Source organism: Dermochelys coriacea, chromosome 23, assembly GCF_009764565.3.
Source record: "Dermochelys coriacea isolate rDerCor1 chromosome 23, rDerCor1.pri.v4, whole genome shotgun sequence".
NCBI classification, from domain to species: Eukaryota; Metazoa; Chordata; order Testudines; family Dermochelyidae; genus Dermochelys; species Dermochelys coriacea.
Genome location: NC_050090.1, coordinates 4,672,980 through 4,794,307, shown reverse-complemented (window position 1 = coordinate 4,794,307; position 121,328 = coordinate 4,672,980). Strand labels below are relative to the sequence as shown.

Genomic DNA, 121,328 nt, shown 5'->3' with positions numbered 1-121,328 from the left:
GACAGCACTTCCTGTAGCACGGCACCCCCTGCCAAGCCCCCTGCCCCACCCCTGCAGCACGGTGCCCCCCTACTGAGCCCCCTCCCCTTGCAGTATGGCAGCCCCTACCGAGCCCCCCGCCCCACTCCTGGCAGCACTGAGGGAGCCCTGTAGCACCACACCAGGGTATGGGGTCAGCACTGCCTCCAAGAGAATAAGGTCCCCCCCATCACTCAGACCAGACTGAAGCAAATGGAGGGGGAGGGGAGCTGGGTGGGGGAGGAGCTACAGGGAAAAGCAAGGGGCTGTTGGTGAGCCGAGTGTGGGGTGGGGAGGGGAGGGGAGGATTTGTGGTACTTGGGTTGCGGCGGGGGAGACAGCGCCCAAATGGCTGCGTTTGCCATCCACACCACATCACAGCCCGGAAGTGGCTGCAATTCAGCGATGGCTACAGCCCCTCCATGGATCGCCTGTAACGGGCGCTGGGCTCCTGCCGGCTGAGAGGTGCTGGATAAATAGAAGCCCAGGGTTAGAACCCCTGTACCGTTCATGTACTAAACTAGCCACCCTTAGCAGCCCCAGACGGACAGGCCAGATAGTGCGTGGAGGGGCGGCCGGAGGAGATGCCCTGAAAGCCATGAGCTGCTAGAAACCCCCCAAACTGACACTTCACCAAGGGCAAGTCATGCTTGACTAACCTAATTGCCTTCTAGGATGAGATAACTGGCTGTGTGGATAAGGGGAAAGCAGTGGACATGTTGTTCCTTGACTTTAGCAAAGCTTTTGACACGGTCTCCCACAGTAATCTTGCCAACAAGTTAAAGAAGTATGGGCTGGATGAATGGACGATAAGGTGGACAGAAAGCTGGCTAGATCATCAGGCTCAACAGGTAGCGATCAATGGCTCCATGTCTAGTTGGCAGCCAGTATCAAGCAGAGTGCCCCAAGGGTCGGCCCTGGAGCCAGTTTTGTTCAACTTCTTCATTAATGATCTGGAGGATGGCGTGGGCTGCACCCTCAGCAAGTTTGCAGATGACACTAAATTGGGAGCAGTGGTAGATACGCTGGAGGGTAGGGATAGGATACAGAGGGACCTAGACAAATTAAAGTAGGGGTCCCCAACGCGGTACCCGCAAGCGCAATGGTGCAGGACACGGCAGGATACCGCACCACCCAAATGTCTGGCGCCCGCCACAGTCTTCTGGGAATAGGAATATGCCATTACCTATGGAGGTGGTGGAATCTCCTTCCTTAGAGGTTTTAAGGTCAGGCTTGACAAAACCCTGGCTGGGATGATTTAGTTGGGGTTGCCCCTGCTTAGAGAGGAGGTTGGACATACCTCCTGAGGTCTCTTCCAACCCTGACATACTATGATTCTATGATTCACGTGTCAGCCAAGAGTGAGTCACGCCAGGCACGCAGCCAGGAACTAGCCCAGTCTGTGCACCCCCAGTGACTGTCTGCCACCCACTGGTCACGACTGCAGGCCTGGGAACGCCGTGCTCCCCTGCCCTCATCTCTGGCAGGGGCCCTGGGGGCTACGCTGGCCTGGTGGTGGGGCACGCTGGCTCCCGGATGTACCAAGGCCCCCAACCAGACAGTTGCTCTCAGTGGTTTCCTGTTTACGTTGGCAGCCACTGGGGATTCACAGCAGCAGAGAACTGAGAAATGGCTCCAGGTGCAGGGGATGGCCCGCAGCCCACAGCGCTGTCTCCCGGCACCATGCAGACAGGCCCGGCAATTCCAGTGTGGCTCCTGGCATGACGCAGAGTCATTTGGTCCCCTGCACCGCCGAGAGCCGGAGTTTCTCAGAAACCAACCGATGGCTCAGAGCCAGGAGTGATGGTTATTTAGCACTGGATTTTCACCGGATAACGATTTGCCCCCCAGCACACCGTGCTCAGGTTCAGGGATTTGGTCTTTGTGGAAAAGATTTCCCAACCAACTCTGTAGCTGCCAGATGCAGGGGGGGCGCACTCTCTCGCTTCAGATTCTATGGATGGGGAAACTGAGGCACGGAGCAGGGATGAAATTTGCTTCAGCTCACACAGTGAGTTGGTGGAGGAGCTGGGGAATAGAAGTCTCCCTACCTCTCCTTTGCTTAATCACATGAACTTATTCCCCACCCAGTGCTCAGAATAGAACCCAGGAGTCCTGGTTCCCCCTTGCTCTAACACACTAGATCCCTCACTCCCCTCCCAGATGCAGGAGTGGGGGCAAGTGGGAGTCAAAACACCTTCTGGCATTGTGGAGGGTCACATATTTCACCTCGTCTCCCTAAACCTGAAACCTAGTGGCCGGGGGATGGGATGGCCCTTTAAGGGAGATGGGCTTAAAGCTACCTTTGACTAGTTGCCTCCTGGGCCTTAGATACAAGGTCAACCAACACCTCAACTGGGAGAGCCACCAGCTTGGGACTGGGACCGGCACATCTCTGACCTCAGAGCGACCCCCCCTACCCCCCGCCACCTAGCTCCAACCCATTGGGAGCATTAGAGCTGCACAAAGAAAGGGAGGCCAGAAGTTTTCACCCAGGGCAAGTGACAAGTCATTCTCCTGCGCTCGGTCCCACAGTTGGCTCAGACGTCTTGGGTGCAATTCCCCACCCCCCACCCAAAAAGACTGAACCTACAGCAGACGCCCAGCGTGAGATGTTCCAGGCCAAACTAGCTAACGCCTGGGAAAGGCCAAGGGACTGCAAACGGGGGGCTTGTAATGGGAAGGGGTGGGCACCCTTCAGGCCAGGCCGTGCTCCCAGCTCCACCTGTAAGGAAGAACCTGCATGGGCACAGCGGGGTCTGTCTAACCACGGCTCCTGACTAGCCAGGCCCTGCTACTTAGCCACACGGCTATTCGGGGAAAACCTGGAACACAGTGAGCGCCTCTAGAGGGCTCACCAACTATTTAAAGGGTTACCACTATTTCAGGACACTACACAGTATCCTAAGAGACGGGACCTGGCGTTCAGGTTGGGGAAACCAGAGCTCTGGAGACAGCAAAGCTAGACTCTGTCTAGGGACCGCAGAAGTGCCTGGGGACAAACCCACAGGATTGATTTTTTGGAGCCAGGCACCACCCTCAGCTGACAGCCTGGGGATTGAACCAGGGCCCTCCTGAGCTAAAAGCGGGACCCGGTACAGCTTGAGCTAAAGAGCCAACCCACCTCTGGGCGGGCTGTAGCCGACTCAGATGCTCTGCAGAGTGGTCCAGCGGGGCTCACGCGGCATTTGCTTTGCCTTCCTGTCACTGCACTTGTTGAGCTTCGGGCCAGGGTCAATCCAGGGCCCTCCAGCAAAGCAGCTCTGCGTGGTGCTTTCATGCTGCTTTTTCATGTGGCTGAGCAGATTGGGCAGCGCTGGGGTCTATTCCCAGCCTGCCACAGGCACGACCCGTCCCCTCACTGGGCCTCAGTTACCACAGCCATAAAATGGGAATAAGAGCACCCTCCTTTAAAAAGCTCCAGGGATTATTATTATTTGACAGCCCCGATAGCCTGCCCTCCATGGTCACAAATTCTACCTCTTCTCTGGCTGTAACACAGAGAGATCCGAATAGGGGGAAAAAAATCGACACCTGTGGGCTAATCCCAGCCATGCTTCCCAAAGCAGCCACCGGCCCCGGCTTCACGGGCACGACCCTGGGCTCCAAGCGCTTCCAAACGGACCTCCCTTCACCTCAGCTACCCGGGCAGCTGAGCACCAACGACTCCTGCGTGGGGCATGGTTAATGCCCCAGAGGCCGAAGGCGGGACTGGATACCCACTGAGACTGGCTCTACGCACCGACTTTCTCCTGGCCCAAGTGCCTGTGTCAGGGGTGCGAATGGGAGACCCTTGGCGGACACGAGGCTGTGCTCACTCTTCCACCTGGATGCCTTAAAAGTGCTTTAAACCTGGTATCTATCAACTGAGCTGCAGCCGGTCAATTTACAGGTGCATGCCAACTTTCAAGTGATACAACGACCATCCACGCTAGAGAGCGGCTCAGGTCTGGTTTTAGGCCACAAGCAAACACTCCCCAAGTGTGCCCGGAGCAGGGCATGGAGCTGCCACCATGCCAGCCCCCCGGGCAGGAGCAGAGCTGACCCAACCCACAAGGATCCAGTTGTTTTCCCGCCCGACCCATGTAGTCGGGGTGTAGAGCCAAACTGGCACTGCTTTAAAAAAACCCCACATGAGATAACAAACCACCACCCCTAACTCAGATCAAGACCTTTCCCACTGGAGTGCTCAGAGCACTTCATCAAGCTGGGTCAGTGCCATTATCCCCATTGTACAGCTGGGGAAACTGAGACACAGAGCAGGGAAGGGGCTTGCCCGCAGCCCGCAGTAGAGGCAGGATTAGAACCATGGCTCCTGAGCCCTACAGTGGGGCAGGGTCATCCCTAGCAATACCTGGGGCTTTTAGCTCTAGTGCGGGGCGATCACCCCCACCCCGTCCGTTCCAGCTGGGGGGAGTGACTCAGCATCACCCCGCGCAGGGGGTCACGTACATTTCAGTTCAAAGGTAGGTTGGGCGAGTTCTGTTCACGATTTATTTATACATACACATCCCCGAATGAGCATCGACCGAAGGGCAGCGTAGATCAGCCCCCGCTCAATCGGCCTCGTCAGTTACTCGCCCTTCCCCTGGCCCCGCCGTGAACACACGCGTGCCCGGGCCAGGATGCACATGGCCATGCCGGCCACATGTGGAGCAGGACATCAAGATCCATCAGGGCTCAGCCTAGGGCGGCTTCAGTCTGGCCAAGACGACTTGGAGCCAGCAGGGGTTGTGGGTGGGGGGGGGGGGTGTTGAGGACAGACTCCTCTCCCCTCTACCCCGCTGAAGACTCTCCCCTCTGTGCTCCCCAAAATGGAGACACCTCCTCTTTCCCCAGAATGATGCACCAGGGAAAGTGGGTGCAGGGAGGGGCCCCTATTCCCCCCAAAACCTTCATAGCTCAGGCCCCTAACACCAACCCACGCCCTTGGGACCCCCCACCCACTTCATAACCATGGGAGCCTAGTACACCCTGCACCCTCCCCCCACGCTCCTAACTACCTCGCTGGGACCCCTCAGCCACCCCTAGGCCCCCGACATGCACCTGGGACTCCACCCCCTCATGCCCTCAGCCCCTGATCACAGCGCCAGGCCCCCACCCACATCCCCAGGAGCCTGGGCCCACCTGCCAGGCCCCCTCCCTGAGGCCGCTGTCCTCTTCTATTCCATTCTTCCACTGGTCTGGGCGCCGTGGGATCCGAGGGCCGTCCAGATGGGCACCAAGCAACCTCAGCAGCCGTGCCGGGCGTCACTCCCTGCCTAGGCCCCTCGCCATGTCCTGGGGCTCCTAGCCCATCTCCGGGCCCCCACCTGCCTCGCCTCAGCCCTAGGGCCGCCTGTTCAGGGCCCCGAGGGTGGCCCCCGCGGGCAAGGGAGGGCGTGCAGGTAGGCAGGCGGGGGTGTTCTTCACAATGCACCAGCCGGGGCAAGGGAGCCGTCCTGTCTGCTCTGGCGCCAGCAGGGGGAGCCACGTCCCCACAGCACAAAGCGGGGGCAGGGGTGTCCTTCACCCCCATCCCCAGGGGTCCATCTTGTCTCTCCACTGGAGCAGGGGGAGGGCTCTTCTCTCTGCCACGGGGTGGGGGGCCAGGCTCACAGAATGCTGACCCTCTCTGTCAGCCCCTGCAGCTCCCCTTCCCCCTCCTCCTCCTCGGGGGGCGGCCCCCGGGGGGCCCGCAGGTGGGCGGGGTAGGGCAGGGTGTGGTCGGCGGCAAACTGTTCCCAGCGGGCGTCGTCGCTCTCGTGGGTGATGTAGCGCTCAGCCATCTTGGTCTCTAGCTCCCGCAGGTCCAGCCACGTCTGGTAATCCTGCAGGGGCAGTAAAGGGTTAACAGGGACCAGGTGCATCACTGCTGCCCCCTGCTGGACAGCCCAGACCCCTGCGCGGGGCCAGCTGGGATGTGTTGGTACCGCCCCCAGTGGACAGCACCAGAACTGCCCTGCACGGGGCCAGCTGGATGTGTTGGTACCGCCCCCCAGTGGACAGCACCAGAACTGCCCTGCGCGGGGCCAGCTGGGATGTGTTGGTACCGCCCCCCAGTGGACAGCACCAGAACTGCCCTGCGCGGGGCCAGCTGGGATGTGTTGGTACCGCCCCCCAGTGGACAGCACCAGAACTGCCCTGCACGGGGCCAGCTGGGATGTGTTGGTACCGCCCCCCAGTGGACAGCACCAGAACTGCCCTGCACGGGGCCAGCTGGGATGTGTTGGTACCGCCCCCCGTGGACAGCACCAGAACTGCCCTGCACGGGGCCAGCTGGGATGTGTTGGTACCGCCCCCCGTGGACAGCACCAGAACTGCCCTGCACGGGGCCAGCTGGGATGTGTTGGTACCGCCCCCCAGTGGACAGCACCAGAACTGCCCTGCGCGGGGCCAGCTGGGATGTGTTGGTACCGCCCCCCAGTGGACAGCACCAGAACTGCCCTGCGCGGGGCCAGCTGGGATGTGTTGGTACCGCCCCCCAGTGGACAGCACCAGAACTGCCCTGCACGGGGCCAGCTGGGATGTGTTGGTACCGCCCCCCAGTGGACAGCACCAGAACTGCCCTGCACGGGGCCAGCTGGATGTGTTGGTACCGCCCCCCGTGGACAGCACCAGAACTGCCCTGCACGGGGCCAGCTGGGATGTGTTGGTACCGCCCCCCAGTGGACAGCACCAGAACTGCCCTGCGCGGAGCCAGCTGGGATGTGTTGGTACCGCCCCCCAGTGGACAGCACCAGAACTGCCCTGCGCGGGGCCAGCTGGGATGTGTTGGTACCGCCCCCCAGTGGACAGCACCAGAACTGCCCTGCGCGGGGCCAGCTGGGATGTGTTGGTACCGCCCCCCAGTGGACAGCACCAGAACTGCCCTGCACGGGGCCAGCTGGGATGTGTTGGTACCCCCCCCGTGGACAGCACCAGAACTGCCCTGCACGGGGCCAGCTGGGATGTGTTGGTACCGCCCCCCAGTGGACAGCACCAGAACTGCCCTGCGCGGAGCCAGCTGGGATGTGTTGGTACCGCCCCCCAGTGGACAGCACCAGAACTGCCCTGCACGGGGCCAGCTGCCCCCCCGGTGGACAACACCAGAACCACCACCTCCAGCTGGCTCCGTAATCCCTTCGGCTGCTGCAACCAAGGGCAGCGGCTGCAGGACCATACTGGGCACAGGGGCAACAGCAGCAGGTTTGTGAGCTGTGTAAGAGGGCAGTGGGGTCTAGTGGTTAGAGCAGGGGGCTGGGCGCCAGGACTCCTGGGTTCCATTCCCAGGTTTTGGGCAAGTCCCAGCCCCTCTCTGTGCCTCAGTTTTCCCACCTCTCCGTAGCGATAGCGACACTCCTCCTGAGCATTCCCCTAGGTGATGGCTCGGGACATGGGCAGGGCTGGGGGATGCTGCCGGGTCTGGGGGCAGGCTGCTGGGCCATGGCTGGGCCGCCCCTACGTACCTGGAGCCAGGGGCTCAGGGACTTGTCCACGCTGTAGCGCTTCCTCATCTTCACCTGGAGCAAGTTATTGATCAGGTCGATGGCTGGAGGGGGAGAGAACGCGGTGGAGTCATGGAGCAGCCTTCAGGGCGGGTAGGGCCTGAGTCTGCCCTGGGGAAAGCCACGGGGCGTGGGGATAGCGGGTACGGCGCCCTGGCAACACAGGCCTTCCTGCTGGGGGTGCTGTGCTGGAGGGATTGGGGGTGTCAGTTGGGGGCATTGCCCCCTCAGAGGGGGTTTGGCCCCCCCCGGCTATTAGAGCTTGAGGTGCAAACCCCAAAGCTGGGAGTCCACAGCTAGCTGTTGTAGTGGATGGGTCCTGCCACTAGGAGGCAACAGACACCCCCCCACACAACTAGAACTCACACCGGGGGCAGGTCGTAGAATATCAGGGTGGGAAGGGACCTCAGGAGGTATCTAGTCCAACCTCCTGCTCAAAGCAGGACCAAGCCCCAATTTTTGCCCCAGATTCCCTGAATGGCCTCCTCAAGGATTGAACTCCCAACCCTGGGTTTAGCAGGCCAATGCTCAAACCACCAAGCTACCCTCCCCCCAGCAAGAGCCCCCCTCCACCCCCCAGGGCAGGTCCCTCCGGCTGAATCCCTCCCTCCCCGCAGGGCAGGTACCTCCAGCGGAGATCTGGCGCCAGGGGTGGGGTGGGTACATGAAGGCAGCGTTCTGGATCTGGTCGTTGATGTCCTCGTCCTCGTTGAAGGGGAAGGTGCCACTCAGGCTGACGTACATGATGACGCCCACCGACCACATGTCCAGCGAGCGATTGTAGCCCTGGTTCAGCAGCACCTCAGGGGCCAGGTAGGCTGGGGTGCCCACCACCGAGCGCCGGAATGACTTCTCACCAATGATGCGGGCAAAGCCAAAGTCACACAGCTTAACCTGGGGGGGGGGAAATGGGGGAGCCGGGAGAGGGTTCTCAGCAAGGGGCGCTCTCCCCTGGTGGGCAGGGCTGGCCCCAATGCCCCAGTGAGGTGCTAGGGGGCGTTGTGCTGCAGGGAGCGGCGTGAGGGGCTTTCTCCCCAATGCCCCAGGAGTGGTGGGGGATAAGGGGTCTCACATGTGGGAAGGGAGTCCTTGAGGGGGGGCTCTTATCTGGGGGAAAGGGGGTCCCTGTGGAGGGATGTGGGGGGTCTCACCTACGGGAGGGGATCCTCAAGGGGGGAGGGGCCTCATCTGGGGGAAGGGGTGCCTATGGAGGGTGGTAGGGCATTCCAACCTGGGGGAGGGGGGTCCCTGCACACAGGGGTGGGACAGTCGCACCTGGGGAGAGGGGTCCCTGTGGAGGGTGGTAGGGCAATCCAACCTGGGGGAGAGGTCTCACCTGGGGGAAGGGCTCAGCGGAGGCCAGAAGCACGTTCTCTGGTTTCAGGTCACAGTGCACGATGTTCTTGAAGTGCAGGTGCCGCAGGGCCACCAGGATCTGCCGGGATGGGGCAGGTCAGACATTGCGCGTGGGGCCAGGGCTGCCCCAAGAGCTTACAGGGGCCGTTTCCCCTCGTCTGCCCAGCAGAGGGGTCTCCCCCAGGGGCTGGCGGAGGCATAGGGGGGAGAGAGCAGCCTGGGGGGTGGAGGTCTGCCCCTGCCAGCTGGAGGGGAGGGAGGAGCGCTGCCTGCTCCCCCTGCACCCCACCCCAGGGAGTAGCTGAGGGACCAGGCTGGGCTGGCCAGAGGGCAGCAGGGACACACCCCGAGCAGAGCTCAGCCCCTCCAGCCAGACGGACACACAGCGTAGGGCCGGTTCCCTCCACCTGGACAGAGCCACATGCCCCCGGCCTGTCCTGGTGAACTCCCCCATCCAGCGGCCCCGGGGACAAGCCGCGGTGCTGGGGCAGTTTGGGGTGGGGGGGTGGGTCTCACCTGGGTGATGAGGAATTTGGTGAGCCTCTCGGGCAGCCGGCCCTTCTCCGAGGACAGGATCATCTCCAGCATGTCCCCGTGGAGCTTCTCCATCACCACAAACACCTTCTCGGGCGTCTCGAACATGCACTCCAGGTTCACTATGCCTGCGTGGCGGAGGCTCTGGGGGCCGGGGAGAGGAGAGAGAAAAGCGGGGCTGGGGGCAGGGAATCCACCTGCCTGCCAGCCCCACCCCTCTTTGGATCTGGTGACCCCCATGAGCCACCCAGCTCCAGGAAAACCCCAGCCCCATGCACTGCCTCGGCCGGCACAGCTGCCCCAGAGCGGTTGGCTCAACCAGCGTCTCCCTGCCCTGCTGGGACCTGAGCTGAGACCTGTACAACTCGCTGCAGCGAGCAGCAACCTCAGGGCCAGCTCTCAGAAGTGCCCCTAAGCCAGCCAAGCCCGGGGCCCCTGAGGCGGGCCCCACGGGGGGGAGGGTAGGCTCTCTCCAGGGCGGGGGAGCGAGGAGCCGAGCGGCTTCGCTGTCTGTCTGTCCATCCCCCTCTCACCTGCAGGATGGCCACCTCGTTGCGCAGCTGGCTCTCCTGCTTCGTGGGGAAACGTAGCTTGTCGATCACCTTCACTGCCACATCCCGGCCCGATTTACGGTGCTTCCCTGGCGGGGGCCAGAACAAAGGGATTAGGGTCCTCGTCCCAGGGGAGCCAACACCTCCTGGAGGGGAGAGGCCCTGTGTCCCATTGCCCACCCCCTGACCCTGCCAGTCCCCCACCCTGGGGGTAGATTGTACCCAGCGCCCCCTCGAGGTGAAAGGGCCCATGTCCCATTCCCCACCCCTGAAGCCAGCTAGTCTCCCCTACCCAAAATAGGGTTGGAAACGGGAGTTTTCGTCCATTTTCCTTCTGAACTTGTCTGCAGCATCCCTGTGCAGCCATTAAACAGCCCCCGCCCGCGCTTCCCCCTAGAAGCAACGGCATCTCTCAGTGCACTGCTGGGTGAGCAATCCCTGTACAAACATCCACCGCACCCCACCCCAGAGGTTCTCAGTGGCAGGCCCTGCATCCCGCCCTCCCCCCGAACCCACCTCCATAGACAACTCCAAACTGCCCTGAGCCCAGGACTTCGTCTGGGAAGATCTGGTAAACTGTGGCTATGTCCTGCAACGGCACAAGAGAAAGGGTCATGTCAGTCCATCCAGGGTGGGGGGGCAGGGTGTCCATCACATGCAGGGGGGAGCATAGAGACAGGCGGGGTCCCAGATTGAGGTGTCAATAGATTTGGTTTCAGAACAAACTGATACATTAAACAGTAATAAGTCACCAGGACCAAGAGTTTTGAAGGGACTCAAATATGAAATTGCAGAACTACTAACTATGGTAGGTAACCTATCGCTTAAATCAGCCTCTCCAGATGACTGGCAGAGAGCTAATGGGACACCGATCTTTTAAGAAGGTTGCAGAGGAAATTACAAGCCAGTTAAGTCTAACTTCAGGACCAGGCATATTGGTTGAAACTATAATAAAAAGCAGAATTATCAGACACACAGATGAACACGATATGTTGGGGAAGAGTCCACATGGCTTTTGCCAAGGGAAATCACGCCTCACCAGTCTATTAGAATTTTTTGAGGGGGTCAACAAGCATGTGGACAAGAATGATTCGGTGGATATAGGGTACTTGGACTTTCACAAAGCCTTTGATGCGCTCCAGAAGTTCTCGAAGATAATTGTCAACGGTTCCAAGATTTTGCTTCAGCTAGCTCCTTAAGTACTCTCAGGTGAGTTTCATCCGATGGCTCGAATAGATCTATCTTATTTAACCTGTTTTTTTCCCCCTATTTTGGCTTGCACTCCTTCCCTTTTGTTGTTCCGTTGATTGTGTTACATACCGGGTCACAAATTAACCTTTTCAGAGGCCACTGTAGCAGAAGAGGGATAAACACCTCCACCTTCCTGAGGTCGCCCGTTATTAGCTCTACTTCCCTGCTAAGCAGAGGACCTCCACTTTCCTTCACCTTTCTTTTGCTCCTGAGCTAATCAAACAACCTCTTCTTATTGCCTTTTACGTCGCTTGCTAAATGTAGCTCATTTTGTGCCTTAGCCCTTCTGGTTTTGTCCCTACATGCTCATGCTATTCCTTTGTGCTCCTCCTTAGCCGTTGGTTCATGTTTCTACTCTTTATATACAGAGAGAGAGCTGTGGTGCGGGGGTTATGGAACCCCTACTCACCACATTCTCCTGGGTCTGGACATACACAGAGAAGGGGCAGGGCAGAAAGAGAAGGGGCAGGGCCTCTACTCACCACGTTCTCCTGGATCTGGCTGTTGGACACGGAGATCCTGAGTGATGCCTGCCCTGGGAAGGGAAAAGGGGCCTTTGATTAGGAGCTGGCACCAGACAGGCCTGGCCTGAGCCAATCAGGATTCCCCTCCCCACTGCAAACTGTGTCCAGGGCATGAAATCCTACATGGGGGAAGACGTCCCTGCCCCCATCCCAGCCCCTAACCCTGGCTGCAGCATCTGAGGACTGAGCTCCTCCCAGCCATGCGGACGCTAAGCTCCATCCCCAGGACCGTCTGGGTGTCCCCCCGGTGAGATCGGCATCACCCCCTGCAGGACAATCACCTCCCCCACTTGGGACGCTGCCTGGCTAGGCCCAGCAGGGTCTGACAGGATGCTGGTGCTTTGGGCTGGACTCCCGGCTGATCCAAACAGGGACCAGCCTGTGCTCGGATGGGAGACACCTAGAGCGCTGCAGGGAAATGGTTAGGCACTAGGAGGTGCTGTGCTGCAGGGATCAGGGTGTGGGCTCGGTAGGGGGTGCTCTCCCCTCGCAGTCAGCGCTGGCCCCACCCCGGAGCTAGGGGATGCTGTGTTGCAGGGAGCGGGGTAGGGGGCGCTCTCCCCACTGCCCCAGAGCCCATTCCAGGCCTCGGGGCGCTCACTCACTGTGGGGGGCCTGTCCCTGAGGATTGGGAGCATCCTGCAGGATGACAGGCATGAGGGCCTGGCGGATGGCACTCTCCCAGGCCATGGCCACTTCCAGCCCGACCCCGCTCTGCTGCTGGCTGGCGGTGGACGGGGTGGGGGCGCAGTTCTCCCCCACGCAGTACGTGGCGTTGGCCGTGACGATCTCGAAGCAGTGCGGGTTGCCGCCCGGCGGCACCAGGGTGAAGGTCTGGGCTGGCTCCACTGCCAGGATCTCAGACAGCGGGATTTCCTGCAAGGGGAACTCACTCACAGGCTCAGGGGCGAAATGCAGAGTAGCTCGGCCCAGCCTGGCTTCTGAGCCCTTTGATTTCCCTCCAAACTTTCAGGGTTCCCCCCCATTTACTCTCTCTCTCTCTCTCTCTCTCACACACACACACACACACACACACACACACACACACACACACACACGCTATTTTTTAAAACAAAAAACATTGTTCTTTCCTTTTTTTTCCCCACAGTGGGAAATATTTTTGTAAAATGTTTAAAAAATTGAGAGAAATTCAAACTTTTGAAATATTTTCCCCCAAAACTTTTCAAGTGGAAAGCAGGAAAAAAGAGTGGACTTCCCCCTCCCATCCCAAGCCTCCCCACCCCCCAGCACACACTTTCATGTCCCACCAACTTTTCCCAAGGTGAAGAAAACAAAGGGGCAGGGGAACTCAAGAGACAGTGGGAATTCGACATCACTTCAACAACAGAAGAAAGCGGGTGTCTTTTTGCAGAGAATTTCCATTAAAAAAACCCCAAAACCCTCAATAATTAAACTTTTCTTTTTTTTTTGGTGCCAAAAATGTCTTTTGATGGAAAAGACTTTTTGTCCAAAGATTTTGAGCAGCCTGTCATCAGTGTGGGCCTCTGACACAAAGGGTGTGGTGACAACACACAAGGACTTGACAGTGTGAAACTCTCAGTGGAGGAGCCAGAGAACCTGATCAGCCAGGCTGGGAAAACATCTCCCCAAGGGAAGGGCTGGGGACACTGAAACCTACAAACCCTGGGGTACAGTCTGACTGGGATAATTCCCCCACCTCTCTAGGAGGAACAGCTAGTAAGGGATGGGTAGGGTAGGGCTCAGTAGGCCCTGAGGGGTCATCTCCATCTCTGCTGGGGGAACAGGGACAATTCTTGCACCCCCGGGGGTGAGGGGGAACAGGCTGTAGGGGACGGGCTAGGTAGGTTCTGATGGGTTGCTCTTCCCCTGTGACTCCCATACCAGGCAGGTCCCGCAGAGGACAAGCCCCACGCAGGGCAAAGAGTGCTTACCTTGTAGTAGCGGCTGGAGGTGTTGTTCTGGAAAAGCGTGATGCACTTGCAGTCCAGCCGCCAGTAATGACGCTTCCTCTGGGGAGGGGAAAGAAATGAACTTAGTTCCCATGGGGGTGTCGGCTCTGCCCTAGGCAGATGGTTACAGCCCAGCTCAGGGGGGGATGGGGAGTTGGGCCCCCCTCAGTCCACCTCTATCCCAGGCCAGCATCATGGTCCTGAACCAGCCAAGATTCGCTTAACTAAAATACTTTACACACAGCTAGTTGCTCAACAGTCTAATACAGTTTAACACCCCATTCCATCTCCCTTCCTACCACGTACACTATTCACACCGTCATGCTGTCTGTGCCGTTCACGGCAGCTCAGTCTGTCACATCTCTCTGAATCCTGCTGGTTTTCTAGTTACACAACCCGAATGCGGAATGACTCGGCCACCTGGCTGGCCAGTCGTTGCAACGACGGACCGTGGTCAATTTGGAAACCTCGAGGAGTCGTCTTCTTGTCCTGCAGCTGCCATCGGCAGAGTTTGCTCTTGCTGAGGAACAAACTATTGATGTTGATGGTTTCTGCTGATGTCTCCACTGTCGGTCTCAATCACGTATGACCTGGGTGCTGAATTTTTTTTCTTTATGGCAGCTGGAGACGTCCATCCTTCTTCTCTACCCAACTGGACATGAACACGCTCACCAGGTTCTAGAGCAGGCAGTTCTCTGAGTGACGTCTGTTATAAAAGTGTTCGTGAGCTCTTTTAGCCTTTTTATGCGATTTGGCTACTCTCCTCATGACAGGGCACGTCGGAGATAGTGTGTGTGTGCGTGTGTGTATTTTCCAAAATTGGAACAGTAGCTCTGAGTTGTCTTCCCATCAGGAGTTGTGCTGGACTGGATCCAGTAGCCACTGTTGGTGTTATCTGTAACGCAGAAGAGCGAGAAATGGATCATCCTGCAGTAGGATTTCTTTGGCTGTCTGTCCAGCTCTCTCAGCCTCTCCATCGCTTGTGGGTAATGTGGGCTGCTGGGAATATGATCAAAACCATATTTTGTGCGGAATAACAAATTCTGCTGTGGCGCTTTGTGGTTCGTTGTCCATCGCTGGTTGTTTTGAATGCCAAAGGGAGCGAATGGGCAAGTCAGTTTCTCTATAACAATGCGACATGTTCCGTCTTTCAAGTACGTTATCTCTCTATACCTGGAAAAACAGCCCACAAGAACCACAAAATGCTATCCTCTGAATTTACATAAATCTGCAGCTAATCTCTTCCATGCTTTGTCTGGTAGAGATGTCTGTACACTGTATGGCTCAGCATTGTCTCTTACATTGATTTGTACTGGATCGCCTTTCAAAAGGCCAATACAGTAACTCCTCGCTTAACGTCGTAGTTATGTTCCTGAAAAACGTGACTTTAAGCGAAATGATGTTAAGCAAATCCAATTTCCCCAAAAGAATTAATGTAAATGGGGGGGGTAGGTTCCAGGGAAATTTTTTTCACTAGACAAAAGACTATATTATATAAACACACACACACATATACACAGTATAAGTTTTAAACAAACAATTTAATTCTGTACATAGCAATGATGATTGTGAAGCTTGGTTGAGATGGTGAAGTCAGAGGGTGGGATATTTCCCAGGGAATGCCTTACTGCTAAATGATGAATTAGCACTCGGCAGAGCCCTCAAGGGTTAACACATTGTTGTTAATGTAGCCTCACACTCTACAAGGCAGCACAAAGGGAGGGAGGGGAGACAGCATGGCAGACAGAGACACACCCTGTGTGTGAGAGAGAGAGAGAGAGAGAGAGAGAGAGATGTGCACTGCCCCTTTAAGTACACTGACCTCACTCTAAGTACATTGCATTTTTAAGTAGATCAGCAAGTTGAGCCCCTCCATCCTGAGCCCTGTCGTGTCCCCACCGCCCCCCGCTCTATGGAGATGGGGTAAGCGGGAGGCAGGAGCAGAGGGGAGGGGACACCGGGACATTAGCCCCCCTCTTATCCCCCCACACCTTCACAGTAAGCAGGAGGCTCGGGGAGCAGCTCCAAGGCAGAGGGCAGGAGCAGCACATGGCTGTCAGGGGAGGGACAGTTGAACTGCTGGCAATTGATAGCCTGCTGGGCAGCTGATGCCTGGGGAACTTAGGGGAGCGGGGAGCTGACAGGGGGCTGCCGGTCCACCCTGGTTCCAAGCCCCCACCAGCTCGCTGCAACGGCTGCTCTTCCTGCAAGCAGTGGACAAAGCAGGCAGGTGCCAAACAATGTTATAAGGGAGCACTGCGCAATTTTAAACGAGCCTGTTCCCTAATTGATCAGCCACGTAACAATGAAACAACATTAACCAGGATGACTTTAAGTGTATCATCAAATCCGCCGTTGAGTTCTTCCACCCTCCTCGCTAGGCCCATCATGGCTGCCACGCTGCAACTGGGTCTTTGATCCCACTCTGAATGCAAAGTTTTTGTCTCTGTAAGTTGTTTCTGTGGTGAACTGGCCCCTGCAGTTCAGATCCCTCCAGGGCTAGTCAGAGCTGACTTCAGCTCTGGAAGAAGTCGAAGGTGATTGTAAGTCCCTTCTGAGATAACTGTGACGTCAGATCCTGAGTCAATTTAAAGTCAATAGTCTTGCCATGAGTATTTAATTTCACTCTCCAGGCAGGCTCTACATCATCAGTGATAGATCCCAGAAGCCATGTTTCTTGATTGTCTGTAATACAAGTCAACTCCCTGACTGCTTTGGTGCAGCAAACAGCTGCAAAATGTCCATATTTGGTGCAATTATTACACCATGCGCCTCTAGCTGGATATGCATCATCTCTTAGGATATGACTTTTTCCACATCTTGGGCACGGCAGCTGGAATTTGTCCCTCTTAGCCTAGTTCTCTCACCTTGCCTCAGGGGTTTATGATAATGACATTTAACTCTCAAGTGTCTGTTTATAGCTTCTAAGGGCAGGTCTATACTTAAAACGCTGCAGTGTAGCACTTGAGCGAATCCACTACTACACTACGTCAGTGTAGTTAATCCACGTTCACGAAGGCCATAGCTATGGCAACGGGAGAAGCCCTCTTGTCAAAATAGCGCTGTCTATAGCAGAGGGTAGTTGGTATAACTGCATCGGGTGGGGTGTGGATTTTCCACACCCCTGAGCAACACAGTTATACTGACATATATTGGTAGTGTAGACAAAGCCAAAGCTACTTTTAGGTTTTTCAAGTTGCTCCGGCCTTTTGTTCTGATGTGTGACTAATTCTGACTGTTCTGCTCTCTGGATATCTGTGGCTAGCGTTAAATCTCTCCTCAATCGTAGCTGCTGTGAAAGATTATTATCTTTAATTAATTATTATTATTATTATCCAACAACAAGCCCGTCTTTGATATTTTCATGTTTTGCATTCCCAGAAACACAGTTTTCAGCCAATGCATGCAGAGCTCTTAAAAAACTTTCAACATTTCCCCCTGGTTCTTGAATTCTCCAGTGGAAACATGTTTTCTTTGAGGTATAAAGTATGCATCAAACATAGCCAGAACCTTTTCATCATCATCTCTCTGACTGGCTTCACTAAAGTCAAAGGATTTAAGGACACACTCTGCCTGCTTCCCCATAGCACACCTTAAAGACGATACCTGGATATCTCCAGTTTCTTTGTGGAGCTTGGCAGCAATGCGAGATCTTGCAAAATCTTGTTTCCAGTCTGTCCAGTGTGAAAGATAAAGTTCTGTGGGGCGCTGAAGAGGGGCATGTTGATGAGATTCTGCAACTTTTGTTCTTTCAGTTTGCAACCATGGCTGCTGTTTCTTCTGTTTCTGTTCTTAATCCCACTCCTGGCACCTCCTCATGCTCCTGTCCCAGAACTGGCCTGGCTGTGGAGCTCACTTACCCACCCTGGCTGCGTCCATCAGGTACTGCTGAGGTTAGCTTAAATAGGGTATTTTACACACAGCACCACCCTACTGACAGTGCAGTATAATACAGTTTAGTGTCCCATTACAGCCAGCTCTTGAGCCTGGCTTCCCCAGAGGAACCGGCCCCCACTCACCAGGGTGTCTTTGCTGCTATAGTGAACCACCCAGCCTTCCTTCAGCGCTGTGCTGGATCTCCGGGTTGTGTGCCGCACCGACTGCACCACCCGCATCAGCGGGATGTAGCCCATGGAGCTGAGGGGAGAGCAACCAGACAAGTTAGCTGCGGGGGGTGAGAGAGTGGGGGCAGGGAACCTCAGGGCTGAGATAACGGGGATGGGGAGGGCTGCGGGTCAGCACTGAGGAGCATCACCAGATCTGTGGGTGGGGGGAACCCGGAACTGGAACAGCAGGAAGGGGGCTGCGGGTTGAGACTGAGGAGCATCGGTAGAGCTGTGGGAACCAGGGGGAGGCCAGGGCTGGAATAGCTGGGGGACTGTGGATCAGGACTGAGGGTCATCAGAGCTGGAGGGGGGATAGGAAATCCCTGGGAAGGTCCCCCAGATCCAGAGGTGAAGCAGTCAGGGGATATTTGCTCCCCGTATCAGGAAACGCAGCTGCTAGCTGGTGGTAGCCTGAAGCCAGGGGGCCTCTGGCCCTGGACCCAGGATGCTGGGGAGGGAGGGGCAGGGTAGGGGAGATTTGGGGGGCAGGGCTGTACCCCTGGGATTTGCTGGCGCCGTCATCGGGGTCGTCCCCTCCGTGGAGCTCATTCTCTGAGTGGGAGCCGGGGATGATGCCCGAGTCATCCGATTCGTCCATCAGCGAGTTCTTGTCAGCATCGCTGAGGTCGCTGGCATCTTCCATGGGCACGTCTGGGGGACAGCACCAGAGCCCGTGGGATCAGCACCAGGGACGGGGGCCCTGCCGGTGTCAGGCTGCGAAACCGGGGTGCCCAGAACTGACCCACAGGACCCTGCCATTCTGGGAGCCCAGCCAGGCCAGCCCAACTGCCCCATCCTCTCTGCACCCGCACCCAGACCCTGAGCGGGCAGGGGCCGAGGGAGACTCATCGTCCAGACCACAGGCTGTATGAGCCAGGGCTAGGGCTGGATCCCCAGTCCCATCCCCCTCGCCAGCCCCTGGGCAGTAGCGCCAAGACAGCGTCCCACCATCCCCTCTACCCGTGCACAGCTGCCACTCACCCCCGCCGTTGAAGAGCGTCTCGCCCAGGCAGTCATTGGGCACCCGGGTGGCGCAGCGCTTGTGGCAGTTAAACTTGCAGTCTGAAGGAGGGGAGAGCGTCAGAAGGGTGCCAGCATGGGGGTCTCCAGCCCCGTCTCTCAACCATCCTGACCCCCTGCCCAAAGTGCAGACACCCCACCCCCAACTGACACCCTGCACCAGCCTGGCTGTGAGCCCCAGGGTCCCAGCCAAACCCCACCAGCCGTATCCATTCCTGCCCCTCCTGCAGGTGAGGGCTTCTCCTCCACTTCCCATCCCCCACTGTTGTATGCTGTTGCTGTTCTCTGTCAGACAGCTGCGTCCCACCCCAGAAGTAGCTGCCTGTACAGTGCCTGTCGCAAGGGGTTCCTGGTCTATGATGGGAGCCCCTTGGCACTACCGTAATACACCTAATAAATAAGAATAATTTCAGAGCTGGGTGAAGCCATTTCTGTTATATAGCCAATATCCTCGCCTCCCTCCCACCCGAGATCAGACCCTTGGGTCCATCTAGCCCAGTATCCCACCCCCTCCCTGTCACCCCAGATCAGACCCAGGGGCCATCTAGCCTGGTGCCCCACCTCTCAGCAGTAGCCAATTAAGAAAGTTTCAAAGGAAAGCGCATCCACTCCTCCCTTTTAGGGGTGGATGTGGAGCGGGTGGGGAGAATCTCTTTCCTGTCCCCTCTGACACTCATCCCAGGCCCTGAAGCGTGAGAGTGGAAGCCCTTTCCCATAGAAATACCCAGCCCCTTCTTACATCCAGCTGGATTCTCCAGTGGCAGGGAGTTCCACTGACCGTGCACACCCAGCGCTCCCCTCTCATTTCCCTACCTTGGCCCTTCTTGGAGAATGAGTCCCACCTGACCCCCTCACCTCCCTCCCCCCCCATCACCTTTGCACTGCAGGCCCTGGCGGAAGAGCCCCTTGAGCAATTTCTTGCAGAATTGGCAGACGGTGGGGCGGGTGTACGAGTGGATGAGGAAGGTGTGGGGCACCTTGACCTTGGACAGGAACAGCTTGTCCAGCTCGATGGGGCGCCCGATGTAGGAGGTGCTGGTGAGCCGGCGGGGCAAGGTCTCCATGGAGCTCCGGCTCTGCAGGGGAGGGGGGATATGGGACATGGCAGGAATGAGGTGGGGGAAGGGGAGTCACGTTCCATGGCCAGCCCAGTGCTGCAGCAGCCACAGAGGGGGCCAGTTAGCGCTGCCTTGGGGCGAGGGTGGGGCAGTTAGCTTCCTCAAGGATTGGGGGGGAGACTTCCAGCTGGGGACTCAGTACTTTGAGATCTGGGTTGAGACCTGAACTTGTGACACCCAGAGGCTGCCCATCCACCCCCACCCCCACTCCTCCTGGGGCACGATGCTTGGTCACGGCTAGCCACAGCTCTAAACTACCCAGCAGTAGTGAGGATGGATGCCAGACCGTCCCCATCCCCAGCACCCAGACCCTGCCCCTCCAGCCTGAGAAGAATCTCCCTGAGCCGGGTAGTATAGGGGGCAAGACACACAGCTCAGGTGGCCACGACGCACGGCCAGCGCCATATCAGGGGTTGGCCTGCGATGAAGGGCCGGGCGGTCCTCACCCCTACCAAGTGGGGGCTCTTACCAGCTCGTCGGGGGCACAGGGTAGCGACTCGGAGGTGGCGAGACGCAGGGACTGCGAGGTGGCCAGCGAGGTGGCCGAGAGGCGGCGCTTGCGGGCCCCGCTGCAGTTGTTGGGGATGTTGAAGGCGCAGCGCTTGTGGTAGTTCAGGCCACAACCTGCAACACGGAGGAGCCGCCTGCGTCACGCTTCTGACCGGACAGGTGGTGGGAGGGCCCGGGGGCAGGGGAGGCCCTGTATGGGATCAGGGCCCCATGGCGCTGTCCGAAGACCAAGGCAGTCCTCCCCCACAGAGCCTATGGTCTAAGTGTAAGACAGACAGACACACAGGGGGCGGCGGCAGGGGGGCACGGCTCTGGGCAGCGGTCCCAGCCCAAGAAGTGGGGCAGGCCCCAGCGTGGATCCATTTGGGACGCCGGTTTAACAGGACAGCTCAGAGCCTGGAGTTAAGCATTAAATTGGTTAATTTCCTACATGCTAAGTGACTCCGTCTCTGTCTGTGTCCTAGGGCTCGGAGAGGGCACGTGGCAAGGGGGTCACAGCCACGTGCCGGAGCCACCAAGGTCGAAAGCAGAATGTCCCCAGTGCCAGGCACCCCGCCCCCCCAGGCCAGGCAGAGGTGACCTGGGGGGTGGAAGAGCGATGCCAGCCCTCCCCTAGAGAGATCTCCCCCCGGGGGCAGAGGGCTGCTCAATCTGTGGGGCTTTGTGGGTTGTTTCTCACCTGCTGGTTTGTGCAGTGGGACCCCCTTCAAACTGGGCTGAGACCCCCCCTCAACTCATTACACACAAGGGTCACCAAACAGCCACTCCTCACCCCCCTGCGCCAGTCAGTCCCCCGTCCTGGGGCCAGATCAGAGCCGGCATCGCCTACAGGGGAAAGACCCCATGTCTCATTCCCCACCCCGCCACTCCTGAGCCGCCAGCTCCCTGGGCTCAGATGGGGAGACACCCCCACCCTCTCCCCCTGGGCTCCGTACCGTCACACTTGAGGCCCTGGCGCACCAAGCCGAAGAGCATTTCCCCGCAGTGGTCGCAGAAGGCCGGGGCGCGGTACGAATGCACGTTCAGGGCATGCGGACGTATCCGGAAATCCTCAAAGGTGGCCGAGGCTGGTGGACAAGAGGGAGGGAGCTCAGGGCACGGCACGGCCTGGTCCAGACCCGCCGGCTGCCCCTGGGAGGGTGAGGCCCTGGCTGGACCCACCCCCCTGCACCCTCTTCCCCGTAACGATCCATAGCCAACACCCTACTTTGGGCAGTGGCCGGACCCCCCCGTTGGTGCCAGGGGCACTCCCTGCTGGCGAGACCCACCCCCCCCGACACTGGGGAATCTCTAGCACAGGGGCCTATGGCACAGATTGGGCGGGCACGGGGCAGGATTTCCTGCGGGTGGTGTGTGTGTGGGGGGAATGTCACTGCCGTGGGCCCCGGAGCTGCAGCGCCCCTGCCCTTCCCCCCACCAGATCTCGTGCCAGGGAGCCAGCCCCCAAGCCACTTCCTGCCAGGGCGCGCACAGGCAGCCCTGACTCAAAACAGCACCTGGGCACCGGCGGGAGTGAAAGCAGCCGTGGGCGGGGAGCAGCGGAGGAGAGCGATTGCGCCAGGGAGCCAGGGGCCAGGGCACGGCCCACTGCCATGCGTGGGGAAGCTCCCCACCCACCCGCAGCCCCGAAGTGACTACAGACCATCATTGGTATCTAGGCACCTGGCGCTATATCCCAGCCTCCGCCCAGGGACCCCTGGCACCGAGACACATCCTGTCCCCGCGCCATCTCCCAGCCCCGAGCCCCCCATGGCACTGGGTCCCGTCCTCTCCAGCATCCCGAACCAGGTCCTGCCAGTCGTACGGCAATGTGCCAAGGGACAGCGTCGTGCTGGTGCCCATTCTGCCCTGCCCAGCCCTCAGCCCCCATCGGTCCACCCAGCCTTCTGCCAACACAAGGCAAGCAAAGCAGCCACCGCCACCGAGCCAAGATTGGCTGCCACGGGCTGGGGAATACGCTGGCAATGCCCTCACAGCGCCACCCGGCCGGGATCAGCAGCTGGACAGCCTACGGCGCGGGCAGGTGCAAGCCAGTGCGGAGCGGGTCGCGTCGGAAGAGCTCGGATGGGTTAGTGAGCATCTGGGAAAGGAGGGCAAGTGTGTTGTGGTGTCACACACACAGAGTAGGGCCCATCACCTCCAGCAGGGGGCAGCAAGGTCACATACACACACACGCACACACAGAGCAGGGCTCCTCCCCTCCAGCAGGGGGCAGCAGGGACACACACACACACACACACATGCGTACGCACCACACACATAGAGCAGGGCCCATCCCCTCCAGCAGGGGGTGACAGGGACACACACACACACACACACACACACAGGAGGGCTCATCCCCTCCAGCAGGGGGTGACAGGGACACACACACACACGCACACACAAACACACACACACACAGAGTAGGGCTCATCCCCTCCAGCAGGGACACACACACACACACACACACACACACACACAGAGCAGGGCTCATCCCCTCCTGTAGGGGTAACAGGGACACACACACACACACACACACACAGAGCAGGGCTCATCCCCTCCTGCAGGGGGTGACAGGGACACACACACACACACACACACACACACACACAGAGCAGGACCCATCCCCTCCAGCGGGGGCAGAAGGCATGTAGACACCCACATAGCCCTTTTTCTCTCTCTCCCCCTCATCCACACACATGCGTGTGTTACCTGAGAGCACCACCTCCACCAAGTCCCCCTCCTGGATGTCTCCGGCCACCCGCACCAGCTGCAGGATGTTGGCGGACGACAGGTCATGTTTGAAGAGCAGGATCTTGTCATAGAGCCCATAGAAGCCGCACTCTGGAAACTGTGAGGACAGACAGACAGACAGACAGATAGACATGGGATGGGGAGGCCATGGCTCAGTGCTGGGGGACACAGCCTGCCATGCAGGAAATACCCTGCTGAGGCAATTCTTAATTTAGCCCTAAGTGGTGCACAGGATCCGGTCCAAGAGGCAAATACAGCTGAACCACATGGTGATTAAATTTAACATCAGTGTAGGGAGGGAAACACCTAAGAAACCCACCACAGCAGCATTTAACTACAAAAAGGGGGAACTACACTAAAATGACGAGGCTAATTAAATGGACATTAAAAGGAACAGTCACAAAGGTGAAATGCCTGCAAGCTGCATGGAAACTTTTTGAAAACACCAGAATACAGGCTCAAACTAAATTTATACACACACACACACACACACACACAAACAGTAAAAGGAGCAAAAAAATGCCATCATGGCTAAACAGCAGAATTTAATGGGCAGCCCAGAGACAAAAAGACATCTTTTAAAAACGGAAGTCAAATCCAACTGAGGAAAACAGAAAGGAGCATAAACTCTGGCAAGTCAAGTGTAAAAGTATAATTAGGCCAGCCAAGACAGAATTTGAAGAGCAACTATCAAAACACACAAAAACTAGCGCAAAACTGTTTATAAGTACATCAGAAGCAGGAAATAGGCTGAACAATCAGTGGGGCCACTGGATAATCGAGGTGCTAAAGGAGCACTCAAGGAAGACAAAGGCATTGCAGAGAAGAAGCTAGGTGAATTATTTGCATCTGTCTTCTACAGAGGATATGAGGGAGATTCCCACATGTGAGCCATTCTTCTTCAGTGACAAATCTGAGGAGCGGTCCCAGATTGAGATGTTAATAGAGGAGGCTTCAGAACAAACTGATACATTAAACAGTAATAAGTCACCAAGACCAAGAATTTTGAAGGGACTCAAATATGAAATTGCAGAACTATTAACTATGGTAGATAACCTCCCACTTAAATCAGCCTCTGAACCAGATGACTGGCAGAGAGCTAATGTGACATCCAGTTTTTAAGAAGGCTGCAGAGGCAATTACAGGCCAGTTAAGTCTAACTTCAGGACCAGGCAAATTGGTTGACCCTATAGTAAAGAACAGAATTATCAGACACACAGATGAACAGGATATGTTGGGAAGAGTCAACACGGCTGTTGTAACGGGAAATCACGCCTCACCAATCTATTAGAATATTTTGAGGGTGTCAACAAACATGTGGACAAGAATGATTCGGTGGATATAGTGTACTTAGACTTTCACAAAGCCTTTGACTAGGTCCCCTCACCAAAGACTCTTAAGCAATCATGGGATAAGAGGGAAGAGCCACTCATGAATCAGTAACTGGCTAAAAGACAGGAAATAAAGCGTAGGAATAAACAGTCAGTTTTCACAATGGAGAGAGGTAAATAGCAGGGTCCCCCTAGGATCTGTACTGGGCTGTGCTGTTCAACATATTTCTAAATAATCTGGTAAAAGGGGTGATCAGTGAGGTGGCAAAGTTTGCAGACAGTACAAAATTACTCAAGATGGCTAAGTCCATAGCAGACCGCAAAGAGGTACAGAGGGATCTCACCAAACTGGGTGACCGGGCAAGAAAATGGCAGATGAAATTCAATGTTGATAAATGCAAATGAATGCATATAATGCACATAATTCCAACTTTACATACAAAATGAGGGGGTCTAAATCAAGAAAGAGATCTTGGAGTCATCGTGGATAGTTCTCTGAAAAGACCAGCTTAACAAGCAGGACAGTCCAAGAAAGTGAACAGAATGTTAGGAACCATTAGGAAAGGGATAGATAATAAGGCAGAGAACATTATAACGCTCCTATAGAAAGCCATGGTGCGCCCACTCCTTGAATACTACATGCAGTTCTGGTCGTACCATCTCAAAAAAGAGATATGATTGGAAAAGGTATAGAGATGGGCAACAAAAATGATTAAGTGTATGGAACAGCTTCCACATGAGGAGAGATTAATAAAACTGGGACTGGTCAGCTTGGGAAAGAGATGACTAAGGGGGGATATGACCGAGGTCTATAAAATCATGACTGGTGTGAAGAAAATGACTAGGGAAGTGTTATTTACCACTTCAGGGAACAAGAACCAGGGAGGGGTCACCCGATGAAATCAATGGGCAGCAGGTTTAAAACAAACAAAAGGAAGTACTTTGTCACACAACGCACAGTCAACCTGTGGAACTCCTTGCCAGGGGATATTGTGAAGGCCAAAAGTATAACAGGGTTAAAAAAGAATGAGATCAGTTCCTGAAGGACAGGTCCCTCCATGGCTATTAGCCAAGATGGTCAGGGATGCAACTCCATGCTCTGGGTGTCCCTAAATCTACTAGAAGCTGGAACTGGATGACAAGGGATGGATCACTTGATGATGATCTGTTCTCTTCGTTCCCTCTGAGACACCTGGCATTGGCCACTGTCAGAAGACAGAACACTGGGGCTAGATGGACCTTTCGTCTGAGCCAGGATGGCCATTCTTATGTACTTCCGATCCCCTCCCACAGCTCACCAGACCTAATATCCAGCAGAAGGCGGCTCCCTGTTGGCTGGCAGGGAACACCCTGAGCCAGTGAGCCTCTACATGGGGGCATATACAGCCCACCCCATCCCACCCACTACTGAGCCAGAGAGGGGCAGGGCCAGGGAGCAGCCAGGCCTGCATTCAACAACCAAAGCACAGAGGTGGCAAGTGACTCACCCAAGATCAAACAGCAAATCAATGACAGAGCTCAGAATAGAACCCAGCCCTGACTCCCAGCCCTGCCCTCCATCCAATCATTGGATCCCACTCCCCTCCCAGAGCTGGGACAGAACCCAGGAATCCTGGATCTCAGCCCCCCTGCTCTAACCACTAGACCCCACTCCCCTCCCAGAGCTGGAGACAGAACCCAGGAGTCCTGGTTCCCAGTGCTGCCCCCCACCCCCTCACTCTAAGCCCAAGCTCACAGAAGTTGCAGTGGCTGGTGGGGAGCAGTGGTTGCATTGTTGCGAACTTCTAGCTGCCCTCAGTACCTTCCATGGCTGCTGAGCCCAGCCTTGACTTTGGGGGTCCTACCCATGGGGAGGAGCTGGGGAGGAAAGACAGGGCCCAGTGACCCATTAGTGCATCCCCTCCTCTGCTCCAAGAGCTCCCCACCCAGATCCATCCCCAAGGCAGTGCTGGTGCCAGGAGATGGGGCTGGCACATGGGGTGTTTAAGGGTCTCTGGCAGCTCAGGCTCCCTGGGGGAGACAGAAAAGATCCAGGGCCAAAGGCCCCACGGCTGCCCCAATGGCTTCCTCCAGCCAGGAGGGGATGAGGGTCTGATGCACAGGTGCCTGGGGTTGCCTGCTAGGTGGGGGCATGTTATCCCATCAGTGGCCAGCAGGGCCCTGCTCTGCTGCAGATAGAGTCCCTGGGCAACTCTCTTCAGTTCCCTTGTGCCTCAGTTTCCCCACCGGTACAGTGGAAATGGGTGCTCTGGCTCCCCCAGTGTCAGCTGGAAGGGCGCCCTCCCCTCTCCCCCACATCTGATGGCAGAGCCCACAAAGGGCAACCTGGACACAGGGGCTGCCGCGCTCTCCCTCCAGCTGCTTATGCAAATCCATGGGCTTATTTTTGGCTCTGAGCTGGCCCCAGTGAAGAGCGATCTGGTTCTAGTTGATCTCCGGCCTCTTCCTTCCTTCCTCCTGCCCAAGCAGGGCCCAGCCCGTTCCACTCCACCGGCGCCAGGAGGAGGAGTCGCCTCACACACCCACAGATGCACCCTGATCAGCCATTTGCAAGCTCAGCTCAGGGGAGCAAGACACCTTTTCCCTCTCCAACACCCCCCCCACACACACACGGGGCCGGCTCTCTGAACCCAACTTCCCACTCCAGGGAGGGCACAGAGGTGCTGGGACCCTGGCCCAAACCACCCCTGCTTCAGCTTTTGCAGAGAACCAAAACCCCACCATGGCGATTCTGCAAAGACACCCCCCCGCGCCGCCGCAACCGCCCATCTCGTTCTCAGGATGAGCCAAGCGACAATAAAACCCCTCACTCAGGGCCTAGAGAGCGGCTAGCAGGGGAGCTGTCCGGAGACAAGGCTGGTACGGTCAGAATTGGGCCTGCTGCAGCGACAGGCAACTCGGAAAAGCGGGTTCCTCTCTTTGAGACCAGGAGGCTGAGAGACAGACCGATCTGGCCTGAGATAGCCAGCCCCAGCGTGGGTGGATGGGCAGAGAGGGAGATTGAAGCGCAGAGAGGAGGATAAAATGGAGAGACAGACAGACAGCGGATGGGTGGAAGGATGGATTGAAGAACAGATGGACAGACAGACACAGTGGATGGAAGGAGGAATAGAAGGACAGCTAGGATATTGCAGGCGGCTGGATGGATGGGCAGACAGTAGCTAGAAGGATGGATAGAACAACAGATGGTTAGATAAGAGAGTGAATGGATCAAAGGACAGATGGACAGACACTGGACTGGAGGCTGGATAGGAGGACAGATGGACAGAGACAGTGGACGGAAGGATGGAGAGGAGGACACATGGACAGACAAGCAGTGGACAGAAGGAGGGACAGGAGGACAGATGGACAAAAGGATGGACAGGAGGAAAGACAGGCAGTGGACAGAAGGGTGGACAGATGCACAGACAGGCAGTGGACAGAATGTGGGACAGGAGGACAGAACGATGGACAGGAGGACAGCCACACTACTGCAGATGGAAGGAGGGAAGGGAGACAGATAACCCTTCCCTCAACATCTTACCTTCCCAGACAAGCTCAGGACAAGGCCAGGTGCCCAGGTGCGGGCAAGTGGGGGCAGGGTATTGCCGAAGAGGACACGGGGACTCTTGGGACGTGAAGGAGAAGCCACAGGGCTGGGATGGGGCGGGGGTAACCTGATGTGCCCTGGGCTTGGGGAGTGGAATGACTAAAGACACAAAGGGCCAGGTGGGGAAGGAGCTGGGCAGCAACTCAAGAGACCAGGGTTCAGTTCCCAGCTCTACAACAGGCTCCTCTGTGCAACCTTGGACAAGTCACTTAGCTCCTCTGTGCCTCAGTTTCCCCATCTATAACATGGGGGAGGACAGCGGGGAGAACAGCACCACCCTGCCTTACAGGCAGGGCTTATGAGGATAAATACACCAAAGAGTGTGAAGTGCCCAGATACCACCGGTCTGGGGGCCACCGAAGACAGGAAGGGAAGGTGCCCCAGACAGCTGGAGCCAAGCAGGGAGAGGGGCTAGGGTCAGGGCTGGGGAAGCTGCAGCTTAAGCTGGGTTGAACAGGGCCAAGGCCTGGTCGGTTCTGGGCAGGGAGGAGGCAGCGGGGTGGCAAGGAGCCCACGAGGAACCTCTGGAAAAGGGCTCGTGCCCCAGCTCTGCAGCTGCAGCCGGCTGCCTGTTGTCAGGACGTGGTTAGAAGCAGGGCTCTTGGCCTGGGGCCCAGAGAGTTCAGTGAAGGGCTGGCGCAGGTGCCGACACTGCACTCCCCGCCCCCCCATTCCCCCTCTGAGGAGCCAGGCTCCTCCAGCAGCCACGGTGCAGCAACAGGCTGTGTGGAGCTGTCACACAGGGGGAAACTGAGGCCCAGTAGAGGCCCAAGTCCCTCATCCAAGGATGCTGAGTGAGTCAGAAGCAGAGAAGGGAAAAGAACCCGGGAGCCCTAGCCCCCCCTGCTCTAACCACTGAACCCCGCTCCCCTGCCAGAGCTGGGAATAGAACCCAGGAATCCTGGCTCCCAGAGCCCTTTTGCCTACTCAGGGTAACTCCCACCGAACAGGACGCTAAGTTCAAAGTGTGCCCCTGGGGCCTAGCTTTCCTTTCCAGGCCTGTTGTGGAAGAAGACCCCAGCTTTTGCACTGCCACGTATCACTGGATCCCATCACCAGGGCTGCCCGTCTCGATTCTCACACAGAAGATTAACCCTGTGGACGGTTGTTTTGGAGCACACGGGCCAAGGGGAGCAGCTGCTTCCCTGGTGCAGGGAGAGCGGGAGGCAGCAGCTGCAGGGGGGCTAATTACAGCGCCTCCCCCACCCACACCGCCCAGCTGTGGAGCCAGCCGTGGGGTGGGACGTGAGCCAGCCACAACCACAGGGTCAGTGGTGCAAGGTGCAGCTTTGCTCTGTGCAGCCATGGGCGGCCCAAAGATCCCAGGTTGCGGGGAGCGGCGCGGGTGGCTCTGTAGGAGGCACTCTTCCCCTCAGCGAATCAGGGGGAGTTGAACAGCTGAATGCCCCGTAAACCAATTGTCCCACCCACTTGTGACTGTCAAAGAGACCGTGAGCCGGGCTGCTAGACCCGGGCTGGCATCAGACCTAATTCGCCATGGGGCCGGGACAATTGTCCAGCCTGAATCCTCCCTGTAGCAGTAAGGGAGTTCTTCACTTCCCCACCCCACACGACTGGGCAGCGTCTCCACGGCACTCAGAGAGCTGCATTCCTTCCATCCCAGAAGCAGAGGCATTTACAGAAATGTATGTGTTAAATATTTGTGAGGAGTGCAGTACTGTGGTAATGAGGGCCGGATTAGGACAGAGAGATGGATACAAAATGGGGGGGGGGGTGTTTGCATGTAGATAGATAGATAAATAGATAGATAGAGCATAGGGATAAAGTGTCTTATATACACACTGTATAAAAGAGAGGCCCCAAGAATCATGAGACTGTCTTAAAAAATCATGAGATTTTTTTTTTAAATAATAGATTTGAGGTTATTTATTTGCCTTCTGGTATTATAGAATCTCAGGGCCCATATTTTCAAGCTTTTGTCCACAACCACAAGAACTTACATTTTAAAAACAAAAAAAAATGTAAGCAGAGATTCAAAGGTCATAACCTAACTCCTGCAGCTGGGGACTTGTGGGGGGAGGGAAACAAACCCAAAGTCTCACAAGGTTTGCAATACAATGGTGAGAATTGTAAATTTATTTGGAATCATTTCTGGGTGAAGTGTGGGCAAAAGAGAAGGTAGAGCAGCTCTACTAATTATTTAGCTACATTAATACTATAGTAACCACTTAGAAGCTATATTAATTAGGTCTCACCCTGCTAGTCGGTAGATCTTTTACACTGCAAGCTCTCCAGGGCAGAGATTTGCTGGTTTTGCCATGTTTGTACAGCACCTGCCACAATGGAGTGCAACTGGACATCTCTACAGGCTACCACATTCTCTTCAATAATAATAATTTACTATTCCTGGGGACACTTGGCTTCTTTTGAGACCTAAAATCTAAGGTTTGATATTGGTCCAAACAGGATTTAAACAAAAAAAAAGGAGAGAAATGGTTTTGAGTGTTACTATTTTAAAAAAGACACTTCATCTAGATCTGGATTTTTAGATCATATTTTCCAGCACAAAAGGGTTAAAATCTAGCAGCCTGAAAGACCCTCCAGCCCTCACTTGTCATGACACTTCACTCCCATTCCTGCTGTCTCGTGTAACGTATAAAACCCGTAGCCTCCCAAGACTTTGGCCACCGAACTTCACGACAGCAGCAAGGACAGAACCCAGGCCTCTTTCCCGGAAAGCCCCGCACCATCGGAGAATCTCCACGAGCAGCGAGGCTATGACACACGACTGAGCGGTTCTGACACCGCCCAGCAGAGGGCAGCAATGCATAGGCATGCTGGGCCATGGCATTTTCCATGGGCAGGGCCCAGTCCCTGATAACATCCCAGGAATTCAAAGTCCACCGCAGTTAGCTACAGATTCAAAGCTGGAGACGAGGCCAGTGGGGCCTTGCTCCTCACAAGGTGTCTGGTCCCTTGGAGGCCCACAGGAGCTCTTCTTTCTACCCTGGTTCAGTACCCCCACCCCCATGGGACGCCACCTGTGGTAGATCAGCCAATGCCCAGGTGATCCTAATTATTAGGTGTGTTATGGTAGCACCCAGTCACACACTAGGACCCAATTGTGCTAGTGGCTGTATTACTCTGTATTATATTGTATAACTATTAGGTGTATTACAGTAGTACCTAGGCACTCCACTCCTGGACCAGGACCTCATTGCGCCAGGCGCTGTATGTTTTTATTGCTATTAGTGTTTATTGCGGCCGTGCCTAGGAGCCCAGCCACAGCCCCGGCCCCCACTATGTCTGTGCCGCGCTTGGCACAGAACAGAAAGACAGTCTCTGCTCCAAAATGCGGACAACTGATCAGCGGGAGGAGGGCAGACAGGGTGGACGGTATGTGTGCACACTTCATGCCTTGTCCCTAGCAAGCTACGGGGGTTGCTCCTCCAAGCATCGAAAAGCAGCCCCCTCTGGGGTGGAGCGTGGCAGCGCCATAAGAGACAAAAGCAGCTGCAGCCAAGTGAATCCGCTCTCCACCTCCCCTCAGGGCCTTCCCTGGGTTGCAGGGGGTGGATCCCAGCCCCCTACAGTACCACATTTCAGTGCAAGCCTGGGGGAGCAGCCTGTCTCCCTCCCTCGCTCCTGTGTCTCTGGAACAGATTTCCAGCTAGGGAAGCAGGTCTGGGGGGGGGGGGCAAGAGGTGTCTCCTGGGAGCGGGGTGGGGGGGGAGTGACTCTGATGCTCCGTTCTGCTCCCCTTGTAGACCCACCAGAAGAGAAGACTTGGGGGGAGGAACATTGAGGCAGCGTGAGCCCACAACAGGGGAAGTGGGAACAATCATACACACCCCAGTTACTAAGCCAGCTGGCTCGCTCTAGGGCATCCCCAAAAAGCCGGGATGGTCAAACCCAGCCTTTTTCTCCTCCTCCTGGACTGGCCAGCCAAGGGTTAATCCCGAGTCATGCTTTCCCTTCTCCCAGCAGCTGCCAAAACTGTTACTGATCTGCAGGAAGCAGACACATAACAGCAGGCAATAAACCAGAAGGGAGGGAGCTCTTCTCCGGGCCAGCACACGCATCAGGGATCGGCCCCTCTATTCAAGGCTAGATCAAGATCAGGACAAGGCCTAGTAACCAGCACGCTCATATTTCTACAGGGCCCTGGAGGATCCACAAAGCACCAAGCAAAATCTAAACACTGGGCACTGAAATGCAGCCACCTCTGGGGTGAGGCGCAGCAGCTCTTTTAACAGCCACACAAACTTTCTATGGTTCAGAACGGAGGAAGTGAAGCATGAGCCAACCTGAAACTACAGGCAGGAATTTAAGGAAGTGGAAGACAATTACCAATTACCCAGACTAGAATTTAGCCAGGAGATCTGAGCTAAGAGGCCTTCTCTTGTGAAAAGCAGCTGTGGGAGCTTTAGTAACAACAAGCAATCATGGCCTTGCTTTTGCATTTCCTATAGTGGCCAGCACCTCCAGCAGCATCCTACCCCTAGCACCAGGCTGGGGCTGCTCCCTGCCTGGGGCCTCCAGGCAATGCCCCAATACTGCATCCAAGGGGAAGAGTATCCCCTACAGGTAGTAACACAACTCTTCAATGGCACTGCACATCCATGGATCTCAATGCCCAGTAGAGTACAAGGAGAGCAGAGAGAGAGGACATGACTTGCCCAAGCCCTTACAGTCTCCTGTGCTGAATGCAAGGCCACATTAAACCCCAGAGCTGGGGGGCAGAATCCAGGAGTCCTGACACCCAGGCCCCGCCCAACCACTAGCCTCCACTCCCCTCCCACAGCTGGGGATAGAACGCAGGAGTCCTGGCTCCCAATCCTGTGCCCTTTCCACTTGACCACAACGCCTCTTCCTGCAGCATCTCTGAGGTCTCTCATCCAAGAGCGGCCCCTGTTTACCCTTTGGCCGGCTCCCCCACATGGCCCCTACGGTTAGCGCCTTCCCCTCCTTGCATGCCTCACATTCACAATGCCCTTCCTGTCCACCCCGCCACAATGAATGCACTACACCCCCAGAGGGACACCTCCCTAAGCCCCACAAAAGGGCTCTCTGACACTGTGGCATCATCTGTTCCCACCCCCCCACCCTTCGCCAGAAGCTACTGTGTCCAAGGCCTCGGGGATTAACCAATCTGGGCCAAGATCAAGGGCTAGTGATCTGAATCGGTTCTGACTAATGGCGTCCGAGCCAGCTGCAAAGTCGCTCCTTGCCCAGGCTCTGGAGATCAGGCTCTCCTTGCTCAGGCTCTCCAGCTAGGAGATCCAGCAGAGGGAGATGGGGCCCTTTCCCCAGCCAGCGGGGGTGGGGGGGGTCACATCCCCAGCCAGTGGGGTCTCCCCTGCTTCCCAGCCCTGGCGGCTCCCGTGCAGGGACTGCAGATCCAACTGGAAAGGTAGCCCCAACAGCACGGAGTTTGGACTGGGGAAGGGGGGCATGAAACAGGTTTGTGATGCATCCCTCTGCTCCCCTTCCCTTTCGATCTCCACAGCCTGTGCCCCAAGATCCCAGGAGAAGGACAACAGCGTGGGGGTGTGGGGGGGAAATATGTGGGGGGAGGTCAGTCCTAGAGCTCATTACTGGGAATCAAGTGATCAAGGGAGTCCCTGAAACACAAACTGCAGAACCTTCATCACCCAGACCCAAACTCCCAGCACCCAGACCAGACCCTAGCCCCACAGCTCCTTCCCTGTCATGCCCCAGAACGTGGATGGAGGCGTTCCCTCTGGTCTGCCCCGTCCCACGGGCCTCCATGAACCCAGCTGGGCCTCTGGGAGCTGGAAAACCTCGTCCCTTTCCCGTCAGGCAAGGAGCCACGGGTAGAGTTTCCACTCGTTGGTGGAAGCCCTGCTGTTTCAGGGAGCAGGGTCAGGAGAACCCCTTTACCTGGGGGAGGATGAGGAGCGCCGAACTCCGAGCTTAAACCTCAAAAGTTGCAGTATCCAACCAAATGAAATCCCCGCCCCCATGGGGGGAGTCAGGCAGAGATGGGACCCAGCCCCCAACCCAGAGTTTGGCCCCAGCTGGCTGCTTCCCAGACCCTCCACCTGGCTTCATTACCCTATCTACCCCCACACAGCTTCCCACATCCCCTCTGCACCCCACTTCCTTCCCCATCGACCCCTGTCCCAGGCCTGCCTGTCCCTCCACCATGCACAGTATAGCATCAAAACACCATAACTGCAGTTAAACCTTCCCACCCCACGCAGCTGATACAGGCAGCCCAGCTCACAGGCTCCCAGACACACACCCATGTAGACACACGCAATTCCAGGCACACACATTAAGTCTTGATGCACAGACACAGTCATGCAAACATTCTTGCCACCTGCACCACAATCATACACACAACACGCAATCGCACAGTCACACACACACACACCACAATCATACACACAATGTGCAATTGCAGTCACACACTCACAACAGTACAGATACACAATCACACAACACGCAATCACAGTCACACACCACAATCATACACACAACACACAATCAGTCACACACTCACAATACAGATACACAACCATACAACACACAATCACCGCCACACACACCCCCACACTCATATGCACAATACGCAATCACAGTCACACACTCAGAACTGTACAGATACACAATCATACACACACCATGCAATCGCAGTCACACACCACAATCATACACACAACATGCAATCGCACATGGTCTCTCACACACGCCAATTTTGATACACAAACACACACAGAGGACGATCTAGACACATCCGATGAAGTGAGCTGTAGCTCACGAAAGCTTATGCTCAAATAAATTTATTAGTCTCTAAGGTGCCACAAGTCCTCCTTTTCTTTTTGCGAATAAAGACTAACACGGCTGCTACTCTGAGATCTAGATACAATTACACACACAGACAGAGCCTCTCTCGCTTCTTGGGCCCGGAGTTATCTGGTCCCTCCGGGCAGCGCCTGACCCCCCAGACCGCCCCACACCCGCCCCATCGCGCTCCCTTCCCCCCTTTACCTTCTGGTCCACGATGGAGCAGGCCAGCTGCTTGACATGAGCCAGGTCCGAGGCCGCGGGGAGCAGGACGAACTCCCGGGTCAGCCCGATCTGGAGGTGGAAAGAGACCCCCTGGCAAGCGGCGCAGGACCCAGGTGCCATCGGCGCGGGCTCCGGGGCTGCCAGGCAGCCTCCCGGGGTCCCGGGGGAAGAAGGGAGGGCCGGGGGACCGGCGCAGGCGGGTGGGGAGGCCATGGAGGCCCCCGGAGAGACGCACAGACTCCCCCGCCCCTGCACCCCGAACCCAGGCGTCCGGGTCTGGCTGTCACATCCGAAGCGGGCAGCGCATCCCGGAGGGGCGCGGCGCACGAGAGCTGGCCGGGGGGCGCACGGGTCCTGGCACGGCCGGGAGCGCACGGCCGGGGGCGCACGGGTCCTGGCACGGCCGGGAGCGCACGGCCGGGGCGCACGGGTCCTGGCACGGCCGGGGGCGCACGGGGACCCGGCCGGCGCCTGTCGCTCTGCTCCGCCGCTGCTTTCTTTTTCTTCCCCCCCAAACTTTACGGGCGGCCGGGACTGAGGAGGAAGTGCCGTGAGTGACGGGCCGCGTGGCCAATGGCGAGCTCCGGGGATGAAGTCAGACGACTCTTCCCCCCCCCCAACTCCCCTCCCGCCACCTCTCTCCACACCCCGCCCCGGGAGAGCGCGGCAGGGCGCCCCAGCCGCCCCCCCGACACACACACATACACTTCTCCTGCTGTCCCGCACTGGAAGCAGATGGGGGGCAGCCCGCCCCCCGCCCCGTCTGTCTACATGGGTGGCTGGAGTCCTCCCCACTAAACAAGGCTCTGGGGGGGCAGCGGACCATTCCCTCTCCTGTGTTCCCACTTCTGCTGGGATTCCCCCCCACATCCCACGCCGTTGGTGCCCCCCAGAGAGAGCTGGGGCCACCCGCCACTCAGCCTTGGGACCCCTTTCTCCCCTCTGCGGTCAGTTCCCCCCCACGCTGGGGAGAGCGCCCCCTGCTGGCACTAGGGAGCCTGATCCCTCTGCCCGTGGTTTGGGGTCCTGCCTGCACCTAGAAGGGAAGGGGGCTGCAGCCAAGCGAGTCCAGGGAGGCTCTTGCAGGGGGTAGGGGCTGCAGAGGAGAAGGATCTCACGTCAGTGGGGGGACAAGGCAGCGGCCAGTGCTAGGTGTGAAGATGAGAGAGACAAGAGGCCAGATTCTGTGATCTGCTCCAGTCCATGTGTGGTATCTCAGCTTGCTTGCAAGTGTGCGTTGGCCAATGCAGGCCTGCGGAGCGGCAAGTCTGCATGGGAGATGCCGGCAGAGTTGCCCATTGACAGCTGCATGGGTGCCCCTGTGTGTTTGTTTGTGCATGCGGGCAATGACATGTTTGCACATGTGCGTTTGCTCGTGCACATTTGCTTGTGCATGCATGCAGAGTGGCAAGTTTGCCCAGGTGTGTTTGCATATGGAGGGGTGCCAGGCGTGTTTGCAGATGTGTTTGCTCACGTCTGTGTGCAGTGTGTGTTTGTACACATGTTGGCACACGCCTGTGCAGGGGCACATTTGCACAAACATGTAGGTCACGGGGTTGCACATTGTACATGGCACTTGTCAACACATCCAGGACCCTGGAAGAAGTTCTAATGTGACCACTTGGGGAGCAAGCTTCCCCATCAGGGACCTTTGTCTGTGGGTCCCCATGCCTCCTCCCACTTTCCCCAGGAAAGTGGCAGGGAGAGGAAGGGAGGTGAACACCGAATCTCTACTCCCCCCTCCAGGGCTCAGAAGAACCACTCACTGCTGCTGTCATCTCCGCATGGCCTGCCTTAGACAAACATCCTGCCACCAGTGCCGGAGGGGCTGGGAGCTCCCCCACCCACAGAGACCTGGGGGCAGGAGCCGTGGCTGTCTAGGCCTGGGAGGGGACAGAGCAGAGGAGCCTGGGGGATGTTCTCAACCTGAGCCCTGCTGAGCTAGAGCCGGGAGCTGTTCGCATAAGGGGAAGGAAGTGGGGATTAGCCCAAAGGCCCATCTACCCCGGTATCCTGTCTCCTTCAGTGCCCTGGCACCAGCTGTTGCAGAAGAAGGTGTCCCCTGGTGGGCAATGAATGAATAACCTGCCTAGCAGGGAAGTTACCTCTTCACCCCCATCACGGAGACTTTGGCTCAGGCCCTGCAGCTGGAGGATTTTCATAGATCCCAAAGCCAGAGAACAGCCCCACAATAGTTCCTGGAGCAGATGTGTTTGAAAACCACCAGATTCAAACATTGCCAGAGGTGGAGCAGGCCGGCTGCTGGATATGAGCCGGGTCTGAGGCCACGGGGAGGAGGACGAACTCCCGAGTCTGCCCAATCCGGATGTGGACCGACACCTCTTTCAGTCTTCCCGGTCTTTACTCAGCTCTGGCCCCTGCTATGTGTCGGCTCCCCTTTGGGACGAACGGAAGCAAACCCGCTATTCCAGTCTAGGGCAGCCAAATATTAGCAGGGAGGGGTAGCTCAGTGGCCTGCTAAATCCAGGGTTGCGAGTTCAATCCTTGAGGGGGCCATTTAGGGATCTGGGCCAAAAATTGGTCCTCCTTTGAGCAGGGGGTTGGACTAGATGACCTCCTGAGGTCCCTTCCAACCCTGATATTCTATGATTTGCAGAATGAATGGCATTGGCACAAAGTTGCCTACAACCTGTCACTTCCTGGTTCTTCTGTAGCACTTGCCAGCCAGCCATCTCAAAGCCAGGTGTCAGCATCATTATCCCTATTTTACAGATGGAGAAACTGAGGCACAGAGCAGGGAAGTGACTCATCCAGCAGGGCAGGGGCAGAGCTGGGGACAGAACCCAGGTCGCCCAAGTCCCAGCTCACGAGACCATGCCCCAGGAACCTGTCATGCTGGGTGCTATCCATTCTTACTGATTTTAGCTTTATTCAAGTATCGGGTAGGAGCGCTAGCCACGGCCCAGGATCCCATTGTGCCAGGCGCTGTACAGACACAGAACACAAAACCGGTTCCTGCCCCGAAGAGCTGCCCATCTAAGTACAGAAGAGTCGGACCAGAAAGGGCTGATTTGTCCCTATCCGCTCCTGAGTATGGCACTGGGAAGGTGGGGGAGGAGTAGAACTCACTCCTTAATTGTGCCCTGGGGATTATTAGCTAATGTCACTGGAAGCAGGAAGGAGGGGAGGGGTATGGGAAGGGGCCCTAAGGAGAGGGCTCCCAGCCACTGCTAGGAGGAGTAATGGAGACTTGGCCATGCAGAGCCAGAACACCAGCTGCCCCTGGGCAAGGGGAAGCTGAGCACAGAGTCATCTTCCTGCCCTGGCCCCGCACCACCCTCTCTGCCCTGGGGGGAAGGAGCCCAACAGGTTGGGCAGCATTCCGACCCAGCCATCCTGGCACCCTGCTGCAGGCCCCAGCGGGCGGGGGCACTGCCCCAGCTCATGTCCCTGCGTGTGGGTACGCTTGTGCAGGCACCCCATCCTGCTGGCGTACATGGTGGGGGCGTGCATGCAGTCAAGCATGTACAGATGTGCACAGGCTGCCCTGCGTTGGCGGACACGACAGTTTGTGGGGTACACACAAGTGTCTGGGTGTGCAGAGGTGTGTGTATGTGTTCTCAAATGTGCACGGTTCTGCACAATGGTATGCACAGTGCATGTGCCTCTGTGTACAGGGCATGTGGGTGCAATGCATGTTTCTGCATGTGCAAGGTGTGGAAAGCATGTTCATGTGTGTGCAGTGCGTGTTCATGCGCATGCAATGCACGTACAAAGCATGTTCATTGGTGTGCAATGCATGTTCGTGCATGTGCAATGCGTGTTTGTGCATGTTCATGTGTGTGCAATGTGTGGTTCTTGAGCAGATGGCTTGCAGAGTTGCTGGGAGTTCTGCCAGGGGCTCTCAGAGCCTTACAGCCCCAGCCCCGCCCTGTTTACATCGGGAAGAGCAGACCCGGCCGCACCCTCTTGGGAGCCTCAAAGTGGATTGAGGACAGGCTGGGCTTTCCTGCCCTGTATGCAGCCAGGCCTAGGCCGGTTTGAGTGCGGGATGAGAGGGGCTTTGTTCTGGGCAGGTTCTGCAGGTGCTTCCCGCGGCACCCCACCCCCAGCCACCGCCAACGCAAACAGCAGCGGGAAGAGGCCCCAGGCTGCAGTCACAAAGCAGCTGGCCGCCAACAGCCCATGCCAGCCACAGGGCAGCTCTACCAGTGCCCCTCAATCCCAACCCGCAGCCCCCTGGCCACCTCCTTTCCAGCTCTATTGCTGCTCCTCTATCCCCTGCTAGTCCAGCCCTGATCTCTCCCCACACAGTTCTGCTGATGCCTCTCAAGTCTTGCCCCACAGGCCCCCCTGTTGTTCCCTGATCCTTACCCGACTTGAGGAGCACTCCCATATTTAGAAAAAGGAGCATCCCAATTAAATAAACATTAGGAGGAACATAACGGGAATCGGGGCATCTTTGCTGGGGACTTAGGTGGCGGGAGTGTTTCTGTTAGTCCCAGCCTCTGCCCCCGGGTTGGCTGGTTCAAAACCAGTTCCTCCTCTTTTCCGAGGAAGTTTTGCTTCTTGGAAATAAATACGAGACATGGGTGGGTGTACTTGTGTACCGTCCGGGAAGTTTCCTGGCAGCCACTGCTGAAAGCAACATTCAACCTACTTAAAAACAATCAAACAATCCATCCATATAAATAAACCTTACAGAGCTCCTCACCCAGCATGGGGGGAGGGAAATTTTGGCCCAGTGAGCCTGCATCTCCCATTAGCTTTCGGGGGCTCGGCCCCTCTGGAAATCAGGGCCTTAAAAGACACCTGCCCCTGAGCTCTAGACACAGCCAAGCCTTTACAAAGTTCACATCTTCCCCACCCTCCCAGCCAATCCCAGGGGAAACAGTCTTGTGCATGGAGTGAAGGCACAAGCACCAAGTCAGCTCCCCATTATTATTAGGTGTATTACAGTAGCACCTCATGGACCAGGACCTCATTGTGCTAAGGCAGGGGTGGGCAAACGTTTTGGCCTGAGGGCCACATCGGGGAATAGAAATTGTATGGAGGGCCATGAATGCTCACAGAATTAGGGCTGAGATGTAGGAGGGGGTGATGGCTCTGGTTGGGGTGTAGGCTCTGGGATGGGGCTGGGGATGAGGAGTTTGGGGTGTAGGAGAGTGCTCTGGGCTGGGACCAAAGGGTTCGGAGGGCAGGAGGGGGATCAGGGCTGGGGGCGTGGTGAGAGGCTCAGGGGTGCAGGGTCTGAGCAGCGCTTATCTCAAGCATCTCCTGGAAGCAGTGGCATGTCCCTTCTCCAGCTCCTACGCGGAGGCACAGCCAGGTGTCTCTGCATGCTGCCCCATCTGCAGGCGCTGCCGCAGCAGCTCCCATTGGAGCGCCAAAGGGGGCCATTGGAATGCGTAGGAGCTGGAGGGAGGCCATGATGCAGCTTCTGGGAGCCACGTGGTGTAACTCCAAACCCCGCACCCCAGCTGGAACACCAGAGCAGGGCCGAGCCGCATGGTGCAGCCCCCCCGACCCAGCACCCCAGCTGGAGTGCCGAAGCAGGGCCGAGACACATGGTGTGCCCCCCCCCACCCAGCACCCCGGCTGGAGTGGGGCTAAGTAGTGCACGCCCCCTCCAAGACCCAGTGCCCCAGCTGGAGCACTAGAGTGGGCCAAGCCGCGTAGTGTGCCCCCCCCAAACCCAGCACCCCAGGTGGAGCGCCCGACTGAGGCAAGCTTAAAACAGCTCACGGGCCGGATCCGGCCCATGGGATGTAGATTGCCCACCCGTGTGCTGAGGGCTAGAGATTTTTTTCACTGCTATTTGGTGTATTACAGTCATGGCTAGGCACTCCAGACATACATCAGGACCCTTTTGTGCTAGGGGGCTGTACATTTTTATTGCTATTAGGTGTATTATGGTAGTGCCTAGGAGCCCCAGTCCTGGATCGTGCCCCATTGTGCTAGGGGCTGTACAAACACAGAACAGAGACAGCCCCTGCCACAAAGAGCCGAGAACCCGCCCAAGAACCTCCCTCCCAGACACACACGTCTAGGGGCCATCGCCTCAAGGGGCCCAGCAGATCGCAGCCCCTACGTGACAACATGAGAGTCCATATCTGAGACACCCAAGGCCAAATTAAGGCAGTTGAGGGCCCTTGGGACACTCCCACCGGAGTCCTTCATCACTCCTGTTCCCAGGCCCACACCCACCTCCACCAGAGCTGTCTGCTGGAGATCCATTCGTACTCTTCTTTGGGAAGGCTGGGCCCCCCACTGCTCCCTACCTTCGTGTGAGGTGGGAGGCAGGGGTCTCAGCACCTACCTGCTCCTCCGGGTGCGTGAGGGCACCGTGCTGGCACCAACCGAGTAGAGTCACAATAGGGCAGATATTCCCCCCACACACACACATCCCCTTCTCCTTTCGAGAGACTTTGCCCATGCCAATGTCTCTCGCAACAGCTGCCCCACTGCCCCTTTCACCCCAACCCCACCCCCTTCCACAATGGAGCTCTGCTCAGGGCCACAGAAGGGGTCAATCAGACTCATCTTCACTCTCCACTGCAATGCTGGAAGCCCTAGCAGGGGCGAACATCAGGATCCAGAGGCAGGGGAAAGCCCATTCATTACCGTCCAGCCCCACGCCCCCAGGTCAGGATTGGGTCCCGTTACACAGCTCCCACCCATCAGCCCACTCTGGTTTCAAACAAGCCCTGGTGCTGGGGACCAGGCTCTGGTCCCAGCTAGGGATGGGTGCACTGCAGGGGCACGGGGACAGGGGAACGTCGGCCAGGGGAGACAGATGCAGACCGAGCTGCTCCTATTGCAGTGGGCTCCTGGAAGCTGCTAATGGTGCGGTCTCTGGGGCAGGTTTGGAGGGGGGGGGTGCTGACCCACCCCTAGGGGGAAGTTTTTCTGCCCCACGAGTGGCATCCCGCTGAGCTGATCCTCTGCCTGCACAGGGGAGCATCAGCTGGGCTCTCGCTTCGCCAACCCTGCAAACCCCAGCCAGTCGCTCTTGGGCCTGGAAGCCAAGTCTTGGGGGCCTCTCCAAGGCCGCAGGAAGGCAAATATTAGAACTCCAGGGAAGGGGGGGGGGGTCTGACGGGAGGCCCTTGCAGAGGAGCGAGCAGCACAGAGAGGGATCTGTCACATATGTTTTAATATCACAAATCTTGGACGTCCAGTATCTCCCCCCTCCCCACCAGCTCAGACCATCAGGCTCATCTAGACAGATGGCCCGTCTTTCACACCCCAGGCCAGTTCTGATTAACAGCCCGTCTGCCTGGGCTCCCCTGCGCTCTGCCGCCGATCACCGCAAAGGGCTCATCTAGTCCAGTCCCTTCCCATCCTCCCTGCAGCTCTGGATCAGGCTCCTCTAGGCCAGTTTCCTGGCTCCAGGCAAAGCAAATCCTCGATGTTAGCAAATGACCCTTCCAGAGCTTGACCCCTTTGGAAGCAGGCACAGAATGCTTTCCCTGGGAAAGGCTCGCCTGTGTGAAATGCCCACATGAGCAGAGCCGCACATGCTATGAAGGTGGTCTGCAGCAGTTGCCCCGCACCAGGGCCTGAGCAGGGTCAGGGCTTGGTTGGGAGGAGTCCAGGAAACCTCAGGGAGTGGTGCATTGGGCACTAGGGGGTGCTGCACTGCTGGAGGCATAGGCAGACAGACCTAAACCCAAGGCCTTGCGCTCGCTGAAATTCCCAGGGCATGTCCTGTTCCCTACCACCACCCACCCAAGAGTCAGTATCAAATCTGAGATGTGGGGCAGAGTCCAGCTTGGATGATTCCCCCTGCAGTTTCAATAAGATAACAGATTCTCCTTCACTTCCTATCCTAAACTGATCCTGTCCTACTCTGTGCGACGTCACTACACGCTACGTCCCAGAGGTAACTGCATTTCAGCAGGGGAGTGAGAGTGTGCCCCGCTCTGTACAAACAATTGCTGCATAAACCTGGCTCAATGCAGTGACAAGGAGGGGAAAGAACCTCCTTCTTATTCCAAAGGGGGTTTATTGAGGCAGATTTTTTCACATACAATTCAGTCTTGTGATTAAACAGGATCAAAAAAACCCAACCCAAATAGGTCAAATAAATATACAATAAAAAGTTAAACGGCATTAAAAAGGCGAGTGCTCTCAGTTTGGATAAATACAGCACACCAATACATACAGTATACTGGGGACGTCGGGCGAGGTTTTCAAGAGCGGCTAGCGATTTGATTTCTTGGGGAGCTCCCCAGCCTCGACATAGCCTAATGTGGCCTGATTGCCAGAGGGCAGCTGGCTCAGCAATGCCCCCCTTTAGAGCTGGCACCCCACAATCGCTAGTCGGTTTGAAAATGCCAGCGGTAGAGACTATCACACAGTGATAACATGGTTTGTGGTCACTTTAGCTTCAGCCCTTTAGGTGTCTCTGGGTTCGGTTTCGATCGGATTTCATTTGTACAGAATATACAAGGAGTTTTTCTTTGTTACAGGCAATAAGATGAAATAAAGAAGAGATGGCAGGGGATGCCAACCAGGGGGCAGGGATCTGCATCTCTCCGGCCATGGTGGAATCAGCCCCCGCCCCCAGTAGAGAGGTTCAAGAGAGCCCTGCGATCAAAGCTAACATTCCCCTTTTCGTTCCCCCCTCGTCAGTCTGGTTCCTGGTGTTGTCATGGGATTCTGCCTGAAGCAGCGACATGGCACAGGCTGCAGGGGGCACCCCACGGAGTGATGGGTTAGTGTCCAAGCCAAAGGGGGGAAGCCGCCCCTGCTGAGATGGGGGTAACACTCAGCTGCTCAACGGCACCATGCACTTTGCGAACAGGAAGCAGGGAGGAAAAATTACTGTCCCCCTTGAGGGCAGGGAAAGAGATATGCCGGGAGGAAAAGGGACTGCCCCAAGGAGTGGGAACAGAACCCAGGAGTTTTGACTCCCAGCAGGCCTTCTGCCCTAACCATTAGGCCCCACTGCCTCTCAAGCAGGGTTGCAGTCTTGGTGACATTAGCAGAGCTGCGGGTGGGCCATGTGCCCACAGGCAGAGCCTAGGTCACTGTCTGAGGGTGGGGGGCAGGTAGGGAAGGCACTGTAGCCTCGGGTATGTGGACTTTATTGCTGGGGTGATGGCGAGGGCGACTCTTCCCCAAACCGACTGAGCGCCGTGGGATCCATCAGGCTCCGTGCATGGTTGTGTCCAACCCTTGCCAGGGGAACGCCCGGCCTGCTGGCACTGGCTTGCTTGAGGGGGTGGGTAGGGGGTGTTTGGCTGGTTCAGCCACCCTAGGTAACACTGCTCATGTCCAGTCCTGAAAGGGTGGCCTTGCCCCTGGGAGCAGCATGGGGGTTTAGTGTTCTGTGGGGAGCACTCCAGGTGCCAGGCTCTGCCTGGACTGCGCTGGGGGTGGGCCAAGAACCAGGCTGCAGTCGAAGGGCAGGAGAACCGTTCATGGATGAATAGAGCTCCTCTCACAGGGCAGGCAGGCACCCCTGGGCTAAGGGAGCAGTAGCGTCACACAGGAACTGCCTGCTCGGAGACCCCCTCCTCTGGTAGGAAGGCATTATTGCTACAATAAGGTAGGAAGCCAAGGAGGCCGAGGGCTGCCCCCAGGACCTGATGGGGCCAGGATCCAGGGCAGCGCCAAGAGGTGATCTGACATGGGAGGCTGGCTGGCCTGCAAACTGGAGGGCTAATAGGGCAGTGTGGGCTGCACAGCCAGGCCGAGGGCAGCAGCAGCTCTGGAGACCAAACACTCCAAATCAAGCCCAGTGGCGCTGCCCCCTGCAGGGGTGAGAGGGGAGGGCAGCACCCCTCAGCCCCTCCACTGTCAATGCTGTAACCCCTGGGCCTGAGTCCCATCCCCCTGTCTCAGTCACTCGCCCGGGCTGGCAGCAGCCTGGGAACCGCCTTGCTACCCCCACACTGCTCCCCACAGGAAGGAACCTTCCTGGCCTGACCCAACTCACTGGGGCCTCTTATCCCAGGTCAACCTGAGCAATCTCCCAGCTGGCCCCCTCTTAAAATCGGTGCCCCTCCCTCCCTGGCTCTCCAGCCCCCCTTGTGATCACTAAGCCTGCCCCCAAACCCCTCCTGCTGACGGGCCTGGCATTAGCCGGCAAGGGCAGCTTGATTGGAAGCCAGCTGCAAGGGGCCGGCAGGGGACAGCTCAGGGAGGAAAGGAAGAGGCCAGGAGACAGTTCTGGAGGGTTTATGAACCCTAAAGGTCCAGGGGTTACTTTGTGGTCTGGCAGTGCCTTGCCCAGGGAAGTTAGGGGCAGCAAGAGCTGTCCTGGTGCTGGGGAGGGGACGAGTGCCCGTCATGGAACAGCTGGGCCCAGCCCCTCCCCGCCATTAGCTGTGCCTGGCCCTGAACACTTTCCACTCGCTAGCTGGGAAATAAAACCAGGCGACCTTGAAACAAGCAGAAAAAACATTCCAGAATCTGGCTGCTGGGCCCTGAGGGCATGGAGAGGGCTGGTCACGGGGCTGTCATCCTCCCCTGCCTACCCTCCCCAGCCACACACGTCCGTGCCACTCCACTGGGTGAGAAGAGCCGCCCCTTGGCAGCAGGTCCTGAGCTGTGGGGAGGTGGGGGGGATACGCTCATCGCCAGATGGGGTTAGCACCTCTGGAGAGTCCCGGGGACCCACCTGTTGGGAGACACAAGAGGAGCAGGCCAGTGGCAGGCGAGGGAGCGGGGCGGAGGGCCCCCTGGCCTCCCACTCCAGCGCTACCCTGTCCCGCAGCCCCAGCTCACCTGCAGGATCCTCTGCCACTCATACAAAGACCTTGGCAAGGGCGTCGGCCCCGGCACTGGCGATCAGGGCCTTGCTGGGGTGGAAGGCCACAGCGTGGATGGCCTCCTCGTGCTTCTTGCGGTGGGCCGTGATCTCCTGCACACACGTCTTGTTGTCCAGGTTCCAGAGACGCAGAGAGCAGTCGTGGCCTGGGAGAGCCATCGGAGAAGGGTCACCCGTGGTCAGGGGAGAAAATACTCACCCACGGAGTCAGGAATAGAACTCAGGAGTCCTGGCTCCCAGCCCCCTTGCTCTAACCACTAGACCCCACTGCCCTGCCAGCGCTAGGGACAGAAGCCAGGAGTCCTGGCTCCCATTTCCCTGCTCTTTTCTCAAAGCCCCGCCAGCAAAGCCCAGACCTCCCCCGCATGACACTCTGGGTCGCTTGTTTACTGCACTTAGTGCTGGATTCATTTCCCAGTGAACACGCCCAGCATGGGCAGTACCAGGTCAAATGCCCCCGCATTGCTCCCTGTACTGGAAGGACACCTCCCGCTAGGGGTGGGAGAGGCGAGCCCAGGCCCCAAGACCCATTTGGTCCTCGGCCCCAATGATGCAGTCAAGACGGCAGGTCTAGTCATGCCAGCAGCGATGGTGGGTGCCCTGCTCGGAAGCTGCTGAGATCTAGCAAATTCATTTCACTCCGGGGCCACGCGGGCGGGAACGATTTTTGGTCCCCGCTGGATTTGAACCCCCGGATCACTGCCCGTCCTCCCCCCCGCAGATGACTCTCAAAGCCGAAAGCAGGCAAGATGCATGCAGCTGGGGGGCAGGGTGGAGCAGAGAGACACTTACTTCCGGACATAAGGAAGACCCCGTTGGGGTCCACGGCAAGGCAGGTGACAGCATCCAAGTGAGCGACCATGGAGTGGATGGCTTTCCCTTGGCACAGAGAGGAGAAAGGGTTAATAGGGCAGCTCCCACTCATGCCTGGGGCCTGCTCTAACCAGTAGGTGTTCTCCTCACAGCCCATGGGGTGGGGTAGCTTACAGCACTGGATTCCCCATGGGCGTGGGAAAGGCGGCTCCCTCTACTGGGGGGGTCTTGGAGCAGCATGCTTACGGGAGGGCACAGAGGGGACGCCAGGCTGGCAAGAGGGGATGGGACCCTCCTGGGGAAGGGGGAGACAGTGACACCCCCAGGTGGGTGAGTGGGGTCGGCTGGGAGCCATCAGATCTGTAGACACGGTCTGTTCAAGGCAGGTGAAGGGAGCTGGAGGGTGGGAGGGACATGGGCCTTGGGAGGGAGCCGATCCCATCGCATCATGAGTGAGTCTCCCTGCGAAGGGTGCACGGGGAGGCTCACACGTGTGCCCTGGGGAGGTGGCAGGTGGCACAGCAGGGGCTGGGCCCTGCATGCACAGATTTCAATGGAAACGGCCCCATAACTGCCACCTGCCTCTCTTCCCACCCCCAGCAGACGGGGGACGTCCAACGCAGGACCCCAAAGCACAATGGATGTCAGAGCCTCCCTCAAGAGCCTCAAGGCTGTGGGAGAGATAGCCCCATGAGGTGGAGCTCTGGGAAACAGCAAGGCCCTTCGCCCGTAGGAGATTGGGCTGGCTGCTTTCCTGCCGGGGGTGAGGTTGAGAAGGGGGCGGCAGGTCTGCCCCAGCCGCCAGCGAACGGCGGCCCTACCTGTCCGGTTGTCCAAGAAGCGGATCCCTCGGTCGTCGTGCGCTGTGATGGTGATGGGCTGCGTCGGATGGCTTACCACGTGATTGATTTGACTGAATCCTGGGTCAGAACATGGAAGAGGGAGCAGGTTACCACCAAACCACCTATGATCCCTCTTCCCCCACCCTGGCCTGACCCCTCCTGTGCTCATCCCTCTACCGCTCCCTGCTGGAGAAGCACCTTCCAGGCAAGGATCTCAAAGCACAAACTAAACTGCTGGGCTTCACCGCTGCCTGGGAGATGGACACCTCACGGCGGGGAGGGAGGGATTCAGGGAGAGGCAGTGACTTGCCTACCATCACACAGCGAATCAATAAGAGCTGTGAACAGAACCCAGGAGTCCTGACTCCCAGCCTCCCCCACCCTCCTGTGCTCTAACCACTAGACCCCACTCCCCTCCCACAGCTGGGACTAGAACGCAGGACTCGCCCCAGCTCACCAGTGGTGGCTCTGGATTCCAGCGTCAGGATGGACTGGGAGGTCTCCAGGTCGTACAGCACTGTGTTGCCCGTTCGGAAGGCAGCCACAACATGGGCAGGGTCTGTGCTGGCGAACACGACAGAGGTAGGGATTCCGTACTCTGCGGGAGGGGCAGGGACACAGGGAGAACAATGAAGGCCGCCTTACGGGACCAACCATCACACTTCAGTGCCAACACCACACCTGCTGTGGCGCCAGACAGAGCAAAGCATTCCAATCGCACTAATACACAGGTCTCAACCCAACCACTCCCAAAATGCAGCCATCTCTGGGGTGGAGTATGTCACGTGCACACAGCAACGGCACACAGTTTACAACGGGAAGTGAAGTGCCTCCCTGTATCCCATTGAAACTAGAGATCTGTTAGAGAGACAGAACAGCATTCCCTCAGTTGGAATTTGAGCAGGGCATCGGGCAGCATCGTGACTTTTTGGGAAGTTACCAAGGGATCTTCAATGCCAAGAGAGAATGGCCCTTGTTTTAGATGGCACCTATCTAAAGTACATATGTGCCCACTACATCTCTGTAGTATCTGAGGATCTCACAATCTTTAATGGATTTATCCTCACAATGCCCATGAGGCAGGGCAGGCCTATAATCCCCATTACACAGATGGAGAAACTGAGGCACAGAGAGACTAAGTGACTTGCCCAAGATCACAAAAGCAGTCTGTGGAGGAGCAGGGACTTGAACCCAGGTCTTCCAAGTCCTAGGCCAGGGCCCTAACCAACATGTGGGCCATCCTCCCACATACTGAACCACAGCATTCCCTAGTACTGTGCTAGGGCACTGGGGTCAAGACTGACCCAAAAACAGAGAGCTCCCCATCCTGTTCCTAACCCCCCAAAGCCTTAATCTGGTAGGGAACACCCGCTCAAAGGGGGTCCCATTTCCCAGCCAGGCTGTTATCCCAGGGTAGGGTTCGCTCACCACGCTCCGTGTTGTAGGTGCTGAGGCAGGATGGGTTCTCACTAGGGTCCCATATCCTGACCGTGCCATCTGCTGAACACGAAGCCAGGCGGTTCTTGGAAGGGCAGAAAGCCAGGCCCCAGATAGCATCCATGTGGCCTTCCAGGACGTTGCTGAGGACTCCTGAATCTGGGCCAGAAACAACGCCGGGGTCAAGGAGGAGTTACGCCACATCCTGGCTCCCAGCTGGGGAGCGTCACCCTAATTTGCCCCAGGGCCCTCCTCCAGCTGAGAGTTCCCAGCATACAGTGCTCCACCTCCACAGGAGTGACCAGGCCGCAGTGCATACTGGGAACCGTAGTCTCCACAGTCAAGTTGAGGGCCACTGCGTCCTGGTGAGTTTTCTACACATCAGGTACAGCCTGTCAGCTCCTGAAGAGATTCCAGCACAGCCCTCTAGTGGGTATTGGCACGCCCACCCCCAGCACTGCCACCCTGCCCTCCCCTCTCTGGAAAACTCCCAGCAACTCCAAGGAGACAAAACCACCCTGAAAATCACCCAAAATCTCCTATTTGGGCCTCACTCTGCCTGCTATCAGGAGACAGGCTGGATACTCTGGGGTCTGCTCAGTGCACAGGGACTGCCAGGGGAGAGGACGGACAGACAGCTGCCTTCACCCACCATAACTGTCGTAAGGATCCATGGTCAAATCTGGGACCCTCCAGAAGCGGATCTTGGTGTCCGTTCCTCCGCTGTAGCAATACTCGCTGTTACAGCCCATGGCAACGGAGAGCACTGGACCCCTGCAGAAACGGGACAGCCACAGAAATGAAGGGCAGGGTGAAGGAAATGGGGCAGAGAAAGAATGGGGGAGGGGGACTTCCAAAGCTGTAGGATGGGGCTTCCCCTCTCTGCCCCACACTCACAAGGACTCTCCCAAGGAGCGAGCGTGGGTACAAACCACACAGGATGAGCCAACCACAGCCACCCACTAGGGGAAAGGCACAGCTGCCTGGAGCCCATCTGAGCCCTGGGAAGGCGTTCGGGGAGTCAGAGCACCCTCTAGTGGCAAAGTCTCTAGTTTGCTGCTGCTCATTTGGCACTCCAGACAGCACCTGCCTGGACTGAACCACTCATCCCTCATGGACTGACGGAGTCGTTTAATGAACTTGCAAGACACTGGAGCTGCATTAACTGCACTTGTGGGTAGGCTGGGGGTTCAGAATTAGCCCTGACCCTCTCGCCCCAACCTCCTGCAGGTTTAAGCCTCACCCCTTCATTAAATCAGACTGCCGAGACCAGGGTTCCAACATCTGATCCCAAAGGCTGTACAGGGGCCAAGGATCCAGACTCTAGGATCATGAGCTTGACTCTCTGGGACCACAGAGTACATTGGGGAGATGCTCCGGCCACTCATGGATTCTGGACCCTGGGATCAAAACACGGGTGGGGCGATGCCCCTTTGGGCAGAGGTACCAGGCATCAGCCTCACACCCCAGGACTCACCTGTGCGCCCGGAAAGCGTAGACCGGCTCCACGTCCAGTGCGGCATTCCTGCAGCAGGAGAGGAAAGGGCAGAGATTAGGGGGAGAGGGGGACCCCAGTTGGCAGGGCTGAATGCTTTATACTCTACCGCCCGGCAGGACTGGCTCAGGGACATGGCCGGACCCCACAGTGGAAACGTCCAGGGTTCAATGTGTGACTTTCCCTCAGCATTAGGGAACAAGGGGAGGGGATGTTGCTGGGATTTTAACCCTTTTGTGAGCACGTCAAACTGAACAAATCAGGTTCATAGCTGGCAGTGCTCCCCTTCCCAACCTCCCCATCCCAAAATAATCAGCCCCACATGCAGTATGATGTGGGATGCCAGGGGGGAACCCTGAGGGGCTGCTGGCTGGCAGATGCCTTAGACATGTGGGTGTATTTATGTTCTCCCTTCCCCAGATTTGGTTTTTACAGGGTGTGGTTAACGCATCTCCCTGGCAATCCCTCCCCCACGCAGCACCTCCTGCTGACCCTGCTGAGCCTGGCATGCTCCCCAAGCTACAGGCGAGGCTCACTTCTTGGCAGCAACTGTCTTCTGGAGGTTCCACAGCTTCAGCGTGCCATCCTCAGAGGCTGTGACTAGTGCGGACTCTGTGTGGTGGAAAACCAGGGCCCGGATCCCGTCATAGTGACTCCGGAGGGTGAACTTGGGATTCCAGGTCTTCTTAAAGGCGTCCTTGCCATCTGACAGCTGGAAACACAAAACAAGGCTGCGTGATCATAGTTACGTTCTCCTCCTCCTCTGAGCTGGGCCAAGCCATCTTTGTCCATTTTCAATTAGAGCCCCTGACAGGGACCAGCAGTCAGACTGTTTCTGCACATCCTCTGCAGTTCTCTGAAAACATTCACTCAATGTGCAGCAGCAGTCCAAAAAGTGAACAGAATGCTGGGAATCATTAAAAAAGGGAAAAAAAAAAAAATATATTGCCTCTCCATAAATACATGGTACGCCCACATCTTGGATACTGTGTGCAGATGTGGTCGCTCCGTCTCAAAAAAGATATACTGGAATTGGAAAAGGTTCAGAAAAGGGCAACAAAAATTATTAGGTTATGGAACAGTTGCCAGATGAGGAGAGATTAATAAGACTGGGACTTTTCAGCTTGGAAAAGAGACGACTAAGGGGGGATATGATTGAGATCTATAAAATCATGACTGGTTTGGAGAAAGTAAATAAGGAAGTGTTATTTACTCCTTCTCATAACACAAGAGCTAGGGGCCACCAAATGAAATTAATAGGCAGCAGGTTTAAAACAAACAAAAGGAAGTATTTTTTTCACACAACGCACAGTCAACCTGTGGAACTCCTTGCCAGAGGATGTTGTGAAGGCCAAGACTATAACAGGGTTCAAAAAAGAACTAGATAAGTTCATGGAGGATAGGTCCATCAATAGCTATTAGCCAGGATGGGCAGGGATAGTGTCCTTAGCCTGTTTACCAGAAGCTGGGAATGGGCGACAGGATGGATCAGGTGATGACCACCTGTTCTGTTCATTCCCTCTGGGGCACCTGGCATTGGCCACTGTCGGAAGACAGGACACCAGGCTAGATGGACCTTTGGTCTGACCCAGTATGGCTGTTCTTATGTTCTGCTTGTGGGTTATTATCTCAAGCATCTGCCTGCCGGCTCAGTACCACACCTGTCTTAACTACATTAGGTCCTTATATGGCCTCCATCACTATGGTATCAGAGCACCTCCTCTCAACACCTTGTGAGACAGGGCAGAGCAGGGGTATTATTAATTATTATATTATTATTACTGTCTCTGTTCGCACAGCACCTAGCACAATGGGGCCCTGGGCCATGACTAGGGCTCCTATGCGCTAACGTAATACACCTAATAAATAATAATTTCACTGATGGGGAAACTGAGGCACAGTGACTCACCCAAGGTCACAGAGGCATCGTGTGGCAAAGGAGAGACTTGAATCAGGTCTCCCAAGTCCCAGGCAAGAGTCATAACCACTCCTCTCAACCCCAAACAGGCTCAGTTATAAACTTTTGTTGATGCCAACAGCAACGTGGCTTTTCATGGAATTATGGAGCTACAGGGCTGGAAGGGACTCCAAGGGATCCTCTAGTCCACCCCTCTGCACTGCGGCAGGGCTGAGGCTACCTCCCGTCTGGCCCTGGGAGCCATGCGCTCAGGTCTGGCGCTGGGAACGCTCAGGACAGAGCAGGGGTGGATTAGAACAAAACTCTTCTCAGAAGAGCTAAGAGAGGCAGGAAAAAAATCCAAACTGGCCTCGTACGCCTTCCTGCACTGGAAAATGGCTGCATACTTGAAAGGGAAACTACCAATCCAATAGAGACTGGTCATTCTGGTATGTTCACTGGCTATGCAGGAGGGTGTTCTGGTGGTCCCATAGGAATCAGAGTTTGCTCCATATGTCCCAGACCCACTCCGAGAAGGCCCCACCTCTAGCCCCCACTAGAGTTCCCATCTGGACTACTAGTAGACACGTCCTGCCAGATGCCAACTGTCTGCCTGGTGCACATGGAGCAAGACAGCATCTGTATCAGACAGGACCCAATCATGTGGTCTGTCCATGTCCACACCCAGATAAGATGGTAGCTAGCGCAGCCCCCAAAGCACAGGGGTCCCTGCAGCTCCCTGCATGGAATTTCCCCACCACCACCCCAGCAGGCAGGCAGCTGGCTTCTGCACCAGCTGAGATCCTTGGGTTACTTCCTGCAGAGGGCATTACAATACATTCCAAGCTGAGGGAGATAGCAGCTAGGTCTGCGGAGAGAAATGATTGCTAAACTCCAACCAGGGGGTGAATGGGAGGAGATGTTCCTGGATACTGCTGTGCCCAGGGACCCCAGGTGCCAAAAAGATCCTTAGGCTGTGGGGCTCATTATACTCATCTCGATGGGCAGATGTCAGTACAAAGGACAGCTGGGTATTAGAGCCCACTGGAATAGGATGTATGGGGTGCACGGAGCGGTGCTGTGCCACGGATGCCTGGCACCACAGGCGGTACTGACTAACGCTCATGGAGCCTGGGCTAAGGGCCAGCTCGGAAAGCTGGGGTGAGGAGATGACGCCGGCTACTCACATCACAACTGAGCTCGTTGTCATTGGTGACAGTCAGGTCTGCCAGGTCCCCCAGACTTACTTCCCCTCCGCCGATGGTGTCCATGATAAACACGTCCGAGGAGAAGCCAAGCGACCCTGCTGCAAGGGGAGAAGGGGCAAAGCTCAGGTCTAACTGGAGAGGTGCCAGGTGGGAGCGGGTTTACAACTGAAGGAAAGGTGGCAGTATTCCAAGCTTGAGAAGGGTATGCTGGGAGCACCCCTAGGTGGGAGGTGGTCTGTAGGGCCTCTAACTGGGGATTTGCTGAAGAGGTCCAAAGAGGATCAGAGGAACATGACAGCCTGAGCGTGATGGACCCCCCTCCGCCCCCCACAACTTCTCCCCTCCATAGCACAATCCCCACCCCGCAGCCAGAAACAGGAGGGGAACAAAGGGACTAGGTGTTACCTTCGTGAGACCTGGGGTGACTGGAGATGGCAGATGGAACGGATGGTTTAGGAGGCAGCCCATCGACGTCCCGGAGATCGGCAAGCATGCCTTGAAGCTTAACTCTCCGACTCTCTGAAGAGGAAGGAAAGATGAGGGAGGAAGGTTAAAATCCAGGCCCTGGCAGCATGGTAAGAGACAGGTAGCTTTTTTGGGAACAGGACCAGAGCCCTGAAATATACTGAGCATGGGTTTGCCCTCAGCATTTGTTAGTTTCACTGCTTCCCCTGTTCTTGGTGGAAGTCTTTAATCCAGCCACATGGGAAAGAGAAACATGCAAGAAGAGGAATTCATTCAATGAAGCCCTATGGCCTGTGCTATGCAGGGGGTCAGACTACCTGCTCACAATGATCCCTTCTGGCCTGGGAATCTACGAAGAGGAAAAGAACCAAAGGAACAGGCCTGGGACCTCTTTTGTTCTATAGGGGTTCTTATCTCGCCCTCATCATCAGGGCGCCCTTCAGACATGCAGTAACTGACACAATAACCACCTCTCCCCTGTGGTTCGTTCTATCCCACAAGGGCGGGGATTGTATGGGCAGGGGTGTTGTTTTGGTAAAGTTTTGCTGTTGTTGATTAAAATGTCCACACCACTCTGTTTCTGTTAGAGGAGCCTGGTTGGAGCAGTGCTCCCAGCACTGTGAGCAAAGGGTGGGCGGATTTCAGATAGTCCTTAGCTCCTGGGGGAGTTTGTTCCGCAGTCTGGGACTGACCTGTGAGGACAATCCGTCTCCTGTGCAGACAGGCGTTACGCAGATGGTAACAAAGTTCCATGGTGCTGGAGGAGCAGCGTCATCAACCATGCTCCCACCCTGAAGCCTCTTTTAGATCGTAGCCTGGGCCCAGTTCTTGAGATAAGGACTGAGACCATGAACTAGATTCAATTTCTGCAGGTTGCCGGTATAGAGGGCAGAGGATATGTGTGACATGCTCACAGCAGCCAGCGCTGCTGACCCAAAACTGCCTTCGACTCATGGTTTGAAACTGATGATGCCTCTTTAACAAGAAAGCTTTCCTTCCAGGCTGGGACACTGCATGGCCCATTGCAGCCCAGAGGAAATATGGAGTGTTAAATTCCTGAGAACACAAGGTTATAGCAGCTCTAGAGGGCGCTCACGTCATATGGAGTTCGGGCCCAGGGGCTAGGACCAGCTTCACTGCCAGGAATTGGAGCTGCCAGGAGCCAGGCTGGAATCACTGATGGGGGGGTGGGGAGAGAGGAATGGACTACTGTACAAGTATATGTGGGAACAGGGGAGGGAACGCTTCATGCCATCCAAGCCTGCAGAGGAAGTGCAACTGCTCCGTGCTTTCCTGCTGAAGGCTGGTTGAGGGCAGCCCCGAGGGGAAAGCAGGATCATCCCAACCGGACATGGGAACAGCAGCTGCTGCTAGCAATGTGCTCCTCAGGAAGTCTGTGTTTCCTCTCTGAAAGCTCAGAGCACCGCTGGGGGAGGAAGGGGCCAGGGAACCCCACATCCCTGCAGCAGAGATGGGGAGTCAGTGGCTCTTTCACCTTGCTAGAAACCTTTTCCAGTTTGGGAAGTTAAACCAGAGTTTGCAGTGTGACCCAGCAGTAAAGCGCACAACAGATCCCAGGGAGTGGGAGTGCGTATAGGGATCTCAGGGAAGGGAGGGAGCAGATCCTCTTTACGGGGCTCTTGGGATTTACGTGCAGTTCTAGGCACCATGGTCCCTGGAGGATATGAACGAACCAGAGGGAGTATGACAAACAGAAATGATCCAGGAGGGGGCTGAGACTAAAGGTATTCTTCTTCCTGACTCCTAGCCTTCCTGCTGTAATCACTAGACCCCCACTCCCCTCCCAGCCGACTCCCAATAGAACCTGACTCTCAGCCCCCCGGGACAGCCATTATACCCCAGTCCTTTCCCGTAGCCAGAGATAGAACCCAGGCATCCTGGCTCTCAGCAGTCAGGTGCTCTATGCAAAGCTTGGCTAAGCTACGAGGCAGCTGTAGCGGGGACAAGTCGCATATACATGAAGGATGTCACCCCAAAGGTAGGTGGGGAATTCGTTTGGCTGACACATGGATGCAAGTTGCAGCAATGGAGGGTTAATGTGGGATGTAAGGAGCTGGGGAATGATCTCCCCCAGGGAGATGCGGAGAAGTGGGGCAGCCCCATCGCATGGAGACACAGAACCAGACTGGAGGGTTTGGTCCTGTGGGGATGGCTGCTGGGAGCTCTAGGATCCTATCCACACACTCCCATTACCAAGCTCGTTCCCGTCCCCGATGCGCCGGGCGTCCCCGGAGCCCTCGCCGTTCTCCCCAGAGCCCAAGAAGTCAAACTCGTTCAAGGCATCCTCAGAGTCTTCATCATCCTCCTCATCCTCCACCTCGGGCATCAGGGGCTTTGTGGCAAGCTGGTAACACAGACTGGAGAGAGTTAGCCTAGGGCAGGGGGGCTCCAAGCTTAGCCTGCTCCCCGCAGCCTGTGGACACAATGCGGAGACACCAGCCCACAGGATTGACAGACCCAGACCCGGGATGGGTCCCAGATAGATTCTGTTCAACACAGGAGGGCTGGGAGAGGAAGATCAGAGACCATGGCCAAGAAAAGCCAGCGCTACTGATTAGCTAGGGCGGGGCACATCTGCAGACGTGGGAAGGATGCTGCCATTCTCCAGGCGGAGTGCTTAGGGGGAGCTGTGTGCACATAGGGCTGCAGTCACTAAAAGGGTTAACTGTTCTATACAAGACCAATAGCCGCTCATACACATAAGCACAGCGCAGGGCTCTGCGCATGCGTGTTAGGACACGCCTGTGCACCGACATTAACACAACTTAGGGCTTCTCTGGCTGTCCCATTACCATGCCCCCAGATTGAGCACTGGGGCGGCAGGTCCCTCTCACCATGGGGCAGGCTGGAGTTGGGAAGGTGAAGTCGTTTCAGGCATCAGTGTGTTATGGCAGCGGGGTCAGACCACCCCTCTGCAATCTCCATGCTGCAGCATGGATCTCGTTAGAAGCCAGAGACAGTTGATGGGTAGAAACGGGACAAGGGAACCCTGCAGAAGAAATCATCACTCCCCCATCAGCAAGGGAAGGGGAACCAAGAAAAAGAGGGTGTATGGGGCAATGTTTAGAGCACAGGGGCAGCCAGGAGTCCTAGGTTCTATCCCCACCTCTGGGAGGAGTGCGTGTCTAGTGGTTAGAGCAGGGGGGGCTGCTGGGAATCAGGACTCCTGGGTTCTATCCCCAGCTCTGTCACCGACTCACCACATGACTGGGCATGTCACTTCCCTGCTCGCTCTGTGCCTCACATCCCCCATCTGTAAAATGGGCACAATGCTGGTGCACCCCGCAGGACAGAGTGTGGGGATTGATTAAAGCACTTTGAGGTCCTTGGATGAAAATGCCAGAGGAAGGCCAGGAATTATCATTGCTAGAAGTTTTCACCTTCAGCTCCCACCACCCACAGTAGGGGACAACTTCCTATCCGGCCGCCAAGGCAAACGCAGGAGCATCTGATCATTATGTTACTTGTCCATTTATAGCACTCTTCTGCAGAGACTTATCAAGCACTTTATAAAAGCGGATGTGTATTAACCTTGTTATACAGCTGGGGAAACAGAGGCACACGGACAGGATTGGCCCACGGCCATACAGTGAGACAGTAATAAAGCTGAGAACAGAACCCAAGAGTCCTGACTCCCAGTGAATCCTTGTTCTAACCAATCCACTACACTCTCCTCTCAGAGGAGCCAGGAGTTCTGATGCCCAGCCCCTGCCATCAGAAACCTATCGGGAGTGCTTGTTAGAGTGGCCCAGGACATGTTAATGTCTGAAATGGAACAGTCTCCTGTCCTTGTAAGACCTGCCTTTACTCGCTGTTTCTTGTGCTGTCGCTGGGTCTCGAGAGGAAGGCCTTCCAGATCTTCCTCTTCATCGCTGTCCTCATCCTCGCAGTTCTGGAGGAAGGGGATTTTCTCCATCACCGAGCTGCTGATTCGGTCCTTTGTCTCCTTCCCGGCATTCCTGCCAGAGGCAGAGGTGATACCAGGCCAGTGTTAGGGAACGAGGCTGCACTGCGGCCCCCCGGCCCAGCATGGCCCACTGGGCAGAGAGAATGGAGAGCAGCTGCATTGTGGAAGCTGGGGAGAAGGGACAGAAACCTCCCTGGTTCAGGGCACGAGCTGAGTTCTCGCTGCCTGCGGTTGGGAAGTAATGCCATGGGGTCTCCTGTCACACCTGCCTCTGAAGCAGCTGGGGCCAGCCACTGAGAGTCCTGCTCTGCTTCCTAAGCTAGAAGATCTCCATGGCCCAGAGGTCCCTCCCATGGCGCCCTGCAGCTGGATATCACCACTTTTGAGATACCATGCAGCAAAACCCCTCGGTGGGGGGCAGCTCCCCCCATACCATGCCGACTCCAGGAAAAGCACCATCTAGGCAGCACGCCCCCTTTTTACCAAGTAGAATCAGGGCCAAGATCCCTCCCTGCAGTGGGTGTATCCCCCTCCATGCAGTGCATCACCCATCTCCCCTACCAGCCAGACTCTGGGTTGAATGCATCCAGCAGAGACATCCCGCCCCCAGCTTCCCCCACCAGTCAGAACCCCCCTCATCCAGCGGAGACCTACCCTGCCCCATGAGACACCCCAGGCTGGAACCCCCCTCCCCTGCCAGCAGGATCCCCATCCATCCATCTAGGAGAGCACCCCCTCCCTTAGCAGCCAAACCTCATCCATGCAGCAGTCTGTGAGAACCCCCAGCAAAGAGAAGCACGCAGCCCCCGATATAACTCAAGAGGAGGCACAGAACAGTGATGCCCCCTACAGGAGGGAAGCAAGATGCATGGATAGAACAGTGGGCTGCCCGCTCACCTTTTAATCTGGTCCTCGATCTGTTTGACAAGCAACGACTCGCCCCCGTTCAGCCCAGGGGGCCCCGGAGCGGGACCCAGCCCCAAGTCGCTGGGCTCCACGGTGCCATTCAGCTCCACAGAGCAGCGACCCAGCAGGGAGCGCACTCGCTTGGAACGCATGTCCAGGATGGTGTCTGTGTAGCCCACTTCTTCCAGGTACCTGCGATGAAGGAGAAAGGCGAGTTGAGAGCTAGAGTCCATGGCAGGACAGTGTAACGCTCTCCGTCTGCGGATCTCCACGCACTTTAGAGACATGGCAGGTCAGCAATCTCTCCAGAGCTGGCATGGGAAAGGGACTGCTCCAAGTCAGCAAAGCAGACTTGAGAACTTCCCTCTTGCAGTCCTGTGCTTTCCCTCACTTTGTCCATGATGCCAAGATGGCTGCACAGACTTAGGGGGAAAATGAGGGAGGCTCAGGCAGATCCCCAAGGAGTCCCTCTCTGGAGGAGGGTGGAGCATGAGACAGCCCTCCACGCTGCCAGCGGCATTTGATCCTCAGAGGGTGGTGGCTCTCCCAGACACAGGGCACATGCCACATTAAAGGGAACATAGCTGCAGAGAGGAAGCGTGAGCCTGTGTGTAAGGCTGGGAGTCAGGAGAACTGGGTTCTATCCCCTTAGCACTGCCACTGGCTTGCTGGGTGACCTCAGGCAAGTCACTTGCGTTCTCAGCATCTCGATTCCCACCCGGTACACATGGTGTTAATGCTCCTAAGCTGATGGCCAGAGGACTGGAACACTAGTGCATGGGGTCCACATGGCACCCAAACTTACCATCCAAGCTACATATGGAGCAATGACAAATTCCTCACCTGCAAAGGGAGTGTTTGTTGCACTGTCAGGACAGATCCACCCTGCACCAACGCCCCAAACTGGGAAGTTTTGACTGTTGAGGGGCTTGGGCTAGAGCTCTGGTTTAGTCCAGGTGAGGTCATATAAAGAGGGGTCCTCCCATGCTTTACTGCAGGGTATTTTCAGCTTGCTGTGCAATTGTGCCCCATGCCCTGGCAGCTGCAAAGGGAGCACCCAAAAGCCTTCAGAGTTGATAAGGACATGTAGTATTTAGGTTCTATGCTTTGGCAGGAGTGCTAGGGAGCCTGAAGTCTGGCAGGGCATTTTGCATCCTTGTGTATTTCAGAAAGCAAAATAAATAAATAAAACTATAACCCGAGTGGCACCAATTCCTAGAGAACCAAACTTAAACCCTGCCAATCGCCCTGCACAGTCCTCTAAGCTATTATTTCTGGCTATTGGTAATCTATAGGAATTGCTCCTCATGGATTGGCACCTGCCAACGCCATTCTAAGAGCTGGTTGTGACAACCCAGCTCCTTTAGCCGATGAGCTAGATCAATGTTATCTCAAGTAACAATAGCAGTGAAGTCACAGCAGCATGGGCGGCTGCGTGGGCTAGCCCTGCCCACCTGGGTACATACTCTAGTGGCCACTGCCCATCCTGGGGCGGCTTCACTGCAGTTGTTACTCTAACTAGCCCGGGTAAGTCTACACTGCTGCAGTCACACCTCCGAACTGCAGCGTAGACAGACCCTAGGGGCTAGAGCAATAGAAATGTCACATAACGCCAACTAGGGTGGAGATGAGAATATTCCCATTTGCCGCTTCGACAGCGGGGGTGGGTGGGGGGCAGGGCACACCTCTTATCAACCACACTTGGAATAGTTTGAGGTTAAGTCTACAGGGCCCCGACGGTCAGGGCTTTGCAAAGGGTGCACGGCGCAGGCATATTCCAAAAGGCCTGGACCTATACTGACAATATTCAAAAGGAAAAACCCCTCCCCCTCCCCTGCCCACTGAAATGCAGTTGCCTCTGGGCTGGAGCACAGCAGGTGTGTAACTGCACATACCAATGCTGTCATACCCAACTGAAACAAACGGGGGAAATTCAAAGAGGCAGAGAGGAATTGTCCAGTATGGAACAGGCCAGGACACTGGGGTTCATGCTCCTGTGGTAAGTTCTTCTAAGAGCTACAATCAAAGTAAATCTCACCTGGAGAATCATCCTAGGGGCTCATCCAACTCCTCCTTCCCCTGTCCCATCACACAACTCCCCATCCTCCCACTTTCCCCTGGAAGCTCCGCTCCTGAGCCTTGGCCCCTCCCAGAAGGCTCTTCATACTCACTGCCGGAGCAGCTGGCGCCCTTCCTTCCACACCAGTGGGCTGCTTTCCAGTGAAGTTGTTTCCACTGGGCCATTGGAAACTGAGAGGACAGTAAAGAAAGGGTGTCAGTGATGCATACCCACCATGGGGATCCCATTCCAGCTTCAGCTCCAGCTTTTCAGTAAGCCACCCACAGCCCTGGACCAGCCTCAAACTCAAGCCCTCACTTGTCAGTGCTAGGCTAACCCTTGGGAAGAATCTATCCCTGAGGTCACAAGCCCATAGCATCCCACATCCCAGCTATATGCAATCACAGAAATCATGTCGGTATCCATGAGCAGGGGACTGGGCAGAACATATAGGACATTGTGGGTATAAGTGCACTTGCATGGTACAATACCTGGTTCTGACAGTTCTGCTCTCTTCTCTCCTTGGTTCGGTTCGGTTCCAAACTTCAGCTTGTGATATTTTGACCTTGAACGAACATGGAAAAGCGAAGTTTGAGGTGAATCTAAAGCAACTGAGGCAACGCACGATTCCCATATTATAGGAGGGGAAACTGAGGCACAGAGAAGCTAAGCAACATGCCTATAGTCGTACAGTGAGTCTGCTCCAACAACTCCTCAGAATGGAGAACAGGAGGTCCTGACTCCCTGTACACCCCTGCTTTAACCACCTAGCAATCCTTTCCCTTGGAGCTTGGAATTGAACCTAGGAATCATAACTCAACATGCTTCTCCGCTCTCATCTAGTCTAACCCCTAGACCAGCACATCCTTCCAGACCAGAGTCAGACACCGACCATAGTCTGGCCCCTTCATGATTCCCTAGGCTCTACCCAAGAGCCAGTAACACCCCAGCATGATGCTTTGTGTGTATATGAGTGAGGGGAGGATGGCAGGAGGATGGGGGGATGGCCATGCACCCATCACCGTTCAGAAACCCTTTCAGGTGGACTCATGAGATGACAGTAGCAGTAGATTTCAAGGGATCACAACTAATGGCTGAGGCTTTCATGTCCAAACCTTGGTGACCTAACAGACTACAGGACCCTCTCCGAGAGCGAAGGGCCCTGCACCTGTTCAGCTGCTGGAGTCTGCCCGGGAGGGGGAAGTTTCCAAAGATCCCCTGAAATGTGGGGAGTGACAAGCAGGCCAGCCCACTCCCCAATGCCTCAGCCTTCACGGGCATTCCCATCTCCTCTAGCTGCCGCATCTCTTACCTCTCTTGCTTTAAGGCATACTCCAACATCTTTATCCTGCGCACCAGGTCTGTCTTGAGGTTCTCTTGGCCCTTCCTCTCTCCCTGCAGAAATGCCACTTGGGCCTGTAGGAACAAGAACCAAGCCCGAGGTCAGTCAGGTCCCATAAGGGCTTGGAGCGCAGGTTGTTGGCTCACATCCATGCTGCCCTCACCCCCTGCCTGCCCTACCATGCTTGGAGACCCCATACAGGAAGTGCTAGAAATTATTATTTTTTACCTATTCTGGCAGAACCCCAAAAAAGTGCCAGTTATATCAGCCCAGTTTCTTGTGTACATTGCTAACATTCCCAATCAGTGCAGGGTGTAGGCACTAATTTATTCGGCCACTTTTATCTGAGGATCTGAAAGCAAATCACCTCCCCGTACCCTCACAGCTCCCTGGGGAGACTCAGAGCCATTATTCTCCATTTTAAAGACTTACAAGAGGTGCAGTGACCTGCCCAGAATCCCATAGATAGAAAAGCAGGAGCAGAGTCTCAAATTGAAAACAAGAGTCCTCGTTCCCAGCTCCCCTGCCCCTCTAACCACTAGCCCCCACTCTGGTCTATTCCATTGAAGATTTTAACCACGCTTATCACCATAGTATCCGAGAGCCTTCCAGCAGCACACCATGACTACATATCTGTCATGTGCTGGTCTCTCCTCCTCTCCTCAGAGGGAGAAGTGCCGTGGCCTGTCTGGTTTTGATAGGGGTGTCTTTTTTTTCTTTTAATATACAGGCACTTGTTGCTGAATTTTTACAGAAGGGAGGTCAAAGAAATGTCCCTTGCAGTTCGAGTGGAAGGTGGTGAGATTTACGATAGTCCTTAGTTCCTGCGGGAGTTCGGTCTACAGTCTCAGACCACCCCCAGAGACGGCTCTGTCTCCCGCATGGACTAGCTTTACTTTGACTGTTGAGAGTCCATTGGGCCAGAGAAGCAGACTGTTGACCACAGTCTTTCCCGGAGCTTTAGATGACCTTTTAGATATGTTGGGCCCAGGCCATGCAGCGTTTTGAAGATAAGGACCAAGACTTTGAACTTGATTCAATATTCTATGAGAAGCCAGTATAGAGAGCAGAGGACAGGTCTGATGTGCTCCAGCAGCCTGTGTTGCTGAGGAGACATGCCAGCGTGTTTTGTACTAGTTGGAGTTGCCTAAACGCTGAAGTGGGAGTAGAACCCAGGAATCCTGACTCTCAGCCCCACTTCTCTAACCCACCAGACCCCACTCCCCACCCAGAGGGGGGTCATAGAACCCAGACATCCTGACTCTCAACCCCATTCCCCTCCCAAAGGTGAGAACAGAGCCCAGGATCCTGACTTCCAGCTCCCTTGCCCTAACCACAAAACTATCCTTCCCCTCCGATGCCATTACCAAAACTCTGATAAAAACAACAAGCCAATTTTCCTGCAGGTGCATCTTGGACTTCAGTGGCATTAGGCAGCTAATTCTGGGGTAGACTCAGCCCAAGGCACTGCAAGGCATCCACAACACGTCCCTCCTCTCTCTCTTTCACACAACAGCTATCTAGCTAAGTACAGACCTGCCCGCAAGGAGCTCACTCCCCTCCTCATACTCCATTGCATTTGAGAGACTGCTCCACTCTGGACTGAGTTAGTGTGTATATTTTCTCACTCTTCTAAAGGCAATTTAACCCAATCACAAAACGTTTATATCACTTAATGACCGTCTGTTGGCTTAAGCCACAGGAATCTGCACCATATGCCAAACTGCCTGCCAGCTCCTAAGGCAAGATTGCGAGCTGGCTCCACCATCCACCAGCTGACACCTTCTTAAACCCTCCACCCCCAACCACCAGTCTATTAACACATTTTCTGCTTATTAGCCAGATTTCCGGTCCAACATGTTCCTGTCAGTCAAACCCTGTCCCAGCAGTGATGCTAAGCACCCCTTATAGATTCATTTCCAATCATTTGACTCATGGCACATGCCCAGCTTTCTGAGCATCTGAACATCAGCTACTTGTGCCTAACGCTCTAGGGTAGCAGAGTGGAACCCCAAAGGAGCACAGGTGCCATCCGTGTAGGGATCATTCCCATCTCCTCCACAACCCCTCTCTCCTGCGGGCTATGTACCTGCTCAGATGAACCTGGAGCCCGCTCTGGCTACAAGAATTGATCTAGCCCAACTCAGCCTGCCTTCGCAAACCAGATCACTGTGCAAGGATCAAGACTAGAATTCCCTTTGCAAACCTAACCTACCTACCTCCCACAATCTAGTGCAGTGTTTCTCAAACATTGGGTCACAAGCCCCAGGAGGGGGAAGTGGGGAGGATGGTGATGCGTTGAAATTTTTATTACACTCTAAAGCAAAGATCTCGCTACTCCACTTCCCACATCCTCTGGCCCTTCAAGACGTTCTCAGCCAAGCTCTTGACACATACACACACATCAATTACTTGGGCTTAGTACCAATATTTTCATAGATTCATAGATACTAAGGTCAGAAAGGACCATTCTGATCATCTAGTCCGACCTCCTGCACAGCGCAGGCCACAGAATCTCACCCACCCACTCCTATGAAATACCTCACCCATGTCTGAGCTATTGAAGTCCTTAAATCATGGTTTAAAGACTTCAAGGAGCAGAGAAGCCTCCCTCAAGTCAACCATGCCCCATGCTACAGAGGAAGGCGAAAAACCTCCGGGGCCTCTCCAATCTGCCCTGGAGGAAAATTCCTGCCCGACCCCAAATATGGCGATCAGCTAAACCCTGAGCATATGGGCAAGATTCACCAGCCAGATACTACAGAAAATTCTTTCCTGGGTAACTCAGATCCCATCCATCTCAGTGGATTTGGCCTATTTACCCTGAATATTTAAAGATCAATTACTTACCAAAATCCCATTATCCCATCATATCATCTCCTCCATAAACTTATCAAGTAGAATCTTAAAACCAGATAAATCTTTTGCCCCCACTGCTTCCTTTGGAAGGCTATTCCAAAACTTCACTCCTCTGATGGTTAAAAACCTTCGTCTGATTTCAAGTCTAAACTTCCTGGTGGCCAGTTTATACCCATTTGTTCTTGTGTCCACATTGGTGCTGAGCTTAAATAATTCCTCTCCCTCTGCTGTATTTATCCCTCTGATATATTTATAGAGAGCAAACATATCTTTTCTTTTACTCTTACTTTTATAGTAAGCGGAAGGGGGTGGCAAAAAAATTTAATTTCAGATAAGGGATTGCCAGCTTGCAAAGGCTAATAAACTCTGGTCGAGTGGAATGAACACAGGACTAGGAGTCGGGGAATCTGAAGTTCTCCTCCTGGCTCTGCCACTGACTCACAGGGACTTCAGCAAGGCCCCTCCCATTTTCATGCCTCAGTTTCTGACTCTGTACAGTGTGGATAATGATATCGACCAACCTCACTAGAGGTGGGGTGTGGGGAAAGAGGACTTTGTAGATGGAAATGGACTGTGCTAACCACTGCTCAGAGACTGGGTCAAGGAACACCTTCCATGTGTGCCGGCACACTCATTCCTAAAGAGCTTCCACTTCTCACAGCAACTCCTAGGTAACCTAACCTAACACTATAACTTCTGGGCCTGCTTAACCCAATCTGAGCTCTGTGGAAGCATAAAAGTCACAGAGTTTGCTGGATCGAGATAAGGATTCTTGGCCCATCACACTCGACCCCACAAACCATCCTGCAGGTGTAACGCAATCACTCTCAAGGAGCCTGTGACCCCCAGGGAATGCTTAAAATACTTCACAGATCTTACTGGGTTGAAAGATTTCACAGAGGCAAAATGTTCAGATTCTCAGATTCCTACAAAGACTTCTTGGAGTCCACAGGCACACAGGCCAGCTTAAACCATTTTTTTAAAAGGCTGAAGCTTTGAAGAAACAGCAGTACAGTTTTAACGAAGATGACATCAAGGTATGCTAAATAACATGCAGGTAACCAAGGCTATAGTGTACTTTGAGTGCCTGGTGTAGAATTCCATATAGGAAGGGGATCAGTACTTTACTTGTCAGATTAAAATAAGGAAGTTCCCTGGCTAAGAAAGAAAAAAAAAAAGGTTGGTAAAATGGAGTTAAGGAAAAAAGTGAAGAATGCCATAGTTTTACCTAGCCCTGTAGAAAGCCAAGGAATTCCAAGGCAAAGTTTAAACTCAATCAACTGATAATTTCCATACAGGCCTTTCAATTAAAATCCCAAACAGCCTTACCCCTGTTCATCTGAATGTCCCATTTTGTGTGTCTGCTATGAAAGGTTTGAGTGGAGATAAAAGTACAGGAGTATCACAAGCTAACTGCTCTCTCTGACAACACACACCTTGGAATTTCCACCAGGAATGTGGGAAACTAGACAGGCAGAAAGCAATGGGCCTTTTGGAAGGACTTTTAGTACGCAATCTTTGAATCAGAACGTCTTAAGCCATGCCCACCTCTTACACTGCCGAAGCCATGGGTTTATGCGCTGTAATGTGTCCTTTCCTAGGAGCAGCAGGGCCAACGTAAACATAGAGCATTAAAATGGGTGCCTTTAGTGGGGCAATAGAAAATTGCGCTGAAGTATGGATAAGCCTGTGCTACAGATAGCAAATGAGGTCTGCAGGAAGGCCGGAAGTTGCCACCTTCCTTGGGCAACAATCCAGAAGCTCTATTATGCAAAGGTTTCTTTCCAAATGCTGCCACATACACCGTTGAGCGGCCAATTCACACACCAGCTGCACTGGTGCATGAGAACGCAGGTGAAACCCACCTAGCAATGAATGATCACTAGCTAAATCTGTCTCCTTAAGGATGCATAAGCGAGGCAAAAGCTGAAGTGATGCAGTTAATATTGTTTGAGGGACTTTTCATGTGAATTGCCATGCTATCTTGAATATTTATCTGGCCCGCATCATCATACTATCTGAGTGCCACACAGTCTTTACCTGTGAGATAGAGCAGTGCTATTAGGCCCATTTTACAGATGTGGAACTGAAACACAGAGAAGCAAAGTGACGTGCCTAGGTTCACACAGGATGTTTGTGGTGGGGCAGAAATTGAACCCAGGTCTCCCACAGCCCTGGCTAGTGTTCTAGCCATTGGACCATCCTTGCAGCTACTTTCATATTCCCTCTTCCACTGCTCCTCATCATGCTCTTCCTGGCTCCTTCCTTCTCCCCTGGAGTCCAAGTTGCCACAAGGATGCTCCCATGATGCTTACAGATACAGAAGCCAAACTCTGCCACAGCGCTCCCTACCCACAGTTATGAAATATTGGTGGGCAAGAGGATTTGTGGTGGGGTTTCTCTCCTCCACTTGGCTTTTCAGCCACATCCCTGCTCCCTTCAATAGCAATGCACATTTGCTGCGGTTGGTTAACTCCAGTATCACTGGCTGGCTTCAGAACGCATTGCTTGCTTCCTAGCCCGCATAGTAATGTTCTCTCTCTCTCTCTCTCTCTCTCTCTCTCTCCCTCTCCCTCCCTCAAACAGGAAAGGCTGAGGTCAGAGCTGGCTGGACAAATCCGAAATCTAAGCAGCTGCAGGGAAGTTAGAGTATAAGCATATTAAACAAGCTAATATCTCCCAAAGACGATCCCAAAGCATTCTCCCCAACACATGCCCTTGTTACCTCCAAGAGAAGTCTCCCAATCTTCTTTCCATCATTCTTCAGCCGTTAACCACTCTCCTGGGTAAATATTAACATCACTCCCTCGACAGCAAATCCCTCCTCATCCCCGACACTGATATCCGTGGAATTACTGAGACCAAGCAATGCTCCCCTGGCCTCTTCTCACTTGAGAATGAGATAGGGTCAAGTGGTCTCCGCACAGGACTGGGAGCCAGAAAATCCCAATTTCTAATCATGGCTCTGATAGCGCCCACAAGCACAGAGGAGTCAAGTCACTTACCATCTTCATGCCTCAGTTTCCCAATCAGAGAATATTGACACAGTCCCATGGGGAAGTTACAAGGCTTAATGAGTTAATGTTTACAAAGACAGCACTAGAGAAGGGTCAAGCATAGGCAGCCTACCCCCAGGGTACCTCCTCCTTGAGAGTCTCATTGTTTGGGCTATGAAGCTGGCATCAGAGACATAGCCAAGACTGCATCCTAATTATCTTCTGAAAACCCCACCCCACCTTCCTCTTCTTGATCAGTTTCTCTTTCTCCCTACTGCTGCTGCTGACTCACATGATTCTCTTCCCTCCCACCAAGGCCTCATCCAATCTGCTACCCTCCTACCTGTGCCGCTGGACACACCCTTGATTTTATAAATTTCAGAGTAGCAGCCGTGTTAGTCTGTATTCGCAAAAAGAAAAGGAGGACTTGTGGGACCGTAGAGACTAACAAATTTATTTGAGCATAAGCTTTCGTGAGCTGAATGCATCCGATGAAGTGAGCTGTAGCTCACGAAAGCTTATGCTCAAATAAATTTATTAGTCTCTAAGGTGCCACAAGTATTCTTTTTGATTTTATAAGCAATTCTCTATGGCCTTTTTCCTGTTCCACTCATAACCCCTCCTACACAACTCTCCTCAGCCTCACCCTGCAGACTAAAGCCATCTCACTGTTACCCTAGCACCTCGATCTCATTAAATTCTCCAGCCAGATTCGGTCTTTCAGTCCCTGCATATTCCCTTGCCTGGATACCTGCAACTCTGTCCCATCCATTGCCTTTCACCCCCCTGCTCATATCAAACCCTGCTGCTTGGCCCACTTCAATTCCCCTTGTTACACAGACCAGCTATAAGTCATCATATATACAAGCACGCACCCCAGAAAGCAGTTTATGTCTCATGTCCACACCACCTATGAGGATCCGGAAATCTGAGACACTTTCTAGGGATGCTTTACATCCTGCAGCATCCAGCACAAGTGCTAGAGGCTGGCATCAAGGCCTTCTGGCCTGGCACATGATAAGCTACTGCTCTTCATCTCTTCTACCTGTTCTCCATGTGCGAGCACAGCAACAAAGTGAAGTCAATGAGAACTGTCAATTTTGTTTGCCTCTCTCCTGTGACCTATAAACTCATAAATGTTCAAGGGGATAGTAACTCTCTCACCCAGGCGCTGATGAGTCACTCAGACACCCTTTGCCAAGGATCTCAAAGGTCCTCGGCTCACCGCCCTTCTCCACTGGTATTCGGGAAGGAGAATTCTCTGTACCCGAGCTGCTGTTTGGGACAGGGCATTCCCTTGACATCTTCAGCACCTATTTCCATCCAACCAATTCATCCCTCCAACCCTGTGGAAGTGAATTCACCCAAATTATTAACCGCAGATTCGCTATCTGTGGCTATTCAGAGAAGTTAATGCACTTAACAGTCCTAGACACTACTCAGGGAAATTTCCATCTCTGGGCACTGTCAGCATTGTTGTTTTAAGAGGTCCCGTCTCCTCCCATCCCAATTCCATCCCTAGAGCTACTCAGGGAGAACAGCCCTACAGGTCTTCATGCCATATTGAGGGAGATCAACGTCCCCTGCTCCTTAAACAATACCTCAGGAAAGCGACATTCCCTTTCCTCCAAACACCAACAACCGGGGACTGCTCCTCTTGACCAGACCCATGGAGGCTATTCAGAGAAGTGACCACCTCCATGGTCTCTATTAGGTGTCCCACTTCAATTCTCTCCCCCCCCATTACTGGACTAGATGTTGGCTGTGCCCCTGCCAACAACTCCCTCCCTAGTTGCTATAGGGTTGACAGATACATGTCCTCCCCCATGCCCTCACCCAATTCCTTCCCTGGTCCCTATTGGAAGGTGATAGCTACATTTCCCCCCTCATCATCTCAACTCCCTCTTGGGCAGCAGCAAAATTTCCTGTCCCCTGCCCCAACATTCACCCCAACTCTATTGGGAGTTGCTACAGGGTTGACAACTGCATTTCCTCCCCCCAAAAGCTCATCCCAACTCCTTCACTGGTCACTATGGAGGAAACAACAGCCGTGTTCCTCCCCCATGACCCCCTCAACTCCCTATTGGAGGGTGACGGCTGCATTTGCCCCAAGTCATTCGCTCCTTCACCTGGTGCTACGGGGAGACGACAGCCACGTACCCCACCCCTCACGTTCACCCCAACCCTCCTCAAGCCTTCTTGGACAGCAACAGCTACCTCCCCTAGTCGCAAATAAAGTGTCCCAATTTTTTGGGGGGGCAGGGACCCCAATACCTCCCCCACTCACCACCCCACTCCAATCTCCCACCCCAATTTCTCCCTTCAAACCCCTGGTCTCTCCCAAGGTCTAAGCCCTGGTCCCCAAGGGGTGGGAATCGCTGACCGGGGGGGGGTTGACACTCCCCCACCCATCCACGGGGATTCCCGACCCAGGGGGGGGGCTGACACTCTCCCCCCCACCCACGGGGGGGGTCCTGATCCTGGGGCGGGGTCCCTGACACTTCCCTGTCCCCCCCACCCACGGGCGGGGTCCCTGACACTCCCCCGTCCCCCCTACCCACGGGCGGGGTCCCGATCCTGGGGGGGTCCCTGACACTCCCCCGTCCCCCTACCCACGGGCGGGGTCCCGATCCTGGGGGGGTCCCTGACACTCCCCCGTCCCCCCTACCCACGGGCAGGGTCCCGATCCTGGGGGGGTCCCTGACACTCCCCCGTCCCCCCTACCCACGGGCGGGGTCCCGATCCTGGGGGGGTCCCTGACACTCCCCCGTCCCCCCTACCCACGGGCGGGGTCCCTGACACTTCCCCGCCCCCACCCACGGGGATTCCCGACCCTGGGGGGGGCTGACACTCTCCCCCCCACCCACGGGGGTCCCAATCCTGGGGCGGGGGCTGACACTTCCCTGTTCCCCCCACCCACGGGGGGGTCCCGATCCTGGGGGGGGTCCCAGACCCCCCCCGGGGTCCCGTCGGCCATTTCCCTCCAAGATGGCGGCAGCGGCGGAGGCGGAGGCAGCGGTGGCCCCGGTAACCCCTCACCCGCCCGCGGCTCCCCACGTCCCGGCCCGGCCCCCCGCCGCCCCCGGCACCTGCAGCTCGGCCCGCTCGGCCTCCCAGCGGCTCTTCTCGGCCTCGAAGCGGGCCCACTCGTGCTGGATGTAGTGGAGGATGCCGGGCAGGCTGAGCTCGCCAGGCCCGGCCCCCGCGGCCGCCCGGCCCGGGGCCTGCGGCGGGGGGGGTGGCGGCTCTGCCCCCGCCGGGCCCGGGGCCTGCTGGGCCCGCACCAGCACCCGCTCAGCCTCCATCATGGATCCCGGCGGCTGCCACATAGGGAGCTATCCCGGGGGCACTTCCTGCCAGATAGTGAGCCCGCCGGAAATGGGGCCCGCGCCGCGGGATGGGGGCAGGGAGGGGTTCCCATGGCAACGGGCCCCTCCAGGTAGGCCTGCTGCTTCCCCCCGAGCAGGGGGTTCCCATGGCAACGGGCCCCTCCAGGTAGGTCTGCTTCCCCCCCCCAGCAAGGGGTTCCCATGGCAACGGGGCCCCCAGGGCAGGCCTGCTTCCCCCCCCCGGAGCAGGGGGTTCCCATGGCAACAGGCCCCTCCAGGTAGGTCTGCTTCCCCCCCCAGCAAGGGGTTCCCATGGCAACGGGGCCCCCAGGGCAGGCCTGCTTCCCCCCCCCCGGAGCAGGGGGTTCTCATGGCAACAGGCCCCTCCAGGTAGGTCTGCTTCCCCCCCCAGCAAGGGGTTCCCATGGCAACGGGGCCCCAGGGCAGGCCTGCTTCAGCCCCCTACTGTTCCCCCAGCAAGGAGAAGGATTCCCATGGTAACCCCCGCTCCCTACAGGCCTGCTTTATCCCCCCCAGAGCAGGGAGGGAGCAGTTCCCAGGGAACACCCCCCTCCCCCCCAGGCCTGCTCTCCCCCCTGCCCCCACACACATCCAGAAACCCAAAGCATCCAGGGAGGGGTTCCCATGGCAGACCTCACACCCCCCCCGACCAGACCTCCTGCGCCCCCCCACCTGACTTGCTTCCCCCCCCCAGAAGAGGCTGAGAGGGATTCTCATTACACTGGGGACCCCAACCAAATTCCCCCTAGAATAGAGGTTCCCATTTCAATGAAGGTCTCGATCAGGCCCCCTCAGGACAGGCTTCTTATCCATCCAGAGCAAGCAGGTGGAGGTTCCCCTGGCAACAGGCTCCTCAACACCGCAAGCACAGTCTCACCTCCACCCAGGACTGCACAGGCCACCCCACTGACAGGCCACCTCCTTTCCAGATCAGTCCCCTCCCCAAAGTACTGTTCTCTCTGCCCCCCCAGGGCAGATCCCTTCTTAGCACAGAGCTGAGGCTCCAGTCTGGTTTGGATGAGGACAAATCAAAGCCTGCCTCGTCTCCCCAGCCATGATGCTGGAACATTTGGTCTGTCGCCTTAGCTCCATACCAGCCCCTATTCCGAGCAGTCACTGTCCCTTCCTCTCAGCTATTCAGGATGGTCACCATCTCCTTTCCCCCTCTACTTCCTTATGAGGGCAATTGCCTGCCTTACCCCAGATCCACCACCGGTTGGTATTCAGGTTTATCAGTGTGCTTTACCTGTCTTACCTAGGAGGACTCAGAGGGCTGCCTCCAGAAATCTCGAGATTTTTGGCTGTGGCAAAGGAGCCAAGTCCAGAAGCGCTGTGAAATTGGGGTGGAATAGACATAGAGGAAGCAGAGAGATGGGACTCTGTGCAGATATCCTTGGGCCCCACTCTTACACAAATTCACTTACATTCAAGCATCCGTCATTTCCCTGATTTAAAAATATATAATGTGATGTCAACTTTTTTCTTCTCCTCAAAAACCAGAAACTAGGAAGAGGAAGATATAGGTGAGTGGAAAAGCTCAGGCATCTTGTTGACAGCCTAGAAAGATGGCCATTTTGGGGTAAAATAGAGACAGAACTTTCAAGACCATTGAAATCCAAGGCCCCAGGCATGTTGCTGGAAGGAACAGAACACCGACTCAGAAGCCTACGATCAGTGGTTTTTGACTGAATCCCCCTCATGCTTTATGGTATTGTGCATTGTGATATGTGTGGAACTCTTACTTGGGGCTTTTGTCTCCTGGTAGAACCTAGGCAGGTGGAGAGGTTGTGGTCATAACTGTCAGGGAGCTGTTTGTAAGGGCAGTCATAGAGTCTAATGGTTTTGCTTGACTCCTCTTGTATGACTGAGCAGGGGACAGCAGAAATATTTTGACAAGGAGCTTGGAAAGGAGACTGGAGCCAGAAATACACATTCTGGAGTGCTCATTGATGTCACACTTAGCTACAAACTTTGCCTTATCGAGTACTTTTATTAAGATGATGTTAAAATTAAAAAAAATTAGGACAGAGTTTAAGCGTAGAAATTTCTGGTTATCTGGGAATAACATACAGATTATCAAGGGGTGCGAAGTTTGATTTAGGATTGGGTGGCGTAAGGAATACATAATCTTCAATATCCCCGATTGGGAGTAAAAGGTTAATGGGTCAAAGTACAGACATTGAGATATGAGGGTATGTTGTTCATATAATGGCTATGTTCAGGTGTGGAGAATAATGAGTGGCTACACCCTCATTTGGTGAGATTTAATGTTCAGTGAGTTTATGGTTCCAGTTCATATGGTTCGATGGAAAAAGTCTCTTGGTCCCTTTCTCGTAATTGATCAACGATGTTGTTCTGGCTCACGCCTCTTGGTACTGTCGGTGGCCGGGAATGTGTTCGATGTAGATGTTCCTGGACCATCGGATGGTGTCCGAGACCATGAGGCGCCACATGAGCCGTGCGTAGTGTCAACCGATCCCACAGGTCCACAGCGCATGCTCGTTGCAGGGGTCCAAGGTGACAAAAAAGGTTATTTTCCTGTCAATCATTTTATGCTTCTTTTACTTCTAGTACTGGTGAAAGGGGCCAGATTGACAACCCCGGAGACATCCCCATGAGTACAGCACAGACAATTAGAAAACCAACTCCCTCAAAACGCACTACACTGGGTGCCTTCTCCCTTCCCTGGGGGGACCCAGTTTAGAGGTAAGACGGGGCTCGCTCATTCCTTGGTCTCTGCTGTGGCTTCCCACCTGGCAGACAATTAGTGCCAATAGGGATGGATGGTTGTTGATTTTTTTAATGTGAACATACATCCACTAGGAGTTGGACTGAGCCCCCCCCAAACTCATTTCACACAGGCCAGCATTTAATGCTGTATAATAATAAAATTGCAGCTGATTTCTTCTGGAAACTCTGAGGGTTGGATCCCTCTTGTCCAGTACCTTGTTTCCAAGAATGGGCAGTACCAGCTGCTTTAGAGGAAAGGGCAAAACACTTTAGTAGACACTTGAGGAATAGCCTAACCATAGAGGAGAAATTTCTTCCTCACCCCCCATCAGTGAAAGGTTCGTGTCTGCCCAGAAGCAATGGGGTTTTTATCCTTTTTATATGTATGAAATTATACATATAATATATATAAGTAATATACTACATTATATCCCTTTTTAGCCTATCTAACATAACTATGAACATTCTTATTATCCATATAAAGTTTGGCTCCAGAAGGTAGGGAGGGTTGGGTCTGAGGTTCTGTTCCGGCCCAACTTTCTGTTTCTTTTCCACTTCCTTATTCCTTTGTCTGAAAGGAAACAGCATTAAAAAACAAATCAGGGCTGGTGAATTACTTCCTAGGTTTTAATTCATCTGACCTGTTTGATTTCTCCTTTCAGGGTCCCCTTTCTCAGATGTCCTTGGAAGAGAAGACAGGTAAAAATGCCTCCCATAAACCACGTTTCATCTGGACTCTGTCTAGCCTCTCACTCTCACCCTGTCTGTTCTTGGACCATTGTGGGGTAGGATGTTTTTAGAGGTGTCAGAGATGTTCTGGTGTCTATAGGAGGGGACAGTGTCAGCTTGAGTGCACTGCTTTGAGGTATCTTCTTAGAAGCTTGGGGAATGGGGACTAAAAAACAGGCCAGGGAGTCAGGACTCCTGGGTTCCACTATTCCCAACTCTGCTACTGACTCACACTGGCAAATCAGTTCCCATCTGTGTGCCGCCGTTTAAGTGGGGATAAAAATGCCACTCTCCCAGGCAGATTGCGGAGCTTAGTTCATTAACCATCTTTTAAGAACTATGCATGGAAGGTGCTAGAGCAGGGCAAGGGAGTATTAAGTACCTTTTAATATAGCTTTGTTCTTTTTAATTTTACATAGATTCCCCCCCCACACACATTGGGAGTGGAGCAGAGATTAATACAATCGCTTTTTAACAACTTCAAGCTTATCTAAACCCATCTTCTTAAATGCTGCTTGACACAGGGTCCCTTTCAATCCTGCAGAGCAGCAGGGGAAGAGACTAAGGTCTGTGGTGCTTATAAACAAGAGATTAAAAAAACTAAACCCATGCTGACAAGATTGCAAGCGACGAAACAGCTACAGAGCCCTGGCTTAACAATGCAAGGAGCCTGCTAGTGGAAAAGCTTTCCTGAGACCAGGCTTCCTTTGCATGCAGAGAAAACTCAGCTTTAGCCTCCTTGGGGAATCTTAGGCTTTGTCTACACTGCCAACTGAACAATAAAACTTTTGTCATTCACAGGTGCTTTAAAAAGCACCCCCCCACCCCACCCCACCCCAAGACAAAAGTTTTTCCATGGCAAGTGGCAGTGTAAACAGCTCATTGTCAGCAGGAGCACTCTCCTGTCAACACGGTGAATCCTGCTTGTAGGGAGTGGAAGTACTTTGTACTTTGTAAACAGCATTTACGCTGCCCAAAGTGTTTCTAAAAGCTGTGTAGTGTAGACAAAGCCACAGAGATGTTTTTAATTCTGAGGGCAGTTCATCTTTCAAGTGACACTGCTGCCTCCTCTTTTAATTCTCGTCTGCAATTTACAGTTTTAAACTGTGGCTAGGCCGTTGCAGTCCCAGGCAGAAAGGAGTCTGGTTTAGTAAATGAATAATAGTTTGCTCTTTTCCAGCACCCTGTGCTTGAGGAACTCTGAGTGCTTTACACACTTCAACTAAGGCCAGATCTACAATGGAAAAAGTTTGCTGGCATAGCTAGCGGTCAGACTAGATGATCAAAGTGGTCCCTTCTGGCCTTTTAATCCATGGATGCATTTTATGCTGGTAAAAAAAGTGCTTTTGCTGGCTGAGATTATGTCAGTTCCCTGAGCGAAATAAGTGATACCAGCATAACTGCATCTACCCAAGGGCTTTTGCCAGCATGGAAATGTCATAAAAAAATCACCCCCCAACCCACATTACTATACTGGCAAATGTTGCTAGTGTAGACCTCTCCTAGCTGAATCTCCCAAAAGGGAGGAGATAAAGATACTTGCATTTCATAGCTAGGGAGACAGGTGCAGACAGCTCAGGTGTTATGTCTAAGTTCACACAGTGAATCAGTGGCAGAGGTGGGAATGGGATGCGGAAGGACACCCTGCTCTGACTACTTAGCCACACACCCAGTCCAGGACTGACTTCCAACTTCCCTGATGGAATCGCTCTGTGACATTGCCTCTTTCTAGGTTTGGTTCCTAAGTTCCTGCAACTTGAGGTGGGAGCAGTGTTGAGGCAGCACAATGAGGCACTGCAGGGCTTGCTCCACTTTAAACCGTGTTGCTGCTCCAGGAGTTCATTGACCTACTGTGGGGAGAGTAGCTTTAGCTAAAGGAAAGTGAATGCATTGTGGGCTCTTAAACTCCAAGGCAACAAAGCAAATCTGTCTGCTTGGCTTCCTTGTTTGAGCATGGTTATCACTAGGAACGTGCACAGCTCTGGGGGACAATGTTGATTACTTGGATGCTGCAGCTCAGCCAGCAGAGGGAGCACAGAACACTGTTTTCTCAAAAGTCCCACAAAAATAGTGCAGTGAATGCATCCGATGAAGTGAGCTGTAGCTCACGAAAGCTTATGCTCAAATAAATTTGTTAGTCTCTAAGGTGCCACAAGTCCTCCTTTTCTTTTTGCGAATACAGACGAACACGGCTGCTACTCTGAAACAAAAATAGTGATTTCTGATGTCGAATCTGGAGGTTGTTTCCACCCCAGGCTCTATCTGTTGCAGTGGGTTGCATTCAGAGCATTAACTGCTTGACCCTGTATCTTGTCCAATGGGATCGGAGAAGAGCATTTGCCACGAGCCATTTGCTGAGAGCATCGTGTTAGATTAGACTTGAGCTCAGACCAGAACTCCCGAATGAGACACCTCCAAACTTTGGGAGAGTTCAATCTGGGTCTTGGCTTTGGGGGTTGTCTCTTGTGACCTAGGAGGGAGATCCTGGTGATTAAAGGTGCAGGATATGGGGCTATAGTTGCATGAACAGAGTTCTCCTGGGATGCAGGGTGTGTTACTGACAGACTGGCTCCTTACAGTGCAAAGCGGTATTCCCAGGGCTGATGAGAGAGAGAGAGGGAAAGGGTGGACAGTTGTACCAGGGACTTAAGCTCAGGGGGACCCCCCCAAACATCTGTGTAAATAAAGTGAAATGGGAGGAGGTGGGACCCCAGCGAACATGATGTACCAGGTCCCCAATTTTCTTTCAGCAGGCCTGCCTGTAACAGTCCCCCTAGGTTAGGAGGGCAGATGGGTTTTCTTTTCCTAGATGACTGGGTTCTTGTTGTGCAGGGTGCCGTGCTCTGGGTTCCCCCCCCCCCCTTCCCCATGAGGAGAAGGTGGGTTTGCAGAGAAATTATTGCTTAAAACGGAGGCCTTGATCCCTCTGGGGCAGTGGTTCCCAAACTGGGGTTCGCAGAACGTTACAGGGGGTTCACCAGAAAAATTTCACTAATGGCAGCCAGAGGACCCCGGGCATTGGAGGCAGCAGGTGGGACCCGATTGCAGGGCAGACAGGCCAAGCCCCAGGGAGAGTGGGGCCGGGCAGTTGGGGCTGGCAGCCTGAGCCCTGCCCCTGTCAGCAAGGGAGCCAGCAGCCCGAACCCCAGCACTCCGCGTGGGGCTGGCAGTCCAAGCCCCGGCAGTCAGTGGGACCTGCAGCCCAAGCTCAGTGGAGCTCAGTTGACTAGGGTGGTCAATGGGGTCCAGCAGCTGGAGCCCCGCAGAGTGCGGAGGAAATTTAAACTTAAATCCCTGGAAATACTCATTTTTAGGAGGGGGTTCACGAGATTTCACAATTTAGTTAAAGGGGTTCGCGAGGGGGGAAATGAGCAAGCTTGATACAAACAAGATTAAATAAAGCAGCCCCCTCGTCATGGTGCATCTCTTGTTCTGGGAACTTTAGCAGTTAATGTAGGTTGAGAAGCCGTGTGCACTAATTCAGAACTTTTGGATGGTCTCCTTGCTCCTGTTTTCCCAGCAAGACAGAAACCCCAGGTCCCTGAGGAGCAATCCCGAGCTCAGACATGCCTACAACACTGAGGTCTGTCCTCTCCACTGGCTGCAGCTCCTTTGGGAGTAGCAGTTTGGTCAGCCAGTTCCAACCTGCGCTGACTGGCTGGCTTTGCTCAGTGGTTGAGCTGTGCTGATAACCAGCCAGTAAACACAGACTTCTGGGTTGCGGGAGGCTCAGACTGGAATCTGAACACCACTTTTGAGGGGGGAACTGAGAGACAGGACTCCTACAGCCTATTCCTGGTTCTGCTACTGACTGGGGAAACTGAGGCACGGAGTGGCAGTCACTTGTCTAAGGATGCACAGTGGTTCAGTGGCAGAAATGGGAACAGAATACAGGTGTCCTGAGTCCCTGGCCCCTTTTCCACCCACTAGACCATGCTGTCTCAATGAGGGACATTGGAGAGATTTAATTTAAGAATCAGGGGACTGTGTTTCTTATGGCAATCAGTTGGGGGGGCATCTTTCTTTAGTCGGACCATTTATTTTAAACCCTTTTTTCCATCTAGTATATCTGCCTAGTAGCCCCCGCTCCAATTGTAGGATTGGGGAGACAGCCCTTGAGCAGTGGACATAGGCTTTCCTCAGCCGCAAACATCCCTGGCACTCAAACTCCATCTGCATTTCTTTCCAGGGTGACCAGCAAGTCAGCTGAGTTGGGATGGATGAGCCCAGAGCCTCCTGGGGAAGCAAATGCCTCTGGCTGCCTCGTGCAGAGACCACAGCCACATAACATCATTCCCGAGGTGAACAGACCCAGCTGCCTGGCAAGATGCGCATCACGTTCTGTCAGGGAGTCCTAGCGCTTGCCATTGTCATCAATCTGCTGATACTGTACTACGTCTCGAGGCTGCAGCAGCGGATGTTGCACAGACACAGAGACCACGTCCAGCCTAGCTCCCGGCTGCTGCCTGTCCCCCAGAAGCTGGGGGTGACCGTCATCATCAGGGAGTTCGAGGACTTTGAGAACTACGTCCCTGGTGTGGTGCAGTCCTTCCTGAAGCAGAAGCCGGAGCAGCCAGTCATGGTAGCAGCAGATACCTTGCCATATCCTCCGCTTGTATTACCGGATGCTCCCAACGTCCAGCTCGTGATCCTCAAGCCAGCCCCTGACCAGTCTGCCCATGTGTCCAGGCCTGAGATGTACGTGAAGACGGAGTATGTGGCCCTGGTGCCTGATGGGGTCAAGGTTGATTCCACAAGGCAGCTGGATCGTATGTTAGAAGAGTTCAAAGCCAACCAGGGCAGAGTTCAAATGGTGGCAGCGCCCGTGCAGTCCCTCGCTCCCCTCCGCTGCTTGAACCTGAAGGTCAGCCTTAGAAAGTGGACTGCTGAATACAGTGTAGCGCCTTCCACCAGGGTCTGCACAGCCCTGAAGGGAGACGCCGTGATTCTGCTGCGCACAACAGATCTCTTCAACCTTTCCACTCCCTTAGCCAGGCCCCTGCTGACCTCCCTCTTCATCCAGACATCACTGCGGGACTGGACGGTCCGAATCCTTGATATCTCCTTCTCCTCAGCCCACCAGCCTCTGCTCAGCTCCTCACATAACCAATGGAAGGCAGAGAACCGCGCCAAAGCCAGCCGGCTGCATCTCTTCCGAGATTTCGGCATCAAGCGGGTTCTCCTGGAGGATGGGAAGCAGCAGTGGTTTGGGTGCAGCAAAGAGACATCGCGTTGCTTTGGCACCGTCCATGATGATACGCCGGAATATCTCTATCAGAACCGCTGGACCCCGCCTTGCTGTCTACAGGCCCTGAGGGAGACAGCAAAGTACGTCATCAACGTCTTGGAGACGTCTGGGGTTCGGTACTGGCTGGAAGGTGGGACGCTCCTAGGAGCTGCCCGACATCAGGACATCATCCCATGGGATTATGACGTGGATCTAGGGATATACCTGGAGGACATTCCCAACTGCGACCTCCTCAGGAACGTAGAGTCTGGCTCCATCGTGGATGAGAAGGGCTTTGTCTGGGAGAAGGCCATCGAGGGCGACTTCTACCGTGTGCAATACAGCGAGCACAACCACCTGCACGTTGACCTCTGGCCCTTCTATCCCAAGAACGGGCTGATGACCAAGGATACATGGATGGGACATCGGCAGGATGTGGAGTTCCCGGAGCACTTCCTCAAGCCCCTGTTACCCCTGCCATTTGCTGGTTTCACAGCTCTGGCGCCCAACAACTACCGGAGTTTTTTGGAGCTGAAGTTCGGCGCAGGTGTGATCGAGAATCCAGAGTATCCAAACCCAGCACTGAAGAAGCTGGATAAGGGGAAATAAGCAAGGACTCTGGCTTCTGCCTCTGCATTGGGGCCCAAGAGAGCATCAGACTCTGAGGCCCAGGGAGCAGGGATCCCTCTCTCCTTCCGAACATATCCCTGATGCCAACAGAAGGGAGTCATTCTGGTATGAACCATGCTGCTGCTAGGGCAGCTGTCTGTCCACTGCTGCTGGTACGGCCCACTGAGCCAGGAGAGTTTACCCTCACCTCTGGGGCTGGTGGGATTGTCTGAAGGGCTTGAGGCCGTTTGGAGGTGAGACACTTTGAACACAAAGACAGGACAATTAACAAAGCAAGCCAGGGGAGGCCTCATGGAGATGCTGCCTCAGCGCATCTCCTGAACTCGCTGGGTCGCTGGCGGTGCTCTCTGCTTTCTAGCAAAGGTCTGCAGTTCATGGATTGTTTGTGGGCTGCTCTCTGAGAGGAAGCGCGAAGCCACAGTTGTTTTCAATCAGCGGGAAGAGTACAAACTTAATTCCTGTCCCCCTTGCCTCCTCATTTAGGGGCTGGAGATCTGTTACCCATCTGGGGCTTAAAGTGGGGGGACAGCTGTGGCATCATGCACAACTTCAGGCTACCTAGAAAGAAGCACTTGAACAGGGAGATTAATTAGTCAGTGAGGCTGTGCCCTGCTTTGGGAGGCTCTGAAGCTGCTGGCACTAGAGGGAGACAGAAGCTTACAACCGATGACAGGCGGTGACTGGGGATCTACACCATAAGAGAGGGGGGAAGGGGACTAATTGATCCAATAGGTTCTGTCCAACCCTCTCATCCATCACTGTAACCTGTTTAGCTTGAACCGCAGCAGTGCATGGGAATTTACTCACCCTGCCTGAAGCCTAGGCCAGAGAACAAGGCCTGGCAGGGAGGTGCAATGATTATTGGTGATGCACTTTGAGACCCGTCCTGCTCTCACTGAAGGTCATGGAAGTTCAGCGATTGACTTCAGCAGGGCTCAGATTAGAGTCTCATCCTAGATTTGCAAAGTGTGGTCCTTATCATGGTGATTGGCTGTAAGTGACTCCAGAAAATCAAGAGCCCAACGTGGAATATTGCAGACATATTTATAACAGCTGGTTCTGTTTCATGCATTTACAGCAAGGTCTTTTACTTGCCCCTTCAAAACGGTGCAGTCCCAAGGAATCGAGGCCCAGCAGGTAGGTTGTGGGAGGATCTGCAGCTCTAGAACATGGGTCTGCTGGTCCCTGAGCAACTGCTGCATTCACACAGCCATGAGACAACTCTGGCTGAGCAGCAATCGACAGGCTGGGCCTTGTGAGCCCAAGCACCACAGGACATGTTGCCCACAGAATCTGACTGACAGTGCTCCCAGAGTCCCTGATTGGTCCAGGCGTGCTATGTAAGCCTGGAGGGAACACCAGAAAGTTGTCTGTGAAAGTAGGCAAATCCCCAGCCAGCTTCTAGAACAGACCTCGCTCCTATCTGGTTCCCAGCCTCGCCCCAGCCCTGCCACAGCCCATTCCCTATCCTGGCATTTGACTCCAGCTCTGATCCTCTGTTCTGGTTGCTGGCGTCTGACTTTGACTCCATCCACTAGACCTAGCTGCCCATGCCCTGGCTGAGCCACGGCTCGGTTTTTTAAGAAAAAGGGAAAGGAGAAGGTGACGATCTGTACAGCCAGGAGTTGAAATGTTCTCATTTAAAGATTCAGTGGGATGCTCTGGTTTAGTTTAAACCTTCCCTTTATAGCTCTGCGAACACAAACAGGGCAGCATGGGATTAATGTGGCAGAACGAGGAACCGAAATTGCCTCTAAACAAGAAGTGAAAATAACCAGCCACGTTTCATTGTCCCAAGCTGAACAAAGTGTAGAAACGTAACTAAACTGCCTCCATGTTGTAAAGGAAATTGAGTTTATTAACCCTTTGTTTTACTCCTGACGCCTTCCATGAGTAACAGAAATGCGAGAATTTAATAACAAGAAAATCCCAGGCATTTGCCCCTTGGTCGGGGGAAGAATCCAACTGTGAGACAGGAGATTTGAGTCCTATTCTCTAACTCCCTGTGTGACGTAGGACAGCTTACTTCCTCTCACCTGTAGACTGGAGCTAATTATACTTTTCTCCCTCTCCCATGGGGAAGCATGAGGCTTGCTTCATGTGTGGAAAGCTGGGGATTTTCAACTGAAAGGAAAAGTTCTTAATATAATTTGAACACACTTAAAGAAAATCTGGTCCCTAGCAGCCAGTAGCGCCAGCCCCATGTGCTTAAAAATCATGAGATTGGCATAAGACTAATGAGATTTTAAAGAATAGTAAACATTGGGTTCTGCTTTTTGGTTATTAAGCCTTTAGGGGGCGCTTGGATCAGGTTTTCAAACTTTTCTGTGCAAGCATGAGGGATAGACACTTTTTTATTTTTCAGTGAAACCTGAGATTTTCACCAGTCACAGTTTCTGGACCTGTGGCTTCGGTATCTAAATGCTACAAGACACAAGAGTTGGCAACACTGATTACTGCAGACAGTACAGTAGAAATGCAGTCAAAACACCTCCTAGTTGCTCTACCTATAACAATATCTTCTGCTACTGAAAAGGAGTCGCAGTAGTCTTTGTCCTAAAGGATCACAGTTAGAAATGTAGTGAGAGGAGCAGATTAATTTGACACTGGCTCCGTTCCCCATACCCACATGGCCTTGAAGTCAATGGAAGTTTTGCCTCAGGAAAGACTGTTGACCTAGTCCCTTCATTTGTGGAGTTCAGGACAAAGTCCTGACAAGGGGGTTATTTTAAATAATCATTAAAACGCAAAGTGATTTCCCCATCTGATTTTCTTGGCATCTCCTGCCAATCTGGTTCAGACTTTGTTTTGATCACATATGGGGCTGTGAGCAATGTCAGAGTTTAAGCCACCATATATTGACCTCCTTAAATCCTCAAAATATTTAAACACCTAACTCATTAATTTCAGTAGAAGTTAGGAATCTAAATACCTTTCAATGATAATACCTTTCACTAAGTCTTGGAGCACTGGGGAAGTTCCAGAAGACTGGAAGAAAACTAATATTGTACCAATATTTTAAAAAGGTAAATGGGATGACCCAGATAGTTATAGACCTGTCAGTCTGATATCAATCTCGTGGCTGACATGGGAGGGTAATATGATTAATGCCAATCAACATGGGTTTATGGAAAATAGATCTTGTCGACCTAACTTGATCTCTTTTTCTGATGAGATGACAAGTTTGGCTGATAAAGATAACAGTGTTGATGTAACAGACTTCTTATGAGGCATTTGACTTCGTACCTCATGACATTTTGATTAAAAAACTAGAAAGATATAAAATTAACTTGGCACATTTTAAATTAATTAAAAGCTGGTTCACTGATAGGTGTCAACATGCAATTGTAATCCGGGAGTCAGCATTGCACAGGTGTATTTCTAGGGGGTTCCACAGGGATCAGTTCTTGGCCCTACATTATTTAACATTTTTATTAGTGACCAGGAAGAAAACATACGTTGCTGATAAAGTTTGCAGATGACACAAAAATTGGAGTGGCAAACAGTGAAGAGGACAGGTCACTGATAGAGGGCGAACTGGATCACTTGGTAAGGTGGGTGCAAGCAGACAATAGGCATTTTGATATGGCTAAATGTAAATGTGTACATCTGGGAACAAAGAATGCAGGCCGTACTCTCAGGATGGGGGACTCTAGCCTGGGAAACAGTGACTCTGAAAAAGATTTTGGGCAGGGGAGGGGCAGATAATCAGCTGAACATGAGCTCCCAGAGCGATGCTTTGGTCACCAGGGCTAATGCAGTCGTTGGATGCATCAACAGGGGAATCTTGAGTAGGAGCAGAGAGGTTATTTCTCCTCTGGATTTGGCACTGGTGCAACCACTGCTGGGATCCTGTGTCCGGTTCTGGTGCGCACAATTCAGGAAGGATGTTGATAAACTGGAGAGGGTTCAGAGAGCCACAAAGAATAATTAAGAGATTAGAAAACCTGCCTTACAATGACAGACTCCAGGAGCTCAAACTATTTAGCTTAACTGTTGCCTGACCTATTGCTTGTGTATTAATTATATTGATTACTTAAGAATTCTCCATTAACACTCTGAGGTTTGGTAGGTTCTTGTCTCCAGATCAGGCCCAATATTATTAAAATGAAAGTTCAGTTGGGAACCCGGGTGTGGTCAGTTGTGACACTGGCTCTTAGGAAAACCCTTCTGAATTTGCAATCATTTTATTGACAGGACTGGTAAAATTGCAAACACGCCAAGCCAGCAAAGTAGATTGAGATAATACAGGTTTCAGAGTAGCAGCTGTGTTAGTCTGTATTCGCAAAAAGAAAAGGAGTACTTGTGGCACCTTAGAGACTAACACATTTATTTGAGCATAAGCTTTCGTGAGCATCCGATGAAGTGAGCTGTAGCTCACGAAAGCTTATGCTCAAATAAATGTGTTAGTCTCTAAGGTGCCACAAGAACTCCTTTTCTTTTTGAGATAATACAGTATGTGCATCTGAGCATCTATATACTCACACCATCCCTTGCAAAACAACTTGAAGTGTTAGTTATCTTCCTCGTCACCATCACCAGTGGTCATAACCCTGGCATCTCCCAGGAGTTACATTTCCCAAAGCACTCAGGTCAGGGAGATGTAACTTTTGTAGAGTGTTACACTGCCACCACTATGCCTGATGTTCGGTAGGGGTTTCTCCCCATTTCCTTGTTTGTATTTCCTCACCCTACTGTGATTTGGGGGGGGGGGGGGCTTCTCACATAGGCTACTAGCTCGTTTACCTCATGCTTATTAGCTTATATGTCAATTAGTTACCACGGCACCCTTGTGATCAGCCATCTGCTAACTTAAAATATCCCCCCAGCTGACAGAAACTAGCATCTCCTGACTATGTCAGAGCAGTTGAGTCACGACAGTGTTCTGTCCTGTGAGATCTTCTCAGCCAGGGTGACTCCTAAGGTTAGCTGCTAATGCTAAGGTTTTGGGGACCATATGTCTTGCTTAGTTTAGCTAAGCTATTGTCTTGGAGGCCTGTTGCTCACTGCATTACTGCCTTAACTCATACTTATGCCTTACCTAGCAAACCCCCACAGGCTACATAAAGAGAAGGTTACGGGTGACTTGATCTCGGCCTACTTGAGAAACAAATAGTTAATGATGGGTCCTTCAATCTAGCAGGGAAACGCCTACCACGACTCAAGGGCTGCAAGCTGAAGCTAGACGGCTTGAGGCTGGAAAGAAAGCGTACATTTTTAACAGTGAGTAATTAAGCTTATCAAGGGCCGTGGTGGATTCTCCATCACTGACAGTTTTTAAGTCCAGATGGGATGTTTTTTTCTAAAAGCTCTGCTCTAGGAATTATTTGGAGGCAGTTCTCTGGCCTGTGCTATCCAGCAGGTCAGGTGAGGTGATCCCAATAGTCCCTTCTGGCCTTGGGAATCTGAACTGTTGAGGATCTGGTCCCATATGGGAACCGGTTTGATCTTTGCAATCAGATATCGCTTTGGAGCTCCACGATAACCCCCAGCCTCAGCAATGCTGAGTTTAAAACTCTCCCCAACTGATAGCTGCCCCTGGGATCTGTCAGAAGACATCCCCGAGACACACCAGGGCAGTACTTTCTCTCCATTCCTTGCTGTAAAGAAATCCAGTGTTATAATGATGGAGCCCTAGTTAGAAATCTAGAATGAGAATAAATGAATGGAGGCTCATGGACAGGCGGCCTTTGGAAGAAATGGCTAGGCCCAGCTCCTCAAAGTTAATTACGTATCCAACTCACAGGAAATTGAGGTGAGTTAGGTGCTTACAAGTGCCCATTTCTGCACAGATCCCCTGCATTTTAGTATGTTTCCTTCACCCTATCATCAGTTCTTGCCTATGAGTCCTTGGTTTTGTTGCACTCCTAGATGCAGTGTATATCCACTTTCCATTGATGAAGTGGTGAACCAATTAATAAACTTGCACTGTTTGTCTTGAGCAGTGCAAGACGTATATTCCTGAGGTACAGTGCCAAGAGCTGTGGGGATTGGGCTGGTGCCTTTCTCTGTGTGATTCATGAGTGGCTTTAGGAACATTCATACAATCGAGCCAGGTGTGGGGGCTCCACCTGCAGTTGTGCTGAGTGATCACAGCGCCTGGAGGGGTTTGCTGCTTGTCACTAGCAAAACATTGTGAAAGACAGCCCCGGCTGGGGAGTTAAGGTGGCACAGGGGTCACACGGTCCCAGGCTGCACCCCAGGGATCCCATCACAGGGATATCGTCTCACAAACAGTGTGAGTGGTAAAAACAAATCCATCTAGCCCTCAGGGAGATGCTGGCGGGAGAATAGGGCAGAAGCTCCCAGTGACAGTAAAAATACGTCCGCTAGCTATAGTTCAGCTGGGGGAAGGGAAGCTGGGTTCTGTGCCCGTTGCAGAGGAAATAAGCCAATCCACCACCAAAAAAGAGAAGCAGAAACGCCTCCCACACAGACATACAGGGTTGATTAGAAGGGAGCTAAGGAGCTGCGCTTTGTGCCCAAAGCAGGAGTCAAGGGGCTAGCTCAGTTCCAGGGCTGACTGTTACCACAGAGAATCAAGCTGTGTAGCCCTTCTGCAGGAGACCTGGGCCTGGCTTGTTTACCGTACAGCCTGCCAAACGCATGGTGTAGCCCAGTTTGTGCCAGCGGAGGGCAGCACCAACCATCCACCATCATCTTCACATGGCCATTGTTGGAGGCAGATCAAAATCTGTTTCCAGTCTGAGCACTGGGGGCTGCCCTCCTGGCCTGAGCAGGCAGGGGCAGGGTTACAGGCAAGGCCAGCTCAAGCTCTCAGCAGCAGAATGTCCTGAAACCCTGCAAGAGGGGAGGCAGCAGTGGGGCAAGGCAATGGGCGAGTTAAGGCACCGACAGGTTTAGCCGAGGCAGAGCAGCCATGGAATCTCGTTCTGCAGGCCAGGAAACCCTTTTGACTGGCCCAGTGTAGCTGGGTTGCCACCTCCAGAGCACCCCCAGGTGGCCTGCTGCCACCCTGCCTGTTTCCTTGAGAGGTTCCCAGAAATAATCCACCCACAGGCTGAGAACCTTTGTGACAGAGCCAATGGGGGGCCAGGAGGGTTGGAGAGAGGTACTGCTGCATATGGGGCCCAGTCAGGGCCACCTCCCATAGACCCAGAACCATACAGGGGACACCAGCCCCCTCTCTCTGGGGGAACTGGTGCTTCTCAGGGCCTCTGCCCTGAGGCCTTGGGGGGAAACTGCAGAAAGGAACTAGCTAGAGACTCCAGATGGGAACTGCTGCAGCTGCAGACAAAGCAGGGACCTCTAGCCCTTCAGAGAAAACTCTGCAGGTACAGGACTTTCCTCCCACCCTCTTCCTCTCTGCTCCCCCTTCCCTTCTCTTTGAGCTGATCCCCTCCCTTCCTAAACCCACCCAGATAAAATCATGGCACGAACATGCCCTTTGATGCCTTCACATTGTTCACGCTCTACCCTTGCCCCACCCTTGCTCTGTCAGGTCTTGTTTAATTGTCCACAGGGGAGGGTAGACTGCTAGCAGTTGTACATCCCCTAGCACACTGCCATCCCCTATAATAAACATTAACAATACAGGGAATATAGATCAATCCTTTAAATCTGACCCACACTCGAAGAACAGCTTGGGCTATGCTTATGTACTTAAGAGGGTAGCTTGAGAGGTTACCAGTAGAAAGTCAGGTAGTGCCTTGGCTACCATAGACGATGCTGTGGCCAACTGGAGAACCAGGAGGTGTAAGACAGACAGTGGGAAGGGATAAGTGTGTTGGAAAGGGCCTAGTTCACAGCAGTTGTCCTAGAGGAGCTCCTCTTCCCACCCCCACAGATCAAGACTGGATCGGGCTGGTATTTAAAGGACAACACCTCAGTTGGAAGCAGTGAGCATGGAAAGAAAAGGAGACAAAGAAAACAATCTTTGTTCATCTCTAGCAGTACACGAGGGCAATGCTCCCTGCCCCCGTTTGTCCCTGGTGCAGTCACCTGCTCGCCAACTTTCACCCATACTCATCCAGTGTGCAGCCAGCAGTTTAATGATTGTCATGCTCTGCTGTGCCAAAGCCCCTGCAAGCTAGTGGAGGCAGATTCCAGGCCCCTGGAGGCTACCAGCCAAGGCAGCTGCTGGCTCAGAGGGAAAGCAAAGCCCAATGGCAGCACAGTTGGCAGCTGATCCAATAGCCCAGGGACTGCATGAACCGGTGTTCCCTGCTTCCTCTGCGTGCTAGGATCTGGCTCTTTACTCTGCTGTCCTTATTGACACCCCCTGTCCCCTCCCCACATATGGTCTGTGATGCCCATCATCTCTGGGTTAGCTCACTGCTCCCCCTCACCTCCAGTGCCAACCTAAGGTAAGGGGGCCCTCCAGACCACAGCAGCAGAGGGTGCCTGTTCTCTCTAGGCCATGCAGGGTCACAGCATACAAAGCACAAACACACCCACGGGACAGTCTGTTTTATTGTCTCCACAGTCAGGAGTGAACATTTTAGTTACAGCCATTGCAGCATTGAGGACAGACACTGCCACCACCAGCACCAAGCACCCTTGAGAGCAACATCGCCCCTGCAGGGCTCCTACCAGCAATTCCTTTGGCATTGTGTACTTTAGACATGCACCTGCATCCCCGTCCCCATCCGCCTCAGGGGCGGTGAGATCTCAGCCTGAAGACCAGTCTAGGGATTTGCTCATGCTTTCAAAAGGCTGAGGTTAACTGCTTGAAGCAGATTCAGACAGGCCTGTTCCTAACCTTCCTGCACCCATAGGCACTGATCTCTGGACCAGCCTTGTCTGCTCCTCCTACACACAGGTACCTTCTGCAGATGGAAATCCCAGGCTCCAGCGATAGGGGCCAGGACTGGCTTTCAAGCCAAACAGGGCTCAGACTCCAGTGGGGGACATCCCTCAAATCACCACCCCCAGGATTTAGTTATCCCCCACATTGGGCCTTTTCTCACCCCCCTGCTGGAACAAAGGGAATGGAGTCTCTGCCCAGGTCACGCTGGTGATAGACAGCTGACGCAGGCTAGCCCGGGTGGGAGCATGCCCCTGCAAAGCCCTACCTGCATTACTGTGGTCTGGAGCCGACACGCATGTGTGGGCCTGGGGGCATAGCCGCTGGTTCTTGGAACTGGGATGCCCTAGGATTATTTCTGAGGCAACGGCAGAAGAAGGGGTCTATCCTTCAGGGGGAATTGTGGGGAGGCCTTGGAGGACTATCAGCAGATACCCCCAGGTGTGCTAGCTGGCCCAGCCTTAAAGAAAACTAGGCCAGAGGGTTTTGTAGGTGGCTGGGCTAAAACCTAGATTATCTGCCTCCCCCATGGGAAGGAAACTGGCTGAAGGTCACTGTGAAGCTATGGCAGAGGTCAAGAGGCCCATGCTACAGCCCAAAGACAGTCTCACTCCCGGCAGTATAGCAGCCGCTTGCTTGTGCCTCTAGAGCCGGCTCACCCAAGGCTCCGGTTTCTTCCCTCACCTGCAGTAATGATCCTGTCTGCCCTCCGTTGGTTGCCATGGAGACAGCTGCCAGAGGAACACTTGGCACAAGGCCACTTGAGGCCCTGAAATGCCTGTTTCGTGCCAATGTCCCCAGCAGCGAGAGCAGCAGCATTAACCCCCCCACCCCCCAAAGGGAGTTCACACAGGGATCGGCTGGGGTCTGTTCTCACCAGCGAGCGGCTCTGCGCCAAGGCCTGGCTCGAGGGTGATCTAAAGGAGAGGAGCTAGTCCGCTGCAGCTGCCCACATGTTCGCCTGGCAGCAGGAGCACCCTGGGTGGAAGCAAGGCCGCATGGGGCTGCTAACAGGAACCAGACCCTGGTGGATGGTGTGAGACTCCGGCACAGGCCAGGCCGCCTGATTAGCAGCTCAGATTTCTTCGGAGAAGGAAGGCGCCCCAGAGGACGAGGCTTTCCCAGCTAGGCAGCACCAGCTGAGGTTTAGCAGAGAACCGCAGCTTGCAGACAGACATGGAACAGTAAGCAGCCCTGGCATCTCCCAACACCCCCCACTGAACCCTGGACTCAGCCCTCAGTTGAGGGATCCTTAAGGGGCGAACGAAGGGAAAAGCCCAAGTAAAACCAGCGTTAAAGAGCCAGCCTGAGAAACGGACACACCCACCCCCTGGCCTAGGGAGGAATCAACCAGAGACACTGGGTCGGTAACAGCACATGGAGCCAGCAATCACATCCAAGATCCGGCCTGGCCCAGAGCTGGCCAGTAGTGCAAACACCCTCCCCTGTCAGATCTTCTCCCTGCCTGCCCTCCATCTGTTTAAAACGGGATCAGACCTTGATGCCAAGAGCTAACCCCCCCCCTTGTGATTCCTCACCCCAAAGCCTCTTTGGGAGAGATACGGCAAAAATTCAAACAGACTGACCCACTAGACTGAGGCTGTGGCCGAGAGCAATAGCTTAGCTGCTACCAGGGCCCGACAGCCCCCAGAACAGCTTGCTCGGAGCCAGAACAGAACAAGCCATTCGCCCCTGAGAACAGCCCCATATCAGAGCCCCACGCGGCTGGTCGTGGCACAGGCAAGAGCAGCAGGTTCCAGCTGGCATCGGAACAGCCCTGCTGGATTTGGGTCTATGATGCTAAGGAGTGAATTGGGCAAGAGGAACCTCAGCCTGTCAGAGCTTATACTGAAAAGCCAGAGGGTTGACACATCAGCAGCGAGCTGTAACCCTTGGCTGGAGTGTCCAGCCCAAGAATCAGGGCTTGGAGTCAAATAATTAAGGCAATGCCTAGCTGGGGTATTGGTGTACAGGCTTCCTCATCAGTCCAGGATCTGTCCCATCCCCTTTTCATGGTAGATGCCACGTGCAGCCTCCAGTCCATTGGTGCTGTCTAAGGGTTCCCTCCCCTCTACTCTGGAGAGACCAACTCATTTGCATAATTTAAATAGCAAAATAAATTACATCAGCCTGGCTGGAGCTACCAGTTCTTAGGACACCAAGAGACCGTGGGACAGACACAGGACTCCACACCAACATCAGCGCTGGCTCCTCCGGGACCGGCCTGACAGACGGGACTGCACCACAGGCACACAGACAAAGGCACACGCTCTTCCACCACCGAGTTGTAGCCACATGGAGAGAATGAGGGGGGATCTCTTGCAGGGACCCCCAGCCAGAGCACTGGCTGAGCTAGAGTATCAAGTCTTTCAGGCAAGAAGGAGAGAGCAGAAGTCAGGAGGGGCCAGCCTCCACTTGAGCAGCTGAGCGCATAACAGAAAGTGGCATTACCGGTCGTTCAAGAAACGCCGGATGCTTCAGCACATTTAAAGTGCAGGGAGGCCAGGTCTGGTGCTTGCTTGGTCCAGAAAATTAACAGGAAGGGGGCAGGGGTGGGAGGGCAGACAGTGGAGGCTCAGAGGCAAGGAGTGATTGAAGAGGCCCCATAGCCAGTCCTGTCTGCAGCCAGCATCAGGAGAATGGGATCGACGTAGAAAAGGAATAAGGGGTGGGGCTGGGAGCTGAGCCAAGATTCTGGCTCCCTGAACTCAAGTCAGATCGGCAGGGGGTCACTCTAGAGGAGTGTCAGGATTGTCTTGAGCTGATCAGCCCTGCCACAGAGACTGCCTCGGCCCAGGAGGTTCAAGGCTTAAGAAAACCAGAAGTGGCCGTTTCTGCCCCAATTGACATGTCTTTAAAAAGGAGCCCTAAAAAAGGAAAAAAAGTCTCCGACCAAGGCCATGCTCTGGGCGCCGATTACATCACAGACTCCTTCTCGCAGGAGCCAATGGCAGCCAGCGGGTCGGGCCCATCTCTCTTGATCAGTGGGGAGCCCTCCTCCTCACCAGGAACCTTGTTGGGGCCCACGGCCTCAGTTTTGATCTCCATCAGCTCCTCAGGTTCAGCCTTCCCAGTCATCCTCTCTGTGTACACCTGCAGCAGGCCGGCTCCGAAGGCATCTCCTTCCACGTTGAGGATGGTGCAGGTGCGGTCCCTGAACAAACACAGGAGGATTGGTGGGTGGCAGACAGGTGGCAGCAGGGAGTCAGACACTACTCCTCAGCACTGAACCAGGGGCAGGTGCTTCAGTGCCACCAGGAGATGGCAGCCCAGTGCTGCCACAAAGCCCCTGCCCAGCAACCTGGAGCTCTTCCCGCAGCTCTTGACCACTGGTTGGACTGGATGCTGACTTGGCATGACTGTGGCAGATACTGCCAGAGGATTTCTGGAGCAGGAGGAATCCTGCACCCCACAGGATACCCCCTCGTGCCCCAGGGCACGTCCCATTCAGAGCCTAGGATTTGCTCTCAGCTGATCCCACTCAATCAGGTTTTTTTAGCTGCTAGGCCCGGGGTGTTCAAACATGGGGAAGTAGCACCGAGCCCACTAACCAGGCCAACTAATTCCCTAGCTCACCTTGGAGAGGAGCCAGCATCAGCCTCCTTGCGCTGATCATGCCCATGATTGAGACACTCTCCCCCATCAACCTCCCCACTCCCCTCCCGCAGAGCAACCTTGCAGGCATCTGCCCCAAAGGCTGCTCTTTTTGGCGATTAACCCACACACCCCCTTGCTTCAGCTGCCCACTGGCAAAGCAGCACTGCACTGTGCCAAGGGGGCTTGTCTACGTGGCACCATCCCTTCCCCTTTGGAAGCAGGGGTGGCTGCGTGGCAGGCGAACACAGCAACCGTATCCTTGCAGGATCTGAGCTGCAGGCCAGCCACAGGAATGGCCCCGTCCAAGCAGAGACTTAGCCTATGGGGAGTGCAGCCTTGTGTCACTTTGCCCATGGCTCTCCCCATGCAAGATTGCTCTCAGCTGGTTTAACTTGCTTTGCTGAGGCTGCAGAAACGTAGGGGGGTCCTGGGAAATGGATTTCCATAGACCCAGCCAGCCGGCCTGTTCCAGGCAGGTGCATCCACCGAGCCCATCAGACAGATCTGTCTGTTCTACCCTGTCAGTGTCTTTGCCCCTCTGTCCTGCCCTTACACAAGCCAGTCCACAGCCAGGATGAGGGAAATGTCGCTGGTCGGCAGCCCAATGGCTTCCAGGATGATGGCGAGGGTAAGGACGCCGCCGGCAGGGATCCCCGCTGCCCCCACACTGGAGGCTGTAGCTGTGACACTGCAGGGCAAAGAGAGAGATCAGACACACCACCAGTGCAGCAGGGGTGCTCTTACATAGCACTTTTCATTGGTGGATCTCAAAGCGCTTCCCAATGTAACTCACTTAACCTCACAAACCCCCTGTGGGGTAGGACAGGGCTCTTATCCCCATTGTGCAGATTGGAAAATGGAGGCACAGAGGGGCCAAGTGACTTGCCCAAGGTCACACAGTCTGTGGCAGAGCTGGGACTTGAACCCAGGTCTCCCTAGTCCTTGGGTAGTACCCTAACCACATAATCCTTGAGTTAAGGAGTACGTGGCAAATGGAGGTGTGTCAGCACACACACACGTCCATTCCTGTGCGGTCGTGGCTGGAGCAGGGGCTTGGGCGCCCATCCTGCCTCTGCCACCAATTCAGTTAACTCGGGCAAGTCACTTCCTCTTGTCCTCACTCATCTCCCTTTCTAGTGCTCATAGGCCATGATCCTTCCTAGGACTGAATGCAAGAAACACCTTGGAGTGGCACCGTCACACTGAAGAAGAGCCTATACGCGTTCCCTGGGAACGTGCAGGTAGGTTTCAGTTTTGTGTTTGTCAGGGCTGGAGAGAAGGCAAGGAACAAAGGCAAGACATGGGGTGTCAGACCAGAGATCTCAGCTGTTCTTGGGGCAGAGAACCACCTTTGCAACCCCCTCAATTGCATCAACAGACGGCGATGATGCAAGCACAGCGTAGGACGCTGTGAGGGGGCAGAGAGCGCACCCATTCCAGCCTAGGGCAGGGAGGAGAATTAGGAGCAGGCAGAGCTAGCAACTCTTTCCACAGGAAGGTGATTTCCTGGACAGAGTCACATGGGATCAGCAGCAAGAGAAGTTACAGAAGGCAGCACAAAGGGGCCGTGGGGAAAGCAGTAAACCGGAGAGCAGGAATTGCATTCACTTGCGCCAGGACTCTGTATGGCAGATTCCCATGGGGACAGGAACCCACTGTAAAGATCAGGGGGGCAAGTGACTGGGTGTGGGTCGGCAGGGCTTCAGTGATGCAGCGCTCCACAGCCACGGTGCAGTGTGGCAGGGCCCAGTGCTGGGGGTTCAGCCCCGGAGGACATTGCTGGGTTTGAGGAGAGCAGAGGTACACGGTCAGATCAGGAATCGAGGGTCAAGGCAGCACCCCAGCAGGGGGTTTGGCAATGACCTGCCAGCACCGCTCAGAGAAGGGACCTCCCAGCAGCACGACCAGCCAGTGACAGGCCTCTGCCAGCCAGCAAAGCCAAGGGCAGAGCAAGCTCTTCCCCTTCGACCCACTGCTGGGGAGGAACGTGAACAGCATCTCCTGACCAAGGAGGAAGCATCTGGCTCTAATGAGCCACAGGACAATCATGGGACCCTCTGATCACTGACCCCCTCGTCACCTTGTGTGATCTATACCAGATGGATCAGTGCAGCCCCACACTCCGAGCAGCTGGGTGAAGTGAAAGATCCGAAAACAACAGTTCGTCTGTGCCCCAGCAGCATCTGCACTGGGGAAATGCAGACACAACCCAGGCGTGAAGGCCACCTTTTAAGAGCACGGTGGGGGGGGGGGGGAACCCCTGGACTGGCAAGACCTGGAAGTTCTGCTGAGGCAGGACATCCAGCCTTCAGTCCTGGCTTCTTGGCAACTAACCCTTGTAGCTCGCACTGGTTAGTGCCAGGACTCAGCTAGTCATCACTGCGCTCAGTTATAAAACAGAAGCGGAGACGATGACCCACCCCAACCCTGTAACTTCCTGCCATGAGCCAGTGTCACATGAATCTCCCCTGGTCCTGGCAGCAAGCTCATGACCACATTTTTCCTATGTGACGCAGGCCAAGATTCCCAGTTTCCTGCAGAAAACCGCAAGAGGAAGGGGAACAGGTTGGACCAGACAACGGAGCTTAGCAGTTAGATCAAGAACCTGGGAGTCAAGGACTCTTGCCTCTGGACAGAAGCATGGTCTTGTGATTTGAGATGGAGACAGGACTCCTGGGTTCTATTCCAAGCCCCGCCACCGCTTGGCAAGTCCCATTACCTCACTGTGCCTCAGGACCCCACTCGTCCCTTTGTGGGCCAGGGCTAATAACCAGCCCACCTCTCAGGGTGGGGCAGATTCTGTAGCTCAGTGTTTTACGCCAGAGGCTCCCCCACTCACAGGATGGTGATGACCTGGATGAAGTTGAGTGGGATGTTGTTCAGCTGGGCGATGAAGACAGCTGCCACACACTGGAAGAGGGCAGCCCCGTCCATGTTGACCGTGGCCCCGATGGGCAGGATGAAGCGACTGATGTGCTTGGAGACGCCGTTGTTCTCCTCAATGCACTTCATCATCAGCGGCAGCGTGGCAGAGCTGTGGAGAGATCAGAGTGTGTATGGTGAGTACTCATGCACCAGCCCAGTGAGGCGTCAAGCTGGGTGTGTTCGTAAGGGGAAGCAGCCCCCCCCCCGCCCTGGGGAGGGGCCAATGCAGAACTTCCTAATAGATCCATAAGCAACCTTCCCTGTGGGAGAAGGGCACCCATAGGCTATGCTAGAAATGGGAAACAGCCCCCACCAAGTTTGTTACCTCCTTGGTCTATATGCAGCAGCCAAAGCCAGGTACTTCATAGGAGAATGAATGCACTTCACTGGGATCAGGAAGAAACTTGCTTCTGTTAAGTGAAGTGTTTATGCCCTGAAGCCCAAGGATGGAGAGCCCTACTAACTGCAGCCTCCCTAGGATATGATTCTACTACCCAGAAAAACCTGAGTCCTTTTCTTGACTCTTAAAGATACTAGACTTGTTAGTATCATGCAGCAGTGAGTTCCACAGATTAACACAACTCTACAGCTGGAAGTTAGAGTTGCTGAGTGACCAAAAACTCAGCAGGGGTCAATGGGAGTAGCAACAGCCCAGGACTGCTGAAGAGGAGGTAGCATTTTCCTCGACTTTCAGCATAATCAAGCACTGTCTCTGGTTCTTATATCACATACATAGGCTGTTGGGTTCATTATGCGAGCCACGGGTGGAGTTGGGGTGGCGACGTCAGACTGGATAAATGGGTGGGCCCTTCTAGCCTTGGACTCTATGAAGGGATCTTCTAACAACCCCAGTATTCTACCACTCTTTCTCCTTTCCAGGCTCAGCAGCCATCCCTGCTTTGATGGAAGCCTCCCTATGAGAAGTTTACTCAAGCCCCTAAGCGCCTGTGCCCACAGCTAACATTACAATACCTGGAGGAGGTGCCAAAGGCAGTGGCCAGCGCTGTGAAGATGCCCCAGAGGAACCTGTAGGGGTTCTTGCGTGTGAAGATGAAGTAGATAACTGGGAGGAGGATGAAGCCGTGGATGAAGTGCCCTAAGACACAGCAGGAGATGTACTTGCCCAGGCTAGTGAAGAGCACCACCACATCCTCCATCTCCACAATCTTGCCAGCTACCAGGAACATAATACCAAGGGGAGCGTACCTAAGGGCAGGAGAGACCGTGAAGACAGGGAAACCCCCCTCAGCCACTATGGCAGGACAATGGTGCCAGCCTGTATCAGACATTTGCAATCAATAGCCAATTAACACCTCCCAGAAGTTGGCAATTATCCTCATTTTGTAGATGGGAAAAGCCAGGTTAAGTGTCTTGCCCCAGATCTGCATGCAGTAGCCAAGCCAGGATGAGAACCCAGGAGTCCTGTCTCCCAGGCCCAGATCCTCAAAGGTATTCAAGCTCCTAACTTTCCCCAAAATCTGGGCCCAATCCCTTTTTTAGTTCATGCTACCTCTCATAGGTCAGGAGGAATCTACATCTCCTGAAGAAAGTCTGCCCAGCACATGCTGCTTGGAAGAGGAGAGAAGGTTACATCAGAATGGCCATACTGGGTCAGACCAAGGATCCATGTAGCCTAATATCCTGTCTTCTGACAGTGGCCAATGCCAAATGCTTCAGAGGGAATGAACAGAACAGGGCAATTATCGAGTGATCCATCCCGTCATCCAGTCCCAGCTTCTGGCAGTCAGGGGTTTACAGACACCCGGAGCACATGGTTGTGCCCATGACCATATTGGCTACTAGCCATTGATGGACCTATCCCCTGGCAATGAGTTCCACAGGTTGACTATACGTTGAGTGAAGAAGTACTTCCTTTTGTTTGTTTTAAACCTGCTGTCTATTAACATCACTGGGTGACCCGCTGGTTCTTGTGTGACGTGAATAGGTAAAACACACTTCCTTATCCACTTTCTCCACACCAGTCACGATTTTACAGACCTCTCATATCCCCCTTTAGACGTCTCTTTTCCAAACTGACCAGTCCCAGACATTCTAATCTCTCCTCGTATGGAAGCTGTTTCACCCCCTAATCATTTTGGTTGCCCTTCTCTGCACCTTTTCTAATTCTAATATATCCTTTCTGAGATGAGGTGACCAGAACTGCAGGCAACAGTCAAGATGTGGGAGTACCATGGATTTATATAGTGGCAAGATGATATTTTCTGTCTGATTACCTATCTCTTTCCTAATGGTTCCCAACATCCTGTTATCTTTTTTGACTGCAGCTGCACTTTGATTTTTTCAGAGATCTACCTACAATGACTCCAAGATTTCTTTCTTGAGTGATGACAGCTAATTTAGATCCCATCATTCTGTATGTATAATTGGGATTATGTTTTCCAACATGCTCTACTTTGCATTTAACAACCCTAAATTTCATCTGCTAGTTTGCTGCCCAGTCACCCAGTTCTGCGAGATACTTTTGTAGCTCTTCACAGTCTGCTTTGAACTTAATGGTCTTGAGTAATTTTGTATCATCTGCAAATTTTGCCACCTCAGTGATCACCCCTTTTTCTAGATCATTTATTAAATGTGTTGAACAGCACTGGTCTCAGTACCAACCCCTGGGGGACTCCAGTATTTACAGCTCTCCACTGTGAAAACTGACCATTTATTCCTACCCTTTGTTTCCTGTCTTTTAACCAATTACCAATCTATGAGAGAACTTTCCCTCTTCTCCCATGACTGCTTACTTTGCTTAAGAACCTTTGGTAAGGGACCCTGTCAAAGGCTTTCTGAAAGTCCAAATACAATAAGAGGACTCAGCGAGGCAGGATCCCAGGAGAGGTGGATAAGGAGTCCAGCCATAGCCAGGAGGACTTTTGCTGATCCTTACTGTCCACTCCTCAAGCCCAGATAGAGGATTCTATTTATTGCCCTTTCCAGTCCAAAGACGCAAGCGTCAGAGCGTTCCAGAGGCAAAGAACCCCATGACCCACTAAGTCTTCCTTCATTCAGCTAGGGAAAAAACTCTCATGATCTTTCCACTCCCATCTCACACTACACCATGGCATTTCCTATACAGCAAGTCATTTACCCAGCTTTCAACAGTGGAGAAATAACAGGAATGTCCAGCTGCTAAGGAGGCAGCAGAACTGGGTGTAAGCACCAATGCATAGCCACCGCTACAGCCGGCATATTGGCACACTAGGAAAGAAAGTGCCAACAACTGTGTCCAAGAGCATCTGCTGTATAATATTACACCCCCAGCATGTGTCTGACCAGAGGCCAGCAGAGCAGGGCCAGGTTCTATTTGTGGCTTTGCAGATGATTGTGCCACCTTGGACGAGTCACTTGACATCTCCCTTTCTGTAGTCAGGCTCCCATCCAGTTCTCGGAGGGCCTAAGAGCAAGGCACTAACTGTACGTACTGGAGAGTGAGCCCAGCTCTTCCAGAGTGAGGATGTTAACGAATTAGCACTGAGCCTAGTGGAATGGTTTCCATGTTAATGAATTAGCACTGAGCCAAGTGGAATGGTCTCCATTACAGCACAGAATCACTACACAGCTGTATCTGAGCAGCTTAGTAGATTCCCCATCACTGGCTCATCTAGCCCCAGAATTATCCCCACAGGCCTTTGCATCCACCCCCAACAGCTCTGGCTATCTGCCCAGGGCGACGCACTACAGGGGACAGTCTTATCACCAAGTTACCAGTCACTGTCATCCGTCCGTCCCCCTCCGCACTGAATCACCCCCCTTCTCCCGCAATGGGTGCAACTAGCTGCCCTTTCATACCACATGATCCAGGCAACCAGCACCATGGTGGCTTCATTGAAGGAGTTGAAGAACTTTATCAGGTTCTCCCCTTCGGGTCCAAGCTTCCGCAGAGCGATTCCAAAGACAATGGCAAAAACCACCAAACCCAGGATGTTCATCCCTTCCACCTCATCTCCCAGGGGAACCTGAGCAGAGAAAAGGTCAACATTTGTCACCAGAGGAACAAGGTAGCTCAGAGAAGATAACAGGCAAGGGAACAGAGAAAGGCTCTAGCTATTTGGGGAGGCTTGACAGGCATGAGTTTGGCAAGAAACGAGAGCCTTGTAGAACTTCAGCCATCAGTACTTTAAGGTCCAAGAAGGCAGGAGAACCTTAAGAGGTGACTTCCCTGCATTTGCGAGACACAAACACACGTATTGCCTGGGTCTTGTCTTTGTGATCCTCTGACTAGCACTCATACTACTGAACAGATGTCTGTACAGCCATGAGCCTCCATGGCGGACCACGCTGGGTGGCATCTCTATGAATAAGGGAGATGGTCTGGATAGCATTTGTGAAGGCTGGCGTCATAAAGAGTCCTTCCACGACCACTTGACCAAGGACAAGGGGGAGAAGTGAGAACGGCCTGTTCTCAGATTCATGTTCTTAGAACGTACCTATCAGTCACCATCCAATTTTTAAAAATGCGGGGCTTCATCTTTGGGAGATAGCACCTTGTCTGTACTAAAGCCTGTCTAGCTCTCCCAGGGGTTCCTTGGACACGGCTGGGAAGGGAACGTAGCGGAATGCGAAGCCTCTAGTTCTGGGAGACTGCTACGTCCAGGCCATGAAGAAGGTCCCTGCAATTATGTCCTATTCCTGAGCAATGGGGAAAGGCCGATGGAGAAGGCACCAGCAGTGTCCTAGTCACAGACAAGGAGGGATTAGGGTGGGGCTGCAGAGTTCTCATCTGGACAGGACTCTTAGCCCCAAGTCCCCTCCAATCCAAACAAAGACAACAGTTTAGCGGATTTAGATGGTCCCACCCCAACTGGGCCACCAATCCCGTATGGCTAGCCTAGTCTCTGGCTCTGCTGTAAAGCAGAGGTCTCCGTGTGCAGCTTCTGACAGGGGGTTGAGATAACAGCAATTTCACCTGCTCCCTGTGTTCTTAGCAGCAGGGACCAGACCAGTGCGACTTGTAGCAGCACTGTTCCCTAAGATGAGGTTCTTACCTTCTCCTCTGTGACAATTTCATTAAAAACTCCCAGCTCATCGGTGACGTTCTTCCTGGTCACCATTGGCTTGTAGTGGGTAGCATACTGGAGAGACGAAAGGGGAGATAATCGTAAGATATGGGTGAAGCGGTTTAACTCCACATGGTTTGGGGGCCTACAAGATAGGCTGAGATGGAAAAACCCACCCAGTGTTTTTTAATGGCCAACAGCATCGGGGAGTGTGCCTGCTTGGTAGGAAGTTATAGATCACACAGTACAGTGTAGTGACCAGTTACACTTTAGTTACACTGCAATTACAACTATAACTGCAGCGTAATTGCCACAGATGAATATATCCCAAAGGTTAGCGCTGTGACAGATTTGCTTATGATCCCCTTGTTCCATTAGCAATAACTGCACCTGCCAAACTACGTTGTATGTAAACCCTGCAATTACTGCAATGCTTACACGGAGGCCTTCACCTGCTACCCAAATCCTTTAATCAGGTGCTTAGCCACAGAGCTTGCCAGTTTCCAGGTGTATTTTTAGAATCCAGGTGCATTAAATGCACTGCACTGCAGTGCAAGCAGGCAGAGTTCCCACACAATGGAGAAGGGGCGAATTTACATCCCCATCTGGGATTTGCCTTCATTGTTAACATAATTCTCAGTCTGAGTTCCCTCACCACCCCACCCACCTGAGCTTAGCTCCTTTAAGGGCTCTCTCCCTCTCTAAAGGGCACACACTGATTGTCCTTTTTTAAATCTCAGGACCCATTACAAGAACCTGGAGAGATTGAGTGCCACTTGGATCTACCTGATCCTAATTTTGAGTGACACAGCAAAACCACCACTGTATCTCTAGAGCAGGCATTATGCACCCAACATCAGGTTCATCGTTTATTCTTTTCCCAGAGGCCCCACTGGGCTAGGCGCTGTACAAACATATTGAGGGCACTTCTTGTCCACGCTTAGCCTATGGAAGGCAGCTCTTGAGAGGCAGTGCCAGGGAGCTGGCTGTCACCAACATGCACAAAACAGGGTACCAGCCGTAGTATGAAAATAGGGGAACACACAAGGTTACATCTACACCATCAAACTGTGAAGGGACAGTTCTGCCCCCAACCCTGAGGTTATCTACAGTGCAGGTGACACTAGGACGGTGTCCTACACTCAAACAGCCCAACGACAGTTTCTAGAACTGTTATTAAGGGGAGACCTGTGGGACAAAGCGCAGCGTGTGGGATGATGCAGCGAGTCACTTACGGAGCGGAAAGTCGCCGACACCAGATTGGAAGGGAAGATGTTCCTATGGAGAAGGAAACAGTTTAGCCAGCAAAGATTCAGAGAAATACAAGTTTCAGAGTAGCAGCCGTGTTAGTCTGTATTCGCAAAAAGAAAAGGAGTACTTGTGGCACCTTAGAGACTAACAAATTTATTAGAGCATAAGCATCCGATGAAGTGAGCTGTAGCTCACGAAAGCTTATGCTCTAATAAATTTGTTAGTCTCTAAGGTGCCACAAGTACTCCTTTTCTTTTAGAGAAATACAAGTTCACTAAATTGGCCCCCTTCGCATTAGAGATCTCAGAGCAAAGGCTTGTCTATACAAGAAAGTGACACTGATCTAGTATGTTCACTCTGAGAACCCAGAATTAACTGCATAGAACTGAAGTATGCAGCACGGAGCGGTTATGTCGCCTTAAGGCACAACCCTTGTTAATTACTGCAGCCACACAGCTCTGCAGTTGTTCAAATGAAGCAGGTAGCATTCTGGACAGCTATCTCCATAGTGCCACGTTCTGCCGCTCAACTCAATGCTCTAGAATTTTTCTCATGATGCATTGGGGGAAGCCTCCCAGAACCTAGAGGAATTCTGGGATTTGGAGATCTGAGAAACACCCATGATTCCTCTCCTAACATCCCATAATTCATCTGTATTTTGCCAGCGCCATTTTCAAACTGCTAAGCAGGCTGCCCTGGGGACACATGGAGCACCGTGGTCATGACAGGATGAGGCATGTGTAGCAGCAGTCACTCTGCTGACAGGTTTGGACGTTGCAGTGATACAGCCACTGAGGGGGGAGAAGAGGAAATCCAGCAGGGCATTTAACCGTAGCAGCCTTACTGAGTGCAACACTGGTTTTGGGCTTGGTCAACTAACACAGACGGAGGAGAACAGGATAGTGCTGCAGAACGGGGCTGACCAGCAGTAGCTGCAGCAGGCTACATTCCTAGAGATCTCTGCAGAGCTCATCCCGAAGCAGCAGAACCCCATGAGAATTCCCCTCCACAGAGACGTGTGTAGCCATTTGGAACCCCCGCCCCCCTCATGCTACTGGTCAACACTAATTGGTCTGGAGGGGGGGAGAAGAAGAGAAATCAACTGCTTGGGCTGGTCTTGTGGAGGTGTGCAAGGCTATTAAGAGGATGCTCTTGCCCCAGGTCAAAGTTTGGCAATGCCTTTGCATGGATGGGGGGGCCTGCATGGTACTGGGCAATTGCTAAGAGATCAGTGCCTTTTTGCACCACACACACACACCCCCCTCAGGCCAGAGACTTTGACCAAAATAGTGCTGCAAGGCCTGGCTGATCACTGGGCAAAGTTCATTAATACTAACGGGGCTGCGGAGCAGCTACAAAATGACAGAGGCACATGCATTTGGAAGAGCGAAGGGAAAGCAGCCATGGCACCTATTAATGCTGGCCATTTCTCCTCCTTCTACACCTTGTGCAGAAGATAGCAAACGCCCATCAAAAAACATCCATGAGCCAGGGAAGAGAGCCTAGACATGTGTTGGAGAGAATTTCTGAACATTATAGAAAACCTCTGAGAAAACATGTCCCAAGAGTTCAGGGAAACAGGAGCAATGATGCAACTGTGCTCCTACATTGAGGCACAGGGCTAGTTAGGGGGTAATGAGTGGGCTGCAACTAAAACAGCGACAGGTGTTTGTGCACTGGTTTTATGAGGATGTTATGTAAGTGATGTAATAGAATGTTCCAGCCAAGTTGGGCAAAAAGATCTGAGTTAACAAGTAACCCCCACCCCAAAAACACTACTACTTTTAGTAAAGAAACCCAGACAGTTAACCAAGAACATAGGCCAACAGAACTGTGGCACACCCAGCAGGTGGGGTGCTCACAATCTTCTGAAGGTGGGGCACTCAGGCCTCTCACTCAACTCCCTGCAGAAGGAGGTCTTTCCCACACCACAATGGTCCCATCTGGTGTGTTCCACAGTTGGCAGGGCAAGACTTAGGGGGCAGTGCTTGACCTCTGCTACAAAAAAAATAAATGAGCTGCCTCACAGCTGTTTGCTTGTCCATCATGTCCCTTTCCAGGGCCACACACTCTCCTGTGTGCCTTCAGCCTGAGCCTAGGAAGCCATCCCTCCACCCTTCTGCCCTCATAGCCTGCAGGCACTGGTTCCCTGAATGTTTCCTCTTGTCTCTTCTGCATCTTTGGCAATTTGAGGTCATTTTATTGGTACCAGGACCCTGTATGCCCAAGCCATAGGATGCAGCTGCTGAGGGCAAATCAGAATGATCACATTTATTCTCCCAGTGCTAGTCCCCATACCAAACAATGAGAAAACATTGCTTCTGCCCTTGATTTTGGCATGCCCTTGTAGCAGTGCTGGGTAGGGGGCAGCTTAGTAATAACCTGCAGAGGTGCTTATCCAATCCTTGTGTTGGAGAACTGGCTTCAGGCCATCTTGTTCTAGAAGGCAATGGGCAAACCTAGGAGATATGCAGCATTGCTATTCCTGAGGATGGGGTCTGCCCAGCTGCTGCAGGAATGGAAGTGAACACTAGCTCTACAGGGTGTACATGGCCATGAAGTGTGTGTACTAAAGCACAGTGTTCCCTGTGCCTTCATTTATTTTAAAAAGGGACATCTGTGAATCAACAAGTGCCCTGCAAAAAAAAAAAAAAACTTTTACAGCAACTACATATAAAGGTTAACAGCCTGTAGGAAGTGATTGAAGACACCCTGCAATTCTGGAAGGGTGCCATAAGCTGATTTTGACCATTTACCTCATCCAGTTTAATTGTACCTTCAATTAAAGTGCATTGGGACAACCTAGGACCCAGAGTAGATTTCCTGCTGGAGCTGCTGCTACAGGCAGCATAAACTATGTACAGAGTAACCCCACCAGGGCAACTGGCTGTGGTATTTGCTATTTTATAGCTTTAAGTGTCTGGCACAGGTGCCCTTTTGAACATGGAGATGACAACTTCTCACTGCCTGTTTGTCTCCTGGCTCTGCTCAGCTTGGCAGAGGATAGCAGGTACCCAGCAGAGAGCTGTTTAACTCCCCCATGCATTTGTATTTTAACACAGCACATAAAACAGGTACACCTCCCACCCATAGCATCATGAGGCTGGCTGCTGGTAGAGCTCACCTCCATGGCAGCTTGTCAAGCTGCACACATATGGTTCTTCTGTGATCTCTGCATGTGCTTTGTCCCAGTTCTTGTCTGCCCAGGAAGACCTCCTCTGGATTAGACCCTGTGATGTGGAAATGACCTTAGACATCTTGGGCATGCGTCATGCTGTCTTGGATGCTCTGCAGAAAACTGCCCCTAAGAATATCACTGGAGTCCAGTTGCTCCTGTTACCTGCCCATGTGAGGAGCATTACTGGAAACCCTGTTCGTGTCCATTGCCTTCAGGTACTTCTGGCTGAGCCCCTTTGCTTTGGCTGGACACTGGGGCTAGGCCTTGCAGCACCCCTGCATCTCAGTGTCTTGTAGCTGTCTGCAGTCCAATGCCCAACATTGTAGCTCTCCAGCAAGAGCAATCAAACCGAGGTGGTCTCTAGGAGTCCATGTGGGGCATAAACTCACCCCTACCTGGTACGGAAGAGGGGCAGAGCTGGCTGCATGCCTGCACTTAGAGTATGCATCCAGTCAAGATGAGCCCAGAGCAGAAGGCACAGACAGGCCAATCCAGCTGTGAAGCAGTGCAGTGCAGGTAGCAACAGGAGGAATGCATCCATGTGAACCTTAAGCAGACAAACTGCAAAGTGGAATTACTCCTGTTCTATACAGGATTCATTAGAACAGCCTGATCTACCAAAATAATTCACTTTTAAAAGGCTAGGTAGAGGCAAGGCACTTTAACGTTCGCTTGTTTGTGTTAATCTTATGCAACATCCCTGTTTAAGCAAGCACCCACTCTCACCACCACTGGGAGCTTCTAGCCATTTTACAAAGCCACAGAGATCAAGTGCTTCTAAGGTTGCAGAGTCAGCACTGGGGATAGAACCCAGAAGTCCTGACATGAAGGCTTCGGACCTGACCTGCTTGCATGGCTTTCCAGGTTGCTTGCTAGTATGATGCCCAGTTAGAAAGAGAGCAGGAGCCTGCAAAGTCCTCTGTGCTCAGTGATGTCCTTATGAGCTAGGTAGGAGTGGGGGGTGCGCTCTGAGATGTACTTGCACTGGAGATGGCACCATGGAACCCCACACTTGTAAAGTCTCCCCTATCCCAGTGGGCTCACTTTACAAGTATTACAGTAGCACAGAGGCCTCAACTGACTTAGGGAGTCCCACTGTGTTGTGAACAGTACCTGTGTCAAGTTCCTTCCCCGCTCTGAACTCTAGGGTACGGATGTGGGGACCTGCATGAAAACCCCCTAAGCTTATTTTTACCAGCTTAGGTTAAAGCTTCCCCAAGGTACAAACTTTTACCTTTTGCCCTTGGACTTTATTGCTGCCACCACCAAGCGTCTAACAAATGTATAACAAGGAAAGAGCCTGCTTGGAAACATTTCCCCCCCAAAATCCTCCCCAAACCCTACACCCCCTTTTCTGGTGAAGGCTTGATAAAAATCCTCACCAATTTGCACAGGTGAACACAGACCCAAACCCTTGGATCTTAAAGAACAATGAAAAAGCAGTAAGGTTCTTCAAAGAAGAATTTTAATTGAAGAAAAAAAATAGGGTAACCAGATTCAACACATTAGAGAATCCCTCTAGGCAACAACAAGAATACACTTTCCATTCAGCACAGTTTATTTTATCAGCCATTTAAACAAAACAATCTAATGCATATCTAGCTAGATTACTTACTAAGTTCTAAGACTCCATTCCTTTTCTGTTCCCAGCAAAAGCATCATACAGAGAGAGAACCTTTGTTTCTCCCCTGCTCCAGCTTTGAAAGTATCTTGTCTCTTCATTGGTCATTTTGGTCAGGTGCCTGTGAGGTTATCCTAGCTTAACCCTTTATAGGTTAAAGGATTTTTCCTCTGGCCAGGAGGGATTTTAAAGGTGTTTAGCCTTCCCTTTATATTAATGACAACCTGCATCTAGCAAGAGGGAAAACTGAGGCACAGTGGGAGGAAGGAATGACTTGCCCAAGGTCACCCAGCAAGTCAGTGGCAGAGAGGAGAATTGAATCCTGGAGTCCTGATGCCCAAAGCTGCACCTCGGCCACACAGCACAGAGCTTTCCTCCCCTGGGCAACATAACACTAATGGCTACTTCCACCAGAGATTTTACATGAGATTGGGGAGAGGGGATTTCCCGTGGAAGAGCCAGCAGGCCCAATTCCCAAAGCTGAAGGCAGACCTGAATGATCTATGCCTCCAGTGCGGAGGTGGGATGAAAAATAACCCAGGTACTCTGCCCTGCATTCACATCACAGTCCAAACCCAGCTTCCTCCAGCCCACATGGACAAGCTTGGCTGAGAGAGACTCCATCACAAGCCAGCACATCCATTTGGGGTAGCAGGGAGATGCCTGCATCCTCTCCATCAGCAACCGGCCCTAAAACACCAATCATATGGGGCCGCCACAATCAAACCCCAGCGATTGCCACATTCCAACACAGGACTGGCTCTAAAGGTGGAGAGACTGTTTTTCCCCCCCCCACAAGAGAACTATCCTGATCCAAAGCAAACATGGCACAAGCCCAGCTCAGCCCTAGCTGGGATGGGGCTGGGTAGGGGACTGTATATCCTCGTGCCCCCATTGGACGGGGCTTACCCACTGCAGAAGTAAAAGGAGTATTCAGGCAGGCTGTGGAAGGGGGAAGTATATGGCTGCCATGTTTGTGTGTCCTTAAGAGAATCAACACCCCATCCTCAAGTTACCCAAGGACAGGAGCCAGCTTTCTTCTCAAAGTCCAGCCAGTAAGTACCAAAAGCAACAAAGCTCTGCAGACTCAGCTGTCATGTGCCTCCAGCTAATCCTGCACAACAGGGCTAGTAAAAAGAAAAGGAGAACTTGTGGCACCTTAGAGACTAACAAATTTATTAGAGCATAAGCTTTCGTGAGCTACAGCTCACTTCATCGGATGCATTTGGTGGAGTTTTTTTCCACCAAATGCATCCGATGAAGTGAGCTGTAGCTCACGAAAGCTTATGCTCTAATAAATTTGTTAGTCTCTAAGGTGCCACAAGTTCTCCTTTTCTTTTTGCGAATACAGACTAACACGGCTGCTACTCTGAAACAGGGCTAGTGTAAGCCTTCCTGCCCCATTCCCAGAGTGCTGCCACGGACTGTGTTAGGTGTCGATTCCCAGTCACCCTCCTTTATGCAGCTCCCTACCCAGTCTCACAGAGCCCAGCATAAGGGGAAGTGTGATCACCAGGACTGAAGTGTTCTGCACATATACAGAGCTCTACTCTAGCACTGTGGTCTCCCACAGCAGCTTCCATCCTCCCCATGGGACTGAGACAGGCAGGAAAGGCACATTCATGACAGCGCTCTGATCTTCACTGATTGACAGTCTGAATTCACATCCTGGATTCAAGGCAATCATTCCCATCTGCAAAGAGTCAAACCCCTCTATGTAGATGCATCAATTGAACTGAAGTTTCAGCAGCCTGAACTGGTCCCATCTGCTACAAAATAGGACTGGTTTATGCAAGCTGGAAAGGACTACAGAGGGAAAACTCATAGGGCCCAACTCTGTTGCTTCTGTGACTCATTCCCACTAGTGTGAAGCACAGTGAACCACCACCAGATCAGCATGGTGGCATGTCACTATATGCATGGATGCGAGTAACTGTACAAGATCCCACAAGCAACAGATTTAGGCCCCACATGTCTGAAGTGGTTCTATTTTTTCAATTCAAACCAAGGAGTGGCTTTCCAGCCTAGCCTCTTCCCCTTTTAGCCTCTGTAGGCCCAACCCAATCCCAGCACCTGCAGACAAAGTCCATATTTTACCAGACTTCCTGTGTCCAAGTGGCCAAGTCACTCAGCTTCCCTATGCCTTAGTTTCCGCATCTGTACAATGGAGTTAATAGCCCCCCTCCTCTGGGGAGGCAGGGCAGAAGATACTGACAACTGTGAGCACCCATGCTCCAACGTAAGCCAAAAAGATTGGATGTGACAATCTTCATCTTATCAGCCCCTGCTCCAGCTCTAGGTAGGTCTCCTAGCTCTCATGTTGGTGTGAGAATCACCACACCAGTGGAGTCGAACTGACTTTTACAATTAAAAGCTGTAATGTAGAGCAGCCCAAGTCTATGTAACTTGTGTTGCTATGGGGCTGAAAAAGACACACACCATCCCTGAGCATTGCAAATTACATCTACCCAAGTGCTTTCCGCACCAGTGCTATGTCTCCTACCAACATAGCTTCTGCCTCTCGCAGAGGTGGAGTAATTATGCTGATGGGAAAGGATGTGTTTCAGCTACATGGGTGCAGCTGTGCTGTTGTAGCACTCCAGTGTAGACTTGCCCTTAGGCTCAGGAAAGCAGTAGAACCACAAACATGCCAGAGCGCCAGCATCTCTCCTCCTCACATCCACCAGGCTCAATAAGCCAAGGTTTCCTTCTGTTTCCACCCAAGTTGTTAGGAAGGCTGCTCTGAGCACAAGCTAGTCTGTGCAGCTCATTCAGATGAGTGCTGGTTAGAGACAGTGAACAGAGGAGATAGTTGATGTCTGATGGGAGAAAATTTAACTGGTTAAGATGAATCCGACATTTCTGAAACCTCTAGTCCCTTAGCAGAAATAACAGGAGCAATCCCCTCACTCCAGACAAGCAGAAGCCCAGTGGGAACATGTCTCTGGCTCTCCCAGGGCGTTGCCTATGTCAGAGCTTCCTAGAGGCAGGGATAAGGTCTTTGATCTTTTATAACCAAGCGCACACTGATGCTTAGATACACCACACATCTCAGTGCAGGAAGCCTGGCAAGCAGGGACAGAATCCAACATCCTCAAGCTTCTCTGATTTAAATCTCTCAAAATAAAGTGCTAATTTGCCAGCTCCAAAGACTGGAGAGCTACTTCTCTCCCCAGGGCAGGTATAGCACAGGCAAAGGCAGGATGACCATGCATCCAGGCATGCCTCAGCCAGCAGCACTAATTGTGTTGTAATACCTAGTATACACCAGTGCTTATCAGTAGATCTCAATGCACTTTACAAAGGAGGTCTGTACCATTTGCCCCTATTTTATAGAGGGGGAAACTGAGACACAGTGAGAGGAAGTGGCTTGGGCAAGGTAATCCAGCAAGCTAGTGAGAGGGAACAGAACACAGCTCTACAGAGCACCAGTGCAGTGCTCTAACCACTAGGCAACATTGCTAGAACTAAGGACTCTTCTGGGAGACAGCTGCTCTCCCCCTCCCCTGATCAGGATAGCAGACTCTAGAGGCAAGGAGAATGCAAACGCTGTAGGGATTCACCCATTTTCCTGGGAGCAAGGGTGAGGAAGCAGTTTATTCAGATGTGCCCAGATACCCTGGGATGGGCATTTTGACCTGTTCAGTTTGGACTGTGTACACAGTTCTCCTTTCAAAGAGGCTTCAGCACAGCTTCCAATGGGGGAGGGAAAGCATGGGATTAGGAGTCATGAACAGGACTAAATGCCAGCAGTAGTTATTAGCTATAGATACCTGCCTGCTAGAACTGAGCTGAGACCACACTTATTTCATACAGGCTGCTGAGCTGCCAAAAGAGGGCAAACAGATGTTCAACCCATGTCAGATTCAAACCAAAGATTCCACATCCTGACTGCTGCTGGTTGTTCTAACCCCTCTGGATAAACATGTTTACGATGTCACTTGAGCATGCTAAACCCTCCCTAGCACCAAGACACATGGAGCAAAGTCCTGGTTAAAAAACAGGATCACTGAAGATTAGTGAAGTGCCAGGAAATTCCAATGTAAAGCCAATAACGCTGTCCTCAATTCCCCCTTGCTGCCAAGGGATGAGACGGAGCCTATTAACAACAAAAGATCTGCCTTAAGGAAGTCTAGCGCTGCAGTTTTAGATGCAGCCTTATCTGAGGTATCTTTTCCACTTCCAATGGATGTCTCAAGTGAGCAGCAGTTTTGCATAAGCAGAATCTTTGACATCTGTCTAAATGTCAGCTGGGTGGCAGCACAGACTTCAGTTGGTAAAGGGACTGGGTCCCTTTACCAATCACACTGGCCCAAATCCTGCCCCTCCACCATCCTACTCTTGCTACAGACACCAAAGATGGCTATTGTTAGAATAAGTTCTTTGCCTCTTTTGGATGTCTCATTCCTCTCTGAAGTTTCACTGTTGCACCTGTGAGCTATTCCCAGCTGTATGCGAGTCAGACAAATCTCTTTAAAGATTGTAATGCCCAGTTACAGGACCAAAAATAACCTGTCTAATCAATTTAAATGCTCCTTTTGACCTGGGTCCTGTGGACAAATTGGCACATGAGCCAGCCACTTCAGGAAAAGTGGTCCATTGGTTACAACATGAAAGCTGGCACTCCAAGTCCCAGCCTAATCCCCTGCTCCACCACAGACTCCCTGTGTCACCTCAGACAAGTCACTTGGCCTCTCTGTGCCTCATTCCAACCCCCCCCCCATATCTATATAATGGGGATAATAGCCCTGCCTTGCAGGGAGATTCTGGGGATAAATACATTGGACCATGAAGCATTTTGAGAGCTGAGGAGAAGTGCTATGTAAGGAATTGTCAGTTCATGCAGAGTGCACAGGCCCTTCATTGTGACAGAACACATTGGCTGAATGGGACTGTTGGGTTCGGCCACGTAGGTCTATGTATTTGTTTTGGGAACAGATTTAATGATGGCTTTTTTAAAAAGACAAATCTGCCATATGTCTCTTATGAAAGCTACAGAGTAGACTCCAGCTGTGCAAAATGCACATTGTAATCACAGCCAGCCACTCCAAACCCATTTACAACGGTGCTTGAAGAGTTTGGACAGTTACAGCAGTATACATTAGTTTCAGCTACAATCCCACAGCAGCCTCTGGGACCTGCCTAGTGTCAGCCAGCAGCAGCATTCATTTATACACAGCCTCAAAAAATAGATCAATGCAGATTTGATCTGAGAGAGAGCAAGACAGCAGCTGGGAATAAAATCCAGGAACCCAACATCTACTCGCCTCCAAATCTGGCAATAAATTGAGGAGAGAAAGCATACAAACCCCATTAAGCATCAGAGACTATCCCTTTCTCTAGGCTGTGTGTGGTTTTACCTCGCATTTGTTTTGCCTAGAGGTTTTGGTTTAAGGTAGTCGGCTTTGGCCCAAGTAGAACAAGCGCTATCCTGGGCAAGGAGGCAAGTAGCAACTGGGTAAAGCAGAGAGATCATTTGAAATAAGGGTGTGTCTACATTGCCTTATTTGGTGATAGCTAGGCTTTCTAGAACAGCTCTGTGTGGACACTGTTCCGGAATAGTTACTCTGCTTTCTTGGCCCTGCAGATGGGGGAGTGAGCACCAAAATCTAGTTTTTACTCTACTTTGCCACTAGAGAAGGCCTGAAGCAGAAAGCCCAGCTGGGCTCTTTAGATTCTCCCTAGCATGTTCATCATTTTTTGGCTTTTTAAAACCAATGTTGCTTGATCTGGAATCAAGAAGTTTAAGACAGACCACACCACCAATTAGTCATTTTTCTGCTGAACACTTCACTGGAAAGGCTCCAAATGGGGGTGTCTTAGAGGAGACTGGATAACTAGAGTTAATGATCAGAGTTGTCCCTCTGGCCTGACCAAGTGGCCAATATCCAGGGCCCAGCAAGGTCATTTCTATTAGGAGGAGAAATAGAGGAGTCAGTGTTCTTGGTGTTACCTTGTTTATTCAAAAGCATCCAGAGTCCTGTTACCCAGGAGGCAGTTTCTTTGCTCCAAAATTCCTAAGCCTGCCATTCCAGCAGGCTCTATACCCAAGAAGCTTCCTCTGAGGGTCATGCTCACAATTCCTTGTCCTAGCTTGCTGCATCCAACACCAACTTCCAGCTCCTTCATTGGCAACTCATCAGTCCACTCAGCTTTACTCTGACCCGCTATGCATCTTAGTGCCTTTGGTGGTAGCCCCCCATTGTCTGCAGCTGTTTTTACTACACAGAGGGGCTTAAGTGCTTCCAAGTCTGAGTCTTCATGGACAAAAAGTGCATTTTTACCATGAGCTAAACACCCACATTATCTATCCTGCTACACAATCCTGGTGGTGACAAGGCCTTGTCATTTTACTGCAAGGTAAACTAAGTGAAGTCAACCATAGGCAGAGGGAAGAGATTGTAATGAGGTAGCTGGGTGAGGTCTGTATGACAAACAGCTTTCCTGCTGTAAACAAAATAAAGACCTACCCACCTTTTTTGGGGGGGAGGGGGGGGGACAGTGAAGATATAGTTCAAGGACTTGTCTATACATCGAGTTATTCAGGGATAGCTATTGAGCTCTGAATTCACAACATACTTGAATCTGAATTAACTTTCAAATGCAGACATGTTCCAGGAGTACCTGGAGAGCCCATAGGCTTTAAACAAGGGTTGAGAGAGTCTTTGGATCCCAGCCACACCTGCTGGCATCCAGGAACCCCTTTCAGCGTAATAGCAACAGAGGTTATAATTTTGCCTATTTGAACTCTGACAAAGGCAATAATACTCATTGGCAACAGGCAGTTAGAGATTTCTCCTCTTTTGTAAGGGACATTTGCCTTCCTGACCCAGACGAAGCCAAGCAACTCAAGCACTGGCTGCCCTTAACTCTCCCTTGCGAAAGGCAAGGAAACAAACCAGTTCACAAAAAAATATGCAACAACCCCACCAGGAAGAGAACACTTCAGCTGCTATTTCTGATTTACAACATAGTCTTGCCTATTTTGTATGGGTTAAAATTAACCCTCTCACCTTTCCACCCTACTATTCTAGTGGTGCTCCCCAAAGATCACTGACTTCTTGTGCTGCCCTTGGGGTACAGATAAAGCTACACAGGTGCTCCTAGGAGGTAAAGACACCCGAAGAACTATTTTTAGCTTTTTCTAGACTTGAGGCAGACAGCTTCATTTTAGCACTTAACCCATGCTTGACAGTTCAAAGCTCTGCTTTACCACCCCCCTACCCAGCCTCCACATGGCTACTGCTAGAACGCCTGCCCAGAGCAGTCGTTTCAGTCTCAACCCCACCCCATGCAGCACTTCTTTGCCTGGCAGCAGGCTCAACATACAGTCAACATTGCATCAGACAGACAGGGCTCCACCTTCATCGAGAATGACCAGATGTCCTGATCTTATAGGGACAGTCCTGATTTTTGGGTCTCTCTTCTTATATAGGCTCCTATTACCTCCCACCCTTGTACTGATTTTTCACATTTGCTCTCTGGTCACCCTACCTACATCACACTCCCCTCCCTCCCCTGCCACCTCCTAAAGACATAGGGTGATCAGATAGCAAGTGTAAAATCAGGACGGGGGCAGGGATAATAGGAGCCTATAAAAGAAAGAGCTCCCAAAAATCAGGACTGTCTATAAAATAGGGACATCTGGTCACCCTACAAGGACAGGATCAGTGGTGTCCCCCCCAAAAACCAGGCATCTAATGCAAGCTACATTTTCATTCCACTGAAGCGAGGGAGTTTCCGCACAAGACGCTGGCTTACATGGAAGCTAACCACTGGCAGAGCACTATGTTGGAACCCTTGGGCAAGAGATGGCTGCTCAGTAGCTAGGTTGCTAGCCCCGAGCCACATAAAAAGCAGATTTTATAAAAAAAAAAAAAAGACTGGAATTTGTTTCCTGCACAACTGTTCAAATGTCAGTTCTGGTGACTCATTTCACATGATTCATGCATAAGATGTTGAGCTTTTACCAGGAAGAGGGGAAATTCTGACAGGCTGGTCCAATGAATGGACGAGATTCAGGCTGTTAGGGACACAGCAGCACCTCAGCCACAAAGTCAACAAGAACAGAAGGCAGTTCAGAGCAGGTGTCCAAAACACAGCTAGCTAGTTCTCCGGCCAATAGGCATTACCCTCTTAAGTGTGGGGCTAGGAAATAAGTCATCTATGCAGGGATTTTTGGGGTTAGTTGACGGAGAACTCCTGCAACAAGAAATTTCTGTTCATCCATCAAAACAGGGCATCAGATTTAAGCATGTAAATAGACAAAATGAACCATGGGAGCTTGCCACTATTGTGAAGCTTGGGTGTCTCTCACATTGGGTCTCCATGACCAGCACTGAAGTGATCAAAGATACTGCGCTAGCCAAGACAGACAATAGCCAGTGCTAGTGTCCTGTGTCCATCCTCCCCCGCCACATATCAGCTCTCACAGAGAGAGCAGCCTGTTGCCACAACAAGCTCTCTCCATCAGCTACAAACCCAACTCCTTCACCCTCTGTGTCCAAATGCCAGTCCAGGCTAGCAGCTCAACCAATCCCAACTCCCACTGGACAGACTCACGATGTCAGCAGCACAACGTGGTCATCAACCCCAGATCACAACTGATGAACACAAAGGCTCTGAACAGATTGGTTTGAAATCTGGGGTTGTCTGTCTTCCCAGAAGTCAGCTCCAGTGGGCATGAAGTTAGTATGAAAGATGCTATAAGAGGCTGGTCTTTTTGGTTCTAATCCCCTCTCTGCCCCAGTCTGCATGACTGTGGGCAAGTCACAACACAGGAACAATGCCTACCTCACACCCCTGCTCCATCCAGACTGGGATCTAATTATTTGTATAATTCAGAAACAAAGAACGTTTGATGGTTCAGGAGCTCAGTCAGCTTTGCCTGCACTGGCTCCGCCCTTGGAGTAGGCTAAGGCTATACTCAATCAGCAGCAAGTTACAGGTTTTGTGACAACACTTCTCTTCCTTATGGGCTGCATGCCACTTCTCTAATCCCCATCTACCAAGGAGAGACCTGAATTCAAGCGCCACTCACTGTGACTCAGCAGTTGCCTGGAACAGGGAAGATCCTCACCTTGAATCTGCTATCAAAAATAGACTCTCCCTACTAAGCTTTTTGTTAAAAGCTATGACCCCAAAAAAAAAAAAAACAAAAAACACAACCCTGCACTTTACCCTAGGAGAGAGACAGAGATGCCATCAGGTTCCATAACATGATGCGGTCTCCTTCCCTTTCTCAGGGTGGCAGGCTGCTATGTAGCAGTCTGCAATCAGATCGGGAATATCTACAGCAAATGAACCATATTTACTGTAAATAGCAAAGCCTGAAAAAAAGTAAAACCCTGGTAGAGTGTCAGCATCTGACACTGCCCAGAGGGATCTCTCCCTTTTATACTTTGGCAACACTTGTATAGCTTGACATGCCAACTAAGCATTAATGAATTAACAGCCTAGAGGCCAGGCTGCCTCTGCATATACACATCATGAGGAAGAGGAGGTCTAACAGACATGTGACCGTTATGTCAGATGCAGAAAATGCAATGTGCAGGCCCTGTGGAGTCAGAAGTGTTGGACTATCACATTCCTCTGGTCTCCTGTTGGATCTCCCACCATCCTGGACATACTTCAAGCCATGAAGTACCAATCAGGTCTTCACAAACTTCCCATAGGATCCTGTTTGCTGGACCCAATTAGCAAAGACACTTTCCACAGCAAGCATTTAACATGCCTTCAGTAAGGGGGGGGGGGGGGGGAGGATGGAGTTGGGAGCAGGATACAGGACTGTAAGTCAGTGGATCCAAGTTCCATGCCCAGCTCTGCCATAAACTCACTTGGTGACTTGTCCAAGATACCTACACTGTATCCCGCTTTCCCCAACTGTACTGGGAAAGGACGCTGGGAGACTAAAGTCATTCTTGGGATCTCTGGATGTGGGGAGTGATGTGCAGATGGCAAGTCACATTCTCATCCAACATTTCTTGCTTATCTTTCATCCCAGCGTGTTACAAACCTCAACCAACCAGACACCCGAGGGACCCACAGAGCTTTAGTTACCAGTAGACAAGAGTCTGAAGGTAGAACAAGGTTAGTAGAAAGCCTTTGAGGTTACTTCAGAGTGGCAGTTTAAGACAGTTGCCTTAGAGCAGATTCTACCATGTATATCTAGGGCAGTACCTAACACGGGGCTTTAATGTGGAGTTGGGGGGGACACTGCATGCAACTCAGGAACCTGTTCAGAAAAAAAAGAGTAAGAAGCTAAGTGGATGGACCCAGCCAGCTGTGATGCCAGGGAGACCAGATATTACACCCAATGGAGACACAACACAGCCAGTACAGAGAGGTCACTAAGGGATCACTTTATCTCCCAAACCAGCCATCAACCAGAACAGGATAAAAGGGGATGAGCATGATTCCCCTCTCCACCACCTGCAACCAGAGCCCCCAGCTGTCCTATCCAGGCCTTGGAGCAGCCACCATCAGGGCACTAGAAGGGGAGGAAGCCCCCCGCTCCCAAAATCCACCTGAGGGGCGACTCAGGCGGCGTGGGTAGCCAAGGCACCTTCAGGCGAAGGAAAGGACCTTGCAGCCTCCCAGGTACGGAGCTGGAGCCGGGATGGAATCAGCAGGGCCAGCCGGAACTTGGGTCTCCCCTAGATCCGGGTGAGGGACGGGAACGACACGTGTCCGTTTTCCCTTCACTGCCGGGTCCAGTCCTGCCTCAGACGCGGGCGAAAACACGCTCCCCTGGCCCCCCCGCCAGACCCCAGCGCCGAGGTAGGTATAGCGCCGTGCCCCCCCCACACACGTGCTCCAGAGGATGGGGAAGTTGCAACCCCGCCATGCATCTGCCCCAGGGGACACGTGGCTCCCCCCTGGCTTCTGCCCCCCGCCCCAGCGCCTCACCTGATGAGATCCAGGAAGGAGTCCGCCACCTCCTTCGCCTCCGGCACGGCTCCGTCCTCCTCGCCCCCTAGGCTGGGCGGCGCGGCCCCCTCGCCGGGCCGGATGATGAAGGCCAGGCTGACGCCGACGGCCGAGGCCAGCAGCGTGGTGAGCAGGAAGAAGAGCATGGCCCAGCCGCCCAGGCGGCCCAGGGCGGCGGGGTCCAGGCTGGCGGCGCCGGAGACCAGGCTGCAGACCACCAGCGGCAGGATGATCATCTTCAGCAGGCGCAGCAGCAGCTCGCCGGGGAAGGAGAAAGCGAGGATCCCGGCGCGGCTCAGCCCGCCCGGCACCTGCCGCACGCCGAGCCCCACCGCCACCCCGGCCAGCACCCCGGCCACGGTCAGCAGCACCAGCAGGTTGGCGCGCAGGCAGCCCCGCACGCGGGCGGCCTTGGACGGGGAGGCCGGCGGGGGGCCGATCTCCCCGTTGGAGGCGCCCTTCTCCCCGGCGCCCTGGAGGCGGACGCGGTCCCTACACGCGGCCATGGCCCCCCCCCCCGGAGCGTCGGGTCCCGCTGGGCCGCGCGGAGGAGCCTAGGGGACGGCGCGAGCGCCACGAGCGCGGGCTGCCGGCGTGCGAGACTGGAGAGGCACAGACGCGGCGGCGGCCTTTTTGCTGGGCGGTGAGGGGGCGGGGCCCGGACGGTGATTGGTGGAGGCGATCTAAGGGGCGGGAGAATGAGGGGCGGGGCCCGAGGCTGCCGGGGGTGCGGACTGAGCAATAGGGGCGGGGCTCGGTCCGAAGTGAGGCACGGCGGGGCGAGGAGAAAGGGCGGGAAATGCCGGCTGTGGGGGGAGGGGGTCGTTGCCCCTCCCACGGGTATTACCTCCGTAGGAAAGTTGTGCCCCCAAACGCACAGACACCCCCAAGCCTATTTCACCGTGATTCCCCATGCTCGGCGGGTCCCTCCCCGAATTCTCACATCGGACCACACTTGCCGCCCAAAGCGCCTCATCCCCCATGTGGCGGGGAGCCCTTGCTGGTGGCAGCCACACTGCCTCTGTGCGCTTAGCCCCCGCACCCCCAGCCCCATCACCGCGCCTGCCCGCCAGATCCCTCCTCCTCCAGTCCCCTCAGAGACACCTCCGAGCACAAAGCCAGCCCCGCACTGAATCCGCTGCCCTGCCTGCTAGCCAGCGGCTGGACGGTGACTCCCAACTGTCACCGCCTGTCTCAGCCACACACCTGCCAACACCCAGTCACCCGATTCCTCCCAACTGCCCTCTCCCACCCAACAGGGCCTCCCAACTGCCACCGCCTGTCTCTTAGCCACACACCTGCCAACACCCAGTCACCCAACAGTTACTCCCAACTGCCCTCTCCCACCCAACAGTGCCTCCCAACTGCCACCATCCAGCCACCCAACAGTGCCTCCCAACTGTCACCGCCTGTCTCTCAGCCACACACCTGCCAACACCCAGTCACCCAACAGTTACTCCCAACTGCCCTCTCCCACCCAACAGGGCCTCCCAACTGTCACCGCCTGTCTCAGCCACACACCTGCCAACACCCAGTCACCCGATTACTCCCAACTGCCCTCTCCCACCCAACAGGGCCTCCCAACTGCCACCGCCTGTCTCTTAGCCACACACCTGCCAACACCCAGTCACCCAACAGTTACTCCCAACTGCCCTCTCCCACCCAACAGTGCCTCCCAACTGCCACCATCCAGCCACCCAACAGTGCCTCCCAACTGTCACCGCCTGTCTCTCAGCCACACACCTGCCAACACCCAGTCACCCAACAGTTACTCCCAACTGCCCTCTCCCACCCAACAGTGCCTCCCAACTGCCACCATCCAGCCACCCAACAGTGCCTCCCAACTGTCACCGCCTGTCTCTCAGCCACACACCTGCCAACACCCGGTCACCCAACAGTTACTCCCAACTGCCCTCTCCCACCCAACAGTGCCTCCCAACTGCCACCATCCAGCCACCCAACAGTGCCTCCCAACTGTCACCGCCTGTCTCTCAGCCACACACCTGCCAAAACCCAGTCACCCAACAGTTACTCCCAACTGCCCTCTCCCACCCAACAGTGCCTCCCAACTGCCACCATCCAGCCACCCAACAGTGCCTCCCAACTGTCACCGCCTGTCTCTCAGCCACACACCTGCCAACACCCGGTCACCCAACAGTTACTCCCAACTGCCCTCTCCCACCCAACAGTGCCTCCCAACTGCCACCATCCAGCCACCCAACAGTGCCTCCCAACTGTCACCGCCTGTCTCTCAGCCACACACCTGCCAAAACCCAGTCACCCAACAGTTACTCCCAACTGCCCTCTCCCACCCAACAGGGCCTCCCAATTGTCACCGCCTGTCTCTCAGCCACACACCTGCCAACACCCAGTCACCCGATTCCTCCCAACTGCCCTCTCCCACCCAACAGGGCCTCCCAACTGTCACCGCCTGTCTCTCAGCCACACACCTGCCAACACCCAGTCACCCAACAGTTACTCCCAACTGCCCTCTCCCACCCAACAGGGCCTCCCAACTGCCACCATCCAGCCTCCCAACAGGGCCTCCCAACTGTCACCGCCTGTCTCTCAGCCACACACCTGCCAACACCCAGTCACCCAACAGTTACTCCCAACTGCCCTCTCCCACCCAACAGGGCCTCCCAACTGCCACCATCCAGCCACCCAACAGTTACTCCCAACTGTCACTGCCTGTCTCTCAGCCACACACCTGCCAACACCCAGTCATCCAACGATTACTCCCAACTGCCATCTCCCACCCAACAGTTACTCCCAACTGCCCCCTCCCCCCGATGGTGCCTCCCAACTGTCAGCGCCTGTCTCTCAGCCACCCAAGTTACTCCCACCAACCACACAATAGTTACTCCCAGCTGCCATCTTCCTTCTCCCACTCACCAAACTGACACCTCTCTGCCACCCAAGAGTTCCTCCCAGATGCATTCTCTCAGCCTCCAGCTCCTACTCAATTGTTACCCCCAAACTCCACTTTCCAACTCCCATACCCAGCTTCCCACTTCCCAGCCCTCGGGCCGGGGGGAATTCAGATTAACTCTCAGTCTCTCCTGCTGCTCCGGAGCATCACCCTAAGCACCAGGCGTGGTGCATGCCTAGCAGCATCTCTGAGAAGGACATATGGTTGCCACCTCTGAGGGCATCCAGGATAATCCTGAGCCCTTAAAACTAGACAGGTGGCAGTGTGTGCTGTGCAACATTACAGATGCCCCAGGACAGCTACCTCAACAAAGGGACAATCCTGGGAAAACCTGAGCCGGTGGCAACCCTAGGTTCCAAGCCTAACTCCCTGGTTACTCAGTGAGGGAGGGACAGAAAGAGGACACTGTGGAGGGAGAGGATGGACAGACA

General features: G+C 53.8%; 4 protein-coding genes and 1 long non-coding RNA gene across 16 annotated transcripts; 2 read left to right on the top strand and 3 right to left on the bottom strand.

The window, feature by feature from the left end:
* Window positions 1-4,498: 4,498 nt before the first annotated feature.
* PRKD2 (protein kinase D2) lies at window positions 4,499-35,453 on the bottom strand. The gene is made up of 18 exons (XM_038382065.2): window positions 35,017-35,453; window positions 23,077-23,215; window positions 21,321-21,452; window positions 20,345-20,499; window positions 19,632-19,833; window positions 18,719-18,799; window positions 18,235-18,388; window positions 17,651-17,768; window positions 13,614-13,691; window positions 12,306-12,576; window positions 11,659-11,711; window positions 10,442-10,514; window positions 9,908-10,014; window positions 9,357-9,518; window positions 8,821-8,919; window positions 8,111-8,378; window positions 7,446-7,528; window positions 4,499-5,828 (listed from the first exon to the last, which is right to left on the bottom strand). Exons 1-18 carry the CDS (start codon window positions 35,248-35,250, stop codon window positions 5,613-5,615), a joined length of 2,625 nt encoding a protein of 874 aa, XP_038237993.1. The 5' UTR covers window positions 35,251-35,453; the 3' UTR covers window positions 4,499-5,612.
* A 7,533-nt stretch (window positions 35,454-42,986) lies between these two features.
* Window positions 42,987-71,362, bottom strand: STRN4 (striatin 4). 5 transcript variants are annotated; one of them, XM_038382078.2, is made up of 18 exons: window positions 71,115-71,362; window positions 62,141-62,244; window positions 61,320-61,393; window positions 60,941-61,019; window positions 58,761-58,961; window positions 57,759-57,915; window positions 56,150-56,300; window positions 53,876-53,989; window positions 53,450-53,568; window positions 50,902-51,077; window positions 50,348-50,395; window positions 49,523-49,644; window positions 48,862-49,029; window positions 47,891-48,031; window positions 47,413-47,511; window positions 46,571-46,657; window positions 45,736-45,924; window positions 42,987-45,628 (listed from the first exon to the last, which is right to left on the bottom strand). In XM_038382078.2, exons 1-17 carry the CDS (start codon window positions 71,352-71,354, stop codon window positions 45,755-45,757), a joined length of 2,250 nt encoding a protein of 749 aa, XP_038238006.1. In that variant the 5' UTR covers window positions 71,355-71,362; the 3' UTR covers window positions 42,987-45,628; window positions 45,736-45,754. The 5 variants fall into 5 exon arrangements, with proteins under 5 accessions (XP_038238006.1, XP_038238007.1, XP_043357552.1 ...); XM_038382079.2 differs by having other exon boundaries at window positions 53,450-53,565; XM_043501617.1 differs by lacking the exon at window positions 71,115-71,362 and adding an exon at window positions 68,159-68,181.
* Window positions 70,997-83,980, top strand: LOC119847357 (fukutin related protein). Of its 8 annotated transcripts, none has more exons than XM_043501625.1 (5): window positions 71,355-71,494; window positions 71,548-71,632; window positions 73,947-74,081; window positions 74,768-74,804; window positions 79,024-83,980. In XM_043501625.1, the coding sequence occupies exon 5, from the start codon at window positions 79,162-79,164 to the stop codon at window positions 80,668-80,670; it is 1,509 nt and encodes a 502-aa protein (XP_043357560.1). In that variant the 5' UTR covers window positions 71,355-71,494; window positions 71,548-71,632; window positions 73,947-74,081; window positions 74,768-74,804; window positions 79,024-79,161; the 3' UTR covers window positions 80,671-83,980. The 8 variants fall into 8 exon arrangements, with proteins under 8 accessions (XP_038238017.1, XP_043357560.1, XP_038238016.1 ...); XM_038382088.2 differs by lacking the exon at window positions 71,548-71,632 and adding an exon at window positions 72,876-72,898 and having other exon boundaries at window positions 71,355-71,520; XM_038382087.2 differs by lacking the exon at window positions 71,548-71,632 and adding an exon at window positions 72,876-73,083 and having other exon boundaries at window positions 71,355-71,520.
* Window positions 83,981-89,106: 5,126 nt separating this feature from the next.
* SLC1A5 (solute carrier family 1 member 5) lies at window positions 89,107-118,578 on the bottom strand. The gene is made up of 8 exons (XM_038382081.2): window positions 117,945-118,578; window positions 102,222-102,264; window positions 100,975-101,061; window positions 99,779-99,945; window positions 96,953-97,186; window positions 95,895-96,089; window positions 93,609-93,743; window positions 89,107-92,612 (listed from the first exon to the last, which is right to left on the bottom strand). The coding sequence occupies exons 1-8, from the start codon at window positions 118,469-118,471 to the stop codon at window positions 92,375-92,377; spliced, it is 1,626 nt and encodes a 541-aa protein (XP_038238009.1). The 5' UTR covers window positions 118,472-118,578; the 3' UTR covers window positions 89,107-92,374.
* Window positions 93,741-96,981, top strand: LOC122457310. Its single transcript, XR_006276799.1, has 3 exons — window positions 93,741-94,296; window positions 95,572-96,114; window positions 96,860-96,981. It is a non-coding gene; the product is annotated as an uncharacterized LOC122457310 (long non-coding RNA).
* Window positions 118,579-121,328: the final 2,750 nt, after the last annotated feature.

Bases quoted from the DNA above. Each gene is read 5' to 3' on its own strand.
- PRKD2 (XM_038382065.2), bottom strand. From the start codon at position 35,250: ATGGCCTCCCCACCCGCCTGCGCCGGTCCCCCGGCCCTCCCTTCTTCC. The intron at 20,500-21,320 runs GTACGGAGCCCA...TCCGTGTTGCAG, and splicing joins CCAGGGCCTCAAGTGTGACG to GTTGTGGCCTGAACTACCAC. The intron at 12,577-13,613 runs GTAAGCACTCTT...TTCCCCTTGCAG, and splicing joins CCTCCAGCCGCTACTACAAG to GAAATCCCGCTGTCTGAGAT.
- STRN4 (XM_038382078.2), bottom strand. From the start codon at position 71,354: ATGTGGCAGCCGCCGGGATCCATGATGGAGGCTGAGCGGGTGCTGGTG. The intron at 61,394-62,140 runs GTAAGAGATGCG...TGTTCGTTCAAG, and splicing joins TATGCCTTAAAGCAAGAGAG to GTCAAAATATCACAAGCTGA. The intron at 51,078-53,449 runs GTGAGTAGCCGG...TTGTGTTTCCAG, and splicing joins ACAACGAGCTCAGTTGTGAT to CTGTCAGATGGCAAGGACGC.
- LOC119847357 (XM_038382089.2), top strand. From the start codon at position 79,162: ATGCGCATCACGTTCTGTCAGGGAGTCCTAGCGCTTGCCATTGTCATC.
- SLC1A5 (XM_038382081.2), bottom strand. From the start codon at position 118,471: ATGGCCGCGTGTAGGGACCGCGTCCGCCTCCAGGGCGCCGGGGAGAAG. The intron at 101,062-102,221 runs GTAAGTGACTCG...TCGTCTCTCCAG, and splicing joins TGTCGGCGACTTTCCGCTCC to TATGCTACCCACTACAAGCC. The intron at 93,744-95,894 runs GTGAGTGGGGGA...TTTGCCCTGCAG, and splicing joins ATCCAGGTCATCACCATCCT to TGTCACAGCTACAGCCTCCA.